This window comes from Alosa alosa, chromosome 7, assembly GCF_017589495.1.
Source record: "Alosa alosa isolate M-15738 ecotype Scorff River chromosome 7, AALO_Geno_1.1, whole genome shotgun sequence".
NCBI lineage: Eukaryota > Metazoa > Chordata > Actinopteri > Clupeiformes > Clupeidae > Alosa > Alosa alosa.
In genome coordinates, this window is record NC_063195.1 from 6,119,001 (window position 1) to 6,263,179 (window position 144,179).

A 144,179-nucleotide genomic window follows, 5' to 3' on the forward strand; every position below is an offset into this window, starting at 1 on the left:
TATTACATTTAAAACACACTGTTATTATTCTGCACACAACTGTACATGGACTTTGAACTAGTGATGCACAGGTCCCTTCTGGCTAGTGATGGGCAAATTAAGCTGTGACGAAATAAACTGCACTGTAATCTAGGTGACCCTTGTGCGCACAGAGAGAGTGTCACGGCCCCCTGGCTGTGGGTTCTCCTTATGCACAGGTCCCTTCTGGCTAGTGATGGGCAAATGAAGCTGTGGTGAAGCACTGAACCACTTGGAACAGTTGATTCGAAAATGGGTTCATTACTCGAAGCTTCAGTAACAGCGACCTCTCCGGGCAAAGTGCCAAGGCTGCATCTAAATTATCCCGGCTAGATAGTGGACAGGAAGTTTTACTAGTGAATAAATCTTGTGCACGCACCCAACCACCCCACCCCCCACACATACGTAGTGAACATGTATAATAAGAATGGGATATCATTCTTTTTACAAATAAAGATTGATCAGGAGCGATCAGAATAAAGTTTTCCCACATGTCTCTCTTCCTATGCTGGCTGTGGTTTCTTTGTTTTTGCCATGTTTCCCATACAGGTGAGATTGAAGGCAAGTCTCCCGATGCACAGGCGATAAATGAAGCTTTGTTTTAGGCGTTAAATTCTGGCGTTAAATGAAGCCTTGTTTTAGGCGTTAAATTCTGGCGTTAAATGAAGCCTTGTTTTAGGCGTTAAATTCTAGCGTTAAATGAAGCCTTGTTTTAGGCGTTAAATGAAGCTTTGTTTTGGGCGTTAAATTCTGGCGTTAAATGAAGCTTTGTTTTGGGCGTTAAATTCTGGCGTTAAATGAAGCTTTGTTTTGGGCGTTAAATGAAGCCTTGTTTTGGGCGTTAAATTCTGGCGTTAAATGAAGCTTTGTTTTGGGCGTTAAATTCTGTCTCTCTTCCTATGCTTCCCTAGTAATAAAATAACAAACACACTTGCTTGTCACAGTAGAGGCTACTACAACCCAAACGCAATGTTGTGCATTAGCCTAAAGTGTTTATGCTTTGAGCGCGCTACCATTCAGACTAGAAACGAGGCCGTGCCAGTTGCAGTGGCAGCACGATCGGTTCACAAGGCGGTGGCGCTGTGAACCACTCAGGTGATTCATTCAGAGAATGAAACAGTTTCTGCTTCGGACGTCATATGTCATATGCGTGATTTTTCCATACCAAAGCAACCTTCGGAGCAGTGGTTCAAATGGAAATTGTAGTTAATGGTTGGAAACATCAATGCTTCAGTGTCAGACTGCCATCACTACTTTGAACCCCATAACAGACTCTCAAAAAATTTGGTGATCTTTGACCTGATTTTTTTTAAGAGATCTGGAACTCATTTCTAACTTTTCTAAATTCAACCAAAACATCTCTATATAATATATATATATATATATAAATACCTTCCTTCTCCCCTTCTCTGTCTTTCCAGTCCTCTTATAATGACGGTCTTTTCTTTTGTCTGTCTTTCACAAGGCGAATTGAAACTGCACAGGAAGTACCCAGGAAGACTAGACCCGGAACTACCCAGGAAGACTAGACCCGGAACTACCCAGGAAGACTAGACTGGAGTATGGGCTACTCATCAACATTGAAATTGAGCCAATTAAACCAAGTTAAAGCAGAAGCTGACAATGATTATTAGTAACAGACTCTTAGGATCATATTTGGACAGAAAGCACAAGTAACACAGACTATCAGTTAAATGCAATAGGGTTTACACAATAGTCATAATCATTACACATACAATCACATACAAATAATGTAGTTAAGTCATAGCTTCCACAACTGGTACATGGAACTAAGTCACAAAATACACACGTTGTTGTGGTGCTCCAGGAGAGGGTTGCACCAACAGGACTTAGGACCAGTCTTAAGTAATTAAAGAATTGAAAGAAGTTATAGTTTCATCAAAACATTAGTCTATAACTGAATATACATACATACATACATCTACATTGTACAGATGCATCTACAATGACAGACCCCAACTTGGCCTATAATAACCTGATTTACATTAACATCATACTAATTATTCGTGCCATGTGTTTGCCAGATGAATAGTGGAATGACCATAATTGGCGCTGAAGGAGGCGGAGCCGTACTCTGGCAGGGTGTGTTGTCGACCTAAGTGGGCAGATCTGCACAATTTAACCTCTGAGTGTGCGTCGTTATATGAAAACTAAGATCTGATATTTTTGAGAAGGCTTCGCCACACTCGATACATTTATAAGGCTTCTCATCAGTGTGTTGTTTTCGCATATGTAATTTAAGAGCAGACAAATGTGCAAAAGCTCTTTCGCAATCGACACATTTATGAGGTTTCTCTCCCGTGTGAGTTAAAAAATGGCTTTTAAGATGTGAAAGTAATGAAAAAGCTCTTCCACACTGGACACAAGTGTGCGGCTTCTCTCCAGTGTGTATTGCCATATGGGATTTAAGATTTGAATGTAATGAAAAAGCTCTTCCACACTGGACACAAGTGTGCGGCTTCTCTCCCGTGTGTGTCAACATATGGGATTTAAGACTTGACATTGTTGAGAAGGCTTTTCCACACTGGGAACATATATGAGGCTTCTCTCCAGTGTGTATTTTCATATGGGTTTTAAGATGTGAACTTCGTGAAAAAGCTTTTCCGCACTGGGTACATGTATGAGGCTTCTCTCCGGTGTGTATTGTCATATGGGTTTTAAGATGTGAACTTAGTAGAAAAGCTTTTCCACACTGGACACATTTATGAGGCCTGTCTCCAGTATGAGTCAAAATATGGTATTTAAGAGATATTCGGTATGGAAAAGCTTTTCCGCAGTGAACACATGTGTGAGGCTTCTCTCCATTGTGTATTACCATATGGGATTTAAGATCTGACCTTTGTGAAAAAGCTTTTCCACACTGGGTACATGTATGAGGCTTCTCTCCAGTGTGTATTGTCATATGGGTTTTAAGATGTGAACTTTGTGAAAAAGCTTTTTCACACTGGACACATTTATGAGGCCTGTCTCCAGTATGAGTCAAAATATGGTATTTAAGAGATGCAACATGTAAGAAATCTTTTCCACAGTGAACACATTTATGAGGCTTCTCTCCAGTGTGTATTACCATATGGGATTTAAGATGTGAATTTTGTGAAAAAGCTTTTCCACAGTGGGTACATTCATGAGGCTTCTCTCCAGTGTGTATCAGCATATGGGATTTAAGATGTGAACTTGATGAAAAAGCTTTTCCACAATGGACGCATTTATGACGCCTTTTCCCAGTGCTCTGGCTTAAATCAACACCAAGAGTGTGTGTTTGCTGGTGTTTCTTGAGTTCAGTAAGGGCCGTGAAACTCTTCCTGCAGACAGTGCAGTTGTGCAGTCTTCCTTTGAGCTGCAGGTTGAGTTCATCATTCTGCTCATGGATCTTCTGTTGTGTTACTGGTGGGTGATCTGGAACACATGGAAGAGTTACCATAGAGACTTAGAATGTTACTGGTGGGTGTTCTGCTACACCTGGAAGAATTACAAGATGGATTTAGAATGGCAGGTGTTCTACATTCAGCAATTTGATTATCTGATAAAGACGTATGCTATACGGGATACGGGCTGGGACACCTGCACCGTACGCCAGCGACCCGGGTTCGATTCCCGCCCCGTTGTCCTTTCTGGATCCCACCCTGACTCTCTCTCCCACTCACTTCCTGTCACTCTACACTGTCCTGTCGCATTAAATGCATAAAAGCCCCAAAAAATATATACTTTCAAAAGACATATGCTCTACAAACAGAGAAAGTCATTTTTTTCAAGATGACATAGAACCGATTAAGGTGAGACACGGCAGGTGAAAAAATTGGTTTTTCATGCACTGGCCAATTTTGAGCTAGTTTGCTACCTTAGCATGTATTCAACAAACAACAAAGTCCGATATTCACATTGAGTTGTTTATTTCATTACATTTTGTCTACTCGCGCCTGTATATTTCTCCTAAATTCACCAAAAGTTAGCTTTCTATAGTTTCATTCACTACCGCGACCGTGATAGGGAACATATCACGTGTAGTACTGTTGGAAAGCTCCGTTTTTCCTGCATGACGTTGACAAAGGACACTTCATTTGTATCCGCAACCAATCGTGAAAGTTCAAAGGAGAGTCTAGGCTGAGAACGGAATCTCATTGGCTGTGTCTCAAGGCCGTTTTCTCAAAATTACTTTTTTGTCATTTTCCAGTATAAACATCTCAGCCTATGTAGCACCAGGGCTAAAAATTCATTTTTCAAAATAGGGGGGAATTACCCCCTTAGGTTATTCACATTCACGTAGGGGGGGATTTACACAATTTGGGGGTTTCGATATGCGATTTCGATACTTCTTCGATACTTTTTTTTAAAAAGTGTTTGATTTTGGGGCCCCCACCACCCTGACGTCATCAGTAATATATACTGTAGTGGGATCATTCACAACAGTGGACATCCTAGATTCTGCTTGACTCTCTCCACACACACACAAACACACACTGAAAATGATGGCTTATGTGATATGTTTCTATTTCATATATTTTTAAATTCATTTAGAGTGTATTTAGTTAATAATGTATTTTACTAGTAATTACTAGTAGTTAAACATATTTAGTAATATGAATGCTTCATTTTGTCGTTTTACCTATAACACTTATATGCATATCTTTAATATGGTGTGTAGGTCTAATTGAGTGCACATTGGTGATGAGTAGGTGTAATTGAGTGCCTGTCACTTTAAGAAAATATGTGAGAGTAATTAGCCTCCCTTCAGCCTGACGGTTTTAGGCTAGTCGCTAGTGAATAAAAGTTGTGCATAGTGCATAAGGATATTTGGATGCAAATCATTATGTTTTCCATGTCATTAGATACAATAAATGTTCAAAAAACGAAGTTCAAGTCGAAGACAATCTTTCTGGGATCAAGTGTTGACGTGACCTGAGCTAGCAGGATAGTTACCAAGGAGCTCTTTCTAGATGCAAAAGTTTGCCATGGTTGCGCAGCCTATTTGCGTAAGTGCAAAGTGGTTCTCTCTCTCTCTCCGTGTGTGTGTGTGTGTGTCTGCGTCTGCATGAAGCTATGTTCAATTCAACTCAGTAATTGATCCGTCCAGTCAATAGCACCGCATTCATGCCACTTCATGATTATATTAACGTCATCAGACAGGCTGTAAAAGTGTATGCGGGAATTTCTCGCATTATGATGGCTAGAGTTGCGGGACTTGAACAAATTATGTGCAATACCCGCAATCCCGCAGTGAAATTTAAGCCCTGAGCACACCATGTTACACATGTTACACCAAACATTCCAGTTATACACTTAGCAGTATTCTGAAGATATTTACAGAGGGATTTGTTAATGAATAGTTTCTGGCCTGATTTATGTGACATTTTAATAAAAAATATGGCAATATTTTTAAGGCTATGGACAGTAGGTAATGAAAGCGGATATCCTGAAATCCCTCTGTAATTTTATTTTCATCTTATGTGTAAACAAATTTGAATTTCAAAATCATGCAGAATTTTGCACCTGGCTTTATGATATGTTCAGATCTATCTACTGAAAATATATGCAAAATCTTGCATATTTAATGAGATAATTCCTAATTTGCATAATTAAACATACATTTAAAAAACTTGTAATACCTTTGTTTCATACTTGTGTAAGTAATCAACTGAGGAAGTTTCATGGTGATTTTATTATTTAAAATTTTTACCCTATTCACCTGTAGTGCCTTGCCTTAACAGACATTTTCTCCTTGTTCTATGACGTAGCATAGAAGGCATGTAATTCTGGTCTAGGGCAACACATTGACATAAACTGCAGAAACTGCTTGTCTAACCAAGTGTTATTAACCCTATGAAACCTAGACTAATTTTAAGGGCATTCTCAGCACCTTTAGTTAGAAGCATCCTGGTCTTTGTAAGTGCCATTCATACATGCTATATATTATATATATATATATATATATATATATATATATATATATATATATATATATATATATATATATATATATATATATTCAAGGCTACCCAGATCTCACAATTACATGTATTAATACTTGCATTGATTTGATTTTGTAAAATAATAAAAATATAAAAGGCATATTATAAAAATTCTTTAAAAATCTAACCACCGCAAGCTGACCAATATGGGATTTTGAAGGCCGATACCAATATCAATATTTGAAAGTTTCAATAAGCTGATATAGTACGGTGTCTTGTGTAATCCCGCTGGATTTTCTAGTGGAAATCAAATCGATCAATTTTTTTTGCATATTTTGCTAGTATAGAGTCTAAGGAACAAGATTTTTTTGTCTTCAAATTTTCACGATCCATTTTCCCACTTAGATGATATCATCATTTATATAATGCATAATTAAGACTGGGACTACTTAGCCTAGAAATCTAGACGCACCCTAGCGGCAGGGCACTCACCGTTCGCAGTGCTCAGTCCGAGGGCGGGATAATCGGTTGTCTTTCAAATTCCCTCTGCACGCAATAGGACAGCGGCAGCGTTATGAGTCCCATGCGTTTTCCCACCAGCGGAGCTAGTTGGCTAGTTCAAACTTTTGCCAACTTAAAACAAGCTTAACTCGTCACACTGTTGGCCAACAGCAACATCCATCTTTTTTGTTTTCAAGTAGCAGGGAATTCAAGCCAAACCGTTGCAACTCTGCCATCAATCATTATGTTAAGCCTGCCTAACGACTCTACACACTTTTGATTGGCCTGATAGAAGTTTAATTTTTCGAGCTCACAAGTCAACGGAGAGTTGCTAGACTAGCCCTGCTAGGGTGCGTCTAGATTTCTAGGCTATGATTATTTATGTTAAGACAATATTTTAATATATGTTTTCTGAAAATATATGGATGTAATTTAACAATCTCATTAATGATGCACTAATTTGCATACATTTAAATTATACATCTGAATATTGCACAGTTAACATTGAAATAGTCAGGTTCAGGTTTGCCTTCAGAACTTTTCTGGATTCAGAGCCTAAAAAAGAACAGCTTGTTTGCCAGTCCTCGGTTATGCCGATTTCAGTCATCCCTTTATCTTAGAGGCGGATGCAAGCCATGCAGGATTCGGGGCACCAAGTAGAGAGGAACATGTCAAATTATAGGGCCATGAAACTCGAACTCCTTGCAGTCAAGTGGGCAATCACAGAAAAAATTGCAAGTATCTCCTGGGTTCACCGTGTACACCGACAACAATCGGACAGCTAATTGCAATGCTGATGCCCTTTCTAGGCTTCCCACAAGCCCCACTAACACTTTGCGATCTGTGGCACACAGCCTGGACGTCCCCCTGCCGATTGCCATAGCCAACATGCAAGCCTCGAGTGCATCTATCCAAGACTCTTGGGTGACAGAATCTTGTATGGTGGACACCATTCCTGGTCAAACCAATAGAGACCTGAAAGTCCTGCAAGGGACTGATCCTTGTATTTCCAGATTTCTGTGGTTTTGGCGACAAGGACGTCCACCTACCCATTACAATGGAGTGAACCAAGGGAAGTCCAGCAGCTGATAAAGCAGTGGTCACAGATACAGGAAGTGGGTGGGACTTTGTACTGAGCGATCCAGGCTCCTCCTTCCAGGGATCCAGTGCTGCAGCTTTTACTGCCCAATGTGTTGCGAGTCGAAGTGCTCAATAGCCTACACAACCATGGCCATCTGGGGGTGGACAGGACCTTGGATTGGGCTAGCACAGGACAAGACAATGTTCTGGTAGTCACAGATGTTTTCGCAGTTTACCCAGGCCTTTCCTACCCCTGATCAGAGAGCTTCCACCCTAGCTAAGATTCTAACTGATAGAACTAACTAACTAACTCTATGTGTATGGCGTGCCAAGGAGAATCCACTCCGATCAGGGGCGCAGCTTTGAGGGGGAGCTGTTGAAGCACCTGTGTGACATCTACACCATAACAAAGAGTAGAACCACCACTTATCATCCAGAGGGGAACGGTCAATGTGAATGTTTCAACAGGACACTTCATGACTTGCTCAGGACCTTACCCCTGAAAAGAAGTGTAAATGGCCCTAGTTGCTCCCTCAGCTCCTGTTCACCTATAATACCACGGTGTACCAGTCCACACAGCACTCCCCAAACGAGCTGATGTTCGGTCAGAAGCTACAGTTACCAGTCGACCACGTATTTGGAAATACTGGAGCTGACGACAGGGACAGTCCACCGACTGATGGAGGAGTTGGGTCAGAGCCTGTCTATCTTCATCTCAATGTAGTTAGCTAGCTAGACCATGTCATTGCCACACACAAATGGGGGCAGAAGTGGAAATGTGTCAGAGTGACAATGCATTGGTTAATTTGGTTGTCGGTAATTATTGTAATGACGCTAGTAATAAATAATGAGCTGTAAAGCCTAACTCTTGCTGTAAAGTGACTAACTTCTTTTAAATTATCGTTATCGTCAAAAGCACAACAAATATTGAGATATTACTTTTATTATCCATACCGCCCACCCCTAACAGACACACATTATAAATATGCAACGTGTGTGTACATCATTGTATTATTAATTTCTACATATTTGCAAACTGACAACATTTTAATGAATGAACTCTTTGTGTATCAGTGTGTAGTTCCTTAGTCCTACCTCCCTGAGGAGAATCATCGTCTTGGTATTCTTCATCCTCATCATCCTCTAATTTAACTTCAAACTTCACTGTTGTCTGTGATGCTTCATTAGAGCCAAGAGACTCAGTTTTACAGAGCGGCTTCTCCTCGTCGTCTTGACATGTGATCATGTGATCATATTGCTCTACTTTAATGTCCTCTACTTTTGGTGTTGGCAGCTGGAATGCTTCATTACCGTCAGAGTTTACCGACAACCCAAGATCCATGGCAACGGCCCGAGAATCCTGTCCGGAGATTCCTCTCTGTATTCAAAGAGGAATGGAAAACACATGGGGAAATAGGATAGCTTTAGGTTAACGTCTTTCAACTTCATGTTACCTCCTCGGTCTGAAAAACAGAGCATAAACATCGCAAGAAGAGGGCACGATATATCATCTGTTAAACATCAACTAGGGTTGGGCCGATGAGCAATGTCACCATCCATTGTGATGGTTGACCAACATCACAATGGGAAGCAACCATTGTGATGCCACACCCCCACAAGCCAGACACTGCATAGGCTAAAACATAAAAAACGTTTCCCTGGAAATGAAATTGAGCCTAGAACTGATACATATGCAGAGTACTTTAAAACTGTCAGCCAGAGAGGACTTAAAAATGAAGGACTTATCTATGTGAAACCGCAGTCTTATTCAAATAATTCCTGATTGTGACATTGTCATTGTCTGTTTCACATGTCTCACACTGTAGGCTACATTGAACTTAAAATATGTAATGTTTCAGCAGAAAAAAATATTTGAGTAGACTAACAAATTATTATTATTATTGTTACAACTAGAGGAAATAATTTTTGATTGTCACATATAGTTCCAATATTTTTCCGAGGCTACAGCACTGAAGCTTAAAATGCAGTCTTCACCGCCGTGTAACTGTGTCCTAACCGGATCCGAGTGAGCAATCTTGTACCATTTGGCGTTATCTGTCTACACTGAATCCATTAAATATGCCCTTCTATTGAGTCATATTTCTCATTTAAATCAGCAGAGCAACTCGAGCCACAGAAAGAAAACAGACACGGGGCGTCCGACAAAAGTTCTCAAAGCGTTGCGTTGCATCGTGCTTGCAGTCAGGACACTCCAATTTAAAACGATGGAATTAAACAGATCGCTAATGTTCGCTCACATCGCGTCCGGTCAGGACACACTGTAAGGCTTGTATTTTGTGCATTTGGCAAAAGCCCCAGACAGCAGCAGAATGGTAATCGGGATTGTCATTTGCAACGTCACCCAACCCTAACATCAACAACACATTGCACAGCTTGTTATCAAGTCACCAAAGGGGCTTTATTCGCCTTATTCACCCAGCGGCCAGAACGAGGCTAAAGGGCCAAACCATATAGAATGGCTAGATGTCTCGTCCGTAATGCTGGCCAATGGAGGTCGACGTCCGCACCTCGCGGCCATCTTGCCACAGTCAGCTTGCTAACTCATAACATTGTGTTTCAATGGTGCACTGTAAGTGACCTGAAGGTGTCATTGTTATAGCCTGGGGGCATTGTTCTGCCTTTAGTAGAAGAAGAGCCATCAGTTACCACAGAGCCCACCAGATAGCTTGTCTGTGACAAGATGGTCGCCGTTGATGCTGTTGGAGACTCCACCATAAGACATCTAGCCATTCTATATATCTCTATGGGCCAAACTGCCAAAAAAAAGCTCACCAAAAAAGAAGAAGAGTTTACTGGCCTGTTGCAAACGGAGTGCATTAGGACCACCATCTGCTGGACTTAGGGAATGGCAAGTGTACCCTTTAGCCTCGTTCTGGGGTGATGGCAATTTGATCCTTTAGCCTCGTTCTGGTGTAATGGCAATTTGATCCTTTAGCCTCGTTCTGGTGTGATGGCAATTTGATCCTTTAGCCTCGTTCTGGTGTAATGGCAATTTGATCCTTTAGCCTCGTTCTGGTGTAATGGCAAGTGTACCCTTTAGCCTCGTTCTGGTGTGATGGCAAGTTGACCCTTTAGCCTGGTTCTGGCCGCTGTGTGAATAAGGCGAATTGGGGAACCTCTCACCACCACCACTTAGCACCTGGCCGATTTAAGGCAACTTTGTGGAAAAATGCTCACTACGCAAACAAGCTTGAAGTGGAGAGTGAGGAAATAATGAATCACTGCGCCATATTACAGTTATATTAGAAAATGGGGATCATTAGGGCAGTGGTTTTCAAAGTGGGGGCCTCAGCAAGTTGGAAGGAAAAATTAAATATTTTTTTTAAATATACCTTTTATTACTATGAGGGTTGTTATACAATGCCATTATAATAATGTCTTGCATATTTGAACATTATATTTTCCATGATAATGATTGAGAATAATAGTAGAGTGATAGCTCTCAAATAGCAGAAAGCCCCAAATGCAGTTTTTTCACACTGTACGCTCTATTGCGAAGTGCTTGTGGCTAAAATAATTATTAGGATTAGCTTAATGTGTTTTTGCCGTAGTGTTGTCGATGGGTTTAATAACACATCAATGGGGTCCTTGGCCAAAACCTAGTGGTATTTGGGGGGCCTTGTCGTGGAAAAGTTTGGGACCCCCTGCACTAGGGAGCAGCACATTGAATGAGCCGATCATTGGAAATGTGTCAGAATTTTCAATAGGGGGAGAACGTTCATTCTCAAAATTCTGCAACGAGAGGACGCGCAGAACAAGTGTAGAATGAATAGGGGGCTATGGAGCTGCACCCCTATAAACCCTACTAAATTCCTTTAGATATTTCTTAGAATTGCATTAATGGATGCGGTGCAGGAGAAATTGACTATGAAATCAGTGGACAAATACATTTTTTTTAGGAATTGTTGTTTATCTGTAAAATAAAATCCCTTAAAAAGTTTGTATGTCACGTGACAAAGAGCAAACCACTTTACCGTGACAAAGAGCAAACCACATTATACGCAACGCTCTTCAGAGAAACGCTGTAGAACTATCCTAGCCACAGAGAAATTATTTGGTTGTTACAACCACCTCTGTTCCCGTTTAGCTTAACATACGATGCGAGGATGCAGCATTCGTGTGGGTTATCATGCCAAGATAAGCTTGAGAGCCTCCTGTTTCCAAAGAGTTACCTTGATGTTGAGCATTCACCTAACAAAATACTACACTGGATCCCAACTTTAAACACTCCACCATACACTCCGGAAGTGACATTTGTCTGTAATATTAACTATAATGTTGTCTAAGAATATGTGCTGTGCATAACATGACCTAATGTTGGCAAGAATGTAATCTGACTAGATTATTCTAACTCTAGCATACTTTATGTAAAGTTAGCAGTCTGTCATTTCAATGATAAGTGCTGCTGTTGTAAGATAAATGAGTAATACTAAAATGTTAAATTATCAAAAGCAAAACATACCTCAAACCGATTCAATAACTCTATTCCTCCATTCAGGGAAATCTCAATAGACGTTTACCACTCAACGACAAAGCAAGCTTCGTTTATGTTGTGAAATCGAGTAGGCTACTGAAGGAAGAATTTTCAGATCTCATTCGCTGCCATTTAAAGTTGTAGGCTACTACTCCCACCACCTGGACTGGAGTGGGACTACATGAACCTTGAATTCGCTTTTAGACTGTAAAAAATGTGGATTGACTGTGAGCTTTTCCAGAGACTTTCTAATGTGGAGACACAGCACTCAAAAAATACTCCATAGAAATGCATGGGGCTAGTTTGTCACGCCAATATGGCCGTTGTCTACATATCCCACCCCTTCCTCGGCAAAACGTCGACATGTGAATACATTGAGCCAATCATGTAGTGTGATGTGAATACATTGAGCCAATCATATGGTGTGTTGTAAAGAGATCGTGCCAATCATGTGTTGTGATCTCGCCGCTGGAGCAAGATTGGTGTGAAGTATTGCGCACGCGCATTTCTGCCGAAATGGATGCCCTACGAGTGCCCAAAAAGCATTGTCATATGGCCGCCGAGTGGAGGGACTTGCCTAAAAGGACTTTGGCTTTTCTCAAAGTCAAGGATAGGTCCTTCAAAGCCGCTCTTTCAAGGACGTTACGTATTTGGGGTGCAAGCCATACTCATAGAAATTAACATTGCGAGACACTTTTCTGTTATGATCCCAGAAAGATGTTCTTTGACTTGAATTGACTTGACTTTTAACTAATGACATGGAAGACATGATGAATTGAATCCACATATCCTTGCACTATGCACAACTATATTCACTGACTAACCTAAAACCGTGAGACTGAAAGCTAATGCATGTTCTTATTAACGTGACAGGCACTCAATTAGACAAGCACCACAAATGTGGTAACATTGAAGACAATGGTAGGCTAATAATTTAAATATAACTATGATGTATTCAAATTACTAAATATGTTTAACTATTAATAATTATGCATATCGTAAAATACTGTAGCGTCGGCGCAGAAAGACAGTGTTAGCGTTCTCCCGCGAAAAGCATGCTGGGATACGAGAGCGAACATTTGGGGGGTTTTTGTTGTTATTCTCTTAAGTTATAAGTGTGAAGTTAGTGTCTTTAGTGTAACATGTTTCCCTTTTAGTTTCCCCTCATGTGTGTTCCTTTTTGTGTGGGGGGCTGGACCTCCCCTGTTGGTGTAGTGTGTGTGTCTTCTTGAGATGCCCTGTGTGCATTGTAATTTGTATCTGTGTCCCTGCCCTCATTCTCCAATATAGCTTGCTCTTTGATTTTGACTTTGACTTTGACTCTGAACAACTCTTGGCATCCTGAAACCTTCAAATGTTACAATACTATAAACTATTAATAAAGTAAGTGTAGGATCACCACTGATCATATATGAATGATCATACAACATTCAATATTACTGATGCCGTCAAGGTGGTGGGGCCCTAAATCAAATTTAAAAAAGTATCGGATTCGAGTTTCTTCACTTGGTATAAGTATGGAAACAATAATTTTGGTCTTAGAAGAGTTGGTTTGACGTGTTAAGCTTCATTAAAGGGTGTAAGTCTAACCAAAAGAATTCAAAAGCACACTATAGTTTTATAGTTAAAAAGCCTTTCATTTATGTCGGCTTATGCGTTGTGACAAAATGTCTTCATCAGAGCATATAGGTTACATGTTCACAGGTACTATTTAATCTGCATCAATCAGAAACACTCAGGTGCAGGTGTATCTTATTCACCCGGCAGCCAGAACGAGGCTACAGGGTACACTTGCCATTACACCTCAGTCCAGCAGATGGTGCCAATGCACTCCGTTTGCAAACAGCCAAAAAAACTCACTGAAGTAGAACAGGCCAGCGAACCCGTCTTCTTTTTCAGTGAGCTTTTTTGGCAGTTTGCAAACAGAGTGCATTACCACCATCTGCTGGACTGAGGTGGTGTGATAACAAGTGTACCCTGTAGCCTCGTTCTGGCCACCGGGTGAATAAGGCCAATTGACACTGCACAACATACAACCATTATACTACCTGGAACTACCCAGGAAGACTAGACAGAGTATGGGCTACTCGTCAAGGCCGTAGCCATGATGTCAACATTGGGGGGACCAAATCTGTGGTGCGGTGTGAATTTCAATAACAGAATTTCAATACATTTCCTGCCATGCAAAAATATTATTAAAATCACAAACAAGTCATTAGTTAAGTCAGTCAATTAGGATATACCAAACTTTTGACGGACATAGGCACGGATGGATTATGAACCCCTGGGCATAGATGCAAAAAAACCTCCCCTGTTAAGATAGGGGGGCCCGGGGGCATACTTCCCCCGAAGACTTAAAAAAAAATGACCCTTTATATTATGACGACTTGTGAGTTTTGTGGAAATAGAAGAGAAGGGCGGAGAAGCAACTTCACACAGTCTTAGGCTTCAGGGCCCCCTGAGCTCTTGGGCCCAGTAGGCCCATTCAATAATCCATCCCTGGATATAGACCTGTGGTATGACTCCATTTGTCTCCAAAATGTATATTTTAAAAGAAAATACAAACTAGAGTATCTTTGATAACCTCTATATTACACTGAATGCTTACTCATAGGTTTGGACCTAGCCCAATCATATTTTGTATTTTGATTTTATTATTCTGGCAGCTAATCACACATTTTTAAGGTTGATTGAAAGGGATGGGATTCAATATAGGCTACTAAGACAGGTCCCTCTTCTGTCTGACTCACCTCAAGTTACCCTATGCATTATAGGCTGGTTTCTGACAGAAATTACGTTTTGTGTTAAAATGTAGAAACACAGCCTTTATTTGGTGAATGGAGGTGGAAATTCCTTTCTTTGGTTAATGTCCGCGATTCACATTAACCGGAGGCTATCACCGCCATTGTAAAAGTTTTTTCAACTTTTGTGCCGTCGCCACATTTGAGTGCTACGTTTTGCCTGCATGGAGTGCGCATCTAAATGTAACATGCAAGATGCAACAGCCATTTCTAAGAGGCTTATAAACCGGTTCATTTCTGACATTACTACTAGCATATGAATGCATTATTTATGTTCTAAGACATGTGAAAGAAATGAATGACACAGGCACGCACAAATTCAAATAAAAGGACACTTCGTTTCACTTTCGCTGTCATTGCGAGAAAATAGGCTACAATATGGAAAATGCTTCAAAGTTACTTTTGAGTCTGATCAGCTTCAAAAATGAATGGGGTTTCCTTAGACAGTGCTACACCTTTCCAACAAGTTTTGTGAGAATTGTACCGGCATCTTTTGCAATATTGTTGATATGTGCAAAACCTCCAGGACAAACCACTCACAGTGTACTCTCTGAAACCATGAATAGGTCACTAATTTGTGTTATTTACGTTTGATTGCATTTCAGATGGCGGGACTTGTTGGTTTCCTGTAGTAGCCTATAGCGTTTTTTTCTTTATTTTTTTGTATGTCCGAATATTGGGGGGAATATAGACATCAACATCGGCCCTTCCTCAGACTCGTCTACATTGACATCGACATTGAAATTGAGCCAATTAAATCAAGACAGACTCTTAGGATCATATTTGGACAGAGAGCACAAGTAACACAGAATATCAGTTAAATGCAATAGGGTTTACACAATGGTCATAATCATTACACATGAAATCACATACAAATAATGTAGTTAATTCATAGCTTCCAGAACTGGTACATGGAACTAAGTCACAAAATACACACGTTGTTGTGGTGCTCCAGGAGAGGGTTGCACCAACAGGACTTAGGACCAGTCTTAAGTAATTATAAAGAAGTTAGTTTCATCAAAACATTAGTCTATAACGGAATACACATACATACATACATAACACATGCATCTACATTGTACAGATGCATCTACAATGACAGACCCCAACTTGGCCTATAATAACATGATTTACATTTACATCATACTAATTATTCGTGCCATGTGTTTGCCAGATGAATAGTGGAATGACCATATTTGGCGCTGAAGGAGGCGGAGCCGTACTCTGGCAGGGTGTGTTGTCGACCTAAGTGGGCAGATCTGCACAATTTAACCTCTGAGTCGCGTCGTTATATGAAAACTAAGATCTGATATTTTTGAAAAGGCTTCGCCACACTCGATACATTTATAAGGCTTCTCATCAGTGTGTTTTTTTCGCATATGTAATTTAAGAGCAGACAAATATGAAAAAGCTCTTCCACAATTGACACATTTATGAGGTTTCTCTCCTGTGTGATTAAACATATGGGCTTTAAGAGCTGAATTTTGAGAAAAAGCTTTCCCACACTGATCACACTTGTGGGATTTCTCTCTAGTGTGAGTTAAATAATGGGTTTTAAGAATTGAAAGTAGTGAAAAAGCTCTTCCACAATGGACACATATGTGAGGCTTCTCTCCAGTGTGTGTCATCATATGGGCTTTAAGATGTGAATGTGCGGAATAAGCTTTTCCACACTGGTCACATATGTAAGGCTTCTCTCCCGTGTGTGATATCATATGGGATTTAAGATTTGACATTGTTGTGAAGGCTTTTCCACACTGGATACATTTATGAGGCTTCTCTCCAGTGTGAATTCGCATATGGAGTTTAAGAGATGATATATGTGAAAAACCTTTTCCACACTGGACACATATGTAAGGCTTCTCTCCCGTGTGTGATATCATATGGGATTTAAGATTTGACATTGTTGTGAAGGCTTTTCCACACTGGATACATTGATGAGGCTTCTCTCCCGTGTGAATTTTCATATGGGATTTAAGATATGAATTTTGTGAAAAAGCTTTTCCACACTGGGCACATTCATGAGGCTTCTCTCCAGTGTGTATTGTCATATGGGATTTAAGATGTGAACTTGATGAAAAAGCTTTTCCACACTGGGCACATTCATGAGGCTTCTCTCCAGTGTGTATTGTCATATGGGATTTAAGATATGAATTTTGTGAAAAAGCTTTTCCACACTGGGCACATGTGTGAGGCTTCTCTCCAGTGTGTATTGTCATATGGGATTTAAGATGTGAACTTGATGAAAAAGCTTTTCCACACTGGGCACATGTGTGAGGCTTCTCTCCAGTGTGTATTGTCATATGGGATTTAAGATGTGAACTTGATGAAAAAGCTTTTCCACACTGGGCACATTCATGAGGTTTCTCTCCAGTGTGTATTGTCATATGGGATTTAAGATGTGAACTTGATGAAAAAGCTTTTCCACAATGGACACATTTATGACGCATTTTTCCAGTGCTCTGGCTTAAATCAACACCAAGAGTGTGTGTTTGCTGGTGTTTCTCGAGTTCAGTAAGGGCCGTAAAACTCTTCCTGCAGACAGTGCAGTGGTGCATCCTTCCTTTGAGCTGCAGGTTCAGTTCATCATTCTGCTCATGGATCTTCTGTTGTGTTACTGGTAGGTGATCTGGAACACATGGAAGATTTACCATAGAGACTTAGAATGTTACTGGTGGATGTTCTGATACACCTGGAAGAATTACAAGATGGATTTAGAATGGCAGCAGTATTTCCCATACATTGACTCATTTGTGGCGGCCCACCACAATATCAACATTGACCACCACACAATGATTTTCCAGGTTGTACTAAATGATGGTTAGCATCATAACCAGCTGTGCTAATTTGTTAAAAACTGTTGCATTCAAGTTAATTCTGCAAACCAACCACCACACATAGAATTCAATTATCTGGGAAACACTGGGCAGGTGTTCTACATTCAGCAATTTGATTATCTGATAAAGACATATGCTTTACAAGATGACAGAATCGATTAACAGACATTTTCACCTTGTTCTCTGACGTAGCATGTAGAAAGTATGCAATTCTGGTCTGGATCAGCACACTGACATACGCTGCAGAAACTGCTTGTCAAACCAAGTGTTATTAACCCTATGAAACCTAGACTAATTTTAAGGGTTCTCAGCACCTTTAGTTAGAAGCATTTATCCTGGTCATTGCCATTCATACATGCTATATATTGAGTCAAGGCTACCCAGATCTGCCACAATTGCATGTATTAATTTGCATTGATTTGATTTTGATTTTTAAATAATAAAAATACAAAAGCATATTATAAAAATTCTTATATTCCCTATTAAATAATTTTAACTGTTCAACTATTCCAACTGCGAGTTGTCATCAACTACAACTCCCGCCAGCTGTTTCCTCTGTCCTTAACTGTTTCAAAATAAAAGTATATTAAATAATTCTATATTAAATAATTTAACCATTTTAACTATCCAACTATTTAACTGTTCAGCCATTCCAACTCTCAGTTGTAATCAACTATGACTCCTGCCAACTGTTTCCTCCGCCCACAACTGTTTCAAAATAAAGGTCCTCACTACAATAATTCCCTATTAAATAACCTAACCATTTTCACTATCCAACTATTTAACTGTTCAGCCATTTTAGCTGCCAGTTGTCATCAACTACAACTCCCGCCAACTGTTTCCTCTGCCCACAACTGTTTCAAAATAAAAGTCCTCAATACAATCATTTGCTATTAAGTAATTTAACCGTTTAAACTACTCAACTATTTAACTGTTCAGCCATTGCAACTGTCAGTTGTCATCAACTATGACTACCCACCAAACCTTTTTCTCTATCTGACCTCCATCTTTTTACTTGGATTATATTTTAAACAATATTTTATTCAGCAGCCATTTTTGCATTTTCATGCACTCGTAATTCCCTGGAATTACATTCTCTAGTTGCTACTTAAGATACACCATAGTTAGTAGTTACTAAATCAAAATATTGTCGCATAGAATGACGTTTTTACCGTTGACAACCAATCAAGATCACTAATGATATCGGAAGCGTCACAGAATCACAGCACTTACGTTGGTAACGTTAACGTTCGCTGTAACGTTGTATGATAAAGCCGCATTTAGGTATGACTTCCTCCGCAATTACTTTGTTGTATGGAATAAAATAAACACTGTATTTTTAAATAACAGACTTAATTTTGTTATATACTGTATATGCTTTGGGAATATTTCAGCCACCACTGTTGGCCTAACATAGGCTACCGCAGTGGATAGCTAGTTAAAGTAACTGTAACGTTAACACCCTTACAAATATGGCTAATGAAATATCTGATAACAGATCAATCCACAGCAATGAAATGTATGCTTTGTGTGATAATGATGGGTAGATGTTTGGTAGCCTATTTGTACTGCTAGGTCCACTTACTGACTATTTTCAGTAAATACAAACATAATTCAAAATATATAAAAATCCCTGCAAATACTGTAAATAAATGTGTGTAATCGCCCGCGTATGTAACTCGATCTTCTCGACTTGTACTTTGTTAAATTTAACATTCCCACCATTTAAATGAGAAAACAATGTTAACAAATTACTTACGATGGACCTTAGACCTAGGGAGAGAAGGGTGTAAGTTGGTGTGTAATTTAAGTCATAACTTAGCGTCACGTTGAAACTATTTTGCATGGTGCAACCCATTAAATTTTAGTAGCACGTAAACTTCAATGTAGTGCCAGTTTACGTTAGAACTAAGGGAAGATGGAACTTACGTTCAACTGGTGCAACCGGCTGCAGGAAATGTAATTAAACGCATCGTCATGTCTTGACTGATTCACTCTAATCGTCTCACTACAACAATGGTCTCAGTTTCATCAACAAGTCACCATGTGATTCCTATCAATCACAAACTAGGTAGCCTATTTATGGGAAGCTCACACAATATTTTAGGTGTCATTCATTAGTCAGAACTCCCACACCCTAGGTATGTAGCCAATAAGGATTGAGACTAAGGGCTGCTTGTCAGAACAAACCAAACCATTTGTTTATCATATTAAAATGTTTTTTCTTTCCCCCGTCATGATTTATGTGCACAATGTATCAGGCTTTTGTGGCTAAGTTAGGCCCTGTTTAGACAACAACGAAAACAATGCAGCCGGTGATGTTATTCTGCGTTTGACCCTGTCATTTAGACGCAACCGGTGATGTTGTTCTGCGTTTGACCCCGTCATTTAGACGCATAAGCGGAGATGTTATTCTCGCGTTTGACCCGTCATTTTAGGCATAAGCGGTGATGTTATTCTGCGTTTGACCCTGTCATTTAGACGCAACCGGTGATGTTATTCTGCGTTTGACCCTGTTATTTAGACGCAAACGGAGGTTTTATCCCCTGCAAAAAAATCCAGGCTGATCGTTTTTTTTTTGGAAAACTGTTTGTTCACAGGTACTAAACAGGTACAAACTGAGATTTATGTGACAAGGCGGAGATTTTTAGTAAGTTCAAAAGAGAAAGAGGAAGTGATTCGTTGCTGTTGTTGATATTTTCGGGATTCTGATTGGCTAACATGGGCTGGAGCTTCTCGTTACACTGCCACATACAGGTTTGGCATGCTCTTGAAGGCATATACACGGGTTAGTGTAAAGGAAAACTTTTCTGAAAATTGACAGGTGTGCACGATGTTATTTTTGAAAAAGGCGAGGGTGAACTGTCCGTTTATGAAAATAGCTGGCCACGTGTAAATGTAGCCTTAGAAGCACACTGTTAGCTTAACTTAAACATTAGCTTACTACAACTTATGACTGCATGTAAATGTTCTCCAGTGGTGCTCAGACCTAATGCAAAACATAAGCATTTTAAATTCCACATAGCAGTCACATACCTTGAAAATGAACTTTATTAGTTTACCAATTGAAAACCAAATTGTCTGTATTCTCCTTATTTCATGTGACTACTTACAGTAACTCATTGAATGCCGCGCTGTTTTCGGAAGCTTTGGCCCAGAGTGCCAGCAATCTTGATCACAGCGTATTCTATGTTATAGCTATGGACACATACTATGGCTTGTTTGAAAGGTGAGACTTTAAGCTCTCAGTGGGTACAAACCGTTTATTTCTACATGCCTCTGTTCCCTAAGAAATCCAAGCTAAACAGTGGCTAGTTTTCATCAAAATCCCTGTTTTATTTCTAGAAATGGAGATGTAGCGTCTTTGATGAAATATGAAGTGTTGCCTGTAAAGTTTCCGGGAAGTGACCTAGCGAGACCTGGCGAGACTGCCACCTAGTGATAAACCCATGAAAATGGCCTGGTTTTGACCTGACGTGCATGTATCACTGATTCAACCCAAAGCAGCAACAATCAAAAGCAGAGTTTTAAGATTAAATGTCCAGATAAAATGTCCAGATTGTGCGTTTTCATGAGTTTTCGATCGTCATATATTTCATTTCCATTCATCAAAGCGTTCCCAAAATCACATATAAGGTGTGTTAGAGTGTCTAGTTTCGTAATTAAAAAAAAAGCTAAAAACGTAATATTACGTTTTTGGCACTCAATGAGTTAAAGTGTTTCAACAATGTTTTGTCTTCTACGCGAATTAGGCTACATGTGAAGCCTCTGCACGGCCCGGCCATCGACTGGTCTGACACTACAGCACTTTTAGCCGCTTTCACCTCTGTGTGTGCACCTGAGTTTTTTCTTTACCAGTATAGTTAAAGGTGTGAAAGCGGCAACAGAAAATTCACCCGGCCGTTTTGTGTAGACGTAGCCTAAGTCAAGTGGCAAGTCTGAGGTCATTGACTATTTTTACTAGGGCCGTTTCTGTGCTGTGATTTGATCTAAACTAGATTGGAATTGGACAAGGATACAGCTTTTACAGGACAAGCTGATTACAATCAACAATATTGATTATGCTAACCGATAGCCTCTCTATAGGATTTCTCAGATACATTAGCCATAAACTAACACATTAGTTTCTATTCTGTAACTTGTAATGCTAGTCTACATGATTGCTCTTAAACAAAACATCGAAGGAAATAATGGAGAGGTAGGATACCCTGTTGGTCTGCTTAGTTTTACAGTGAATCCTAAGTAAAGGGTTGAAAGGAACTTCAGCTTCAAACTTTCTTTTGGGAAGCTGTTAGGCCTGTCTATCTTCATCTCAATGTAGTTGGCTAGACCATGTCATTGCCACACAAATGGGGGCAGAATTGGAAATGTGGCAATGCATTAGTTAATTTGGTTGTTGGTAATTATGTATATTAATGACGCTAGTCATAAATAATGAGCTGTAAAGCCTAACTCTTTCTGTAAAGTAACTTCTTTTAAATTATCGTAATCAAAAGCACAACAAATATTAAGATATTACTTTTATTATCCATATCACCCATCCCTAACAGACACACATTATAAATATGCAATGTGTGTGTACATCATTGTATTATTAATTTCTACATATTTGCAAACTGACAACATTTTATTTAATGAACTCTTTGTGTATCAGTGTGTAGTTCCTAAGTCCTACCTCCCTGAAGAGAATCCTCTTGGTCTTCTTCTTCATCTTCATCATCCTCTAATTTCACTTCAAACTTCACTGTTGTCTGTGATGCTTCATTAGAGCCAAGAGACTCAGTTTTACAGAGCAGCTCTGTGAGCGGCTTCTCCTCCTCGTCGTCTTGACATGTGATCATATGATCATACTGCTCTTCTTTAAGGTCCTCTACTTTAAAGTCATCTTCTTTAAAGTCCTCTTCTTTAATGTCCTCTTCTTTTGGTGTTGGCAGCTGGAATGCTTCATTACCGTCAGAGTTTACCGACAACCCAAGATCCATGGCAACGGCCCGAGAATCCTGTCCGGAGATTCCTCTCTGTATTCAAAGAGGAATGGAAAACACATGGGGAAATAGGATAGCGTTAGGTTAACGTCTTTCAACTTCATGTTACCTCCTCGGTCTGAAAAACAGAGCATAAACATCGCAAGAAGCGGGCACGATATATCATCTGTTAAACATCAACTAGGGTTGGGCCGATGAGCAATGTCACCATCCATTGTGATGGTGGGAAGCAATACCATACCTAGAGATTGGCATGGTGTTTTTTTTTTTTGGTTAAAGGAGAATTCCGGTGTGATATTGACCTAAAGTGTATTGAAACATGATACAGAGTGTGAGCATTATGTCTCATAGCCCATCTCGGCTTGTCCCTGCACTCCAAAATCTGGCTAGCTAGCCGATGCTACCAACAGCTTTTTCAATAGTGGTGCTTGACATCGGACTAACCATGCAAATAAATCACTGTTTTACACCCATTTACGAGGCTCAATGTATCTCCACACTTCATTGGTAGACTTCGAGGGCCCTGACATTTAAAAGCGAGACATTGAGAACTTTGAAAAAGCACTGGTAGTTTACTTACAAGGCGATTTATACAGACAGTATCTTCCGAAGTTTAAGCGTTTGCAGCCATCTTGAATTTAGTCCGCGATAAATTCGAACAGCGAGTAAAAATAAACAGGTATGATAAGGGGATCAGATTACAAAAATAATTCAGTGGAAATGCATGGTTCAGTTTCTTCCAGTAGCGGCAGCTGGAATCCATACATTTTCCACTGAATATTTTGAATCGATCCTTATCCTACCTGTTCATTCACGCTAGGTAAACGGACTTATGCGTGACTAAATTCAGATAACTATAACATAAAGCTTCAACAGTACTGTCTGTATATGAAGTCTTGTAAAGTAAACCACAAAGTTCTTATCAATTTCGAATTATTTCGATAGTTAATTTTCAAATAATGGAATAAAACTGATTTATTGCATGGCTTTAATTCCTGTTAATGAAAAAACTGCTTTAATGGCGGCAGATTTTTGAATGCGAAGATACTATGTTATCATTTCGCACTGATATCATTTCAATACTAAATCAATATCCCAGTCCTTTCAATCTGTTAGCTGGTTTGATGTTCATTTGAGTTCAATACCGTCGAGACCGGCTAATAAACAACTGAAAAATACACCATGCAAATCTCTAGGTATACAATGGAGCAATGCCAGACTAAACTTCCCGACCTCAAATGTTGTGGGCAGGACTAAGTTCGGAATGGCACCCAGGCTAGGGATCATTAGTGAGCAACATTGAATGAGCCGATCATTGGAAATGTATCAGAATTTCCAATAGGGGGAGAACTATGGAATCAATTTTGTGTCAAAAAAATTAAAGAATACTTTAATACTAGCAAGCAAAAAGAATACTAGCAAGCAAATAAATTCAAATCAAAATACCAAATAGAAAAAAATCTAACAAAAAAATTAAACTCAATTAAAAATACAAGATTGCAATGAAATCATTTGGGTAACTGTGTAAAATATTTGTCTTTGCCTCTTTCTCAGTTTTGTTTGATGCCGTTTTCTTTGATTACGATTCCAGCTCTCGTTTGCGCTCCCTGACTTTTTTAGCCTGGCGAGCCAGACCCACATTAAAATGTAGGGTCTGGGCACTCACCGTTCGCAGTGCTCAGTCCGGGGGGGATAATCAGTTGTCTTTCAAATTCCCTCTGCATAATGGGACAGCGGCAGCTATGAGTCCCATGCGTTTCCCACCAGCGGAGCTAGTTGGCTAGTTCAAACGTTTGCCAACTTAATAAAAAGCTAACTTCGTGTCACACTGTTAAGCCAGCAGCAACATCCATCTTATTTGTTTTCAAGTAGCAGGGAATTCAAGCCAAACCGTTGCAACTCTGCCATCAATCATTATGTTAAGCCCACCTAACGACTCTATACACGATTTCATTGGCCTGATTAAGTTTTGATTTCTGGAGCTCACAAGCCAACGGAGAGTTGCTAGACTAGCCCTGGCAGCAAATGTAATTAGGGGCGCGTCTAGATTTCTAGGCTAATTTTTCCTACCAGTCGGAGATCAAACTGGTCACCCTTCAGTCACAAGTCCGATTCCCTAACCAGTAGGCCATGGATGCCCAAAGTAATTGACATTAATGCTATGGCTGCAAAATTAGGAGACAAATGTTATGATTTGTTGGCTGTTCATGCATTGTTTGGTTGTGACAGTGTGTCATATCCATATGGCAAAGGGAAAACCTCAGCAATCAATTTGATGCTCAAGAGGAATCTTGATTTGAAGAATTTTACAGATGTACTGTAGAAGCTGATGAGCATGAAGGCAGGAATGGATTTCCTTTCTTGCCTCTACTATGGAAAGACTGTTGAAAGCCTTAGCAGTAACTTGAGATGCATGCTATTCACCAAGAAAAGAGACCCTCCTAAAATAAAGAGTCTTCCTCTAACAAGAGAATATGCAGCGGAACACATCAAGCATGCATGGCTGCAAGTCTTTCTGTGGAGAGCAGCTGACAAAAACACCTCCTGTGCCTGTTCAACCTCCTGAGGGGTATTCCAGAAAGGAGGTTTAACAAACACTGAGATAAAACTTAACCTCTGGGTTGTCTGAACCTGTGGCGACTAAACCCGAGCTGTCGGTTCCAAAACACCGGTTACCAGTTAGTTCAATCAACCCTGTGTTAGATAACCTAGAGTTGTGCGGCGTTCACGGCAAACTTATAAAGGCATCATCTATTGAGGGTCGAAGCCATGGAGTGAAACCAAAGGAAGAACACCGTATTTTTTCAGAGGCTGAGTAGTCGAGGCTTACGAGGAGGAGAGAACTGTAATAACAAAAAAAAGCAAGCAATACTTAAAAGCCTGCAGCGAGACCTTGCTTGGCAGAGAATAGCCTAACTGACCATGTAAATGCATATGTTTAAGATAGCCTATTTAATGTCAAAAGCACAATTAAATAATTCACTGGACATCCGTATTGTATTGACTGCTTTCAATGATGCTTTCTTAAACTAGCCTACCTTGTCACAGATTGAGTGGGCCATAGAATTCTTTTAGAATCCCAAATGCAATTTTCTATTTTAACGTGGGTTCTGCAGCTGTGGGCCAAGTTAAACTTTTGCGCTCCATCATTGGAAGGGTGAATGTCGGAAGGCATGGGTAGCCTATTGGACACATTTCGGTGCACATTTGGAAAATTTAATAAGTGATGCTGACCTGCCAGTTGGTGAAACTACGCTTTAATGATCATTGTGGGTTTGTGTCCAGGAAAACGAATGAAGTTAGCGCAGGAACTGCTTTAAGCATAAAGGCAAACTACGCACCAACCGACAGCTTGCCGATATGCTCTCGTCTCCAACACTACAAAACTCCCAGTCGGAGGGTGTGTGTAGCCTATTAAAATATTTTATCCCAAATGCCATCAGCGTTCTTAACCAAACTTAGTGACAACATGCATACCTGGCTGAGCTGTACAGCTATTTAAACTTGTTTATTAATTTTCTATAGGCTGCTTCCCCTTATTTGTACTGTACTTGTTTTAATTATATCTTCAATGTGTCAGATGTTGTTTGTCCATCTGTCTGGTGAGCCAAACACAAATGTCCACTATGGTGTAGTAGGCTAGCTAGCCTACATTAAAGATTTATTTTATTCTAATCCACCATGCATAATGTAGGGATGGAGAATGCTTTTCAAGTAGGATATATTTAGGATTCAGCTGAAAAACTCGTTTGGAAAAGAATGGATAGGCTAGTCCTATCATGTGATGTCATGGTCTTATCGCCCTCTCACGGTGAATTGCACGGATGAATATTACATGATTTTGTGCTTCTTTGTCAATCGGACCTTCGTCAAAATGAAACGCCATTGTGTGACAAGTGTAAAAATAGCGGCCTGATTGAACATGCACTGAAATAACCGAACATAATTGAAAGTAACCTGAACAAACCTACCCCCTACCAGGTTGAGTTCAGAGCCTATGTTACCATAGTTTCTTACATAGCCTGATCATTTTTGAGCTTTCTGGAACTGAAATCCCAGGTTTACCGCTAACTCTGGGTTAACATACCCAGTTAAGCCAGTAAACCTGCTTTCTAGAATACCCCCCTGTTCTACAGCTTGTTGCTTGTGGATGCAAGGCAGTGCCAGCATGCTCCAGGGCCTCTTACTGCTGTCAGTCAGATGGACTACCATGCACCACCTACTGCCATGGCAAAGGTGGTGAACAGTGTGCAAATAAAAATTCAAAGATGGCTACACTTTCAGTGGAGGATACTGATGACAGCGAGGGAGAAATGTCTGATTTTTGAATGTTTTTTGGAAGAGACATTTGATGTTGGTGATGTGTACAAGGCCAGCCTGGCAACATGTTCTGTAGTTGCTTTCAGAATCTGTGAGAAAGTTCTACTTTGTTCCTTATAACTTTGTCTATTTGACTAATTGTTGAGGGTTGATACAATTTGTTGCTCAGCCTACCATTTCAGCGGTGTGACCTTACCAGGCTTTACAGTTATTATGTTCTCTGGAGGGACTTGAAATCATTTTTAGCATGTTTTTATTGACATAATTGATTCTGTTTGAGAAGAGCTTTCATTTGATACCATACATGATGGGTTTATACAGTAATGTGCATCTAGTTATTTTTTTTTAATGGTCAAAAAAAGGGGGCGTGGCAAATTATGTCATTAAAAAAAATGCTTAAGGGTCAGATTCTGAGTCTACACCCCCTAAACTATCAATTTATGCAAAAAATGCATTAGTACCTTATGTCACACCTATCCTGGGGTTCTACCTGACTAAACGAGAGGACGCGCAGAACAAGTGTAGAATAGGGGGCTATGGAGCTGCACCCCTATAAACCCCTATTAATTAAATACTAAATTCCTTTAGATATTTCTTAGAATTGCATTAATGCATGCGGTGCAGGAGAAATTGACTATGAAATAAGTGGACAAATACTTTTTTTTTTTTTTAGGAATTTTTGTTTATCTTTAAAATAAAATCCCTTCCAAAGTTTGTGTCACGTGACAAAGAGCAAACCACTTTACCGCAGTCGGCGCGAGTATCGTCACTTTTGTACATTACATGCGTGTTATTTCGTCAAACTATGGATTATACGCAACTCTTTAAAGAAACGCTGTATACTAGCCACAGATAAATTATTTGTTTGTTCCAACCACCTCTGTTCCCGTTTAGCTTAACATACGATGCGAGGGTGCAGCATTCGTGTGGGTTATCACGCCAAGCTAAGCTTGAGAGCCTCCTGTTTCCAAAGAGTTAGATGTTGAGCATTCACCTAGCAAAATATTACCAGAGCCCGTCTTCTCTGATATTACACTTGATCCCAACTTTCTCAACACCCAACCATACAATCCGGAAGTGAACATATGTCTGTAGTATTAACTAAGAATATGTGCTGTGCATAACATGACCTAATACTGGCAAGAATGTAAACTGACTAGATTACTCTAACTCTAGCATACTTTATGTAAAGTTAGCAGTCTGTCTTTTCAATGATAAGTGCTGCTGTTGTAAGATAAATGAGTAATACTAAAATGTTAAATGATTAAAAGCAAAGCATACCTCAAACCAATTCAATAACTCTATTCCTCCATTCAGGTAAATCGCAATAGACGTTTACACTAAACGACAAAGAAAGCTTCGTTTATGTTATGGAATCGAGAGCAGCCTACTGAAGGAAGAATTTTCAGATCTTCTTCGCTGCCAGTTAATGGTGGTTGGTAAACCAAGATTAAGTTGTAGGCTACTACTCCCACCACCTGGACTGTAGTGGGACTACATGAGCCTTGAATTTGGTTTTAGACTGTAAAAAAATGTGGATAGATTGTGTCTATTAAAGACTGTCTCAATTAGTATACTTCCCAGGAGCGTGTCTAGTTCAAAATGAAATAGTGAACTTACTATGTATTTAGCTGGTAATTACGCAGTTCATAAATAATATAAACTTAGGCTATGCATTTCAAAATGTATGAAATACAAACATATGATATGAAACCACGTTTTTACTGAGTGTGTTTGGGGTGTAATGTCTATGATCTCCACTGGTGCGGTGGGGGGCTCCCAAATCAAATCAAGAAAGTATGAACATTCATGACTTATTATCGATATCAAAACAATTGTGACTAAATTGTTATCGTCTATTTTCCTGACTGATGCATGAGATAGAGATAGATAGCCTACAGAACATCGATGACTCTGTAAATAACTATTAGGCCTATTGTATTGGATTTGAGTTGTATTGGTCTACATATGATTTTATATTCCTCTTTTTAGTCAACTTTAGCAGAGGTTCCAATAATTCTAGAGGGTACTGTACTCCTATATTACAAAACCAAAACCAAAATCATGTTGGCCTAAGTAAAGACAATGTTAAGTGTGGTTCCCTCATTGGCATTGACGCCCCCCCCCCCCCCAAAACTGTATTAATTCCCCCTATGTAAAACACTGAGGGGGGAATTCCCCTCATTGTGAAAAAATATAATTTTAAACCCTGCATGCACATGTTTTTACATAGTTGTGCAAGAGAGTTGTAGTTGTAAACAGAAAGTGGTCGCAATGTTGAGAATTCATAAATAAATTTGTAATATCATAAGCCAACTGTAACAAACATTTTTATACTTAATCTTATACAACATTTTTATGATAACATAACAAATCAGGGAGACACAAATGCTTTACTAAATGGTATTTAATAAACAATTAAACAGCTAATGTACATTATGTTATGGCTTGCATTTACTGTTAATGGGCACATTCATTTTGAAAAATTTGAACAGAGAGTTGTAGTTGTCGAAAGTGGTCTGGATAGAATTTAAGCCAACTGATGACGACACAAATGCTTTACTAAATGGTATTTAATAAACAATTAAACAGTTCCTGGCTTGAAAACAGTAACCAACTCAGGCAGACAAATGGAATGCAGTATTGGCCTATGGGGTTTGACCAGAGCCATGGAATGCAGCATTAGTCTACGGGGTTTGACCAGAGCCAAGGAATGCAGCATTAGTCTATGGGGTTTGACCAGAGCCATAAAGAGGAAGTTGTGACACACTTTTGATGTTGCTGCCACACAATCTAAGCTCCAAAAATCCTGTGCTGGATGGCTGTATCGCAGGAGGAGGGATCCTCTAGCAGCCGGAAATACATCCCAAGTGATATTTCCGGATGGTGGAGGATATATGGGCGTAACTCACTGACTGCTGACCAAGTGATTGTCTGTTTTCATTTCCGAAACTCCAATAAAATGGCATGGAAAAGCGCTGCATCTTCCACCGTCTCTTAATGGGAGTGTCACCACCTGTTTTCTCTAACACCCCAGTTTTAAATCGTAACTCTCACCAAATTGCAATCTAGGGTCTTTTTGTCGATGTAGCCAAATCAAACTTCGTTTAAAAACATAATTGCGTTGGAATCGTCACTTTTAAGCTTGTCCGTATTGTTGTTTTCAGGTCAAATGGCCTTTTGAATGGGAGTCGTCAGGGCACTGCTATTTTGATACATGATTGCGTCAAAATGTATCTCAATATGTATCTCCAATTCTAGGGACTCTGTTTTCTCTCTTTTAACATAAAATGACATAATTACGCCACAACTCTGTTTTCTCTAACGCTCCGTTTTAACATAAAAGCTTTTCCACACTGGATACACATGTGCGGCTTCTATCCAGTGTGCGTATGAATTTGAAAACGAAGATTTGATATTTTTGAAAAAGCCTTGCCACTCTCAATACATTTATAAGGCTTCTCTTCAGTGTGTTTTAGCATATGGGTTTTAAGATTACCAACCCGTGTAAAAGCTTTCCCACACTGGTCACACTTGTGGGGTTTCTCTCCCGTGTGAGTTAAATAATGGGTTTTAAGATGTGAAACTACTGAAAAAGCTCTTCCACACTGGTCACATTTGTGAGGTTTCTCTCTAGTGTGTATTACCATATGAGTTTTAAGACTTGACATTCTTGTGAAGGCTTTTCCACACTGGATACATTTATGAGGCTTCTCTCCAGTGTGTATTAGCATATGGGTTTTAAGAGATGATATTTGTGAAAAAGTATTTCCACACTGAATACATTTATGAGGCTTCTCTCCAGTGTGTGTTAACATATGGGTTTTAAGATGTGAAATTTGTAAAAAAGTTTTTCCACACTGGACACATTTATGATGCTTCTCTCCAGTGTGTATTAGCATATGGGTTTTAAGAGATGATATTTGTGAAAAAGTTTTTCCACACTGAATACATTTATGAGGCTTTTCTCCAGTGTGTATTCGCATATGGGGTTTAAGATGAGAAACCTGTGAAAATGCTTTTCCACACTGGATACATTTATGAGGCTTCTTTCCAGTGTGAATTAGCATATGGGTTTTAAGACTTGACATTCTTGTGAAGGCTTTTCCACACTGGATACATTCATGAAAGTGTGTTTTCTGGTGTTTCTTGAGTTTTCTCAGGGTTGTGAAACTCTTCCTGCAGACAGTGCAGTGGTGCAGCCTTCCTTTGAGTTGCAGGTTGAGTTCATCATTCTGTCCATGGATCTTCTGTTGCGTTACAGGTGGTTGTTCCGATACACCTGGAATTACAAGATGGATTTAGAATGGCAAGTGTTTTACATTCAGCAATTTGATTATCTGATAAAGACATATGCTTTACAAGACAGAAAGCCATCCCCCAAAAGTGGCCTCAAAGTCGAGAATTCATACTTATGATCATAAAAATGAACAAACATTAACCTTGACCTTAAGAAACGGTGATCTACAAAAACTGCTTATCTAATAAGTATAATTCATTAGTTAATTTGATATTCAATTGAGAATCCAAAATCAAAAAAAGAAAAAATATGACTTATTGTTTCATTATTTGTTTATGAATGTGATACAAACAAACAAATAACGCTTTGTTTTTCAAACTTTTGATTTCATGGTCAGATCAAAAGGTAGAACCTTTAAAAAACAGCCTTAGGGCCAAAGCTGATTTTGATTAAAAAAAAAAAAAATAATAATTCCCCAATTGCTGTGACCCAGAAATTATTTATTGACTTACATTGCCAACTGCTGCTTGTTTTGCAGTGTTAAATCAGATTACCAGTCCGATTATAACTTTACCACTAACAATTTAACCTAAAGACAATGGCTATATTTAAATGTCCACTCAGACCGACAGAATCTCTCTTTTTTCCACTCAGCCGACAGTCTAAACAAATAGGTTTTTCTAACTTCTATGCTCGACTTAAATTATTTGCTCTGCTTGTGAATGAAGTTGTATCCCACTTTCCTTTGATCAATGTGCTTGTTGAACGATGCTGGCAAGCAAGTCCCTAGTTTCCGTCATGCCTCCTCTTGTCTCTGATGTAACGGTGTAAATTGTATCAATGTGCATTGTATCTTTGTAAACTGTAAATTGTTTACGCATGCTTATTAAGACCACCGCTAGCGTAGCTTAGTATAACCATTTGTTTTCACATACACCATCAATCAAACTAACCAATCACTGGTCACGTCACACTCATAAACCAAGGTCTCGTTTGTCATCAGTCACGTGATTTTTATGGAAACAAAACTAGCCTCGAACTGGGGCTTCATGTGGCACACCCCTTTCTGCTCGAAACAGTATATCAAGTTATAGGTGCGTATATTTTTTTGCAGGACCGAATCCAGTTTAATGCTAGTAAGTTTGCAAAAATATAGCCTAATTTTGCATGTACAGTTAAGAACAAAATTATTCATACCCCTGGCAAATATTGATTTAATGTTGATTTTCTTTTGACCAATATGTTTGTTCTGTCTAAAAATGACACTGTCACATGCCAATAGGTTGTAAGACAATATGGTAAACACATGGAATCAAAAACAAAATACGCCTTATCTTTTTTTTACATTTTTATGAAAAATGGTGTGTCCACAATTATTCATACCCTTTTAAAATAATCACTGGAAACTTTTTTATTTGCAATCAAAGCTCTCAAAATGGTTCTTCTAATACGTACCAAGCCGCTCCATGTCTCCACAATGATTATAGACCGCACCTTTTTAGCTGCAATCCGGGTTTTGAGGCAGGAACGATTTTTTGCCATCACTCTGGCCTTGTCTGGCCTTTTTTGACGGATTGAGGTCTGGACTCTGGCTGGGCCACTCTAAAATGTTGGCATTGTTCTCTGTTAACCATTTCTTGACTTGTTTGACTGTATGTTTTGGATCATTGTATGGTTTAATGGTCCAATGATGCCTATTGGGGAAGGTCTCTTGGCACACTGCCTTATCTTTTCCTCCAGAATCTCAGTGTAGCCTCTTGCTTTAGTGTTACCGTTTACTTTGAGAAGGTCACCAGTTCCCCCTGGTAGAAAAACATCACAAAAGAATACTTGTCTAACCCCCCCCCGCCGCCCACAATTTAAATGGACATGGTGTCATTGGAATTTAATGCTTCTTTTTTTATGCCAATCTCAGGCCATGTCCCTGGGTCTAAAAAAAACTTTAAAAAAAATCAGCGAAGGCTAAATTCTTTGCCCAGGTGTGCCCTTATAAAGGTTTAGCTGAGTTGGGCATGTTTGGAGAAGAGTGATCCATGATCAGCATCCAAGATGACCAAGTGATTCATTATGAGATGGAGTTAACATTTCAACCACCAAAACACCATCCACAATGTAGAGAATAGCTATAGAAATGTATTAGTTTTGGGTGTGACAATGGGACCAGAGGGGTATTTCACAAAGGCAGAATTAAGACATCCAAGATAAGTGATAAAGCAAGGTTTGACATAGCGTTGTCTGGTCATCCTAGCTCAAATCGTTTCACTAATGCCAATCCAGGATGAGTAGGAGCGACTAAGTCAAGCCAGGTGTAAGTAATTCAGGATGTGTGCGCGTTCTCGTTTCTGTTCCAAAATGGAATGGGGAATCATGGCAGAAGTAGGTGTGGTAGACAAACTGAATGCAAATTTACGTATGCACCCACGTGTGAGTGCTTCCTTGTCTCGGCACGCAGCATCATTAAGAAAGCGCTTGCCACTGCAAAGATGCACATAGTATGATATACCTTAATATTATAGTTGAAAATACCTTCGAAAACGTGCCCCCCCCCCCCACTTCCAATCAACTACAGTAGGCTATTCATCAAACGTCTATCACTAAAATAAGCAAACAATGAGTACCTAGGCCTATGTTAATAATTATAAGGCTATCACAATTAAAATAATAACCATATGTTAGTAGGCAGACAATCTGTTTTGTTTTGCGAGCAAATACATTTAGTAAATAGTTTATAAATGGAATAAAGCTCCTTAAAAATTAGCACGGAGGTCTGATGTGAATGACAGCTAGCTGAACCAATAAGACAACATAATTACCATTAGAATTAACTTAGCTTGGCTGTTAGCCTGGTCGGGACTAGGTGCAGAGAATAAATCCCCATGGTAACTTATGTGCCACCTCTTTTGTGAAACCAAGTCAAGGCTAAATTCATCCAGGATAACCTAAAAATCCCAGCTTAATCCCTTATCATGGTTTTGTGAAATACCCCTCTGGTGAACTTCTCAAAGTAAACGGTAACACTAAAACAAGGAGCACATTGAGAATTTTAGAGGAGAAGATCAGGCTGTCTATCGAGAGACCTGCCCCAATAGGCGGCATTGGATCATTAAACTACACAATTATCCAAAACATACAGCTAAACAAGGCAAGAAATGGTATCCGAGAACAATACCAACATTTTAGAGTGGCCCAGCCAGAGTCCAGACCTCAATCCGTCAAAAAAGTGAGTACAAGGCCAGAGGGATAACAAATAATCGTTCTTGACTCAAAACCCAGATTGCTGTTAAAAAGGTGCTGTCTACAATATTTGTGGAGACATGGAGAGGCTTGGCAGATTACAAGAACCATTTTGAGAGCTGTGAATGCAAATAAAGATGTTTCCATTGATTATTTAAAAAGGGTATGAATAATTTTGGACACACGATTTTTTTTATAAATTTCATACATTTTCAGTCAGAACAAACATATTGGTAAAGAGAAAATCAACATTGAATCAATATTTGCCAGGGGTATGAATAATTTGGTTCTTAACTGTATTTTGTCCGAGTGGTTGTAGTGTAGTGATCATGGCATAGATATTACTGACTTTTCATAGAGTGCCTGCATATAGCCCTAGTAGTGTTGCACGGTGTATCGATACTAAAAAGGTATCACGATGCCTTCACGCAAAAAAAAAGATACGATTTCCGACGTTTTTAGAATCGATACTTTATTAAAATTAACGCTGTGTCTGCGTGAACTGCTGCTCTCATTGCTCCTTGCATGCATCTAGGCATCAAGTGAAATCTGCAACTATTTCGGATACATCGCGAATAGTGAAGGCAAGCCATCAGGTACACAGAGGCCCGTTTGTAAAATATGTTTCAAAGTCATTTAAAAGCAGTAGGCTACGCATGGAACTTGGCTAAACACCTCGCAGACATATCCCAACATTTTTGTTCAAAGAACAGCAGGTTAACGAATATGCTATGCTCATAGGGTGCTAACGTGATGAAAGCGCAATGTTCACGCCAGAATAACATTACCATACCATAACTTGTAAACAATCTATTTCATGTTCGGTCAGTACTACTGGTAATATTTGTCATGGCATGTAGACTGCAATTTGTTCAATAAGTACTGCCCAGATGTAGGATAGGCTACCAGAAATGCGCTAATTAAAGCCCACAGCATATAATACCACCAAAGCGTGTTGAGTCCTAATAATAATAGCGGCTTATTGTGACGTTGTAGCAAATCATGTTATCAAAGAAATAGACGTAGGCTAATGTAGGAATGCACACAGACATATTGCAACAGGTAATGGTGTAGGCCTATCTGACGAAGACCTGAGTGGTTGGAACGTCGTACTTGTACACTGGGCGCAAAGACCATCCTCACATTTTTCCCTTTGCAACTGTCAAAGAAATCCCATGAACACGGGAAGGCCTAGGGAAGCCTATACTGTACATCAGATGGCCTAAAGATTAGGCCCCTCTGCATAGCATTCAGTGATTTGGATACAGTAATTTCAACACTGACCTTGATCTAGCCTAGTTTGGCTATTTAAAGCTCCTTTATTGGCAAAACACAACACAATGTAAATGAACTAGAACAAAAAAATAAAGGACTTAATCACACAAAGTAGGCCTACTATTTTACTGACTATAAAAATAATAATTATGTAGGAAGTTTAGAACCCAGAATTGACCTGCACACTACAAAAGTGCACCGAATTCAACACACATGACTCAATACACTTGGAGGAGGTATGAGTCCTTTCTTTTCCAGATATCTTAGGATTTCGCCGTAGTATCGTTTCAGTATCGAGCATCGTGATATTTATGGCAGGTATCGTATCGAAGTCATAATTTTGGTATTGTGACAACACTAAGCCCTAGTCTGAAGATTGTAGGTCATCCAGACCAGGGCTACATGCAGGCACTCTATGAAAAGTCAGTCCTCAGGGAGGCACTGAAAATTGTAGAAGACCCCACACACATCCTGTACGAGGAGTTTGCTCTCCTACCCTCAGGTAGACGCTTTAGAGTACTAAACTGCAGATTAAATAAATACAAAAACTCCTTTATCCCAACTGCTATAAAGATGCTCAATGATAGGTAGCTAGCTACCTATATGTTATCCAGCAGCTCTGACTGAGTTTTTTTTTTATTTTTATTTTTTAACTGTGGTGGTGTGGGGCTGTATGTGTAACTGTTGTTTTTTTAATTGCCTATGTATGAGCTGTGTATGTCTGTGATTCAGTGATCGTGAAGCCCAAGACAAATTTCCCCTTGGGGACAATAAAGTATAAAGTATATTAAATGTGACTTCAAATTCGTCTAAAACAACTTTTTTGTGAATGTTTGACAACTTCTAGATAGATAGATAGATAGATAGATAGATAGATAGATAGATACTTTATTGATCCCCAGGGGAAATTCAAGAAGAATTTCCTGCAGCTGTGGTGAGCAATGGCAGCACGCACAAGGAAACCAGTTGGTTGGAAAAACCAGAAGGCACACAACACCTGCGTCGCATACATTAAACTTGCTTCAGGTCACACAACAAACCTTGTTTCCTGTAGTTGCTATGGTCAACTACCCTGGAAATCCAGAGTTCTCACGAACATGACCCTTTACTTAAACTTTGCTTCAGGTTACACAACATTGTTTCCTGTACTTGCTATGGTTAAAATATCAAAATACTGTTGTTGTTTCATTTAAGTTTTCTTCTGTTTTTCTTCACATGGTTACAAGTGATTCACATCTAAAAGGGGGATCTGAAAGGACTTACTCTGCACCAGATAATCGTGTTCTTGTTCATCATCTTCAATCTTCACTTCGATCTCTGCTTTTATCTGTTTTGTTTCATTGTCAGTAACGCTGGACCCTGCGGCATCGGTTTCAGTTCTACAGTGAAGCTCTGCAAAGGGCTTTTCATCTTCAACTTGAGAAATCATATATCCATATTCCTCCTCTTGTATGTCTTCTTCTTTAACCATTACTATCGGCTGGTCGACCTGCTGGGTTTCGGTAACGCATGCCAACGCACTAAAGATGATCCCATTCAAAGTTTTCTACAGCATAATCAAAGCAAAAAACAAAAGGTTGCCTTTCAAGATTTGTTCTCGTTTTAAATAAAACACTCGAAAACTAAATTACCTGTTACTTCAATAGTTGGCACATGGCTTAGTTCCATCTATCACTTACTTATTCAAGTAGTTAACTTAAAAAATCTGTTATTGTGTGTAACGTAGGCTAGCATAGACATTAAACGAGCCTACCTGAAGCAAGTCCACGTACTCCACACACACTGTTCTGTTCACAGAGATCTGCTGATCTGGTATTTATGAAGAATAAGACGTCAAACCATGCATATCTTCACAATATCAAGCATTATTGAACCAACATCGCGGACGATCGCATTTTTAAAAGAAACCGCGGGGTATGAAATTAACTCGTGAAATGTAGATTGTTGACAAACCAACCAGACAACTATGCATTGCTGCCACCGCCTGGAACGGAGTGTCACTGCAAGGATTTGGATTTGGATCTAGGTTAGATAGCCTAGGGTTTTTATTTTTTATTATGAATATACCTTGGTAGTACTTTACATCAACATACATAGTACAAATTAAAGGAACCGTATGTAAGAAAAACATTTCAATTAATCATAAAATGGCCCTGATATGTCACTAGACATTAAGAAATCATGTTAATTTCAAATACTTATATCACTGACAACAGTAGTCCGGCCAGGATATTGTCATTTAAAAAGTGAAGTTGCAGCCCTCAACTGATGTTGATGTTGTGTTTTGTCATGTCATGTTGTGTTTTGGCCTGATGTGCCACCCTCCACCTATCTACTAATCACAAAGTCAGTAGTGTTTCGCCATCCGGGTTGGCAACCTCGAGTCAGGGGGGAGGGGGAGGGGATACACCGCTCTTCAGTATTTTGAAAGTGATTGCAGTACCAGTTTTGGCCACAATCTTACATATGGTTCCTTTAAATATGACAATAGTACGGAAGCGTATTGCTGCCACACTGGAATAAATAAAAAGGCTCAGTATCACGTAATTACGTGAAAAGTTTCTTGTTATAATAATATCTTTTTCACGTTTTAACAACATTTATCACATTATTACATGAAATGATCATGTTATTTAAAGATAATGTCATGTTATTTCAAGATATGATATTTTCAAGTTTTTACAAGATATTTATCATGTTATTATTACATGAAATTATCACGTTATTTCAAGATAATGAAACTAAACTAAACGAGAGGCAAGAATAGGCTATGGCTCATTCACACGACTCAATCAAATTCTATTTTAAGCTCGGTGGATGATGTTGCTATATCAATATAGATGCGAACACCCACGCATTCTCCAGAATAATTCTGCACCTGTGTGCAGTAGCCTGTAACGGAGTGGGGCCGGGCTGATTACCGTAGTGTGATCTCAAAAAGCGCATGCTATTGCTGTTTGAATATTTTCTTTGCTGTGCTCTCCAGCAGCCTGCACTGTGCGACTGCAGCGCTTCACTACTCACTCCCCATGTCCCTTCCCCACAGCCTTAGAAAGGACAGAGATGACCTGACATGCAGGCTACCGAGCCAGAGCGCTCTATACATTCACCTTGCATCAAGTTAGGGAAAGTCTTATTTATTGTGTTGATAAGTAGATGAAGCAGAACTATCAGGCTGTGTGAGCAGGCTACCCTGCACAGAACCTCTCTATCGGCCTCCTTTTCAGCAGCTCTCTGCCGATACACACACATCCCTTTTCGCTGCTCCTCAGTCAGATGGGAAGAGACCACACACACACGTCCTACACACATACACACATGCACAAAAACAAACTTGTAATAGCAGTCAGGCAGTTCATAGACATGACTAGTTCTCATTTATGCCAGCCATGTAGCCTGGCAGGCCATCCTGTATCATTGAAATGTATAGTCTGGAATCGAACCATTCACCTCACTTAATCCAAGGGGCGGGCAGAGAATTGTCTTTCAAACTGCCTAGGCATGCAATAGGCCAGTGCTATGACCATATCCGTATCCGGTCGGCAAAACGGCAAATACATCTTTCTTCTAAAGGAATGACGTGCATTGTGTTGCTCAATTTTCAAAGAAAAGCACAAGTCCAACTCCTCGAAAGTTGACGCCAACGCCGATTCAAACAACCGCTCTTCGTTTGCCATAGCCACCTTCCTTGTTGTTCACCGTCGCAGGACTGTTGTTATCCTGTTAAGCCCGCCTTAAGACAAAATAGAGCGCTGTGATTGGATGACATCCACGGCGTCAGCCAATAGAAATCCCTATGGTTTGATACTAGACGTACAGGCTGAGCAAATTAATTTGCCGCCGCTAGGGTGCGTCTACCTACAAGGATACAAGGAAGTTTATTGTCACATGCATATAGTTACTGGAAGTAAGAAATGCAGTGAAATTATGTCTGGTGTCAGCCTATTTGTGTGTTTGGGGGGTAAAAAGTGCAGTAGAAGAGGGGTTTAGTAGATTAAGTGGCAAGGGCTGCATAAGAAAGGTGAGGGAGGATTGGGTGGGGGGGCACCAACAAGGAGCACCCAAGAGCAACAGGGGCAAGGAAAACTCCCTTACCAAGGAAGAAACCTTGGGCAGATCCACGGCTCAAGGGGCTAACCCAACTGCCAGGGTCTTGGTGTGTGTGTTGGGGGATGACAGGGGAGATGGGATAGTGTGCTGTGTATGTGGGGAGAGGGCAGTGTGCAATATGTGTGTTGGAGAAGCTCCCCTCATGAGACAATGTGCTGTGTATTGGGGGGGACAGTGTGCTGTAAGTATGTTGGGGATGTGTGTTGGAGAAGCTTCCTGATGAAATAATGTGCTGTGTATGTAGGGGAGAGGGGGGGGGGGCAGTGTACTGCAAGTATGGTGAAGGGACTTACTATAGCAAGCAGAGTACTGTATGTATGATGTATGTGAGTGATGAAGATGTGTGTGTGGGCGGGAGGGGAGTGTAGCAGTGACTGTGTGTGTGTGTGTGTGGGGGTAGGTGGGGGCAGTGTGCTGTAAGTATGTAGAGGATGTGTGTTGGAGAAGATCCTGAAGACAATGTGCTGTCTAGATTTCTAGGCTACCAGCCATGAGCTCTCGTGGCCTCATTTTATTTAGTTATCTTGAAATAACATGATAATTTCATGTAAAAACGTGATAAATATGTAAAAACGTGAAAAAATGATATCTTGAAATAACATGATTTTCACGTTATAACGAAAAAATGAAAATATCATTATCATGTAATAACGTTATACATACCATACCTTCCGTACAATAGTACAATGAAAACATTAAAAAACCGTGGACACTCCAAACTGTACACACTGGGAGCTACATCTCATTGATCGTTTGCGGAGGTCTTGGGAATATAATTTAACACTAAGGATCAGATCTATTCGGTCACAACTCATAATGGGGATAATATGATCAAAGCTGTGTTATTGATGACTGAGATGCAGGGGGATGGATGGCGAAGATACTGAAGAGGGGGAGAGTGACATATTGGTTGGACGGTTTTGAGGTAGAGCTTGACAGTGAGCTGCATGGTTGTCCAATGCTTTCCCAGATAGCAAAATCAGATTGGCAGATAGCGGACCGCTGTTGGTATGCCACCAGTGTATTGCCACTTGATCTAGATAGATAGATAGATAGATAGATACTTTATTGATCCCCAGGGGAAATTCAAGGTCTCAGCAGCAGCATAAATACAACACAAACACATTCTTTAACAGCAGAAAGAGTAATTAAAGTATATAATATAAAAACACAACTAAGCAGTAAGGACAGTAGAAGATAAAGAATATGCTAAATATACTAAAATACAAATTATACTAACACTTAATCTAAATCAATTCTAAAAACAGTATCCACATAGTGGTGATTAATAAATCAGAGGCGCTTGCAATGACTGAGGCAGGGACTGAGCCTGTGATTCTCTGTGCATAGTAAGGTATGGTAAGGTGCTCCAAGGTGCTCTGTGTGAATAAGTGTCATGGTGGTAGTGCAATGGTGATAGTGGTCATGGTGATAGTGCAAATGAGTAAGTCAACAGTGCAACAATGCAGAAATAAAGTAAAGTAAAGTCTATATATCTATATATTTAACTATTTAAGAAAATGTATAAGTGTGGCCACAATTCGGCTGTGGCATGGAGGGGGGGGGGGTTATGCATATGTGCTAATATAGCACGCAAACAGTGAGGCATAAAGACAGTGGTAAAAGTGGCTAGTGGACAGACAGTACCAAACATGGAGGGGGTGAAGAGGCAGACAGACTATGCAGAGAAGTCTATCTCTCCTCTTCCCTTAAGTGAGGCATTGAACAGTTCAATGGCCCTGGGGACAAATGACTTTCTCAGTCTGTCAGTTGTGCAAGGCAGTGAGTTTAAGTCTCCAGCTGATCAGGCTCTTCAGCTTAACAATAGTGCTGTGGAGTGGGTGACACTCATTGTCCAAGATGTTGATCAGTTTGTTCAGGGTCCTTTTGTCAGATAGTGAAGTGATGTACTCCAGTTAAGCTCCAACTACAGAGCCAGCTTTCCTTACCAGCCTGTCAATTCGCCCCACATTCTTCTTCCTTGTGCTTCCTCCCCAGCATAATACTGCATAGAAGAGGACGCTGGCAACAACAGACTGGTAGAACATCCTGAGGAGCTTACTGATCTCTTTTCATTTAAGTTGTCATGAATATTTAGAAAAGACAAGCAATGTTATTAAAATGATGTATGGAGTATAACTGAACAAATGAAAAAGATTTTAGACCAATAGAGGCAAAATATTGGGCAATTTGCCTGCAGCCCACCAGCGGACCGCCAGATCTGCCCTTAGTGGGCCGCCAGCCTCTTGCTATCTGGGTTGAAGTGTAAGATGCACTGCCCACACCTTACAGTTAGCAGTACTGGATGCTTTGAAAGATATACAAGTGTCTAACCCCAGAGCAAAAGCCAGGCACGTCGCTAAAAAACTTAAAACGCAAACTGTTGGTGGAGGGCTAAAGAGAATGGGTCACAAAAGAGCCATCATCGATTGCATAACATGATGACATTTAACCCACAATATGCTAGAGCTACATTGTGAACTCATAACTCAGAGCTTTCTGTGAGAATATGGCCCCAAGCATCCCAGAGCTGCATCTTGGCAGGAGATTCAGTAGATGCATTGAAACCTGTGAAAAATAGCAACAACATGTCTACAATGTGACCAGTTAAAGAAGCACTATGCAGGTCTGGTTATTCCTTCGCTGTTTCTGGGTTTTCGTCGGATTTGGGCTCACATTTTTCACTACACAGCTCCCCCTGCAGCTTCGGTAGCAAGTGACTGTTTCGCTAAACCCCAACTAGCTAGCGAGCTAGCCATCAAGAAACCAAGCTAAACACATACAGGGCTCACAATAAAACGGTCGCACAAACACATTGTTCAAGGGACTATCAAACCACATTACAAAGACAAAGATCACCCAAGGGTATAGGCTACTTACAATTTCAACAGGGTCATTCCACGTCAATTCAACCAGGGCCCACGCACTTAGGTCTCAAAAAAATCTGAAAAAATTACCAGGCGTACCTATGTTACCCAGGAGACACACTGTAAAATTACTCTTATATAAGATCAATACTTTCCAAGCCAGTTACACATATATATTTTGTTCGACCTCTTTTCTGTCAAGGTTCACAAGCCCACAGCGCAAGAACTAAACCATGTAGGAGGCTCAAATTTTGCATTCTGGTACATAAATAGGAATAGTATGTAGCAAAATCGTCACGTTTGGTCTGGATGATCCTGCATGGTCATAGCTGTCCCTCAAAGTTGATCAAAATTCTATTGGAGTTTTTGGCTGGGCTCTGTTTAGGCCTTCAGAAGACATATTTGTACTTAACATAGGCTCTTGATTTATTTTCCTTACTGAGATAAGTAGAAACACTCTCAAAAAAAGCAATGAACAGAAAATAAATTCCTTCAGGGTCTGAACAGCAGACCTTCCAAGTCTGAAAAATCCAACCTAAACACCTTGTGGGAATATGCAAAGATTTTTTTATATATTTTTTCTTTATTCTCCATGATCCCTTCTTTTTAAAAACACCAATTTGACTTGTCTTATGCAAATATTTCTTTTCTATCTTGGATGTCTTAATTCTGCTTTTGTGATATATAGCTCATACTGATGCTGGTGTGCCATTTGTGTATTATAAAATTTGTAACTTACTTATGTTTCTTCATATTCAACGGTACATTTTTAAAGGCCATTATTTCGCAATCTTTCGGGAGGCAGAGTAAGCACTTAATTCTATATGAATTGTCTTTCACTCCGGCAAATGAAAACAGCTTCATCAAACCTGGTGACAGAACCATCTACCGCTCTGGCAGTGATAATGTGCAGGTTTAGAATGATTCGTAATATTTTTATAATTGTAACAAGTAACAATGCAGCACATAAAAAATGTATCGGAGTAAAAGTATTAAACTCACAAATAAATGAAAATATGTACTGAAGTAAAAGTGAAAGTAAGAGAAAATAATAATACTCCAGTAGAGTACAGATACGGCCTTTTAGTACTTCGTTACTATACATCTTTGGTGCTTTATCACCATCACCTTCTCTTTCTTTCTTCAAAGCACATCTCAAGACCTTTCTGTTTAATGATCACTTCTCCTCCACATCCAACACATAGTTCGATACAGATAACTTGTCTTTGTTGTATTGTTTTGTTTGTTTGTTATTGTATTTCCCTGTCTTCCTTCTATGTAAAGCGACCTTGGGTTTGAGAATAAACTTATTACAGTGCATGAAAATGCACTGTACTGTTATTCCAAGGCTTTTTACACTGTACTGTTCTTCCTAGGCTTCTTATTCTTATGTTTCTTCTGATTACAGTGCATGAAAATGCACTGTACTGTTATTCCAAGGCTTTTTACAGTGCATGAAAATGCACTGTACTGTTATTCCAAGGCTTTTGTTCTTCCTAGGCTTCTTCTTATTCTTATTCTTCTAACGCGTTTAATGCAGCTTCAACCGTTTAACGTAGAAACTTCATTCAAACTATGTTACGTAGGTCTTACTTAGGACATGGGTGCTATGTATTTTTCAGCTTTGTAACTTTTATACTTTTTAAACTATTAATTAAAAACTGTTCAAAATTTCCCCATAGACTTAACATGGGCTGATGACATCACAATAGAGCCGTTAAGCAATTAGAATCCTATGGCAGGTGTTCGGGCCACCTGTCCCAACTGCCATTCTCAGGCTTTAAGCATACAAACTGGCCCTATTAAGACTACACACCCTATTCAACTGCTTCCTCTGCCAAAAACTGTTTCAGAATAAAAGTCCTCACTACAATATTTCACTGTTAAACAATTTAACCCTTTAAACTACTGAACTTTTTAACTGTTCAGCCATTGTAACTGTTACTTGTCATCAACTATGACTCCTACCCACTGGAACTAGTTAGCTAAGTTAGCTAAGTCACATGGTTAGCATAGTTAGCATGCTAACATGCTAGTTACCATTTTTAGCAAAACTGCTTAAAATGATTAGCTAAGTTAGCTAAGTCACATGGTTAAGATAGTTAGCATGCTAACATGTTAGCATCTTAGTTAGCATTTTTTAGCAAAACTGCTAAAAAATGATTAGCTAAGTTAACTAAGTCACATGGTTAGCATAGTTAGCATGCTAGTTACCATTTTTAGCAAAACTGCTAAAAATAATTAGCTAAGTTAGCTAAGTCACATGGTTAGCATACTTAGCATTTTAACATTGTTAGCATGCTAATTAGCATAGTAACTTGGTTAACATTATTATCTTTGTTAATATAGTTAGCATAACTACTAGCAAACATTAGAGCCATTCCAAGTGTCAGTTATCGTCAACTATCTACCTAAATAATTTAACCATTTAAACTATCCACTTATTTAACCGTTCAATCATTCCAACTATATTAAACCTTATCTACCAAGTAAATTATTTACCTATATAAACTATCCACCTATTTAACTGTTGAGTCATTCCAACTATATTAAACCTCATCTACCTAGCAACCAATATAGTTTGTTTTTACTCTGTATGATATTTGACATCATATTTTTTGCTTTTTCATGCACTGTATTTCCTTCAGGAAATGCTTTTCTAGTTACAGTGCATGAAAATGCACTGTACTGTTCTTCCTAGGCTTCTTCTTCTTCTTCTAACGCGTTTAATGCAGCTTCAACCGTTTAACGTAGAAACTTCATTCAAACTATGTTACGTAGGTCTTACTTAGGACATGGGTGCTATGTATTTTTCAGCTTTGTAACTTTTATACTTTTTAAACTATTAATTAAAAACTAGTCAAAATTTCCCCATAGACTTAACATGGGCTGATGACATCACAATAGAGCCGTTAAGCAATTAGAATCCTATGGCAGGTGTTCGGGCCACCTGGATCAACTGCCAGTCTCAGGCTTTAAGCATACAAACTGGCCCTATTAAGACTACACATCCTGTTCAACTGCTTCCTCTGCCAAAAACTGTTTCAAAATAAAAGTCCTCACTACAATATTTCACTGTTAAACAATTTAACCCTTTAAACTACTGAACTTTTTAACTGTTCAGCCATTGTAACTGTTACTTGTCATCAACTATGACTCCTACCCACTGTAGCTAGTTAGCATGGTTAGCATAGTTAGCATGCTAGTTAGCATTTTTTAACAAAACTGCTTAAAAGGATTAGCTAAGTCACATGGTTAGCATGTTAGCATTCTTTAGCATTTTTAAGTAAAACTGCTAAAATGATTAGTTTAGTTAGCATTTTTAGTAAAACTGCTAAAAATGATTAGCTAAGTTAGCTAAGTAACGTGGGTTAAGATAGTTAGATGCTAACATGTTAGCATGCTAGTTAGAATAGTTAGCATGACTACTAAAAATGATTAGCTAAGTCACATGGTTAGATAGTTAACATGTTAAGATGTTAGCATGCTTAATTAGCATTTTTAACAAAACTGCTAAAATGATTAGCTAAGTTAGCTAAGTCACATGGTTACATGTTTTTTTTTAGCAAAACCTTAAAAATGATTAGCTAAGTTAGTCACATGGTTATTATAGTTAGCATTTTAACTAAAAAATGATTAGCTAAGTTAGCCTAAAACTGGTTTTTTACCATGTATAAAATAAAACTGTTTCAAAATAAAAGTCCTCACTACAATATTTCACTGTTAAACCATTTAACCCTTTAAACTACTGAACTTTGCAACTGTTCAGCCATTGTAACTGTTTGTCTGCTTGTCATCAACTATGACTCCTACCCATCAGAATTTAGTTAGCTAAGTTAGCTAAGTAACATGGTTTACATAGTTACCATGCTAAGATGTTAGCATAGTTAGCATAACTATTAAAAATGATTAGCTAAGTTAGCTAAGTAACATAGTTAAGATAGTTAGCATGCTAACATGTTAGTTAGCATTTTTAAAGAAAACTGCTAAAAATGATTAGCTAAGTTAGCTAAGTCACATGGTTAAGATAGTTAGCATGCTAACATCTTTAGTTAAGATTTTTAGCAAAACTGCTAAAAAACTATTAGCTATGTTAGCTAAGTAATGTGGTTAAGATAGTTAAGATGTTAACATGTTAGCATGCTAGTTAGCATAGTTAACAAAACTGTTAAAAATGATTGCTAACCATGTTACTTAGCTATAGTTAGCATGCTAGTTAGCATAACTAATTAGCTCAAATAATTAGCTAAGTTAGCTAAGTCCCATGGTTAGCATACTTAAGATTTTAACATTGTTAAAGATCTTAGTTAGCATAGTAACTTGGTTAACATTATTATCTTTGTTAACATAGTTAGCATAACTACTAGCAAACATTAGCCATTCCAAGTGTCAGTTATCGTCAACTATCTACCTAAATAATTTAAGCATTTAAACTATCCACTTATTTAACCGTTCAATCATTCCAACTATATTAAACCTTATCTACCAAGTAAATCATTTACCTATATAAACTATCCACCTATTTAACTGTTCAGTCATGCCAACTATATTAAACCTCATCTACCTAGCAACCAATATAGTTTGTTTTTACTCTGTATGATATTTGACATCATATTTTTTGCATTTTCATGCACTGTATTTCCTTCAGGAAATGCTTTTCTAGTCTAGTTACAGTGCATGAAAATGGACTGTACTGTTCTTCCTAGGCTTCTTCTTCTTCTTCTTCTAACGCGTTTAATGCAGCTTCAACCGTTTAACGTAGAAACTTCATTCAAACTATGTTACGTAGGTCTTACTTAGGACATGGGTGCTATGTATTTTTCAGCTTTGTAACTTTTATACTTTTTAAACTATTAATTAAAAACTAGTCAAAATTTCCCCATAGACTTAACATGGGCTGATGACATCACAATAGAGCCGTTAAGCAATTAGAATCCTATGGCAGGTGTTCAGGCCACCTGGACCAACTGCCAGTCTCAGGCTTTAAGCATACAAACTGGCCCTATTAAGACTACACATCCTGTTCAACTGCTTCCTCTGCCAAAAACTGTTTCAAAATAAAAGTCCTCACTATAATATTTTACTGTTAAACAATTTAACCCTTTAAACTACTGAACTTTTAACTGTTCAGCCATTGTAACTGTTACTTGTAATCAACTATGACTCCTACCCCAGCTGTTAGCTAAGTAGTTAAGATAGTTAGCAAGCTAAGTTAGCTAGTTAGTATTTTAGCATAAGCATATGTTTAAGTAATGTTAAGATTTAGCATAACTGCTAAAAATGAAAACTACTAAAAATGATTAGCTAAGTAACATGGTTAGCATAGTTAGCATGTTAGTTAGCATAAGCTAAAAATAATTAATTTTAGCAGTTATTTTAAGATAGTTATGCTAGTTAGCATAGTTAAAATAAGTCACATGGTTAGCATTTTAACATTGTTAACATGCTAGTTAGCATAGTAACTTGGTTAACATTATTATCTTTGTTAACATAGTTAGCATAATTGCTAGCAAACATTAGAGCCATTCCAAGTGTCAGTTATCGTCAACTATCTACCTAAATAATTTAATCATTTAAACTATCCACTTATTTAACTGTTCAGTCATTCCAACTATATTAAACCTCATCTACCTAGCAACCAATATAGTTTGTTTTTACTCTGTATGATATTTGACATCATATTTTTTGCATTTTCATGCACTGTATTTCCTTCAGGAAATGCTTTTCTAGTTATATGATATTATTATTATTTTCCAGTTCACCTGTTCAAGTGCCCAAAGAAGGACTTTACCTCAGAGGACCCCAAAATAAATAAATATATAAATAAATAATATAATAATAAATAAAATAGAAAAGCGCGTTGTTTTTGTGATGGTAAGAATTATGGCAAAGCTATATGTCAAGTCAACTTTATTCATATAGCGCATTTCATGCACACAGTTCATTCTATGCGCTTTACATGGTGGTTACAGCTGACATTAAACCTGAAATGGTAACATAATGTAGATTTGTATCCCAAAGCTTGCCAATCCATACGCCAGACCCCTTTCAAAATGTCAGAGTGGGCGATGGTGTCCCAAAGACAGAAATGCTGAAAGGTTTGTCTCAAAAGAACCGGACATCAGGGGCGCTGTGACGCAACAGGCTACAGCGCCCGTACCATGTACAGGTCCAAGTGCCCACGGAGACCCAGGTTCAAATCCGACCTGCGGTCATGTCCCGATCCCACCAAATCTCTCTCTCTCCCACTCACTTCCTGTCAATCTTCACTGTACTGTCAGAATAAAGGCAAAAAGCCCAAAAAATATACTTATAAGACTATAAAGAACCGGACATCCACTTCAGGGGCGCTAACCAGTAACCACACTCGATACATTTCTAAGGCTTCTCTCTTCAGTGTTTTTTGCCCATATGATTTTTAAGGGTAGCCAAATGTACAAAAGCTCTTCCGCAATGGACACATTTATTAGGCTTCTCCCCCGTGTGTATTAGCATATGGGTTTCAAGATTACCAACCTGTGAAAAAGCTTTCCTACACTGGTTACACTTATAGGGTTTCTCTCCCGTGTGAGTTAAATAATGGGTTTTAAGATGTGAAAGTGCAGAAAAAGCTCTTCCACAATGGACACATTTGTGAGGTTTCTCTCCAGTGTGTATTACCATATGGGTTTTAAGACTCGACATTGTTGTGAAGGCTTTTCCACACTGGATACATTTATGAGGCTTCTCTCCAGTGTGTATTACCATATGGGTTTTAAGACTCGACATTGTTGTGAAGGCTTTTCCACACTGGATACATTTATGAGGCTTCTCTCCAGTGTGTGTCATCATATGGGTTTTAAGATGTGACATTGTTGTGAAGGCTTTTCCACACTGGATACATTTATGAGGCTTCTCCCCGGTGTGAATTAGCATATGGAGTTTGAGATGCTCAATACGCGTAAAATCTTTTCCACACAGGATACATTTATGAGGCTTCTCTCCAGTGTGCCCCTTCCTATGGGTTTTAAGAGATGACATTGTTGTGAAGGCTTTTCCACACTGGATACATTGATGAGGCTTCTCTCCAGTGTGAATTAGCATATGGGATTTGAGATGCACTACACGTGTAAAACCTTTTCCACACTGAACGCATGTGTGAGGCTTTTCTCCAGTGTGTGTGAACATATGGAAATTAAGATTTGAAATTTGTCTAAAAGTTTTTCCACACTGGACACATGTATAAGGCTTCTCTCCAGTGTGTATTAGCATATGGTTTTTAAGAGATGATAATTGGCTAAAAGTTTTTCCACACTGGATACATTTATGAGGCTTCTCTCCAGTGTGTGTTAACATATGGGATTTAAGATGTGAAATATGTGAAAAAGCTTTTCCACACTGGGCACATGTGTGAGGCTTCTCTCCAGTGTGTATTACCATATGGGATTTAAGATGTGAATTTTGTGAAAAAGCTTTTCCACACTGGGCACATTCATGAGGCTTCTCTCCCGTGTGTGTTAACATATGGGATTTAAGATGTGAAATATGTGAAAAAGCTTTTCCACACTGGGCACATGTGTGAGGCTTCTCTCCAGTGTGTATTACCATATGGGATTTAAGATGTGAATTTTGTGAAAAAGCTTTTCCACAATGGACACATTTATGACGCCTTTTCCCAATGCTCTGGCTTAAATCAACACCAAGAGAGTGTGTTTGCTGGTGTTTCTCGAGTTCAGTAAGGGCCGTAAAACTCTTCCTGCAGACAGTGCAGTTGTGCAGTCTTCCTTTGAGCTGCAGGTTGAGTTCATCATTCTGCTCATGGATCTTCTGTTGTGTTACTGGTGGGTGATCTGGAACACATGGAAGAGTTACCATAGAGACTTAGAATGTTACTGGTGGGTGTTCTGCTACACCTGGAAGAATTACAAGATGGATTTAGAATGGCATCAGTGTTTCCAATTGACTTATTTGTGGCGGCCCACCACAATATCAACACTGACCACCACACACACAATGCTTTTCCAGGTTGTACTAAATTGTGCTTAAATCTGGTTAGCATCATAACCAGCTGTGCTAATTTGTTAAAACCTGTTGCATTCAAGTTAATTCTGCAAACCAACCACCACACATGGAATTCAATTATCTAGGAAACACTGGGCAGGTGTTTTACATTCAGCAATTTGATTATCTGATAAAGACATACATGTATGCTTTACAAGACAGAGAAAGTAATTTTTTTCAAGATGACAGAATTGATTAACAGACATTTTCACCTTGTTCTATGACGTAGCATGGAAGGCATGCAATTCTGGTCTAGGGCAACACATTGACATACACTGCAGAAACTGCTTATCTATCCAAGTGTTACTAATATTATATTACGATCAAAACAACAAGCTGGTATTTCTTGGAAAAATGATTTGACCTAAATGAAAATGGCCTCATTGTCGAGAATTCGTAGCCTAGAAATCTAGATGCACCCTAGCGGCAGAAAAGGAAATTTGCAGCCAGGGCAGTCTAGCAACTCTCAGTTGACTTGCGAGCTGGAAAAATCAAACTTCAATCAGGCCAATCACATCGTGTATGGAGTCGGTGGACGGGCTTAACATTGCGACGATTCCGAATTCCCTGCTACTTGAAAACAAAGAATATGGATGCTGCTGTTGGTGAACAGCGCAAAACAAGCAAATTTGTCTGCAAGTGCGTTAATTAAATTTGTCTTGATAAGACTCCTTAAAATAAGTCAAAATCTTTTTAACCGTCAGAATTCCAGCGGCACAACGCACCCTTCGGAAATGACAACACTTCAACAGATTTAGATTAGATTCAACTTTATTGTCATGTCAGTACAGGTACAGAGCCAGTGAAACTCAGTTGACATCCAACCACAAGTGCAAAGAAGCATTAAACACCAAAGTGCAGGTCGAGTACAGTATTCTGTGCAGTTATGTAGACAACAGATATGAATTATGTACAACAGTGTATAGTTAGATAAATACAGGTTTTCCAGATTCCAGGATTATGTACATGTACAAATAGTATAAATAAAAAAATGTATATTATTTATATATATATATATATATATTCCACCTCAGCACCGCTGATGTGGAGGGGTGCGTGTGTCTTGTTTTTGGTTCTGCTGAAGTCCACAATGATCACCTTGGTCTTCTGGGTTTTGAGGGCCAGGTTATTGTTTTTACACCACATAGCTAGTGCTAAATCTCATCCCTAAATGCTGTTTCATCCTCCTCTCTGATCAGGCCCACCACTGTGGTGTCATCTGCAAACATTATTATGGCATTGCATGACGATTTATCCTTGTTGTCCAGAGGTGCCAGTGGTGTCTATCTATCAAAAGGGGAGGGTTCAGGGATTACGCTAAGATTGGTTTTCCGATCCATGACGTAAAACCAACGTTATCATCATTTTAAAAACATGTATTTTTTACAGTGACTGGAATGTGTCAAATATGTTGTGAAAATATAATAGTGGGGGGCTCATAAAACATCGTTTTATCATTATTTTTGCCCACCAAACCAACCAGGAAGTAAACTGAAATCACCATAGGACGATTGTATGGAAGTCATTTCCTGTCCAGGGATGGGTAGATTAACTAGATCAGCAACAGTACCATCCATCCATAGACCAATAACCGTATAACCGTAATCCACCCATTGACTCGCATTATAGAAAGTAGTGTGAACATGACTTTGAGGAGTGATATCTCGCTGACTATTATAGTTGTAGTAAAAATTTCAGAATTTTTTTCAGAATGGTATTTATTTCAGAATATATGTGTGTATGATTTCAATTACTAAAAAAATCCTTTCTTTAACAATAAATAAATAAATAAACGCATATTTTGATGGTTTGTTTTGCTCATGTTAGTATAGTTGGTGTTATGCAGCACTTGCTCCAGTATCGGGTCATTTACCCCCCTCCCCTACCTCTCCCCAACATTCTAAATCAATTGTATGCATATTGCTATGTAGCATAGTAATGTTACATTACATTACATTACATTACATTACATTTGGCTGACGCATTTTTAACCAAAGCGACTAACAACATGGTAAACAGTTTAAGTTTTAAAGCAATTCTCTCAACGATTTTGGGACAATTTAAAAACGGTAGAGTACAGTAAGAATAAGTGTATCAGTGAGTGCTGTTTTTAAACAGTTGAGTGTCAGTTCAAGACACTGTTATACACCATTTGAAAGCTTTGACTTTTGGGAATCCAAAAATGACAACTTTCTTATGTACAATCTATATAGTGCTTTACATTCTCAGATTAATCTTATTATGTCTCAATTAAATTTGATCCAAAATGCCCCCCTCCCCCCCTCCTCCCCTCCTCTGCTTTTGGTGCTACCCTGACCTCTGGCTGCAGTGTGGCTGCAGCACAATAAGTAGATGCAACATATTGGGTACTAAAATATTCACAAGAATCCATAGAAATTGAATCTTCATGTTGTATTATCCAATATTAGTTGTACAGATGTATAGTCTATCTTATACACACACTCATTGAATCAACAAAGTAAATCCAAAAATAGAGACTTTTTTGTAATTATTCCATATATTGTGTAGTCAGGTGTTCTGATATAGACTGACATACAATCTAAATAATCCACCAGAAACCTCAAAGTGTTACCTTTCATTTGAGACCAGGATTATGCTTCTACACAAAGGGGTTAATGTGCAGTAAGCATTTGATTGTCAGTATGCATTTTGGATAACCAAAAATCCAATGGGGAGTTTCCATAGGGCATTTTACAAAACGCATGAGCATACCTTGGCAAATAATGGTCTAAAGTAAGTAGTTTTCATTCTATATTGATCTACTGTTTCCCACAGCTTCACAAGACCTGACACTAGGGCTCAGTTGTGTTTCTAGGTCATCTCAAGTGACCTAGAGGGCTGTAATGTGGGGAGTTCAGAAATGCTTGTTATCCGGCAGAATGAGAAAATAATATTCTAGCCTCTGTAACTCTGTGTCAGTACATTACACCATTTTTCTGATTGTTGTCCAAGAAACTACAGTGTCTAAGAGGTCAGGCATTTGATTATAGGCCAAAGTATGTAGGAGCAATGATCTCCTAAGTAGATGATGTACAATGTCGGGCAAAATACTCAAAATGGGGCGTATGCATAAGAATTTAAAATTAATTGACACTACTTTAATCATATTGCTTAGGTTGTGCTGAAAAAAGGATATAAAACAGCCAAGTATTGTACTTCCCTGAGACCTCTATAAAGTCATTAAAAACCTGCAAAAAATGGCTTCTATGAGTTTGAAGGTTAAATTAAGTCAAAATGATCTTTCGAGAGAGCGCTAGGTAAATCTCTTGGTTAAAACACTTGGTTAACTTTTATTTTTTTGCAATGCATGTGAAAAATGGCCAGTGTTCTCCTTTAAATGCAGCCGCAGCTGTTTGTTTACCTTAACATAACGTTTCCAAAATCATTTTGATACCACATAACATCATAACATGATGAAAAGTCATTCTTCTGCCATTGTCTGAGCGGTCCTCTAACAGTTATTTGGGCTTTTCGGAAGATGCCTAATGGTGATTCAGACTGATGGCAATGTTACTGATGGATAACAACAGGCCATCACAGTTCAGTGAAATACGTTTAGTTCAGTTAGTTAAGTTATACTTTATTAGTCCTATAGGAAATGTGTTCTCCACATTTTACCCATCCGGGGGTAGTGTACACACACACACTAGGATTTGAGACCTACACTAGGAGCACACATACATACCCGACGCAACGGGTCCCATTAATCTGGCACTTGGGGAGCAGTTGGGGTTGCCTTGCTACTTGATATTGTTTTTAACATAAAGAGAGCCACCTAATGCTTTCTCGTAACATAATTTGACTTAGTTTAATAAGAGTTTGACTTATTTTAAGACGTCTTATCAAGACAAATTTGCTTAACACACTGGCATCCAAAATTGTGTAACTTACTGGCAGCTAAATTTGTTTGTAATCTTGATAATAAGTCCTTAAATAAGTAATAACTCATCAAATCAAGCCAAGAGGAATGGCTACGCCCTAGATATGAAAATAAAATAACATGACTTTTCAACTTTTCAATTAATTTATTGAATTCCCTGATTTCTCCAGGTTCGGAAAATGGGATTGTACAATTTCATGACTCAGGATGGTTATAATATCAAAGTGAAACCAATAACAGCATCCTTATTGGTTGTGGTCAATTTTAAACAAAGACTGCCTTTTACGGATCAGCTGATAGGTAAGGGGATAATGTAGTGATGGGCAAATGAAGCCACTAAACCACAGCAGTGTGAAGCTAGCAACACTAATGAAAAAATCCAATATGGCTTCCACATGTAGATTTTTCAAAATAAAAGTCCTTACCCAAACCAGTATATGTAACCAAAAATATTGGTTTGCTAAGGACTTTTATGTTGAAAAATGTATGTGTGGCGGCCATCTTTTTGCTTTTCAGCTAGTGTCGCTAGGTTCACATTGCTGTGGTTCAGTGGTTCACCAAAGCTTCATTTGCCCATCACTAGGATAATGTATTGTCCACTGGTCAATTATCGGAAAATAAGTCCCAACAGGGTGAACAGGATTCCGACGTACAGTCCATCCAGGAACATCGTAGGTTAGCAAACGTGTCCTGAAAATGTAAATCATACTCAAGCTCTCTCTAGCTGAAACATCCACTTCCATATTCCAATCAGTTGCTGGGTACAGTATTGTAAAGTCTACATGCCAAATTGCCACAAATAAATACAAGTATTCGTAATTTATCATAGTTCTCTGTGGTCTTGCAATAGTGCCAAAAATGGTTGCAGATGTCTCTACATCATTGCAGAAGAATGGAACACCCCTTCAGTTGTCTTTCCTGTAAAAACAACATACAACGTGTATGGGTGCAAAATTCAAGAGATTTATGACATGACACCAAAAGACTTATTTGATTTGAAGACAGTGTGCCAGTACCACAGTCCGTCTTCTAGAAAGATTTTTGAAACCATACCAGACATCAAGAGAAACAAATAATAAAACAAATCACATAATTACACTACGCATACCAAAAATGTGGACACAGGAATCAATGACTTGTCTCACCGTCCAGACCAATAATTGTGGTGGGGAGGGTCTCCTGGTCCCAGCCATGAATGGCGTGGATGTACTCCTCATAGCTGTGGCAGTAACAAAGTGAAATGATTGTTAGAAAATGAAATCCCTGAGCACTTGCAGCTTTAGGTTAGCAGGTGCAGGTGATTTGTGGGGCATAAAGGCAAAATATCTAGTCACTACAAACAAAGTGTAGTTTTACTGATACTTCATTCAGGGTACTTAATACATCCCTATGTCCCCAAGTTAGATAAATGCGCTCATCTAAATCCCTATGTCTCCAAGTTAGATAAATGCTCTCATCTAAACGATCATGCAGAAGAAAAAAAACGTTACCAGAAGAGGACAATAACGTTTCACCACCCGAGGTTATAACTTTTGCTTCCATGTTAGGAAACACCATGGTAACAAGCTAACGTTAGATCAGCGTTTCCAAATAAGCATAAACAATGGCTCCGTCAAAAATGAATTTAGCCAACATTGTCACTAGACTATAAATATTTATGAAAATTCAAATACAGAACAAATTGTGGATGAAATCAATCATTTCGACAAAATGCCATCCTAGTGTGAGTTGGCTTGATCATTTCCACTTTAGAGCTAGCGCTAGCTGCTAGTAACCCATATCTGGTATTCACCCTGGCCAACGTAACTTTGCAAAGGTTAACGGACGGCATAGCTCTAGCTAATTCCAACCTTATGTTAGGACTCAATTAGGACAAATCATAATTATCAAAATAATTATCATGATTATTTTGTTCAATATTGAGATAATTATTAAACATGATTACTCATTGATTTTGGAACGATCATCCATTTACTTCAAATTCAACTTATTTCTTTTATATCTTTCAGACTTTTAAAAAAATAAATATATATAATCCAACAGATAAAAAAATACAGGCAAAAATATAATGCACATGAACGACAACAACCAAACTGTATTTACACACCTGTCCAGTAGAAACAGAGCCAACTGCGCATCAGATTGGAAGCCCTTCTGCTGGCGGAGTTCTCGCCACCTTTGTATGGCTTCACCGATGTAAATACGGGACTTGCCCCGTTCCTTCTCCTGTACCCTCTTCTTGGCCATGTGTTCATCCGAACGTCTTCTTTTTGGACGTATGGCGGACTCGGCCATATCAAAATTCAAAAAAACAAGAAAATATAGTGCTAGTCGTTGTTGTTGTCCTTGCGCACCTAACTAGACTCTTTACACTTCTCTCTCCTCCACCCCCTCCCTTCATATGCAGCATTCTTTTTGTCTGTTTAAGTTCAAAGTTGAAAAAGAAACACCAAGGCCACATCCTCTAAAGTGCTATCGTGACTCATCAGATCGGTCACGCAGGTTGTATATGCTCTTTTTTTTTTTATTAGCAGTTCTGTTGGATTTCTGTCACATTAAATCAGTCGTAGAAACAGGCTATATCTGTTGCTATGACGTTTGTTTAGGGTTATACACTATGTAATGGTTTGTTAAAAACTGGCTAATACTGTAGCAACTGTTAAAATGATCCCATCCCCCATCCTTCTTGGCGATGATTGGCTGGGTACAGTTTATTATGTTTCCGGAGGGTTCACATTAACGCAGCATGCTGTAGCAACTGTTAAAAAATAGGAAGGAATATCTACACACAGGCTTCCCTTTCTTTTTGTTTATTAAAGCAACTTTTTTTATCCAGCACCTACTTTTGGATGTGCGCACTTTACGTTCGTTTGGATTACTAATAGCAAACTGGCTAATAACAAATGTTCCCATTAACCAATTGCTAACAGTAGTGCCTTTGTTGACAAATAGAATGCACATATGAACGTATTTAACACTAACATGACGTCACTGACAAGCTCAAAGTCACTCAAGAGACAAGAAGAATGTGGCATAACCCCCATCCCATCCCCCATCCTTCTTGGCGATGATTGGCTGGGTACATGTTTACAGGTGAGTTTATTATGTTTCAGGGGGGTTCACATTAACGCAGCGTGCCCTTTGCTCAGCACAGCGGCAGATCAGTTCTTACAGGCCTTTGAAAATAATGGGTTTCATAGCGCAGCACTTCCGTTTGCGCATGCAATGTGGAACCCCCATCCGTGGTCCAGGCTGAACCAGGCTGTTTTTATTGCAGTTTTTAGAGCCTAGACTGTCCACAGTGACTGCATTTTTACAACGTATTCAGTGGGCAGGCTGATAGTGATGTTTGGCATATGTGACAACAGCTTAGAAACCTTGTCACAAGACTTAGAGACCTCCAAACGTTAGGAAGGCCCATTCATGTGAATGGAACTTTCTGCAGCACGCTGAAAAGCCTGCTCATCACAATGTCATTATCCTGCTTATCACCTTGTTTGCTTGGTTGCTACTATAGGCAATAGTCATGCCTTTATAAGCACACAAAGGAAACAAGCGGTTCCACTTAAAAATAAGCCAACTTTACTTGTTTTTTGTTGTACAACTTTCTTTGACCCTATAACAGCGATAGCATGGACAGTAGGGCTTTCACTTTACGTTCGAAAATCGATAGGGAAAACTAAAATAGGGAATCGATTTGAACCAAATATGTACACTATTCATTTTAAACAAATAAAAACAAAAATAGATGTACCAAAACTCACAAACAAGCAGAAAAAGAAAATAAAGAATTCCTTATGTGGAGGACAACAGCGATCAACCTGTACGACATGAGAGAGACGAGTGACCGCTAATCACTTGAGGAGTTTGATATGGAAGCACTTTTGGTTTTGGACTGCAGACCAAACTATGGAGAAGGACAAACTGGTATGCAAACTGTGCGATCGTGAGTTCCTGTGTAGGTGAAATTTGTTTGACATTTCTACAGGCATGTTGAAGCCTGTAGTAATGTTTTTCATTGATGTTATGGCCATCCACTTTGCTTAATGTTTTTCGAGAATGTTGCACTCCAAGTCATTGTGCACGAAACTTCACAGCAGTAAATCATCAGAAATATTGCCGACTTGTGCATCTCAAGTTAGCCTGGCTCCACCCTCAGTTCCTTCAGTCCGTCGTCTGGGATTTCTGTATATTCACGGGTTTTCTCAGGCCAAATTTTACCTGTCCAATCAGCGAACAGAGGGGGTGGCTGAGAACGATGACGTTGAGGTTGTGCGCTACATGCTCTAGTTTGAGCATGACATTACGTCACGACCAAACGTAAGCGATTGGTTATGGCAGATCCAATAGTTTTAAACATAGTACTCGCCTTCAAGGAAGTTAACGCTTGGCAATGGAAAGTGGCTAGACTCTCTGTACATTATGAAATGTACGAGAGTCTGGTAGGACCAGGCCTCTTTACGCCCTCTTTACATTCATCCTAATGCCTGTTAGTTGTCGGTAAATTGGCATATATTTAGCGTTGAAAATGGAAACATCTTTAGACGTCAAAAATTGGAACAGGATTTTTTCACAAAAATGACAACCTAATGGACAGTTACCTTGTTTACAGTTGATTAAATTGTTGCGAAGCCTACTTCCAGGCTCAACTGTCGTCCTACTATGGTTGTTTTAGTAACCATTCATAAACATTGATATGGAACGGTGATTAAACTCGTTTTTACCAGATCTACTTCATAGGTGTCCCGTTATTTAGAATTAATAGCCACACCACCAGCCAATCAGAAAAGAATATTTATTCTCTCCGGGTGATAAATTCATGTAATTACAGCTGGAAATACATAATTACCACTGTCAATGGCAAGGGGGTTTCGTGCTATGATTTAGGCTATGCCTTTTATATTACTCCGCAAGTAGTCCGGTCACTTCTTGCAATGGAACTTCAAAAGTGAAAGCAGACGGTTGATCAGCTGTGTTCTAAAGAATATTTGATTCAAGTTCAGCTTGTGTTGCAAACTATTTGTTTCTCAGCTAAAGCTACAACGAAACGGTAGTAAATGTAAAGAGACATATCATGTGGAGCAGAATATGTGGGATTTATGTATGGAACGCCAGTCCATTATCTGTCAAATAAGTCCCTTCAGGACGAAGCAAGACCCCTCCGCTGGCGCATCGGGGTCCTGTTCGTCCTGTCAGGGCTTATTTCTCGATAATGACTGGTGTTCTGTACATTATCCTTTAAACTTTGCTTCAGGTTACACAACAAACATTGTTTCCTGTAGTTGCTAACATGGTTAACATAGCAAAATACTGTTGTTTTTTAAAAGTTTTTCTTAACATGGTTACAAGGGATTCACATCTAAAAGGGTGATATGAAGGACTTACTTTCTAACAGATAATCGTGTTCTTGTTCATCATCTTCAATCTTCACTTCAATCTCCGCGGTTGTCTGTTTTGTTTCATTGTCAGTAACGCTGGACTCTGCGGCATCGGTTTCAGTTCTACAGTGAAGCTCTGCAAAGGGCTTTTCATCTTCAACTTGAGACATCATATATCCATAATCCTCCTCTTGTTTCAGGTCTTCTTCTTTAACCATCACACTCAGCTGGTCAACCTGCTGCGTTTTGGTAACGTTACAGCCAGAACTAAACGGATGTCCGAGATCCATGCCAACGCACTAAAGATGATCCCATCCAAAGTTTTCTACAGTCTAGGCAAGGAAACACAAAATCAAAAGGCTGCCTTTCAAGATCTAGATCTCGTTTAAATCAAACACTCGTAAACATCATCACCTGTTGCTTCGATAATTGCCACATGGCGTATGTTCATCTATCACTATTCAAGTTGTTAACTTAACCAATCGACTGTATTGTGTGTAACGTATAGGCTAGCATACCCATAGACATTAAACGAGCCTACCTGAAGCAAGTCCACTGCTCCACGCACACTGTTCTGCTCACGGAGATCTACTGATCTGGTGTTTATGTCGGGTAAGACATGAACCCGTGTTTGTCTTCACAATATCAAGCATTCTTGAACCAACATACTGGATGACCGTAGTTAAAAAATTCTGTTCCGAATGGAATGGAATAACTCGTCGATTGTAGTTGCCAATCGAACCAAGACAACTATGCATCACTGCCACCGCCTGGAACGGAGTGTCACTGGAAGAATGTGGAGTTGGATCTTCGATCATCTTTGACTCGGTTAGGCCTAAATACTTTATGTATATTTTAGGATACTTTAGATTATGCGCAATTGTGTTTCTCTAGCAACAATCTTCTGCTTGAACTCCTCATTTTAATTATTATAACATGTTCCTCTTGCGTGAAATAACTGAACACGAACTGTTCAGCCTCCTGCCCTCTGGAAAGCGGTACAGGAGCCTCCGCTCCCGCACCACCAGACTGGCAAGTAGCTTCATCCACCAAGCAATCAGGATGCTGAACACTCTACCCAGTCTCCCATCACTGACAGCCCCCCCACCCACCCACCCACCCAGGAATCTAGGAAACTAGGATCCTGTCTACTTCCTGTTAGGCGGCATCGTCGCCATGTGTAATTGGCTGTCACGGGCAAACAAACTTGAAAATAAAAAATCTGACAAGTATGGTTTGTGCGGCTCGGTCTGAAGATCATCTCCGCCAAGTTCTGTGAAAATCGGATGAAATTTGTAACCGCTGAAACTTTTCGTAGAGTTTGGACTAAATCCAATATGGCGGAGGTCCAATATGGCGGAAAGTGACGGGATAGGGGTCGATGAACTCGAGATTGTTCAAGGATTCAGACGCTACCTCAATTGTGAAAATCAGACAAAAGAGTCAAGGATCACGCGCATGAACGCATGTCCAGCTTTGAACTGGTGGTGGCGCTAGAGTGTTCAATGTATATGCATGAAAATTGCTGTGAGTGATTGGGACAGTGTCCTGACTAATGGTATCAAGTCTTGTTGTGTTAACTCAAAGCATCACCTAGATGTTTGTCCACTTCCTGTTTGGCGGCTTCATCGCCATATTTGATTGGCTGTCACGGGCAAACAAAAATGAATTTGAAAAATCTGACAAGTATCGTTTGTGCGGCTCGGGGAGAAGATCACCAAGTTCCATGAAAATCGGATGAAATTTCTGACTGCTGAAACTTTTCGTAGAGTTTGGACTAAATCCAATATGGCGGAGGTCCAATATGGCAGAAAGTGACGTAATAGGGGTCATTGAACTTGTGAAAATTGGACGCACCATTCAATGGTCACATGTGTGAATGCAATCCAGGTTCGACCCATTGGTGGCGCTACAGTGTTGGGCATAGAGTTCTGTAAATTGGTGAGAGTGATCATGGGATGGTCCTGAATCAGTGCACCGAATTTCATAACTTTAGACCCAGCGGTTCAATTTTCGGCCAGATTTTGACCTGTTGGTGGCGCTAGATGGCTGGGTTTAGAGGTCCGTAAATAAGTGTGAATGGTCAGTGGAGTGTCCCGAAACTTTCTGCCAAAAAATCTGCACTTTTTAGCCAGGCGTTCTATGGGCTGCCATAGACTCCAATGGCAGAAGTGTAATAATAATAGGAAAAGCTAGTAAGTCAATGGGTGCCTTCGCAGCTTCGCTGCTTGGCCCCCAACTAAGTTAGATTACAAGTTACTTTATTAGTTACTTTCAGCAGCTGCCGACAACACCCCCACCGCCTCAACATAAAAATGATAACCGGTGTTGCCAATACTCACTATACTGGAAGTGCATTTTAACAGTAATGTCAGCCATGTATAGCAGACATCCCAACCTAACCTACTTAGATACTGAAATGCAGATGTTTGTACAATAATACCAACACCAACATAAGGAAGGCCTATTGATAGAAATTGTTTTAGTAAAATATGTAGATTTTTTTGTTGATTTTTTTTTTCATGTAGCCTTGGCAACTAGCCATCTGGTATAGGCCTGAGTAATATGCAAATGAAATTACACTTGTTAAACTCACCTCAACAAGTCTTTTGCAATCATTTAACCCGCTGTGAGAAATGCTAAAGTCGCTGTTACAAACAGTGCAGTGTGCAAGACTATCATTATGTTTTAATCTTATGAGACAATTGAGTACACTTTTGTGTAGTCTGATGTGAAATGGGTCTTAAAGGAGAATTCCGGTGTGATATTGACCTAAAGTGTATTGAAACATGATACCGAGTGTGAACGTATGTCTCATAGCCCATCTCGGCTTGTCCCCTGCACTCCAAAATCTGTAGCTTAGTTAGCCGATGCTACCAACAGCTTTTTTTCAATAGTGGTGCTTCGCATCGGGCTAGCCATGCAAATAAATCACTGTTTTACACCCATTTACGAGGCTCAATGTATCTCCACACTTCATTGGTAGACTTCCGAGGGCCCTGACATTTAAAACGAGACATTGAGAACTTTGAAAAAGCACTGGTTGTTTACTTACAAGACGATTTATACAGACAGTATCTTCACGAAGTTTAGCGTTTGCAGCCATCTTGAATTTAGTCACGATAAGTCGAGCAACGAGTAAGAATGAACAGCTATGATAAGGGATCAGATTCCAAAAATAATTCAGTGGAAATGCATGGATTCCAGTTGCTGCTACTGTGCTATTGTGTCACCATGTGGTTTTACGCGTGAATTGTCCTCATGCTGAAAACATGAGCATAGCCTACATGACATTAATCCCCAAGACAAGAAGAAAGCAAAGAATATATCTTTTTACTAAGGAAAATGACAAAAATAGTAACGCACAGTAACTTAGATGAGTAACTTTAATCTGATTACTGGTTTGTAAATAGTAGCGCGTTAGATTACTCGTTACCGAAAAAAGTGGTCAAAATAGACTAACGCGTTACTGGCATCACTGGTTGCAGGCAGCTCACTGCGCTGGGATTAGTGTGTGCTTCACCTCGCTGAGTGTGTTTCACTAATTCACGGATTGGGATAAATGCAGAGACCAAATTTCCCTCACGGGATCAAAAGAGTATATATACTATACTTATATATATACTTAAGAAATTCTTATTACCAACTGTTACATACTTGTGTAATTCTTATGACAATAACATGATATCGAATCAGGGAGACACAGATACTAAATGGTATTTAATAAACAATTCAACACCTAATGTACAACGTCAGACCTAAGTCCAAGGGACATTTAAACATAACAAATATGTTCCATCCATAACAATTTACAAAGTCAGACCTAAGTCCAGGGGACGTTTAAACATAACAAATATGTTCCATCCACAACAATGTCTATTATATGGGGTGTTGGATCAGCTACAAGCCTACAATCTGACTGCTGACAGAGGAAGGTTTTCTTGACACAAAATGTACTTGAAATCCGATTCGGCCAATCATACAGTACCCTCCAGTATGATTGCCACCTCTGCTAAAGTTGACTAAAAACCGGTATAAAAAAATAATCTGTTGGTGATTTATTGTAATCGCACAATGAAAGAAAAAAAAGGAAAAATCTTTTTATTTGATGTGACTATTTATTGGATGTTTTGTACTCTGAGACCTGGATACATGATTGTTTCTGGCCTGTATATTTACAGGTCAGGTTTTTTATAGTGGATAAAAGATCTGAATTGATGGCGAGCCTCCCAGAATCCCTTGAAGGGAAGCAAAGGAAGGAAGCAAGGAAAATATTTTTAACAAAAACACATTTGCACGAAGTTTAGCGTTTGCAGCCATCTTGAATTTAGTCACGATAAGTCGAGCAACGAGTAAGAATGAACAGGTATGATAAGGGATCAGATTCCAAAAATAATTCAGTGGAAATGCATGGATTCCAGTTTCTTCCAGTAGCAGCAACTGGAATCCATGCATTTCCACTGAATTATTTACATACATCCAGACTGACGTGTTACAGTTGTGGCTTCTCTCCAGTGTGTATTAGCATGTGGGTTTTAAGATGTGGAATTCGAGCAAAAGCTTTTCCGCACTGGATACATTTATGAGGCTTATTATTGCCAGTGTGTATTAGCATATGGGTTTTAAGATATTGAATTAGTGCAAAAGCTTTTCCGCACTGGATACATACATGAGGCTTCTCGCCAGTGTGTATTAGCATGTGGGTTTTAAGATGTGAAATGCGTAGAAAAACTTTTTCGCACTGGCTACATTTATGAAGCTTCTCACCAGTGTGTAACAACATATGGGTTTTAAGATTTGCTATATGTGAAAAAGTTCTTTCACAGAGGATACATTTATGAGGCTTTTCTCCAGTATGTATAAGCATGTGCTGCTTAAGATATGTGGCTCTTGTGAAAGCTTTTCCACACTGGGCACATTTATGAGGCTTCTCTCCAGTGTGTATTCGCATGTGGGTGTTAAGTGACGATATGCATGAATAAGATTTTTCACACTGGGCACATTTGTGTGGGTTCTCTCCAGTGTGTATTAGCATGTGGGTTTTAAGATGTGTCATTTGTGAAAAAGCTTTTCCACACTGGGTACATACATTAGGCTTCTCTCCAGTGTGTGTAAGTATGTGGCGGTTACGCGACGTGCATGTAGAAAATGTTTTTTCACAATGCGCACATTTATGAGGCTTCTCACCAGTATGTATGAACATATGGGATTTAAGATGTGAAATCATATAAAAATCTTTTCCACACTGGGTACATATATGAGGCCTCTCTCCAGTGTGCGTTCTCATGTGGGTGGCAAGTGACGATATGCGTGGATAAGCTTTTCCACACTGCTTACATTTATGAGGCTTCTCTCCTGTGTGTGTTAACATGTGTTTTTTGAAATTTGAAATGCGTAGAAAAGCTCTTCCACATAATACACATTTATGAGGCTTCTCTCCAGTATGTGTAAGTATGTGGCGGTTACGTGACATGCATTTAGAAAATGTTTTCTCACAATGTGCACATTTATGAGGCTTTTCACCTGTGTGTACTCGCAAATGGGTTTTAAGTTGTTGAATTTGTGAAAAGTCTTTTCTACACTGGGTACATTTATGAGGCTTCTCTCCAGTGTGTATTAGCATATGGGTTTTTAGATGTGGAACTTGTGAAAAAGCTTTTCCACATTGTACGCATTTATGAGGCTTCTTTCCCGTGTGAGATACAATATGACTACTAAGATGAGAAGCTTGTGAGAATGCTTTTCCACACTGGGAACATTTATGCTGCCTTTTGCTGCTAGTGCTCTGCTTTTCATTCACCCTAACAGAGTGTGTTTGCTGGTGTTTCTTGAGTTCTCTCAGGGTTGTGAAACTCCTCCTGCAGACTGTGCAGTAGTGCAGCCTTCTTTTCAGTTGCAGGTTGAGTTCATCGTTCTGTCCATGGATCTTCTGTTGTGTTGTATCTGGATCGTATTCTGATACACCTGGAAGAGTTACAGAATGGATTTAGAATGACAGACAGATGGTCCATTATGACAGACACAAGTGTTAAAGTGTGTCCTAACAGGAACCGAATGAGCAATTTTCTTGTAGCATTCAATGCGATCTGTGTACACTGCATCTGATAAATATGCCTTTTTATTACACGGCTCTTCAAATGCTAGAAATGCTCCACTCACTTGAACTGGACTGATTTGAAAACTGAATGTATGAATGTCTCTTTTTCTCTGGTCATTTTTTTCCCCGTCAACATAACAGTGGGCATAGAAAGTAAAAGTAGACTATTAAACTCCGACAACTATACTGCCTCAAGTGCTGCAGCTGACTACGTTACCCACAATGCCACGCAGCTGACACCCTCAGGCCACGCACCTGGAGTGAAACGGGCCTCACGGCTCATACACACAGTTGTGTTCCGTCAACGCATGCCAGTGGGTGTTCCCCGACGGTAGCTATGCAAATGACTTGAAGTATAACAGTGATTTGATTGGCTGGTGTCGTCCCTCGATTGGCCGGTGCCGTTCGTCGGTACAGCAACAGCTGAACTTCTCAACGCGAGCAACCCACAACGCGAGCAACCCACGTAACGGCTCCTACACACAGCTGCGTGCGTTGCGTTGCTGGAGACGCATCCCATTCACTTTACATGGGCTCACGTCATCCGTTGCCGAACTGAATTGTGGGTCCGTTGCGTCGCGTTTCTCCCGTAGCTCGCGTTGAGAAGTTCAGCTGGTGCTGCACCGACAGACGGCACCGGCCAATCAAGCCAATCGACGGACGGCACCAACCAATCACATTAAGGTTTTACTTCAAGTCATTTGCATAGCTACCGTCGGGAACACCCACTGGAATGCGTTGACGGAACGCAACTGTGTGTAGGAGCCGTTAGTCTTCTGCGCTGAGCCCACTGGCAGCCACAACAAAAATCCTACGGACATTACCTCAACCAAGAGCAATCTAGTGGCGAGCGAACCGCATGCCGCGTGCAATGTCAAGTACCCTTTATCAAGACAAATTTGCTCACTTAACGTCAGAAGTCTTAAAATAAGTCTAACTCTTCTTAAATTAAGTCGAATAATTTTACGAGAAACCACTAGGTAAGTCTCTACTGAAAACAATACCATCTAGATTTTTTTGAGCTTTATATAAAATGAACAACACATGGTTAGATTTTCTGAGATAAGCAGTTTTTGCAGGGTATGGTTAACATTACAATGCGTTTTTTAGCATGGTTAAGAGATTCACATCTAAAAGGGGATCTGAAAGGACTTAGGACCTACTTTGCAGCAGATAATCGTGTTCTTGTTCATCATCTTCAATCTTCACTTCGATCTCCGCGGTTGTCTGTTTTGTTTCATTGTAAACATTGGACTCTGTGACGTCTGTTTCAGTTTTACAGTGAAGCTCTACAAAGGGCTTTTCATCTTCATCTGGACATGAAATCATATGACCATACTCCTCCTCTTTTATATCTTCTTCTTTCACCATAACGCTCGGCGGGTCAACCTGTCGCGTTTCAGTGACGTTACAGCCAGAACTCAACGAAAGTCCGAGATCCATGTTCCCAACGCACCGTATGATCTCATCCAAAGTTTTCTACAGCCTGGTCAAAGCAACACAAAAACAAAAGGTGGCCTTTCAAGAACTTTTCTCGTTTTAAATAAAATATTAGAAAACAACATTATCTGTTACTTCAATACTTGGCACATGGTTTATTTCCATCGATCACTTTCCCATATTCGAGCAAGTTAACTTAAGAAATCGACCTGTTTGTTTGTAACGTAGCATAGACATTAAACGAGCCTACTATACCTCAAGCAAGTCCACTACTCCACACACACTGTTGCTCACGGAGATCTGCTGATCTGGTATTTATGTAGGATAAGACGTGAAACCGCGTTTATCTTCTCAAATTCGAGCATTCTTGACCAACATCGCGGATGATAACAGTATTTTATACAACTCCAGTGGTAAATAGAATTAACTCGTGGACAGTGATTGGCAAACCAAGCAGACAACTATACATTACTGCCACCGACGGGAATGGAGTGTCACTGCAGGGCTTTTTTTGGCTTTTGTATATATTGTATGCATATGCATTGTATGCATATTGTATGCATTTAAATATTGTATGCATTCTGTGGTTTAGATAGATAGATAGAGGTAGATAGATAGATAGATAGATAGCAATTTGCTTAACACACTGGCAGCCGAATTTTCTTGTTTTCAGACAAAATAAGTAAGTCTTCTTAAATAAAGTCAAATGATTTCACAAAGCGCTAGGTAAGTGTCTTTATACTGAAAACAATACAAACTAGTTTTTTATCTTGATATAATAATCTTGGTTAGAGTTTATTGGATAAGCAGTTTTTGCAGTGTGACAGTTCCTCCAATTATCACACAGATGCTTGGCATCTGGTCAATCCCACAGCCCCATTCACTCCCTGAGATGCCGGGCTTCCCTGGAAATTACTTGTTAGGGGTGTTTGTCCAACAAACGTCTAGCTTTTCACTGAAATCAGCCCATTATGAAGTGCCGTGCTTCTATGGGTTTTTGAATGGATCATGGCGGCAGAGTAATTATGTAGCCTGATAAAAAAATGATGTTAGACGACTAGTGAAAACTTACTGCTGAACTAACTAGCCATGAAGTTCTAGGATACTCTAGTAGGAATAGTCAAGTCAAGTTTACTTATATAGCACATTTCAAACACAGAGGTCATGCATTGTGCTTTACATAAACAAAAGAAAACAGGAATAGCTAATGAAAGCATATAAGTCCAACGGTCAAATAATACTTTAAAAAGTAAAGAATAAAAAAGACACAAACACAAAACACACAAGGTAATGTTACATGAAAGCATAAAAGGGCAATAGTTTAAAAAGTAATAATTAAAAGACATAAAAAACAACATAGAATGATTACATTGATAATGATACTAAGCACCCAGTGAACGGCAGCACTCTGGAGATTCTTAAAATAGTCCCAATCTGTGCGTGCACACATATTTTCTTAGACAGTCTTCAATTAAGATAACATTACTTAATCCACTGGCAGATAAATTTACTTGTTTTTATGTCTTAATTTAAGAAGATTTTGACTTATTTTAAGTCAAATAATCTTATTAGAAAGCTCAAAGTAAGTATCTTCATAAAAACAATATTAACTAGATTTTCTAAAAATCTTAATATAAGATTATAACACTTAAGAGTAAGATATCATTTTTTGCAGTGAATAGTCCCAATCTGTGCGTGTACACATATTTCGGACCACAGGCCTTGAGGTCTCCCTCGTGGAATATTATCACCCAAATAGTTAACACTCAAATAGAGAAACCCGGAACAGCTGTAACTCTTGAGCCGTAACACTCTGATTACACCCGATATGTCTATTCTGTTAGAATGACAGGGCAACTACTGCACAGAATCCCCCTTTGTCCAACTAAGGACAGCAATACTATAAGGAACAAGTACTCATTTCAAGTGCTCTGTGAGCTGGGTAATGAGGATCTTACCAGATAGATAAATTGATAGATAGATAGATAGATTGATAGATACCTATAGATAGATTGATAGATACCTATAGATAGATTGATAGATACCTATCTATCTATGTGGTAAGATCCTCATTACCCAGCTCACAGATCACTCGGAATGAGTACCATAAACCGCACGAGATGCTACCAAAATTGCCTTAAACAGCCATAAAGCAGTACAAAATCACATCCAGGACGACGTGACACACATAAACATCACCCATGGGCCAGAAATTATTAAATTTTAGCTGAAAGACTTTCCCCAGATACAAAAATGTGTAACTCAGTGCTAATGATCACCCAGTGAACAGCAGATTGAATAGTAATGTAAATCCAGTAGACTAGTATTTGATAAAATGTTCTGTGATATTTTATAGGAGTCTTAGAGCTTATTTTGAGGTTGCGCATCACGTTAGTTTAGAATAGGCCATTTAGGCATTTGAACCCATAAGCAGTGCATGATAATATAGCTCATCATAGTTTTACAAATGCTAAAGGCTGCGTTATGTCCAGGATTCCCAACCATCGTAATTATGGGTGTTGGTCATTGCTATGCAAGCTGATCAATTTTAAAGGTTTAGGTATTTTTGGCCACTGTAGATCTCCCTCTAGAGTTGATGTATTTATATTGTAAACAGCAAACTTCTCGTGACATAACCCCCCTGTACACAATGTAAATGCTTTTGTTATGGAGGTGAAGAATTAACAACAGGCAAAAACCCAAAATTGCAAAAAGCCAGTCCAATATGCGTTAGCAAAGGGTGGTTGTGTGCGTGCGTGCGATGGATGGGTGCACTTATGGGCTCAGCCAATTGTGTTCCGTGGTTCGACTCGACTGCACTGGCCTATATCATAATAGCACAAGTATAGACAAACGATGGGAAGAATGGCCATAAGCTTTCATTTCCCCTTCAACTCAAGCCAAAATGCACCCCATGAATGAACAAAGACTAATCTGCTTTAAATATCGATGATTTTATGAGCTCTCCCTGTTCTATGTTCTGCGCTTAAACTGTTAACGTGTAAACGAAAGGCCCAAACGCATACAAAAATATGCGATTATAAAAATATCTAGTGCTTAGAGCAATCGCATAATATAACAATTGTGTTAAATACCAATTTGTGCAATTTTATGCTCTGCACAGGATACATTTATGAGGCTACTCTCCAGTGTGAATTCGCATATGGGTTTTTAAAGTTGAAATGTATGAAAAAGCTTTTCCACACTGTTTACATTTATGACGCTTCTCTCCAGTGTGTACAAGCATATGTGCTTTAAGATTCCAAATTCTTGCAAAAGCTTTTCCACACTGGAAACATGTGTGAGGCTTCTCCCCACTGTGAATTAGCATGTGGGTTTTTAAAACTGAAGTGTATGGAAAAGCTTTTCCACACTGGTTACATTTATGAGGCTTCTCTCCAGTGTGTACAAGCATGTGGGCTGTCAGAGACGAACCACGTGAATAAGCTTTGCCACACTGGATACATTTATGAGGCTTCTCTCCGGTGTGAGTTAAAATATGTCTTTTAAGATGTGACTTCATGGAAAAAGCTCTTCCACAATGGACACATTGGTTTGGCTTCTCTCCAGTGTGTGTTAGCATATGAGTTGTAAGATTTCCGATTTGCGAAAAACCTTTTCCACACTGGTCACATATGTGAGGCTTCTCTCCAGTGTGAGTGAGACTATGGATATTAAGAGCTGAAATATCTGGAAAAGCTTTTCCACATTGGATACATTCATGAAGCCTTTCTTCAGTGTGTTTTCGCATATGGGTTTTAAGATTCCGAATTTGTGTAAATGCTTTTCCACACTGGTTGCATTTATGAGGCTTCTCTCCAGTGTGTACTAGCATATGGGTTTTCAGAGACGAACCACGTGAATAAGCTTTGCCGCAATAGATACATTTATGAGGCTTCTCTCCGGTGTGAGTTAAAATATGTCTTTTAAGATGTGACTTCATGGAAAAAGCTCGTCCACATTGGATACATTGGTTTGGCTTCTCTCCAGTGTGTGTTAGCATATGAGTTGTAAGATTTCCAATTTGCGAAAAACCTTTTCCACACTGGGAACATACGTGAGGCTTCTCTCCAGTGTGACTCAGATTATGGCTATTAAGAGCTGAAATGTCTGGAAATCCTTTTCCACACTGTTTACATTCATAAGGCATCTCTCCAGTGTGTACAAGCATATGAGCTTTAAGATTCCAAATTTTAGCAAAAGCTTTTCCACACTGGATACATATGTGAGGCTTCTCCTCACTGTGAATTAACATGTGGGTTTTTAAAACGGAAGTGTATGGAAAAGCTTTTCCACACTGGTTGCATTTATGAGGCTTCTCTCCAGTGTGTACTAGCATATGGGTTTTCAGAGACGAACCATATGAATAAGCTTTGCCGCAATGAATACATTTATGAGGCTTCTCTCCGGTGTGAGTTAAAATATGTCTTTTAAGATGTGACTTCATTGAAAAAGCTCTTCCACATTGGACACATTGGTTTGGCTTCTCTCCGGTGTGTGTTAGCATATGATTTGTAAGATTTCCGATTTGCGAAAAACCTTTTCCACACTGGGAACATACGTGAGGCTTCTCTCCCCTGTGTATAATCATATGGAATTTAAGATTTGATATTTTTGTAAATGCTTTTCCACACTGGTCACATATGTGAGGCTTCTCTCTAGTGTGAGTGAGACTATGGCTATTAAGAGCTGAAATGTCTGGAAATCCTTTTCCACACTGGATACATTTATAAAGCTTCTCTCCAGTGTGTATTCGCATATGGGTTTTAAGATTATGAGATCGTGAAAAAGCTTTTCCACACTGAAAACATATGTGAGGCTTCTCTCCAGTGTGTATTACCATATGACCTTGAAGAGATGCAATTTGTGAAAATGCTTTTCCACACTGGTCACATTTATGAGGCTTTTCTCCAGTGTGTATTCGCATGTGGGTTTTAAGATGCGGAATTTGTGAGAAAGCTTTTCCACACTGGATGCATTTATGAGGCTTTTCTCCGGTGTGTATTAACATATGGGTTTTAAGATGTGAAATCATATAAAAACCTCTCCCACACTGGTCACATTTATGAGGTTTCTCTCCTGTGTGAGTAGACATATGGTTTTTCAGAGTTAAAATGTGTGAAAAAGCTTTTCCGCAGTGAACACATTTATGAGGCTTCTCTCCAGTGTGTATTAAATTATGGATTTTAAGATGTGAACTTTGTGAAAAAGTTTTTCCGCAGTGAACACATGTATAAGGCTTCTCCCCAGTATGCACTAGTATATGGCTTTTAAGATGTGGAACTTGTGAAAAAAGTTTCCCACAATGAAAACATTTATGTTGTTTTTTGCGAGTACTCTGCCTTGGATTAACACCAAGAGAGTGTGTTTGCTGGTGTTTCTTGAGTTCTCTCAGGGCTGTGAAACTCTTCCTGCAGACGGTGCAGTGGTGCAGCCTTCCTTTGAGTTGCAGTTCATCATTCTGTCCATGGATCTTCTGTTGTGGGTGTTCCGATTCACCTGGAAGAGTTACAAGGTGGATTTAAAATGACAGATAGACGTTCTATTATGACAGACAGATCCATTATGACAGACACTAGTGGGTGTTATGATACACCTGGATGAGTTACAGGGTAAAAAGGATACAAGTGACTGACTGTCTTGTAGCTTTCAATGCTATCTGTCTACACAGAATCCATTAAATATGCCCTTGTATAGAGTAAGGGTGGGCGATATAAATCGTCCTCAAAATCACACATTAAAACCCCACACATTCACTAAATTCAGAAGGAGTTTGCGAGAGAAGCCCCTGGCTGCAGCAGAGCAAGTTAGTCACATGATTGGAGGTGGGTCCACGTTGTCACACGCACGCCTAATGTTTATTTTGTGCGGCTACTTCATTAAAAAAATAAAATGGTGAGCAGCCTATGATAACCTTATGCGCGGCAGGCCGGATTTAAGTGTGTGGCGGGCCGGATCTAACCTGACCCTCGCCAGATGAATTTCGCTACGCCTAGCTCCACTCATCCATCTGGAACCGATCCATTGAAGTGTTGCTTCAGAAGGCTGGGCCTAATCAAAAAATGCTTGCATATGATTGAATATGCCACTTGTCCGGACGTGCTACTTCAACCACTCACATCGAAGCCAACCCGTGACGCTGATAACAGTCTCACGGTCGCTTCTCCACTATGTCACATCTATGAAACTCCCGCCCTGCGTCCTGATTGGCTGAACCATAAAGTTGGTTGCAGAAATTACTCTCAATGGAAGAGGTCCCAGATGGATGTGAGTGAAGCTAGGCGGAGCTAAGCGGAACGAAATTCATCTGGCTAGGGTCAGGTTAGGCCGGATCTATGATAACCTAATAAATACATGGCAGGCCGGATTAAAGTGTGTGGAGAGCCGGACCTATGATAACCTAATAAATACATGGCGGGCCGGATTAAAGTGTGTGGCGAGCCGGACCTATGATAACCTAATAAATACATGGCGGGCCGGATTAAAGTGTGTGGAGAGCCGGACCTATGATAACCTAATAAATACATGGCGGGCCGGATTAAAGTGTGTGGCGAGCCGGACCTATGATAACCTAATAAATACATGGCGGGCCGGATTAAAGTGTGTGGCGAGCCGGACCTATGATAACCTAATAAATACAGAACAAGTCACTAGTTTGCTTGCGCATTGTTCAGACGCACGTAGCAGGTTGTGATATCTGTCTCTCTCCCACAGAGGTTTATGCACGCTCGATTATCTCTAGGACCCTCCCCCTCCGCACATTAGCCGCTTACAGTGGCCATTCCCTATCCTTCTCACACTCATTGGCCTGCCACAGATTCCAGATTCATTGATGCGTCCCTTCAACGTTTAACATGTTAAAAAAAGGGTCAAATTTACTCAATATAAAAATCAGTTGCACACTTTCAAATTTTGGTGGCAAAATGCAACCATTTGGTCGCAGTCTGGAGCCCTGTGTGGGGTCACCTGAAATTCAAATCTTTGCCTGACATACAATTGACCAGTACCTTAGATTAAATAAAAATATAAAATAAAAAATATTAAACTCTCCTCCCTCTTGACCGTTCCTCCTCATCATCCGACATTTCATATATTAACTCAAAAGTTATTTTAGGGAAAGTTATTTTTTTCTCCAATTGCAATTGGAGGAACAGACCAAGTTGGTTACCAAGGCTACTCACTTTTTTAAATTACAAGACATTTAACTTCCTATGGGATGTGCATTTTTAGGCTTTCCCCCGAAATTGTACTCTGCCTACTTCAGAGGCCACTGTTCCCACCTAGTTTGTAATGGGGGCGGGGGTCGTTTCTGTTCAGTATCACGATATTTTGTGCACGCAAAGTATCGCAATATTTAATTATTATCTATTTTACTTTTATTTACTCAGGGCCTAAATTTCAGCGCGGGATTGCTGGTATAGCGCATAAATTATTCAAGTTCTGCAACTCTAGCCATCTCGCATAATGCGAGAAATTCCGGGACACATTTTACATCGCTGTCTGATAAAGTTAATCGAATAATGGAGCGCCGTGAATGACGGACCTGACAGACCAACTTCTGACGTGAATCGAACGTAACCGCATGCAGACACACACATGCGCACAGAGACACTTTGCAGGTGCACTCTCTTGCTCTCCCTCTCTCCCTCTCTCTCCTGCAGCGATCAAGAACTGTCAAGAATTTTGCAACCACAGAAGGATTACATTGAGTGGCCATGAGACGCGAGGGAACATGGATGTGTTCTCCATTTGAGGAACGTAGTCGATTGCGGACGTGCACAGACAGCTACAGCCGAGCGCATCGTTGGCCTAGGTTAGGCTACTTTCACTAGAGTGTGCTGTCCCTACATTTGCAAAATTGCTTAAAACCTGTTACTACCAGTATTTTTGTCCTGTGTCGAATCTTGATTGAGTGCGCATCTAATGTAACAGCTGTGTCTTCGCGGAGACATCCACACTCCATGTTTCATTTTGGCTGTTGTTGCGAGCGAGCGAATGCAGAAGTGCCGTTCACCCTATTACAAGTTGATGAACAACTGAAAAGATTTGGGAAACATTATTTTGAGGTACAAAAAACTCTTTGGTGTTGCTTTAACTCAAGGGGAGCTGGAAAATGACTAATTCCCCAAATGGTGGAATATAACTTTAATGAGCTGATACTGAGAAATTAAACTTCAGATGCTGCAACAACCACTTTCTTGTGGTTGCTATGGATAACATTAAAACACGTGTATAAAGGGATTCACATCTAAAATAGGTATCTGAAAGGACTTACTTCCCAGCAGATAATCGTGTTCTTGTTCATCATCTTCAATCTTCACTTCAATCTCCGCGGTTGTCTGTTTTGTTTCATTGTAAGTTACGTTGGACTCTGTGACGTCCGTTTTAGTTTTACAGTGAAGCTCTGCAAAGGGCTTTTCGTCTTCATCTGGACATGAAATCATATGACCATATTCCTCCTCTTTTATATCTTCTTCTTTCACCATCACGCTCAGCAGGTCAACCTGCTGACTAAACGGATGTCCGAGATCCATGTTCTGAGCGGACCAAAAGATTAACGTTATCCCATCCAGTTTTCTACAGTCTATAACCAGAAAGACACATAGAATCAAAAGGTTGCCTTTTCTCGTTTTAAATAAAATACTCGCAAACAATATCAATAATTGTCACATGACTTATTTCTGATTTATCTGCCACTTTCTCATGTTCGAGTAAGTTAGCTTAAAGAAATCGACCTCCTGTGTAGCAGCAGACATTAAACGAGCCTACCTGAAGTAAGTCCACTACTCCACACACACTCTTCTGCTCACGGAGATCTGCTGATCTGGTGTTTATGTAGAATAAGACATGAAACCGTGTTTAACTTAACAAAATCAAGGATTATTGGACATTACTGCCTTACAAAATTTTCGTGGCAAATAGAAATAACTCGTGGACTCACTGTTACTGGTAAACAAAGCCGACAACTATGCCATACTGCCACCGCCGGGAATGGAGTGTCACTGCAGGAATTTGGATTTGGAACGTTTTTGGCTTGTTTAGATCGAGGCTATTTCATACAGTCTATGGTTTAGGTATACACAGATAGACAGACACTGTCCCAATAGGTTAGATATTATCTAAAATGTCTCATTCGACGTGACGTGACATTGTTTCAACACAGACATCATATCAAATGTTGAAAATGACAAATTTGATTCCATGGAAAATATAGGCCTATTAATTTTGAATTTGATACCAACATGTTTCAAGAAAAGTTGGGACGGGGTTAACAAAATGCTGGAAAAGTTGTAACGATAAAGAAAACAGAAGGGGGAATGTTTCAGAATTCTGGTAGCTGGGCAACATAAAAGATGTGAAACAGAGCATCATCAGAGAGGCAGATTTGAGTAAATATAGGATGCAAGAAGTAAAGATGTAAGATATCACTCAAACTGCATGTGTGGACAAATGATGAAACAATGTCATGTTAATGCTTCTTAACATTAAACTGTGAAGCATTTAGGGAGTTCATCAGTACATAATATCATTAAAATCCAAATATAACAAGGGATAGAGCTAAAAAAACAACATTGGCCGTGGTCTTTTGGATCTCAGATGGCACTGCATTAAAACCAGACCTGTTTATGTAAAGAAAAGCATTGTATGGTGCAGGAAAACCTCTGATAACAATTGTCTATGAGCACGGTTGGATACTCAATTCAGAAATGCTAGTGTAACTGGACCTGAGCTTGTTAAAAATGGACTGAGGTAACGTGGGAAAAGGCCCTGTGGTTAGACCAATCAAAATTTGCAATTTGTTTTGAAAATCATGGACTTATAAAGAGTAAGGATCCAAGTATCCATATCCAACTAGTTTTAGTGTTCAGTTCTAAACCCAACATCTCCGATGGTGTGGAGGTGCATTAGTTGTATATTATCACATTCTGTTTTTATTGGCATTTTACACAATGGCCCAACTTATTCTGATTTGGGGTTGTAGATTTGTTGATCTTGATGTAAGATTAATAACACTTGGTTAGATTTTATTAGGTAAGCAGTTTTTGTCATCTTTAGTTGCCACAATGTTATTTCTGAGAGGTGAGGTGTAATTTGATTCAATGTTGAACTGAAATATAATAGCCTTTCTCCAAATCACAGACTTCAATTCTCATAACATTAGCTGAAGGTAATTAGGAGACAATCACAAGTCTGTGAACTCTGAATGTAGACTATGTGTTGTCAGGTTTTAAATATGGGCCTACAGTACAGACTAAACTGCTTTGCTATATCATTCCAAAGCATTATCAACCATATTGCTCCTCTACTCAAGATGAATATTAAAGTATAAGTATACTTTATAAAGTATATAAACTTATACTTATAAAGTATATAAACTTTATAAAGTTCATAAAGTATATACTCTTTTGATCCTGTGAGGGAAATTTGGTCTCTGCATTTATCCCAATCCGTGAATTAGTGAAACACACTCAGCACACAGTGAACACACAGTGAGGTGAAGCACACACTAATCCTGGCTACATCGGCGCTCGGCCTTGCTCAAGGGCACTTCAGACGTGCCTACTGGTCGGGGTTCAAACCAGCAACCCTCCGGTTACAAGTCCGAAGCGCTAACCAGTAGGCCCCGGCTGCCCCTAACTATGCCTACTGTTTGGATTTCCTTCATGAATCGCAGGAGCATGTAATGTGAATGCAGTGGTGGTAGTCCATGACTGCTGGGTATTGTGAAGATGTATCTAACATTTAAAGGAAAAACAGCATGTCCAAAATCACTTGTAAATAGTCGATGGAAACATCTGTATTTGCACACCACTCAACATGGTTCCGATAGCTACCAAGCCTCTCCAAGTCTCCACAATGATTCTGGAATGCACCTTTCTAGCAGCAATCCAGGTTTTGAGGCAGGAATGGTTCCTTGTCATTACTCAAATTAATATTATTAAGGTGCTATATTGTTATTAATTAAAAAATAAAGAAATACCCGCACACTGTCGTATATGTTCCCAGAGTGGTTTATTTAAGCTACAATGTTTTGACCAGAGGTCTCCGTCAGGTATTAAGGAGATGAGTGAGTGGGTGGGGATATAGATAGACAGAATAGTGAGCAATACCCCATGTCCACCAATCAGTCAGTCCTTCCTATCAATGAATCAGACAAAAGTGAGCAAATAGCCTATATATGTGAGCAAATGGCCTATATGGCCTACATTAGCTTACCAAGTGTTACATTTGCATCAATTCAATCTTTTGAATAGGTTGTTATACATCAGACCCAATCCCTCACATCCATACAAGTGCCACGTATATCAGGAAGAAAAAAGAGAACAAGCAAATTTGCATTGAATTGACAATTATAAAAAGGGTTTTCTCATCACATTGATCAGATTCCTAACGTTACGTCATACTTTGCCTAAAATTTACAAACTAACAATAAACAGCACAACAGTCAGGAAACAATGCATGTGGGTCTATCTTGGCTGTAAATATATTTCTGCATTTTTCCAGATGTTTACACTGCAAAAAGTGACATTTTACTAATTGTTATAATCTTAGGTTAAAATAAAAATTTAGCTAGATTTTTCTTATCTTAATATAAGATTATAACACTTAGTAAAATGTCACTTTTTGCAGTGTACAGGTGTTGCTGCTACTATTTATCACAATAAGTTTCAGGTTTCATCTTCGGTTTTGTCTCTCGTCGCTGATTGGCCTGATATTTTTCTTGTCTGAGGGAAACGTTAGTGAATTATCATGTCCCAGACTAGAATCTCTCTGAAAGGATACAGTATCTAGGATGGGCAGGGCCAGATATATTAAGTGGGTGTGGTCAGGATATTATTTTATGGCTCATGGATGAAAACTGTTCAGAAGTGTCACGCAGGTTCTCTCTAGTGTGTACAAGCATGTGGGTTTTAAGGTTCTTAAGTCGTGAATAAGCTTTTCCACACTGGACACATATGTGAGGCTTCTTTCCAGTGTGTGTCATCATATGGATATTAAGATTTGACATTTTTTTAAAAGCTTTTCCACAATGGACACATACGTGAGGCTTCTCTCCGGTGTGCGTCATCATATGGTAATTAAGACTTGACATTTTTGTAAAAGCTTTTCCACACTGGATACATGTATGAGGCTTCTCTTCACTGTGTGTTAGCATATGGGATTTAAGATAAGGAATTAGTGCAAAACCTTTTCCACACTGGGCACATATGTGAGGTTTCTCTTCAGTGTGAATTAGCATATGGGTTTTAAGAGCTGAAATATGTGGAAAAGCTTTTCCACACTGGTCACATTCATGGGGCTTCTCTCCGGTGTGTATTCGCATGTGGGTGTTAAGAGAGGAAGTACGTAAATAAGCTTTTCCACACTGGATACATTTATGAGGCTTCTCTCCGGTGTGAGTTAAAATATGTCTTTTAAGGAGTGAATTTTCTGAAAAGGCTCTTCCACACTGGACGCATATGTGAGGCTTCTCACTAGCGTGAGTTAGCATGTGGGCTTTCAGATGTGCAATTTGCAAAAACGATTTTCCACACTGGACACACAGGTGGGGCTTCTCTCCAGTGTGCGTCATTATATGAGATTTAAGATTTGATGTGTTTCTGAAAGCTTTTCCACACTGGACACATACATGCGGCTTCTCTCCAGTGTGAATTCGCATGTGGGTTTTAAGATTCTGAATTCGTGAAAACATCTTTCCACACTGGATACATTTATGAGGTTTCTCTCCTGTGTGAGTCAAACTATGGATTTTAAGTGCTGAAATGTGTGGGAAAACCTTTCCACACTGGTCACATTTATGAGACTTTTCTCCAGTGTGTATTCGCATATGGGTTTTAAGATTTCGAATTCGTGAAAATGCTTTTCCACAATGGGCACATATGTGTTTCTCCCCAGTATGTACTAGCATATGGGTTTTCAGATGTGAAACTTGTGAAAAAACTTTTCCACAATGAACACATTTATGTCTTTTGCCAGTACTCTGGCTTTGATTAACACCAAGAGAGTGTGTTTGCTGGTGTTTCTTGAGTTCTCTCAGGGCTGTGAAACTCTTCCTACAGACGGTGCAGTGGTGCAGCCTTCCTTTGAGTTGCACTTCATCATTCTGCCCATGGATCTTCTGCTGTGGGTGTTCTGATTCATCTGAAAGAGTTACAAGGTGGATTTAGAATGACAGATAGACGCTCTATTATGACAGACAGATGTTCTATTATGACAGACACTAGAGGGTGTTCTGATACACCTGGAAGAGTAACAGCGTATCCTTGCATTCAATGCTATCCGTCTACTAGGGCTGTAACGATACAAACCAAAACAAAGCGTCCTTTTCTTCACGATTGTTAATGTTTTATTTGGATTAAATGTGCATGCAGAGGGGCGTGTGTCCATTGAGCACGGCGAGAGAGAGAGAGAGGTGGACGGGGGTTTACTTCTATACTGTTTGGTTAAGTTGCAATCATGATTCAAAATGAAAGCTACGAGAGCTATGAAACTCTGATTTATTTATTTATTGATTTATTTTTGGACAACGTACCGGTAAGTAAGGCGGGAGATATGTGTTGCTTATGCTGCCGCGTAAGCTGCAAATGCTGCGGGAAACACTAGAAGGGGTGTGTCACGATTCTGCCTTCAACCACAGCAACAGTGTCGTGGATATGAGTGTTGCGATTTCAGTTTAGATACGCATATCATTACAGCCCTAGTCAGCACTGAACCTGTTAAATATGCCCTGTATAGAGTCATATTTTTCCTTCAAAATAGCAGAGCATTTCAGACAGACATGAAATTCACTGCTCTGAGAAAAAAACTAAAAAAAAAAAAAGAAAAAAAAACCGGCAAATGCAGAGTACTGGCAAAAGGCAACATAAATGGATCCAGTGTGGAGAAGCATTCTCACATGTTTTACGTCTTAAAGGGGTGGTTCAGAATTTTGGACATAGGACCTCATTTCCAAGTTAGCAAGTCTGATATTTATCAGTGGAGACCGTTTTCAACATTTTTTATCCAGTCCTTCTAGTTGCAGAGTTCGCAGGTGCTAAGCTCGCGCAAGTCATCAGTATTGTTAGCCTGCCACTAAACCTCACTCCACAGTACACCTGAGGCAAATAAATTATAACGCCAGACTATCGATGACACTTGGTTTGATTTTATTCTTTGCAGCGAACAGCACCCTAAATGATTGTGGTCACTCAAGATAATGAATGCCTTTTACTGATGAGCCGATGAAAAATTAAACTTCAGACACAGCAACAAACACTTCCCTATGGTTGTTATAATGGTTAACATTGAAATACGTTTTTTTTTTTTTTTTATCTCTCAATATGGTTAACAGGGGAGTCATATCTGAAAGGACTTACTTCCCAGCAGATAATCGTGTTCTTGTTCATCATCTTCAATCTTCACTTCAATCTCCGCGGTTGTCTGTTGTGTTTCATAAGTAACGTTGGACTCTGTGACGTCTGTTTCAGTTTTAGGCCTACAGTGAAGCTCTGCAAAGGTCTTTTCATCTTCATCTGGACATGAAATCATATGATCATATTCCTCCTCTTTTAAATCTTCTTTCACCATCACGCTCAGCTGGTCAACGTGCTGACTAAATGGACGTCCAAGATCGATGATCCCATCCAAAGTTTTCTAGTTTTTTGTCAGAACGACACAAAAACAAAAGATTACCTAAAATACAGTACACAAAAACAACATCAATAACACATACTTATTTCCATTTACCACTTTCCCATGTTCGAGGAAGTTAATTTAAGAAATTGATCTCTGATATTGTATGTAACGTAGCAACCGCTGCTCAAATTATATAATAATAATAATCATAATAATAATAATAATAATTAATATAGCTTTATCGTCCATAAAAAGTGGAAATTTGTCTTTGACTTCACAGGTGGGTTTCTAAAACACAGACACAATAAATATAACAAACAAATAAAACAATCACCATTAAAAACAACAATATGTTGCTGTATATCAGTTGTACCAAAATGTAGTTTATTATTATTAAAGGGAAATGGTTCTTGGCATAAATCCGCGGCGTTAGTTTAACCGCATAATAGACGTTTTGTTTTCATGTGTTGAATGGAAGTCAATGGGCGCCGTAAATCGGTAAATAGCGGTGACCAAAGAATATCTCCAGATAGCGAGATGGTAGCATATCCATAAGAAATCGAGCTGTTTGTGTGTAACGTAGCATAGACATTAAACGAGTCTACCTCAAGTCCACTGCTCCACACACGCTGTACTGCTCACGGAGATCTGCTGATTTGGTGTTTATGTAGGATAAGACGAGAAACAGTGTTTATCTTCACAAGTCAAATAAAGCATTCTTGAACCGACACTACTTCCTTACATAATTTCAGTGGGGAATAGAAAAAACTCGTGGACTCACTGTTACTGGCAAACCAAGTAGACAACTATGCCATACTGCCACCGCCGGGAATGGAGTGACACTGCAGAAATTTGGATTTGGAACGTTTTTGGCTTGTTTAGATCTATTTCATACTGTCTATGGTTTAGCCCAATTTAAATCATATAGACAGCGACAGACAGACAGACACTGTTATTTGCCCCAATAGAAATAATCTAAAATGTCTCATTCGTGGATAGCATAGGTGCCAACTCTCACGCTTTCGCCTTGTGACACACGGTTTTGCCTGTTTTCACACGCACTCACGCCACACATCCAATTTCTCACGCAAAATAAAAATCCGATCTTGGTCCGAGACTCGTGTGTTCCTTTTCAAACTCCACGACGGTAAATGGCGCTGATGAGCGCCACTCAACCTATGCGCTGCGCTGCACGCACCTGCCTGCACCCATAGACAGTAAAAGAAATGGACGAACAGACTCCGTCGTTTTCAATGTGAGGGCACTGAGTCAAATAGAACGATTTTTCAGTTGGTCCCCCCAGTACTGCGCAGACTCACACTTAACCCGTGGCGTTAGCCATCAAACTGAATCTTGTAACTCATATGATAGATACACAGAAATTCTTCTCACACTTCCTTCGCCTTCAAAGTCATCAAAGTTAAACATTTATTTATGTATTATTATTAATATCATCCTCACCAAGTCGTGTTAATGTTGAAGCTACCATACATGATCATCTTCAAAAACAGTCATGCTAAAACAAAACAAAAAAGTTATAGCCTTGAAGCTAATCTTCTTTCCACTTTTCCGACCTACGGTCAATCCATCGAAAACCTCTGAAATGATTAGTGCCGTTTTTTTTTTTAATTGGGTTTACTTTTTTATTATTATTAGGTTGCCTCTGTGTAATGCTTTACCTTAACATACGGTCGTGTATGCTAGGTTTTGCTTATGAGTTACCGTCAGACAGTAAGGTGGACTGAGCTTCTTATCCAAACAATACGGTTATCTCACTACGGCGCGAAAGAGAGATTACGTCAAAGCTAGCTTCCCTCCAACCGAACAAGCTAACCATTCTTCTTACGGGTAACCAACGTTACGGACGAGGTAGTGGAGTCTGTTTTGCCTTTGTAGTGTTTATGTGGATTACACAGAAGCTACAATATCGGCACAGGATATATGTTATATGAAGTTATGGTATTTCAAAAAAATCCTAGAATGAATGGGCTTCTATGGGAGTTAGCAGAGAGGTGGTCCCTCCAGCCTACGTCGATTCTTCTACTTCTGGGAATTCGCCTGCCCCCTTGCCTGCACCCCGAAGTAGACAGAAGAAGATATAGAGAGAGAACAGAGCCCGTCTACGGAGAGCCTTGCCACTCTGTATTAAGTCCCATTGTACCAAATTTTGGATGCAGTTCCACCAGATTTCCACTGGGGGCGATCGCCATGAGTGCAGAATGAATGGGAGTCAATGGAGCTAGACGGCTAAATTGGTCTCTTTCACCTGATTGTCGTTGACAAATCTCAGATTTGATTGTAGTTTGTATAACTTCAACATGGGTTATAGGTCAAAAGTTGAATGAACATGTACTTATGTCCTTTTGATTTCTTACAGGTTGGGTCGTTGTTGCACATAACACGCTAGCATTGTGCTAATGAATGACGTCATTGACACATTTGAAAGGCTTTTTAGAAATATTAAGTGACTTTAAAAAATATAATACTCAACCAAGTGTATTTTCTTTGCCTCCCCTTTCGAATGCAATACTCAAATTACTTGAAAAAAAAATTATATCCCAAGAAAAGTGGATTTTAAGGGGTACAGCTCCATAGACCTCCATGCATTCTGCACTCGTGGACGAGCGCCCTCATGTGGAACCACAGAAGGAACTGCAACCAGTTCAGAAACCGGAAGTTTTCAAAGAGTGGCAGTTCTCCCCTTATTATGACCGCCGCTAGTGAAGCTAGCGAATCGGTCATATAATGATTGTCAATTTTTTTTTTTTCCCCCCCGTCATCTACTTCCTGAATTTTTGGTCAACGATACCCAGGACACCGAAAAACCGGTGCACATGAAATTTGGTGGGTATGTAGCCCCACTAGACTTTTACGGAAAAATTTTGTTTCATCCCCGGGGGCCACTCCCCCCCCCAGTGCTGGCCCCCCCGAACCGCAAAAAAAGCAGTTTTTCCTAAATAACTACCTGAACCGTGCAGTGAGACGTAATTTTGTTGGAAGTTAAAAGTGGGTTGGAAAAACAATGGACGCTTCCTATAAGGACTGTAGTTTACCGCAGAGAACGTCTAATAAGGATAGGACGATGTTCACATGAAATGTAATTCCCATTTCTTCTTGAAGCCGAAATAAATCTGAGAATGTTTACCGAACATGCTTGGTTTTTACTGCAGGTACGTTAATCTTATAATAATAATAAGGACCTAAATAATGTTACCGTTAGCGTTGGTTGAGTGATGGAGGCCAATTTGATTGCATTTGTAGAAAACTATAAATGCGGTTATACCAAGCAAATTGATAGCAGCACTGTAATTGTATCTTTCGACTGTCATTTGTTGCACGTGCTACAAAAATCATTCTGTGCAATGGAAGATTTACCAACGTTACACCGGTCTGATACAGTTTGGCTATACATGCGTGAGACTGAGACGCCTGTTTATTTGTTTGAAGAAGTGCATGCAGGGTGTCAGAGGGGAATCGATGTGCTTTGATTCCAGCTTGGTAATTGTAGTCTGTGAGATTAAAAAGCACGTGTGTGAGAAGTATCCAAACAATGACACCTTCATTTCATTATGGCTGCTTTAGCAACACACCTTAAGCTACTGTGTAGTGGGTCCCATTTAGAAGTGGCTACTTCATTCGCGCTTTCCTTGACTCATGGAGCTGTGTGAATTTTATTACAACTTTTCGCACGATATGGCAGTTTAAGTCCGCTTGATACTGTAAGGCGTAAGCCATTGGTTTCCAAAGGAGATTTTATTTGTGTCGCCAGCATAGCCTATTGACAATTTATGTTGTAAATAGGCCTACCTTATAGGCCTACCTGTAGCATAGGGAAGCTAACAGCTTTCTATTAGGATCTAGTTTGTTAGTTACAGTTTTGTCATAACTCCCTGATGCATTTTTGCATTTAGAATAACCAGAGCGTGGATATCTCAATCGGAAAATTAAACAATATCGGTGCCTATGGACTAGGCTGGGTGAACCCAGCCTGATCTGCCCAGCTATTTATTTTTTTGATTTCTTAAAGATTGAGCTTGGTCTGGTGAAAGCCAGACAAGCCATGGACCTCAGTTACACAAGGCAAGGGAACATGAATCAGCCTATATTTGCACGAACAACAACGGACAACAGCTCTTCAACTTTGGCCCGTTAAAATGTGTATGAACAGTCTAGCGACGCATTTCATCAAGGCCCATTTGGACATGTCAGTTATTTGCACCACTGGTTAGATAAAACAGCATTTCGTTTCAGACTACTGTTAGGCTACTTAATTTGTGCATTGACAATAAAGTATCACATAAACTAAAGATGACTAAAATCTTATGCAGAAGAAGAAACATTCATAAAAAATCCATCTATCCAAAAATTACCTTTGTTTTTGATAGCTGTTGAAAACGGCATGGAACTGACAGATGTTTTTGTTTATTAATAAATAAATAAATAAATAAACATTATGCTGATACCTTTTGCTTTTCCCAAATACAATGTAGCCTACAGGTGTAAGTGACCTTTCATCAATCCAGTTGCAATGGATGAACTGTGATGAACTGCCCTACTTGTGATTGTTTAGAGATTTTAAAGGTTTTATAACAATGCTACAACTTCTTTGGCTATTCTACAATCTATTCACCTTTTCAGCCAGTAGGCTACTTTCTGTGCAGCCGCACACACACACACAGGCATGCCAAACAAGCATACACAAAAAAGTTTCAAGAGTGGGGATGGAGTAAAAGATGGAGACAAATTGATTAGTGTGATTTATTTTCGCGGAAAGGATGTACAGGACTTAGCGGCGGTCATATTTTGTACCGCTATGCGGTACATCTAGTTAGACATTCTCTGGAGAGAACGAGAGAGAAGAACGCCAAGAAAGACAGCGGGAGAAACAAGAAACTTCGAGAAGTCTGATAAAGAAGAGAATCTGAGCTGAGACTAGGTATGTAACAATGAAATGTCATCCAATTGAGTAGCCTACTCACTCTCTTAAACTTTAAATCTTGAAAGAAATTATTTTTTTGTGTTTGTCCGTGTGAATAATGATTTAGTGTGGAAAGCACTTTGAGCTGCATTCTGTGTGGTGCTATACAAATAAAGCTTATTATTATTATACCCTACCAACACTTATTTGGTGGCATAGATAGCATAGGCTAGGCTACAGTTATATTTGAAGAATTGTTAAATATATATAAAGAAAAAGTTAATAAATGATGCGTTTAATTGTTATTTCACATAATTTGGATAGAACAGACACCGGCGCCCATAAACCTTTACCATGTACAGTTGGAGGCAAAAAGGGTGGTGAGAGACATGATGCCAAACATCTTGGCCAACTTCATGTTGACCGCCTGGCCTGTGTGTGGTGAATGTAAACTCAGCTGTTGTAAGCAGCTGGAGAGCACCTTGTTAACCTCGTGGTATAGGCTACTGCATTCTCACAACATCAGCTCATAGCATTGTTTACTTACTAATGGCATTCATCTTTTTATTAACAGGCCAAAGAAAAGGACTCACTGTGCATGAAGATTTTTTCTGTTGGACCAAACAGCACTTCGAACAGGTAAGATGCATTCCAAAGAATTTAACATAAATACAGGACATTTGTGCAATAGAAGTAGGCATGTTTTTGTAACTGAGAGTAGGGATATTAAACCAACATGACCATTTGAATTCTTTAAGGTTTCAAAGATGTCCCATAAAAGACCTTTGCCAGGACAAAAGCAAAACCTTTTATTTTATTTAAAGAACCAGCCAAGTGAGAAAAGACAGAAAAACACACTGACAGAACAGCCAGAACGACTGATAGAAATGACAGAAAGAGGAGCAACACACAGGACATAGAGAGCAGGAGACAGGACAGAGAGAGCAACAGACAGGACAGATAGACGCCCATGCAGAGGAGCAACAGACAGGACAAATAGAACGACCAACAGGGCAGATGGAAGAAGACATAGAGGGACAGACAGAAGAGACCCCCCCAATCCAACAGCAGGGCGAGAAGAGTCGTGCTCTGGCTGGAGCAGCAACATATAGATGCATGTTCAAAAATGAGTGGACCTCTTCATGGCCATTTATTACCAGAGGGAGCCTCAACACGCACTACTGGTGTGCAGTCTGCCGTATTGAAAACTCATGTTGCCACCAGGGTGTGGCAGATGTAGTGTGGCACATAAAAAGCAAAGGCCACCAAGAAAAGCCACGGGCTCTCCAGTTCACAGCCACAATATCCCAATATGCAATGCCTGTTCCCTCTGTTGGGGGGATGTCTGCACAAGAGGTTAAGGTATGATGTGTGTAATGGTCCTGTCAAGGTTCAGTCAAGAGTTTTGTGTTCTATTTGATCACAGTAAAGTCATGGTGGATAGTTTTGACTACTTTGTGGTTTGTATTTCAGTGTAGTACAGTCCAGTTTTCTTAATTTGAGATCTTAGTTGCTGAATGTGTTTTTTACCTGTGCCTTATTATCGCAGGTGTCTATTTGAAATAAACTATGGTCTTTTGGGAGATTTAATATTTTTTTATTTCTTACAGACCAAAAGGTCAAAATGACAGCTGGGTTGGTAGTTCACAACCAGAGGTCAAAATGACAGCTGGGTTGGTAGTTCCCAACCTCCCCCTAGCCTTTGCAGACCACCTGGGGCCTCTCATAAAAGAATGTTTCGGAGATTCGAAGACAGCGCAGGAGTACAAATGTGCCAGGACTAAGTCATCCTGCCATGTCAATAAAGCAATCGCACCATATTTCACACAGGAGCTTGTGGAGGAGATGAGAAAAGCCCCGCCAAAGCTGCAGGAGTGGGATTTTTTTAAGTCACTTAAGGCCTGATTTATCTTTACATGGAACGTTTTATTTGTATCCTAATTACGTGCATTGTCTGAATGTGTTATGATTTGATTAATGCATTGCAGGTGTCCGGGTTTGATTTGGAGGATACGGTAGTGGACATCGGTTACTGGTTCAGGGGTAGCACAAATCGGAATGGATACCTGACAGGTATGCATGTTTGATACTAATAACTGTAATATTGAAATGTTGAGCTGTAGAAAATGATATGGAATTAAATGTCTGAAACAGAGTTTTGTGAGCTTCATGAAGCAGAGTACATGGAGGTCCTCCTTCACATCTCAGTTCGTTGGCTAAGCCTTGAACGCTGTGTGACCAGGATCCTGAGGCTGTACGAACCTCTGGCCAGTTACTACAAATCTGCTAGTATGGTCATCAATTTTCAATTTCATTATGCAGCAACTACATTGATTGTTTTGTCAGATACAAGAGGCTTGTGCAAACATTCAGTGACCCAATGACAGAAGCAGGGCTGTAGTACTCGAGTCCGGACTCGAGACCGTTTTTCTATGGTCTCGGACTTGTCTCGGACTCGCTGGACTTGGTCTTGTCTCGGTCTCGGCCACTGGTCTTGCCAAATATGGCTTTTGGTCTCGACCGAGTCCAGGTGTCTTTAGGGCCATCAAAATGAACGTGTTAATCGCCGCGATTCATTTTGAAATACATAATGCGTTACAAAATATTAACTCAATAGTGTTTACCTTTTGTGGGGGCTGATGTCACGTAACGGAAGCCGCAAAACCTAAAACCGCAAGCCTGAGAGTTTATTTTACTGTCTGTGGAGTTAGCTGAAGATAAAGAGGAACCAACATTTAGCCAAATAGTAGCTTTACTGCAAACTGCTTTTCACTCTTGTTAGATAACGTTTACAATGTCAAAATGCACCAACTGCAACAGTTACATAAAGATGATACTTTTCGGCTCTTCTCCATTAAGATCCAACTTGAACGTATGCTACTCCATTTAATTAAGAGCGCGTCTGAACGCACACGAGAAGGAGAGAAAACGATTGGCAGGCTCCAGCTGGCTTGTCGTTGTTGATGATAATTGATATCTCCTTTTTAATATAAGAAACTTATAAAAGGAAGGCAACAAAGACGAGGTTAGAGGAGATTGCGGATTTATCCGATTTCCACTACTGACCAGTTATAAACATGTATGTAGGCTGCACTCACTGTGATTTGAAAAATGGACAAAAATATGAAGAGTTGTCTTTGCCTTTGTGTAATGGAACTGGTGAGTCTTGAAGTCTTCAATAATTTGTTTACATGAAGCACATATTATGCCGATTGAAACACATTCCATTCAGATAGCTAGGTGACTGGCTCAGGCTCATCATTCACTTTTAATTGCAAACAGAAAATGTCTAGCTAGCATCATGTCATTACATGCTTCTATTTCCAAAGGAATGAAAACTGTTTATACCAACTTAATATCATGCTTATCATTGTTAATATTGTACAATACATGTGGTACAAACAATATAAAAAAAAGATAATTATGAGAACGTGGCCACAATGGGCTTAAAGTAACAGTGCACCATTTACAAATGAGTTAAACAGCATCATATGTGTAGTATTTCTTAAGAAATGAATACTTTAAAACACAATTACTGTGTCAGTATTATCATTTAAATAATATAAAAGTGTTTTACTTTTACCTTTGTGGTTACTCATTAATTTTGTGATTTATGTTGAAGCTTTAGTCTTTAGGAACTTTTTAATTGCGGTTAATCGAGATTAATTAATTTCAAAATATATATTTTGAATCGTTTGACAGCCCTATAATAATATTGGAGAAGGGGAATGGCTACACTTACAAATCCTGGGTGTGTTCACACTGTTTTTGCTTTTAGATAATAATAATAATTACCCAAAATGATTGTCTTGATACTGTCATGCACAAGACTTTTTTTCCTATCCTGGACTCGGTCTTGACTCGGACTCGAACCTTTTTGGACTCGGTCTTGACTTGGTCTCGACTAGTCCTGGTCTTGGACTTGTCTTGGACTCGACAAAGGTGGTCTTGACTACAGCCCTGGACAGAAGTGTACCTGATGTTTTTCCAAGCTACCATACTGTACCAACTTTCACGTCTTTCAATTTGCTGCTTCAACGAGAGCAGTCATCAATTTTTTTGTTACATGATGAGGTGAGATTGGATTTAGCTGTTTTTCCATTCTGTGTTTCTTGCTAATATTTGCAGGGATCTTCTAAAATAGGTTTCACCTACTATTTTTGTAAATGTCTGTTATAGATGGTGAAATTCGTACAGAAGCTTTGTTCAAAGTTTATGGTTCCAGCAGCTCTGCAGGGCCAGGAGGAGCCTTGTGGAATTGCCTTTAAAGAGAAGGCAAACCATTTACCAGGTTAGTATTTGACTATTATCATGATCAAACACTGATATGTGATATTTAGCCTTGTACCTAGCCTTTTGCCACTTCATGAGTAGAAACCTAGCATAGTTTGTGGTAGTCCTTCCATTAACCGTGAGCTTCTGGTTAGATTTCTTGCCCTGTGTCTAGCTGATATTGCCACATCAGCATGTTAACCTGATGTACTGTATCTGTGACCTGATTTACTGTATCTGTGACAGGAAGAAAGTTGAACATTGGGTTCACAACCAGGGCTAAACTTAACAGATTACTCGACGAGGGTGACATCACACCACAGCAGGTGGATTCATTCCATGAAGCTGTGTTGTGTTTCCTGACAAGGGCTGTGGAATATGCACTTAAGAAGCTGCCACTGATCAAACATGCAAAATTCGTAGATGTACGGCAGAGGGCTGAAAGTGACATTGAAGATGTCCTGTACTTTGTTGAAAGGTAGTTTTTTTTCTCTCTAATTATTGTAATTATTATATCATCTTAGCTGAAATACTCTGTGTTTTATGATGTATGTTCACTCCTAAACTGCACATGAGCTATTCCCCTCAAAGATGCAGATGAGCTGCTGCTAGTTGATGACAATATACCTAAAACTTAACAATTGTAATTCTACTTTCATACATAGGTTTCCCCATCTTCTCCCATACCATGGGCCAGAGGAGCATGACCTTCTGGGTGAAGAGTTTCTAAATTATCAGACCATGCCAATGATATCCCTGCAGGACGAAACTGAAATGGAAAGCTTCTGGGCTGAAATGGCAACTCGGAAACATAAGGTAAACATTTGTGGCTTAGCTACATCTGTTGCTTAGAAATTGTTGCATGCATCTATTGTGTCATACATGTTGGAAATGATGCATGCTTTTTTATCTGAACTTTATTAATGGATCAACCTACAGTATTCTTACAGTATTAAGCCAAAGAATTCGAGAGGCTTGCTGCCGTTGCCAAACTGGTCCTGGTGTTGCCCCATGCAAACGCAGATGCTGAAAGGGTGTTTTCAGTTGAACAAAAGCACTGAACAAAACCAAGACAAGAAACAGCCTAGAATTGGATGGCACCTTGTCATCGATAATGACCATCAAGATGGCCAATCTGGAGCCCTGCTTCAAATGGGAGCCCCCCTCAGATATCAACAAGGCCTCCAAGAAGGCCACAGGCCAGTATAACCATGCGCACAGATCATAGACAAGGACATTACCCAGCTTTTGATCTGCATCTGATACTGATTATGCCTCATTTTTAGTTATTTTTGTAATGCATTCATCTGTTTTATTGCTTGAAAAAGTTGTACTGTTTAAGCACTTTATTGGTTGCACTTTATTTGTTGCACTTTATTTGTCTCTGATGGACCATGTGGTGGGAGACTTTTAATGAAGAATAATGTCCCTCCTTAACTAATCTTGTGTCGTTTTTTTGGCTGAACAGAAATTATTAAGTGCTCTTAAGAATACAATTATTCACAACATAGGTTAGGTTATAGTTAAGAATTAGTTTAATACCATTTTAATCAAAATATCAATCAGGTCAAATCTTAAACACTGATCTATGAATAAAGCGTCATTTAGGCACACCAATAATTTTCTGGTTGAATGTTCAGCTCAAGTCTACAGACTAAAACCTAAAGTCATGATGCCTTACATGAATCAGAATAAGGTCAGGTATTGCACATCTTCAGCAGACGACCCAAAAACCCACTAGAATGCAGGAAACCACATCTACTTAATCCAAAATCTCCTGAAGGTGGACCTTCAGCTATGTCTGTTTCACAAAATGTAACCAATATTGTCCATCTCCAGTAGGCTGCTCCTATCAATAGCTTTGGACCTTCCCACAAACCACCAGAATGCAGGGTACAACATGGGTACAACATCAAATTAATTCCAGTTATCTGAGCCACCAATTTGTGTGGCTGCGTGCGCGGCATAATTTTGGTCACCCACGACAAAATCTCACTCCAAGGTTTTTTGAAAAGTTGGCAGGTATGCTATGGTTGAAACAGATTACACTTAAATATAGTTTTCTTTTTTGAACTATAAATAACTATAAATATATGCCCATTAAAATGGTTTAATTAGTCTATTGTGAAAAAATACATTGTAAACCTGAAACTACTATCCCGGTATAAATATCCAACTGATTATTCATGTAATTATTGTAGTGGAGGATGTTGTGAGCAAATCAGCTAATAAAACGAGGTAAGCATATCCACAACTTTCCTGAACTCTGACCTTTACCATGAATCACAGTGGCAAAGTAGAAGAATCTGGTACCGGTAATCGACTTCCTGTTCACACGTTAGACTGTATCTGGTAACGATCAGCTAAATGTTGGGTTATAATGGATGGATTGTTTGTATTATCAGGATTGATCGTGAGACTCTAGGAAATTATAAGAGCGCAGAGATTTACAACTATCTGCACAGCAACAAACTCAAAAAAAAAAAAACTGTGTACAAAATACGACAAGTTTATTTTCCTTAAGGCCGAGGTCGAGCCTAGTCAGAGCATCAACAAGCCCAAAACACCTTGCTTGGGTAATGACGAGACCCACTGGCATCATTGAAACGGTTGGCTGCATGCATTGCAGGGCTAGGGAAATCTTGTAGCCATGCAGTAGCTATCATTTGGAAGATTGGCATATGTTTGAGCGATTTTCTTGCAACACATATACATCTGTATATTGAAAACAATAAGCATACCATATTGTTGAAATAAACGTAGAGGAAACACCGCATATACATCTGTATATTGAAAACGATAAGCATACCATATGGTAATAACTGTCTGAATGTAGCCTATTTGTCCAAGCAGCTACACTAGACACCCCTGCTCTTAATCTTACTCGTCAAACTTGTTACTTAATCAAACTCGATATGAAGAACCATCCGCTCAGATCACCAATCATAACTTCATTAATGTTAGAAGTACTTGGTCTCTTACAGACATTTTAAAGCAGCACCAGCAAACTGTTCAAGCACTGAATAAAGAGTATTAAATGTTTGAAGTGGAATACCAGTGTACAGTAATGAATCTGAATCACTTTAGAAGAATATTATGTACCACACTGCATAGTGTTGTCTGATGACTGATTTTCTTAGTGTTGGTGGGTAGCTTTGCATAACGATGATCCAGTAAGGCAGTGTCTCTCCATTGAGTCTGTATCGCACACTTGGTCGCTATCTTGATGGTTGTTTCAGAAGAGGCGTTCCCATTGCAATCTAAGTTGATAATGAAAATCAAATCAGGTTTCAGGTCTAATGTTACTAGCCTACTTCTCTACTAACTTCTCTCTACTACAATTTCTCCATTGACAACTGGTGTATAAGCCAAAAAATCGTAACCGTCCATGGTAGACATAAAACCAGCAGTAGTGGAACTAAGTACTTTAAGTAAAAGTAGGCTACAAATAACCAGAGAAATGTTTACTGTAGTAAAAGTAAAAGTACCACAAAGACAACCCTACTTAAGTAAAAGTAAAAAATATCTGCTGGGTCATTCCACGTCAATTCAACCAGGGCCCACGCACTTATGTCTCAAAAAATTCTGAAAAAATTACCAGGTGTACCTATGTTACCCAGGAGACACACTGTAAAATTACTCTTATGTAAGATCAATACTTTCCAAGATACAGCCAGTTTTACAGGGGGAGGGGGTGTCGATTTTGTTCGGGCTCTTTTTTTTGTCAAAGTTCACAAGCCCACAGCGCAAGAACTAAACCATGTAGGAGGCTCAAATTTGCATGCTGGTACATAAATAGGAATAGTATGTAGCAAAATCGTCACGTTTGGTCTGGATAATCCTGCATGGTCATAGCTGTCCCTCAAAGTTGATACAAATTTTATTGGAGTTTTTGGCTGGGCTCTGTTTAAGCCTAAAGAAGACATATTTGTACTCAACATAGGCTCTTGATTTATTTTCCTTACTGAGATAAGTAGAAACACTCTCACAAAAAACAATGAACAGAAAATAAATTCCTTCAGGGTCTGAACAGCAGACCTTACAAGTCTAAAAAATAATTTTGGTTCTCATTTTCAGAGCTCCTAAACACCTTGTGGGAATATACAAAGATTTTTTAAATATTTTTTTCTTTATTCTCCATGATCTTTTCTTTTTAAAAACACCAATTTTACTTGTCTTATGCAAATCTTTCTTTTTCACTTTCCACCCTGAACATGGGCAAAATGCACCATTGACATCAATATGTTTTGTATAGAGCTACCACAGGTTACTCTATACAACCACAGGTGGCAGTGTGGTGACTCTATATATTGATGTCAATGGGGCATTTTGCCCATGTTCAGGGTGGAAAATAAAAAAGAAAGATTTGTCAAATTGGTGTATTCACGCAAGATGAATAATGTCGTTATGGATTTGTTATTTTGGCTTATTTTCAGTGTCGACATACTGTACAAGATATGTAGTTCAAGCTAACGCTAACATAGTCTTCTATCTCCATACGAAGAGTCAGAGATCATCAGATGATTCAACATTAGGGATTTCCCGGCAGCTGCGAGCACAAGTTTGACGTTCGGTAACTGACCGACAAACGCGACAGGCAGAGCTAGTATTTCAGGTAGCCTATGTCCCTCCTTGGCTAATGTATTCCAAAGATGGAGGCGAAACAGTGCTGCCGCCATACAAGCGACTCGCTCGTATGTATTCTTAATGGCAGATTCTACGCTTACAAGAATACTTTACTTTTATGGTGGAAGTAATTACACGTGTAATGAGCACATCTTTTTGAAAAAAAAAAAAATTGGTTTTGCTAAGAATCGACTCAAAATATTACACAATGTAGCTTTAAAAAGTAACTTAGTTACTTTACTGATTACTGATTTTAAAAGTAACTAAGTTAGATTACAAGTTACTCCCCCGCTGCCTCAACATAAAAATGACAGCTGGTTTTGCCAATAGGCTACTCACTTTATTAGAAGTGCATTTTAACAGTAACGTCAGAAATCCCATCCAGCAAAAAAAAATATTTCAGGGAGGTACCCCAAAAAAAAAAAAATAAAATAAAAAAATAATAATATATATATACTTTAGCCTACTTAGATGCTGAAATATAGATGAATATGTTTGTATGTTTTTCTTAGATACTGAATATGTAGATTTTGGTAGTTTGGACTTTTCATGTAGCCTTGGCAACTAGCCATCTAGTATAGGCCTGAATAATATGCAAATTAAATGACAGTTGTTAAACTCCCCTCAACAACAGATTGCGACTATCACGGTACAGTTCCACAAGCACTTCACTACATTTTGTCGTGTCGTATTCCACTCTAGTCCTATGGGTGACGTCAAGCGACTTTAACGCGCCTGCTAAGCATTCCGGGAAGGCAGCGCTGCATTTGAAAATATGTCGCGTGTCAAAAAGCTGTGCGATGCCCATCTGTGCGGTGCCTGTGAAACTTTGGTTTCGCTTACAAGACAAATGTTTTAACGATCTCTTCCACAACCACCCAGTAGTCCATAAAACAAACGAAACTAGGATTTGGATGAATATATTGACTGTTGGTGTTTCTGGTGAGGATTTGAGATTGCATTGAGTAGTTTAAATTAAACAAGATTTCGAAATGGCTTGCATAGTTTGTTTAGGCTATTAATATGTTATACTAATGCCTAAAATTGTGGTCCATTTGTGGAAAAACACTTAAGATACGTTAAAACGAACTGAATATAAGCTGGTAACTGACATTTTAAACAAAACGGCCACACAAGACTGAACAAGGGGAGGCAGCGCGACCCCATGCATATGTCGTGTCGTGCAAGTGGATCGGTACCGTCAGACAGTATCAGCGCTTCCACGCTTACTCTTCTGAACTCCACTCCAGACGGTGGCAGCATTTGCATAGTTAACCAGGGAGAAGAAGAAACTCACAACAAGCAGGAAAATGTCTAGAGTCCGGTGTACTGTTGACGTTACCTCAAGACTGTGATATTTTAGGCGGATAAATAGTCTTTCAAGTCATATCAGACATAAGTACCACATTTACGGATCTCAGTTGGCGAGTCAGTGAACTTGGGGAGGTATGTCGTGCGTGTTTGGCTAACATTGTAATTTGGGCCAAACTGTAGACTATCATGATTGAAGTGTTGAGAAAGCTCAACCCTTTCCTAAGAGCTCAAAGCTCAGATCACAATCATTACATGGATTTGATGTGAAGTAACTCATTTATAAAAAAATAGTTACTGTTAAATTAGCCTGTTCCTGGGTCTTTGTGAATTATTGTGGGTAGCCAGGAAGTAACTGCGCTAGGATGAAGCTTGTGTCGCCTGTGACAATGCCAGTTGCTGTAACGTTATGGCAGTGCCAGCATTGGCAATTCAACATTCACATATCGAGCTTCTTTTTTATATGCAATTCGTTCTTCATTTGCAACGTAGAAAACCGGCGATTTCACATAGATGTCACCGATAGGCCTACTGTCGGCACGGAAAAACGAAAACAATAGCTTTTACCTACATTACATTTGGCTTACATGTTAACCCCAAAGCGACTCTCTATAGGGAAACAATCAAGTCAGAGTGAGATAAGGACACATTAGCAGTGAGTGCTACTACCATACAGTCAAGTGTCATTTCTAGTAAGATATGCTAGAATTAGCAAGTAGTTGTAGGTGTAGGTGTAGGAGACACTGAAGAGTTGGGTCTTCGGGAGTTTTTTTAATGTAGAGAAGGATGCTCAGACTGCTCTTGCAGGAACTGGCAGTGCGTTCAACCATAGGGGAACAATAGACCCAGAAATGCTTTCTTCAGTCAATGACTTTCTCTCCACACCATGTTCCGACTCATGTAGTTTGCTTTGCTTTCTATGATTGTCTTAAAAAAAGGAAATAGTTCTCCAGATCTGTTTTCATTTATTTATATATTCACACACAAATATAGACTTATATTATGAATTTACATATTTAACTGTGTTACTCTGATTACAGGCAATAGAAAACTTTAGGTGGGATTATCTTGGTATGATCTGTTGGGAACATGGATCTACCGTTGACCTTCAGTAGTACTGACACCACCTCAGTTGGTCCGAGAGTGAAGGAAGAAGATATAAAAGAGGAGGAATATGGTCATATGATTTCATGTCCAGATGAAGATGAAAAGCCCTTTGCAGAGCTTCACTGTAAAACTGAAACAGACGTCACAGAGTCCAACGTTACTAACACTGAAACACAACAGACAGCAGAGGAGGTTAAAGTGAAGGAAGAAGAGTTTGGCCCGACCTTGCACCAGGTTGATCTGGGACTGCTGGTGGATAAAAGAAGGAATATGGATACGTCAAGAAAGAAAAAGCCCTTTGCAGAGGAATATGGTCACATGGTTGCATGATCAGAGGAATAAAATGTCAAATGAAGAAAAAAGCCCTTTGCAGAGGAATATGGTCACATGGTTGCATGTCAAGATGAAGAAAAGCCCTTTGCAGAGGAATATGGTCACATGGTTGCATGTCAAGATGAAGAAAAGCCCTTTGCAGAGGAATATGGTCATATGATTGCATGTCAAGATGAAGAAAAGCCCTTTGCAGAGTTTCACTGTAAAACTGAAACCGACATCACAGAGTTCAGCGTCACATGCAAAGAAACGCAGACAACAGTGAAGACTGAAGAGAAGAAAGAAGAGGATGTGAAAGAGCTCGATTATCTCCTGGGAAGTAAGTCACTTCAGATACCCCTATCTCACAAATCTTAAAGGTGATATATTCAGAGATTTTGGTGGGTTATTTTCTGTGTGTGTTGTGAGGTTTATTATGTGTGTGTGTATTTTGTTTAGTTCTATTAAGGTGTCAAGATACACAATTGTGTTTTCTATCGTTTATTTAGATTTCATCTTCCACCCCAAAAACATAGTTCTAATCTTTGCCTTGTTGTTACATTGCTTGGCAACGGGAAACACCACATGAGACGTACGTTCAAGGGGGTAGGCAAGCGTTTGGAAAGCCTATAACATAACATATAACCTAATATTGAAATTATTTGACTAAGTGTTCCCTGGTAAAGATGGGTGAACGTACGTTCAAGGGGGTAGGCAAGCGATTGGAAAGCGTATAACATAATATATAACCTAATATTGAAATTATTTGACTAAGGGTTCCCTGGTAAAGATGGGTGAACGTACGTTCAAGGGGGTAGGCAAGCGATTGGAAAGCGTATAACATAATATATAACCTAATATTGAAATTATTTGACTAAGGGTTCCCTGGTAAAGATGGGGGAAAGTACAATATTTCAAGTCTCCATGCAAAAGGCAACTACAAAAGTTGACATTAGACATAAAATTGACAAACATAAAGTTGACATTGACATAAAACATTGAGAGACATGAATGTGGAATGGGCTCATGGAGCTCTACTGTAGGCTACAGTGTAGTAGGCCACTTTGGGTTCTTCTAGCAGAGCCTCCTCTTTGACAAGTGCATGTATTTACTTGAATATGGTGTATATATATATAAGTAAGTGTATATACTCTTTTGATCCTGTGAGGGAAATTTGGTCTCTGCATTTATCCCAATCCGTGAATTAGTGAAATTAGTGTCTTTCTGCCAGCCACCTACTTTGCGTTTTTCTGACCTCTCCACACGTGATGACTCATGGAATGCATCTGGTCCAATCAGAAATTAATAAATAGTTTGATCGGATCCAACTGTTGTATAATGTTATGACCTAGGGCAGGGGTATTCAATTAACCTTCAGCGAGGTCCAGTTACGGAAAATTTCCTCAAGCAAGGGTCCGGAACACCATAATGTTTAATGTGTGTGTATAGGTATGAATATATATATATATATATATATATATATATATATATATATATATATATATATATAATAATTGTAGGCCTAGGCCTAATGTTTAATGTGAAATGGGCAGCCGTGGCCCACTGGTTAGCACTCTGGACTTGTAACCGGAGGGTTGCCGGTTCGAGCCCCGACCAGTGGGCCGCGGCTGAAGTGCCCTTGAGCAAGGCACCTAACCCCTCACTGCTCCCCGAGCGCCGCTTCACCTCACTGTGTGTTCACTGTGTGCTGTTTGTGTTTCACTAATTCACCAAATGGGTTAAATGCAGAGACCAAATTTCCCTCACGGGATCAAAAAAGTATATACTTATACTTATACTGAAAAAAAATAAGTAGCCTTAAAGGCAACATTCGAAATGAGGAGAAACCAGGAACATCACATTGTTGGGCAGTGAATGGATGTACTTTAGGCCTAACTAGATTGTGGTGGATCAATCATATTGCCCTCTTAAATCGTGAAAATATTCTGTGGTCTCAGTTCACTGTTGAATGGGTAGCCTATGCTTTGTCTAGTAGAGGTGCTTTAAATTGGCGCTTTTAAAAATCACCTGTCTCAGAATATGTAGCAATGGCAATTTCGCACAAAACTGTCACATCCATAACGGCAATACAATGACATGGTAGCCTATTTAGTTGGCGTTATGGACGTGACAGTTTTGCGTGGTATTGGCCCCCGTATCGTTATATAAAGCTCTGTTCTCGCTGTCTAGCTTTCTCCTCTTTGAGCAATCCGTGATTTGAAAATAACTTACTTATCGTTAACTTAGATATCCATCTGATTGTTTCTCGTCCCGTCTCCTCTCCTCGCTCATTTCAGGCTATCAGTGACTCGACTGACTCAGCTGGGAAGCAGCCAGCGAAATGATGATTCATGAAGCTACTGAAGTAAATGCTGTTATCCTAACCTACGAAACATTTAGTGCAACTTTAAAATCTTACGTGAAAATCTAAAGTAGGCTATTATGGTCCGGGTCCGGATAGGATCACGTCAGGGTCCGCCATTTGACGACCCCTGACCTAGGGGTAAGGCCACAACAAAAGAGGGAGTCAAGAGGTTGGATATCCATTTGGTTAATATGGAGTTATTAACCAAATTAATCAAATGAACCAAATAACAAACAAATAAACAAAGAGTATAAGATGGGTCCAAGCCGGTCGTGAGTGATGCAGAATTTACACTGCCTCACCTTTCCTTGAATAAATAGCTAAATCTTCTTGTCAGTGATGCATGGATGTTGTGTGTTTGCAATGTGTCTGCGTGCAGTGTTGTATGTCCAAAACCCAGTCGTCAGTGATGCATGGATGTTGTGTGTTTGCAATGTGTTTGAGTGCTGTGTTGCATGTCCAAAATCCAAAGTAAGAATGGCCCTCCCAAGGGCCCTTTTAACTGGACTCCTGCGCACAGATGCAGCTCATTAGCTTGTTAGTCACTGACTCACACACACACTCACTCACTCACGTTACAATTGAACACGGTCTGTGCTCCAACATTTGCACTGGAGTCCTCAGCTCCTAACCCGACCTGTCCCCTACAGACCCCGTGTCTCTGGCCCAGATGAACAGGGTATCAGTGGTGCTGGTGGACTGCTGTAGACCACAAGGACGACGAGGGGAGGAGGAGGAGATGCAGACCAATGGAGATGCACATCAGATCGAGACCAGTAAGATACACACACACACACACACACACACACACACACACACACACACACACACACACGCGCGCACACACATATTAATCTGTGACTGTGTTAAAAGGGCTGAACCCAGACAAAATAATTCAAATCTAATTCTTACAATTTTCCCATTTAACAGGGCAAACTGTAGTAGGGTTGTCCACATTGGATTTTTTTCATCACCGATAGTCGACGCTCCTCAATCGCCTATTCACCGTTGAGCGATAAGAAAATGTAGGCCCATTTAGAACGGATAAGTGACAGTCACAAATAAAAGAAGCTTGAGAAATTAGAAGTGATTTACTTTTTTCAAGTGCAAACCAACTTGTGTCATTTTCATAGCCTACCTAAAAATAACAAAACTAACCTATAAAAGGCTTTAGCCTATTCCAACCATGCGTTTAGCAGACAACCTCAATGATTTTTATTACGAAATAGCATAGTAACTCTGGAGTATAAGTTGTATCAGTCAAACATTTGTTGTGAAGAGGAAAAAATATAAGTCGCACTGGACTATAAGTCTTTAGAAATGTGTTTCATACAATCCAAGACCAAGAACAGACATTTAATCTGGAAAGGCAAGTTAGGCTAAATTGGCTGAATAGTTGTCTGGTGTGTTAACGTAACACATTAACAGTTATTCAGCTATACAATTTAGCCAATTTGATGTTGGTTAGCTTGGTCACAAAGACATTAAAATGGCAGTTTGCTGTGATGAGTCTCCTTTCTGCCAGATGTGGACGTTTGTTTGCTTACCCTTGTTTGAACTCAATACCTTTGTCCTTTGCTGTGTAATTTGTGAGCTAGATGCTAGCGGTTAGCAAAATCTAGCAGTTGGCTTTTTTGGTGTTGAACCTGGGAGGCTGAATTATCATAACAAGCCATTATAGTCACAAGCCTAGAGCGCCCTCCCGTTGCTGCAGACAGTAATGTTTACTCCTTGGTTTATGCAGAGATGTCAGTCTGCAGGAATTAACATTCAACAACGTGTTCAATTTTGATATAGAAGTCGCACCTGACTATAAGTCACAGGACCAGCCAAACTTATATAATTATATAGAAAATATGGTACGTGTCTCTGTTGGATTATATTGAAAATTCAATTTAGAAATGGAAAAAGTTTAGAAACTGGATGAGTTCCAAAATCACTGAGTAATCGTATTTAATACAAATCGGATCTCAATATTGAACAAAATAATCATGATGATTTGTGCCATAATTGAGCAGCCCTACGTTTATCACTGCAAAGTTTTTTAGCTGTTTTAAATGATAGTATTAATAGTTTAAAACTCTTTTTATCAGCTATCAGGTCAAACGGTGAATTATGTACACTCCTACTTTGTAGGATGTATGACGGACAGTATGACTTGAGCATTTAAATATGGTAACTCTTCCAGGTATATCTGAACACCCACACATCACGCAGCAGAAGATCGATGGACAGAATGCTAAACTCAACCTGCAACTTGAAGGAAGGCTGCACCACTGCACAGTCTGCAGGAAGAGTTTCTCAACCCTGAGAGAACTGCAGAAACACCAGCAAACACACTCTACTGGTGTGAATGAAAAGTGGAAGGCTCGCAAAAACTCTCATCAGTGTACCCAGTGTGAAAAAGCGTTTAAAGCTGCCGCATATCTTCGACAGCACATGCTTACACACACTGGAGAGAAGCCTTATAAATGTGATCAGTGTGGAAAAGCTTTTTCACAAATATCAAATCTTCGAACTCATATGCTAATTCACACTCACGGAAAGTTTCATCAGTGTGCAGAGTGTGAAAAATCGTTTACAGCCGTCTCAAATCTTCGGCTGCACATGCTAACTCACACGGGAGAGAAGAGTCATAAATGTGACCAGTGTGGAAAAGCTTTTTCACAAAAATCTCACGTCCGACGCCACATGCATGCCCACACTGGAGAGAAGCAGAACAGATGCGGTGAGTGTGGAAAAGAATTTTCGCGAGTTTCAACTCTCAAATCCCACATGCTAATTCACACCGGAGAGATGCCTCATAAGTGTGCCTGTTGTGGAAAATATTTTCGACAACTTTCAAATCTTAAAACTCACATGCTAATTCACACTGGAGAGAGGCCTCACGTGTGTTCCGAGTGTGGAAAAGCGTTTAGAACGTCCGCTCACCTCCTGGGCCACATGGTGGTTCACTCTGGAGAGAGGCCTCACGTGTGTTCCGAGTGTGGAAAGGCCTTTGGTTACATTTCAGGTCTTAAAGCACACATGCTTACAATGCACACAGCTAAAGGACAGCGTCACCGTAATACTGAGACGGACTTGCCAGGTCCTAGTCGGTCCGGGGAGAACATGGATCTACCTTTGAGCTCCTGCTGTGTTGAAACTGAACCAGTTGACCCAAGACCGCTAGTGAAAGAAGATACAAATGAGGAGGAACGTGGTCATGTGACTGGTTATGGTCGTGTGATTGCTCAAGATGATGAAGAAAAGCCCTTTGCAGAGCTTCACTGTAAAACTGAAACGGACGTCACAGACAACATTAGTTACAATGAAACACAACACACAACCGCGGAGATTGAAGTGAAGATTGATGAAGATGATGAACAACAGCACGGTGATCTGCTGGGAAGTAAGTCCTTTCAGATACACCTGGCAGTCAGACACCCCCTGAAAAAAAAAAAAAAAAAATATTGAATTTGACATCACAGTCTTTTGGACGGCTTTTTTTTTTCGATCTTAACTAAATTAGTCCTTGTAGTAAGACTTTCATGTCAGTTATTTAAGTCTCTATGGTTTTTGAAAATTAGATGTATTCACACATCAGTTCTTGTAGTAAGACTTTCATGTCAGTTATATAATTCTCTATTGAAAATGTTTATTGAACAATGGTTATTGAAAATGAGACTTATTCATACAAAACAGTAGCCTGACGAGCCAGACCCACATCAAGATGTAGGGTCCGGGAACTCACCATTGTTTTTTTCAGCTCTCAAGCCAACGGAAAGTTGCTAGTTGCTCCCATGCAACAAAAATTCTCCAGAACCTGCATCTTGTCGGAGATTGGCTGGAACAGTTTTGTTATGTTTTGCAGTCCAGGTAGCCCGGCTAACGGCAAACCTCTCAAACACTCATTGTCTCGCATTTTAAACGTGGTTGACGAATGCCCAGACGTTTATTGGGCGCTACGAATGTCTATCAAATGCGTCTGTACGTAGCTCATAACCACTTCGGTGTGTCGTCATCGTCTTGCTGTCCCCCCTCCGTTCTGTGATTGGTTCCTTCGTTGAGGTGAAAACGAAGTCCATCGAATAAAATCGCGCGCGTATGGCCACATGTGGGGCAGCCGTGGCCCACTGGTTAGCACTCTGGACTTGTAAGCGGAGGGTTGCCGGTTTGAGCCCCGACCAGTGGGCCGCGGCTGAAGTGCCCTTGAGCAAGGCACCTAACCCCTCACTGCTCCCCGAGCGACGCCGTTGTAGCAGGCAGCTCACTGCGCCGGGATTAGTGTGTGCTTCACCTCACTGTGTGTTCACTGTGTGCTGTTTGTGTTTCACTAATTCACCGATTGGGATAAATGCAGAGACCAAATTTCCCTCACGGGATCAAAAGAGTATATATATACTTATACAGTCAAGGCTGGACCAGGCTGTTTTTGTTACCATTTGTTGGAACCTGAACTGTCCACAGAGGCCGCCTTTTTTACAGTGCTATACGTGTAAAAAATGTTTTAGCTTAGAAACTGTGTAACATCGCTTAGAGCACCTTTTAATTTAATAAGAGTATGTACTTATTTGGAGACATCTTATCAAAAAAAAAACAAGCTTGGCTGCCAGTATGTTAAGCACAATTGTCTTTAAAAAAAAAGCACATTTTGCCTCAAGTGCGTTGAGCAAATTTGTCTTGATAATATTGTGTTTCACCAAATGTAATGACTCTAGAGGGCTGTTTAATTGAGGACTATGGCAGCACTGTGCTGTGCTGTATTAAATTGCTTACGTAGAAGATGCATATGTACGCAAATAACATGAACTCATTAAACAAGTAAACAAATGGATGAATGCAAAGAAATACACGTTTTTGCTCAGCAGATAATATTGATTTTCAGAATCCTGGAAGATTGTTGCTGCACAGTCTAAAATATTATTCAAATAATATTAAGGTTCCTAAACTGAACCATTTAAAATATTTGTATTCAATTTAGGGATGTCAATCAGACTGTATATACAGTCTATGATGTCAATCAATTAAAAAAAATCGAATTAATTACATACTCTGTGATTAATTAATCTAAATTAATCACATGCATCCATTTTTGCTATGAACATATCTTGGCAGATGAGCGAATCAATGAACAGCCAAACCAACATTATTTAAAGTTCAATGTGTCTCTCTTTTATTATAATTTTCCCTTTGAGTCAAGCATGAGCATAGTACCTGGTGTCAGATTTTTAGCATGATAAATGCAAATGACTGAAGTTACCACTCACTGTCAATGACATGTGCAGAGTAGGCTACCCTAACACCAAGGTAATGAATACCACCTATGATTTATCCTTTTTTTGGCCATTCAAACATGCACATTTCTTTATTCACATAATTATGTGTCTTTTCTATCCAGTAGGCGGCAGTCCAGGATGAGAAATAGCAGTTCAAGAAAATAAACTAAATAGTAGGAACAAAGAAATTGAAGCAGCATAGCCTACAAGTGCAAACGGAAATGTAATGTGTGAAGTTTTTGGAATATTAATAAAATGTAACCACCTTCTACATACTTTTGAAGACATTTTGTTTCAAGTGTGCAACAAATGTAGTCAATTTATTAAGGGAGTTTGTCGGTTAGTTAGTTGGTTCATAAGGTAGGCTCAGCAAAATGAGTAAATTTAAAGTTAACTTATAAATATAGACAAGAATGCACACCCTCCGAGGTGCTGGTAAGGGAAAATAAACTAAGAAAAAACTTTGTCGCCGCACACTCTATCTCTTAATTCTTTTATTCCAACGTTTCAGCCTGTCAGCCTTTGTCAAGAACCTTTATTTAATTACTTTTTCTGCTGTTAGTGAATGTGTGTGTGTTGTCTGTATGCTACTGAGACCTTGAATTTCCCCTGGGGATCAATAAAGTATCTATCTATCTATCTATCTATCTATCTATCTATCTATCTATCCTCATCTGCCTCCTTCATACACGATAGCCAGACTGCACTGGGTCAAATGTCACTATGAAATGCGATTAATCAGCGATAGATTTTTTAACACGTTATTATTTCTGTAATTAATTAATTTAAATTAACGTGTTATTTTGACAGCCCTAATTCAATTCCAATGTTTTCATCTTTCTCTTTGCCCTTGATTCTTTACAGAACACCCACACATAACGCAACAGAATGAGAATGATGAACTCAGCCTGCAGTTCAGAGGAAGGTGGCACCACTGCACCGTCTGCAGGAAGAGTTTCACGGCCCTGACGGAACTCGAGCAACACCAGCAAACGCACTCTGTTAGCGTGGATGAAAAGCGAAAGAAGACGCTTAAAAACTCTCATCAGTGTACCCAGTGTGGAAAAGCGTTTAAAGCTGCCTCAAATCTCCGACTGCACATGCTTACACACACCGGAGAGAAGCCTCATAAATGTGTCCTGTGTGGAAAAGGTTTTTCACAAATGTCAAATCTTCGACTCCACATGTTAATACACACTGGAGAGAAGCCTCATAAATGTGACCAGTGTGAAAGCGCTTTTGCACAAATATCAAATCTTCGACGCCACATGTTTAAACATACTAGAAGGAAGCCCCATAAATGCGATGAGTGTGGACAGTTATTTTTACTTATTTCAAATCTTCAATTCCACGCGCTGACTCACACAGAAGAGGAGCCTCATGGATGTGTCCAGTGCGGAGAAGCTTTTATAACGTCCACACAGCTCCAGGACCACATGGCGGTCCACACTCACGTTCACGCTGAGACGGACTTGGCAGGTCCTCGTCGGTCCGGCTCTGCGGAAACTGACCGGAGATCGCTGGTGAAGGAAGAGGAGAAAAGTGACGAGGGACATGATCATGTGACTGGTCCTAGCTATGTGATTGGTCAAGATGAAGATGAGTCGGTTGCAGAGCTTCACTGTAAAAGTGACGAGGGACATGATCATGTGACTGGTCCTAGCTATGTGATTGGTCAAGATGAAGATGAGTCGGTTGCAGAGCTTCACTGTAAAAGTGACGAGGGACATGATCATGTGACTGGTCCTAGCTATGTGATTGGTCAAGATGAAGATGAGTCGGTTGCAGAGCTTCACTGTAAAACTGAGAGGGACATGAGTCAGGAACAGACACAGGAGTCTAACGTTACCGTAGAAACACCGACAACCGAGATTGAAGCAAAGAAAGAAGAGGGTGAGCAAGAGCTCGATTACTTGCTAGGAAGTAAGTCAGAAGTGAAGCCCTAAAAATATTGGTGTTCATTTCATATTTCTCTTTGCCTGTGATTCTTTACAAGTATTACACTCTCAAAAATGCTTTAATCTGGCAGCCATGTGAGAGGATTAATATTTTCAACAGTAATATTCTTATTTTTCTCATAGGTATGCAAACTTTGTTGGGTGGATGTTGACGGTGTGAATTAAATGTGTTTACTCTTCCAGGTGTATCTGAACACCCATACATAACGAAACAGAAAGTCGACGGACAGAATGACAAACTCATCCTGCAACTCAGCGGAAGGCTGCACCACTGCAGGAAGAGTTTCAAGGCCCTGACGGAACTCGAGCAACACCAGCAAACACACACTCTTGGTGTGAACGAACAGCAGAACACTGGCGGCAAAAAGACTCATTTCTGTGGTCACTGTGGGAGAGTATTTAAAAGGCCTTCGATTCTGAAACAGCACCTTTTGACACACACTGGAGAGAAACCCCATCAATGTGTCCAATGTGGAAAAGCTTTTTCACAAGCTTCTACTCTTAAAACCCATATGCAAATACACACTGGAGAGAAGACTCATGAATGTGTACAGCGTGGAAAAGAATGTAAAGGTCCCACACATCTTAAGAACCAGGTGGATGAAAACAAGAGTACTGGCAAAAAACATTACCAGTGTGGAAAAGCCTTTACTGCTGCCGCATATCTTCAAAAGCTTACGCACACTGGAGTGAGGCCTCATAAATGTGACCAGTGTGGAAAAGCCTTTTCACAATTATCACACCTTAAATCCCATATTCTATCTCACACTGGAGAGAGGCCTCATAAATGTGATCAGTGTGGAAAAGCATTTTCTCAATTATCACATCTTAAAACCCATATAGTAACACACACTGGAGTGAGGCCTCATAAATGTGACCAGTGTGGAAAAGCATTTTCTCAATTATCACATCTTAAAACCCATATAGTAACACACACTGGAGAGAGGCCTCATAAATGTGACCAGTGTGGGAGAGCATTTTCTCAATTATCACATCTTAAATCCCATATTCTAAGTCACACAGGAGAGAGGCCTCATAAATGTGACCAGTGTGGGAGAGCATTTTCACGAATTTCAATTCTTAATTACCATATGCTAACTCACACTCGCAAAAAGTCTCACAGTGGAGAGAAACCTCATGAATGTGCCGAGTGTGGAAAAGCGTTTAGAACGTCCGCTCACCTCCTGGGCCACATGGTGGTTCACTCTGGAGAGAGGCCTCACGTGTGTTCCGAGTGTGGAATGGCCTTTAGTTACATTTCAGGTCTTAAAGCACACATGCTAACAATGCACACAGCTAAAGGACAGCGTCACCGTAATACTGAGACGGACTTGCCAGGTCCTGGTCGGTCCGGGGAGAACATGGATCTACCTTTGAGCTCCTGCTGTGTTGAAACTGAACCAGTTGACCCAAGACCGCTAGTGAAAGAAGATACAAATGAGGAGGAACGTGGTCATGTGACTGGTTATGGTCGTGTGATTGCTCAAGATGATGAAGAAAAGCCCTTTGCAGAGCTTCACTGTAGAACTGAAACGGACGTCACAGACTCTAACTATGAATCACTACAGACAACAGTGAAGATGGAAGTGAAGATAGAAGAGGATGAGCACGATTATCTGCTGGAAAGTAAGTCCTCTCAGATCCCCCTTTTAGATGTGAATCCTTTGTTTTAAAGAAAAACAGTATGTTATCCATATCAACCACAGGAAACAGTGTTTGTTGCACCTGAAGCAAAAAAGTTTCATTTCCCAATATCAGCTCCTCACAATGCAAAACTTCTAATATAATCAAGTGTTATTCTTATATTGATAATCTTATATATAAAATGTAGTTGGTATTGTAAACCCAGTCCTAGTAAGTCCTCTCGGATCCCCTTTCAAAACTTACAAATCCATAATCAAAATTACAAATTTTTACGAGACTTAACAATAAAGAATAAGGTGTCCTCTCGGATCCCCCTTTTAGATGTGAATCCTTTGTTTTAAAGAAAAACAGTATGTTATCCATATCAACCACAGGAAACAGTGTTTGTTGCACCTGAAGCAAAGTTTCATTTCCCAATATCAGCTCCTCACAATGCAAAAACTTCTAATATAATCAAGTGTTATTCTTATATTGATAATCTTATATATAAAATGTAGTTGGTATTGTAAACCCAGAACTTTCTCATAAAATCATTTGATTTATTGATGTTCTCTTTGAGCAAGCGTTTCTTTCACAATTTTCGAGTCCACCATCTTTCTCAGTAGATGACTTGATGGATCATTTTAACCTGTTGAGTGAATTATTTACCTACTTCCTTCTAGAATTCCACGCAAATTATTTATTTGATTATTAAGTTATGATGCAATAATTGGGTAATAAATCTTTTTCTGGGTCCAACGGCTTTCAAAGCCGCTTGGTTTTCTCCATAGACAGTAAAATAAACTTTTTTTTTTTTTCCGCTAGTCATTGTAGCCTTTAAGAAAATTGTCATCCTACTACTCACTTGTTGCCTCAACCTAATAAAATCCTATTTTTCGCAAAGCCTGCACGTAACCCTTGATTGCATCATCTGGCTGCATAGCTAAAGTTAACCGGTTTTGTTTTACTCTCAATAAAACGGAGGTGATGGTGACAAGGTTTATAAGTTGCAAAAACTGTCTTTCTACTTCCTCTGCATTAAGATAACATATGGAATGATAAAACGGAAGCCTTGTGGGGCCAACTATGATGCTGATAATGGAACTCTCTTAAAAGGGTCTATACAGCCTATGGCGAAAATCTCTGAGGGTAGCCTAATTGTCGCATCATAATGTGGAACTCTCAGTTCGATTGATGGATCATTTTAATTCAGAAATGATAGACATTATGGATGATAAGCACAAATATAACTCAAGAAAGTCACTAGAAAACAGAGTCATGGAAAATAGTAAATAAATAAATAAATGAATGTTTTTCCTTAAAATACAGGGGTCATAAGTTATTTCATGGATCCAGTTGCTCTTGGGTGCTCCTTGTTGGTGCCCCCCCCCCCCCAATCCCAATCCTCCCCCACCTTTCTTATGCAGCCCTTGCCACTTAATCTACTAAACCCCTCTTCTACTAGGCTGACACCAGACATAATTTTATTCTATTCTATTGCATTTTTCCAGTCCCCAGTAACTAAATGACAAAATCAAATCAGCTAATAGGCTAATTGCTCAATGCAAAATAATAGGCTAATTTTTTTTACTTAAGGCATGAAGATCAATTTCCAAAAGATGATTTTTATATTCCTCTTTTTAGTCAACTTTAGCAGAGGTGCCAATAATTCTGAAGGATACTGTAGATGGTGATCTAAATGTTAGCAGTCACATAAAAGCAGTCACAAAATCAGCTTTCTATCATCTTAAAAACATTACCAAACATTGTCCAAAGAGGATCTTAAAAAACTCGTCCCGCCTTCATCTCTAATAGAATTGATTATTGCACTGTGCTTTTTACAGGACTTCCCAAAAAGACCATCAAAGAACTTCAACTGATACAGAATGCTCCAGCCAGAGTTGTTACTAAAACAAAAAGAACGGTCACCCCAATCCTGAAGTCCTGGCTCCCATTTATTTATTTATTTATTTAGAATTTATTTAAAGCTGCTAGTTTTCAGTCACTGAAAGGAGTGGGGCCAAATTATTTATATGACATGTTCTAAAAATATTCACAACTAAGGTACGTCAGATCAGGGGTTCCCAATCTTTGGATATTTGGATGTCACAAAACGTTGGCGACCCCAATCATTCTCAACATGTTGAGAGAGAGTGCATCTCATCTCTGCTATAGCATCCAGTTGAAGAGCGGTATTTTCCCCAAATGTCCTAGCAAGCTAATTTAACTTGTCTGGTTGTTTTGCTACTTTGTTTGGAACGTTGATCAAGCATTATGACACATGATCTCATAGATGTCTAAGTTTATTTTACATAGCTACTTATGTAATAGCTATTTTAATGTATATCGTTTTATGTAATCAATGTAAGATACCCAGTATCTCAGACGACCTCATTTGAATTTAAAGCGACCCCACATGGGGTCCCGACCTCAAGGTTGGGAAACGATGCCTTAGATCACAGCATCTATTACTGAAACCTACTGTCAGAACAAAACAGGGTGAAGCAGCCGTTTGCCACTATGCCGCTCATCTCTCCACAAATTTTACGGATGTAACGATCAATTATTGTACAAAAGTCGAATAAGTGAAATCAAAAGCAGATTGCACCCTATTCTGTTTAAAAATTGCATTGCGATTCACTTTTTGTATCTCAACCGGTTGTAATACTCACACATTTGTTCAGATTTTTAGCCAATTCATAGTGCATTGTTACATCCCTAATAGACTTTCAGTTATTTCTGTTTGTCGAGGTCAACGAGCACTGTCGGTATGGAAAAAAGTGCCTTACAAAAGTGCCGGCAATTGAACCCACAACTTGTTCAGGCTATATGCTTTTTCAGGCTGTATATGCCAGCTTCTGTTGTTCAGGCTGTATGCTTTTTCAGGCTGTATATGCCAACCCTTATGCTACCACCACCCATTTTCATGCCTGTTCTACATCATCTAGGCTACAAGGACAGTGGCACACCACAAGGACAGCGAGGGAAGAAGGAGGAAATGGAGACGCAAACCAACAGAGATGCACATCAGCCGGAGACCAGTAAGAGACCACACACACGCGCACACACACACACATGCGCACGCACGCACACACACACACACACACACACACACACACACACACCAACCAATCCCTAACTGTTTTAATAGGGCTGAACCTATGAACTGCATTACTCATGTTGTGTGTCATAGCAGAGTTGCACATCAGCCGGAGACCAGTAAGAGACCACGCACGCACACACGCACACACGCACGCACACACACACACACACACACACACACACACACACAACACACACACCAATCCCTAACTGTTTTAATAGGGCTGAACCTATGAACTGCATTACTCATGTTGTGTGTCATAGCAGAGTCCTCTACCACACCAGCATTTCAAACTAAATAGTGCAGAAAAGCTTAGATGTCACGCTATGAATGCAAATCAAAGTGTTTCCACTGATTATTTAAAAAGGGCATGCATATGGGCATGCATAAGGGCATGCCATTTTCATAAAAATGTTAAAACACTTCTTTCTTTGATTCAGTGTTCCTACTACATTGTCTTACAACCTTTAGACACTCAGTTTACACATCATTTGAACATATTCTTTTTTGTGCAGGTGCAGGCGATCGGTGTTCCTCTTTGCTTCGAAAAGGCACAGAAACGGAAACGGGTGTCACAGAAACACTCCAGACTGCAGCGAAAACCGAAGAGAAGAAAGAAGAGGATGAGCACGAGCACGGTCACCTGCTGGGAAGTAAGTCACTTCACACAGAGCTGAACAGACCAGTATGTTGCACAGTGTTCTGTCTCTAGAGGGCGCTAAAAACAAACCAAGCAACCAGCTGCCATTCAGTTTCTTATTTTGTTTTTTTTTGTATTTTTTATGGCCTTTTATACACAGCAGCCACAACTGCTTATCTAAACAAGTTGAACCAAGTCTTATTAATCTTAAATTGAAGGGAAAAAATATACTTTTAGCATAAAAAGACGTGTTTATTTTTGTTGCGTTGCAACTGCCGGTCTGTCATTCTAAATTTCTATGGTAACTCTTCCAGGTGTATCAGAACACCCTGATACGATGCAACAGAAGATCCATGGAGACAACGATGAGCTCAACCTGCAGCTCAAAGGAAGGATGCACCACTGCAGGAAGAGTTTTATGACCCAGATAGAACTTGAGCAACACCAACAACAAAAACACTCTGTTGGTGTGAACGAGGAAGAGAACTCTCGCATAAAGCCACATGAGTGTATCTTATGTGGAAAAGCTTTTGCTTACAGTACGGCTCTTGAAGCCCATATGCTTACTCACACTAGAGAGAGGCCTCACAAATGTACTCAGTGTGGAAAAGGTTTTTCACAACTTTCGCGTCTTAATAGCCATAGTATACGTCACTTGGGAAAGAGGCCGTACACATGCGTACAGTGTGGAAAATCTTTTGCACAACTTACACATCTTCAAACCCATATGCTGGTACATACTGGAGAGAGGCCTCATAAATGTACCCATTGTGGAAAAGCATTTCAACAACGCTCATATCTTAATACCCACATGAAAACTCACACCGGAGAGAGGCATCATAAATGTGCCCAGTGTGGAAAGGCTTTCTTACAATCATCACACCTCAAAACCCACATGCTTACACACACTGGAGAGAAGCATCACAAATGTGAGCAGTGTGGAAAAGCTTTTTTACAAAAGACTCATCTTAAAACCCATATTTTTCTAACTCACACTGACAAGAAGCCTCACAAATCACATGAACGTCACATGCCAGTTCACTCTGAAGAGAAGTGTCACGTGTGCGCTAAGTGCGGAAAGGCTTTTAGCTCCGTTTCAAGTCTTGAAGTGCATCAACTATCAATACACATGCCCGAAGAGAAGTGCCATACATGTTTAGAGTGTGGGAAAGCATTCACACAGTCCAAAAACCTGAGACAGCACATACTTACACATTCTGGAGAGAAGCCTCATAAATGTTCCGAGTGCGGACAAGGTTTTGCACTCATTTCCGACGTTAAACTCCATATGCTTACGCACTGAAGAGAAGCCTCATTTCCGACGTTAAACTCCATAAGCTTACGCACTGAAGAGAAGCCTCATTTCCGACGTTAAACTCCATAAGCTTACGCACTGAAGAGAAGCCTCATTTCCGACGTTAAACTCCATACGCTTACACACTGAAGAGAAGCCTCATAAATGTTGCCAGTTGGGATGTACCTAAATACCGTATACATACTCATATTTTGGGAAACATGGTTAATTACTCTGGTCCAGACTCTGAACAGTTTAATAACAACCAAAAACACATTTACATTTAAAGGAACCGTATGTAAGAAATGTATTTCAATTAATCATAAAATGGCCCTGATATGTCGCTAGACATTAAAGGTGCCATGTGTAATGTCAAAAAATAAAAATAATTCATACTCCACAGGGTTAGGTGCCTTGAAGTTGACGGTCACCACGCTGCCTTAAAGTCGATGGTGGGCTTGAAACACCATCCAGTGTGGTACTCATCCAGGCTTAGAAAACAGTGGCATGCAATTTTCCACCCATATCAGCCTCTCTCTCAATTTTCCTTATTATTTTCAATGCTATGGACCCTGCCTGTGAGCCTGCAATAAATATTTAGTTGAATTGATTGTGAAGTGTCATTATTTTCATTGTTGATGTTTGATATTGTTGTTATTACCATTATGCTTGTTTTCTTTTTCATCTTTATATGTAGTGTTCATATTTTGAAACAATAGCACGCACCCTTTGCACTATTCTATTCACTACTGTTTAACAGGCTGACTAACCAGGGTTACAAGATGCAAGGGTTAAGCAAGCATACAGAGCAAAGGGACCGTGAACAGGAGTGTAGGCTAGTTCAGTGGTTCCCAACCTGGGGTAATCTGAATAATCCAAATTAAAACATTTATGTTCCACATTTAAATGAATGTAGCTTGTTATTACCTCTGACTTCTGAACTTATAAGTTTGTAATTAATCACTTAATTCTTTTTTGTGTGTGTGTATGCGGGTAGGAGTTCGGGTAGGGGCCACAGGACAACAATCAGGCAAGGGGGCCTTCAAGGAAAAAAAGGAAACACTGGGCTAGTTCATGAGGGAGGTGGAGAGGAGGAAAGGGGGAGGAGGTGGAGGAGAGAAGAGAGGGAGGTAGAGAAAGGAAGAGAGGAGGTAGAGAAGAGAGGGAGGTGGAGAGGAGGAGGTAGAGGAGGGAAGAGAGGAGGAGAGAAGAGAGGAGTAGGTAGAGAAGAGAGGGAGGTGGAGAGGAGGTAGAGAAAGGAAAAAGAGAGGAGGTAGAGAAGAGAGGGAGGTAGAGAGGAGGAGGTAGAGAAGAGAAGAGAGGAGGAGAGAAAAGAGGAGTAGGTAGAGAAGAGAGGGAGGTGGAGAGTGTGGTTTTTAAGCGTGATGCCAGTGGGTGAGATGCTAATGGTCTAATCTGACCGTCCATGATCTATGCTGGGCTGGAGCTAAAAGTGGTATCGTCAGACTCAGAGAACGGCTGAGCTGGAGAAAGGTAAAACTCGAGAAAAAACAGTTTGACTTGAGGGGAGGTGGAACATTTAGCGTATTTCTCCAAATGGTGGCTTAACCCTTTAAGTTGAGATCGTATGGAACACAGATGGTACCATTCACCATATGGCATCTATCGGAACTCCCCCTATTACCGTCGGTCCCGTATTTCCACCGTCTTGCGTGTATGTGTCACTTAATATCCATTTCTATACAAACCAAGACAGCGGACAACTAAAGAAACGCAAGCACCCACACCATAGGTGTATCTACATTAGCTATGTCCCAAAAATGACTTTACCGTGACTCGAAGAGCTGTAAACAGTGTTGTAAGGCTGCGTGTACACAACCGCTTGGAGCTCCAGTGGAATGACGAGAATTATCGGTCTAACCGTTCATGTGCCGTTGAAACGGTGTAAATAGGCGACCCATCAGGCCAGCACTATAACTCAGAGCGTGGTAAACAAAATCGGATATTTCAAGCAGTAAATGCTCCCGTTAAGAACCAAACCAGATTTAGTTCAAATCTACACATCTATGGCTACTGAAAGATGTAAGGTTCATGTAGTAAATGTTATTTTGAAGTGTTAAAAAACATCGTTGTTTTAGAATTTCTGAACAAAAGTGGTGATAATTGGGGGTGTTACGATACAGTACTTGATTTGTTTGTTCTGACCATTGTTTTTAAATAGCAGTCTCTCTTGTCTTCATGTACCCAAACACATTTATTTAATATGGAAATATTTTCAGCATTGGAATTTCCTGCAGAAGAACAAGGAACACCATCACATAATTTAATGTGTGTGTTCATTTCAAAAGAAAACTACAGAATTAAATTAATTTAAAACTAGGCCCAATATAGTAAACCACACCCTGATTAAGGGACCTTGGGGTTGCTAGGTTGTAGAGCAGCAGAGTGCAAGTGAAGTCCCACCCACTGATCTGTAATAGGTCTGTAGCAAGAGTGGGTTCCACCCCCTGGAAAAATACTGCTTAGAATGAAAAATGATCATTTTTACATTATTCTAAGCAGGAACTGCTACACCTCTACCTCTACTGGTCACGCCTACAGCGAATGTATAATGCACCTATGCTGGTGTGAAATCTCTGATAGTTTGATGGGAACATGACTCAGAGCAGCCTAGAGACGATTATATTCTCTTCACTCAGAGAACCGAGGTTACAAAGTAACGTTTCACGAACATTCTAATCACATATGTATGACTGTACTCCTTAACAGCACCATGTCCATGTGTTTTATTCAAGTTAAATTAATGACAAGTTAAATTTAAAGAGATGGTGGTAATGGCGGACCACAAGTGGCACGCCACCGGCAGCATACCACCAGTGGTCCGCTATCTGCCAAACTGATCGATCGATCATTGATCATAATCTCCAAGGTGCATAATCAGGAGCACCATAGTGCCCCAAGCAAACTATTTACAAATATTTACTCGATGGTTCGAGTACTAGTGTACTATAGTATATGTACCTTACTATGCACAGAGAATCACAGGCTCAGTCCCTGCCTCAGTCATTGCAAGTGCCTCATGATTAATCACCCGCTATGTGGATACCGTTTTTAGAATTGATTTAGATTGTTATTCAGTATAATTTGTATTTTAGTATATTCTTTATTTTCTACTGTACTTATTGCATAGTTGTGTTTTTTTTATATTATATACTTTTAATGACTTTTTCTGCTGTTAGTGAATGTGTGTGATGTCTGTATGCTACTGAGACCTTGAATTTCCCCTTGGGGATCAATAAAGTATCTATCTATCTGTCTGTTGTTGGCTACCGTATGCATTTATATCACAAATGTACACACTGTATAATCCATATGAAGCATTTTAATTTGCAAACTAGAAATAATTCATCATGAATAAATCCTTAATACCATAAAACAACTAAACAACTGTAACATACAGTTAATCCCAAAGTCATAGGCCTAGATTGATTTAATGATTTTCTCATAACAAATGTTTTCCCTTGCCCAATATGTTTTTGACTGCCATACGCCAAAAGGTTGTAAGAAAATGTGGTAAAAATATGGACTCAAAAAGAAGTATTTTTAATCTTTTACATTTTTATGAAAAATATCATGTCCAAAATTATTTGTACCCTTTTTTAAACAATGGAAACATTTATTTATTTATTTACTAGCACAGGGCTCTACATGGGTCTTATAGCTCTCCCATGCCTCTGGAAAGCACTTTTCTAGCAGCAATCCAGGTATTGAGGCAGGAATGTTTTTTGGCCATCACTCAGGTCTTGTAGTCCATTTTTTCAAGGATTCAGGTCTGGACTTCGACTGGGCCACTCCTAAGTGTTGATATTGTACTCTGTTAACCATTGCACCATTTGCCTTGTTTGTTTGAATCCAGAGGGATATTTTAAACATAACAATGGTGTTCAAACCATAATTCCTGCAAGCTTTTCCACACTGTTTACATGCATTAGGCTACTCTCCAGTGTGTATTAGCATGTATTAGGCTACTCTCCAGTGTGTATTAGCATGTGGGCTGTAAGATACGAAATACGTGTAAATCCTTTCCCACACTCGCTGCAATTATGAGGCTTTTTTCCCGTGTGTGTTCGCATATGGGTTTTAAGATTCGGAATTTGTGAAAAAGCTTTTCCACACTGGCCACATATGTGAGGTTTCTCTCCACTGTGCGTCATCATGTGGGATTTAAGATGTGACACGATTATAAAAGCTTTCCCACACTGGATACATTTATGAGGCCTCTCTCCAGTGTGAATCAGACTATGCACTTTAAGAGCTGAAAGATATGGAAAAGCTTTTCCACACTGGACACATTTATGAGGCATTTCTCCAGTGTGTTTTCGCATATGGGTTTTAAGATTCGGAAGTTGGGAAAATGCTTTTCCACAGTGCATACATTTATGAGATTTCTCTCCAGTGTGTATTAATATATGGGTTTTAAGGTGACCCATTAGTGAAAATGCTTTTCCACAATGAACACATTTATGAGGCTTCTCTCCAGTATGTACTAGCATATGGGTTTTTAGATGTGAAACTTTTGAAAAAACTTTTCCACAATGAACACATTCATGTTGTTTTTTGCGAGTACTCTGCCTTGGATTAACACCAAGAGAGTGTGTTTGCTGGTGTTTCTTGAGTTCTCTCAGGGTCGTGAAGCTCTTCTTGCAGACTGTGCAGTAGCGCAGCCTTCCTTTGAGTTGCAGTTTATCATTCTGTCCATGGATCTTCTGTTGTGGGTGTTCTGATTCACCTGGAAGAGTTACAAGGTGGATTTAGAATGACAGATAGATGTTCTATTATGACAGACAGATGTTCTATTATGACAGACACAAGTGGGTGTTCTAATACACCTGGAAGAGTTAAAGCATGTTCTGACAGGATCCAAGCAAGCAACTGTCTCGTAGCATTCAATGTTATCACTGTCTAGACTAGGGTTGTGCCGATGGACGATATCATCGCAAAATACTTACTTCCCAGCAGATAATCGTGTTCTTGTTCATCATCATCTTCAATCTTCACTTCAATCTCCGCGGTTGTCTGTTGTGTTTCATTGCAGGTAACGCTGGACTCTGCAAAGTCCCAGTGAAGCTCTGCAAAGGGCTTTTCGTCTTCATCTGGACATGAAATCATGTGACCATATTCCTCCTCTTTCATGTCTTCTTCTTTCACCATCATACTGAGCTGGTCAATTTGCTGCGTTTCAGTAATGTTACACTCCATCATTGGTCTCTTGTCAGCAGGCTTGCAATCCTCCAGAGGTGTGGGTGTTGCTCCAGGCTCTGAAGGCTCGTTCTGACCCACGTGTAGAGAGGCGGTCTGCCGGTCTGAGAGCGTGTTGGCCATTTTGTACGCTGGTTTACCTGGCAGCTAGAGCATTTGACATAGAATACAAAACAACAGAATTATGTTCTACAACTAGAATAATAGAACATGTTTAATTAGAATATTATCCTGGCTAAAGCACAAATGTTGCATAATGCATTGTGATGAGATCACATTTACAACTTCTGGTTGCCAGACCGCTGCACTATCTGCTGCAAAATATTATTTGGTCACCACTAGTATCTGAAATTTCTTTATCTATCTATCGATCTATCTATCTATCAAAACAATACCTAGAAAACGCTTTGATAGTAAACTGCATTTTGGTACAAGATATATACAGCAAGAACAGACAACATTGTCTTCAGCAATGTGGAGAAATCTTATGAAAAGTGTCAGCCCCTAAGACTGTGCCCATTGCTCAAGCGTATAGTAATCTAATGTTAAATTATCAGTGTAATGAGATTCAAAAACAAGATACAACACAATGTATAAAGGAACAAAGTTTGCTTACACAATTAATCGGATGGATTAGACCAATAATTAGTAAGGAACAACAATATTTAACCGTAATTTCCTGTTAAATTAAAAAAGAGATATACAGCTATATACAAAACTCACCAGTTTCTTAGTGTAGTGTCTGGTGTTTTTCTGGTCCACGGTTGTGCGTCCTCTGACCGAAAGGTTATGGCGCTTCAGGAATCGGTCCAGCCAGCCAGCACTCGCAGTAAAACTCTCCCCATCCATGCAGCCACTCCCTGTTGCATACAATTCTTTTGCCTTGGTCCTGATCATTTTATGTGAGAGTCTGAGATGCTTTGCGTGCATGCTGTGGATCCACTCGGACACGGCCAGCTCCAGTTCTTCACTGGCCTTCTTCCTCCCTCCGCCTCGCAGTCTGGCCCTTTTGCAGTCCTCCTCAGACAGACGTTCCAGTTCAGTTTTAACTTTGCGCCATTCTCGCACCCTCTTTGGATCAACCGAGAAATGTCTTGCCGCTGCTTCTCCCGAATTTTGTTCGGCAAATTTGACAACGGTCAGCTTAAATGCCAAATCATACTTCTTTCTCTTTGTCGTCATGGTGGTAGGCCTGTTGAGAGAAAAGCATTTTTAAAAATGAAGACTAAACAAAGAACGTTATTTGTTTGTGAACCTCTTTGTTGTGTTGCCAGCATAATAAAAGCAAGTAGCCTCTTATCCTTGACATTACATCAGGGCTCTACACTAACATGGAGCAAAGACAAAAATGTGGGCGCAGAGTCAGTTCCGTACTTAATTTACACATAATCTAACATTACACAGCAGCTAACAGATAAACATGCCAGTGCACCAATTGCCAAGATTAAAAATGACTGACGACATTTACAGGAAACAAGATTTTAAAAAATATTAGTGCCTACTTTATTTTCAGTCCGTTCTATTTTTCTACATTTTGTTCATATAAAATAGTATAAAGCATAGCCATATTTGCATTTAGCCTGTATATCAAGTATCCTGCCAAATGTAGGCTAATTTATTTATTTGTGAATCCATCTGTAGCTAATCCAGATATGCCCATGTTGACCTATCTGACTGCATATATGCCTAATACCAGTACTAAAACAGTCAATTTTCTCTTTCACAAAACCCAACATAGTCTAATTAAGGATATTTATTTTTATTTGAAATATTTGCGTAGATGGGGACAGTAGGCAAATGTTAGGCCTAGTTAGAGTGCATGAAAATGCACTCTACTGCTATCCGAATTCTTCTTATTTTTCTGTGATTAATGTGGATTCAACCATTTAACGTAGAACCTTTATTCAAACTACATAGGTCTTACTTAGGACAGGTGTGCAATGTATTTGTCATCTTTGTAACTTTTATACTTTGTAAACTATTAATTAAAAACTACTGAAAATTTCCCCATAGACTTAACATTGGCCTTTATGACATCATAATAGGGCCATTAAGCAATTAGACTCATATGCCAGGTGTTTAGGCCAACTGCAGCAACTGTCTGTCTCAAGCTTTCAGCATAAAATCTGTCTCTCTTAACCCATTTACTCCTAATATGCCTGCTAAAAACGCCTATAGAATCCTATGGCATTCTAGACTAAATAACCTCATTTCCTGAGGGTTTTCTGAAAAAATACTAAGAATTGTCAACGTCTACCAAAACCTTAATATCTAAGTCTCTGTACACCTAGAAACATGAAATAAAAAGCATGCGGCGCTACGCAGCAACCAGCAGGAGAGTCAACGCTGCGCTATGCAGCAACAGGCGGGAGATAGAATGTTGCGTCGTGCAGCATCCAGCACGAATGGGATAAAGGTGCGCTAGGCCAGTGTTTCCCAACCTTTTTTCCTTGAAGGCCCCCTTGCCTGTGTCTAAGACAAGCCAGGGCCCCCTACCCGAACTCCTTCCCGCATACACACACAAAAAGAATAAAGTGATTAATTACAAACTTATAAGTTCAGAGATAAAAATAGCTACATGAATTTAAATGTGGAACAAAAATATGTTTTAATTTGGATTATACAGAATTTTGGGTGTGTTATTGGGATTTTATACATTTAATGTGCGCAAATATAATTTTGTTAACCTTACAATAGGGCTGTCAATCTTCTTCCATAACCCAATTTGAATTTACTATGCATCTCTATACACTGTACTCTATAAACTGGCTTATGCATTGCCAATGCCACTATAAACGTGTGTTTGACTCTTGAACAAAAGCTCAGTCTACCAACAATATTTGTGCAACTTGAGTGGTTTCAATTTCTTTTGTGCAGACTCGCACACACACTGAATGAAAGCCCATACCACTACCACTTTATTGAATGCCTCTATGTTTGATGACTCCAAATTAGCAAGTATTTCCTGATTGAGGAAAAGGTTGCTTTCTTTTATTCTATCGGCCTACGATACCATGAACCATCATGCCTATCAAAAAAGTGACAAAAGCATCGGCCATAGCCGAGAGGAGGGAGGCAAAAACCTAATTCTTGCCTGCTTTAGCTGTGCGGTTCCTCGTCCTCGGACTGTTTACCTACCTAGCTTGTGCAGATGTGCACTCCGGCTGCTTGCTGCTACATATTCTGCAGATTACGACATCATTAGGCTAATTGTTATTTTTCCGTTTTCTGATGGAAATCCAAAAACGTTCCATCGTTACATCGCTGAAATGGTCAGGAGTGGTGATCTCTGTGGGTGCATCGCTTCTGCCATATTTAGATTGTGCATTAGACGTGACAAAAGCATTTTGTTTTCACATATTCGCTAAAGTTAGCCAACACAAAAAAAAAAACCCTCCCAAAACACCACATTCTTCGAATGGTAATTTCCAAAATTTGAATAGTAGGCCTATCGTTTTTTTTAAATATTTGATTTATATTCGAGTTTAGAAATTCGTTCCAACAGCCCTACAACAACCCAGGCAACATTGTGCGGACCCCCTGCTATCTCTGGTGACTCCTAGTGGGGTCCGCGGACCCCAGGTTGGGAACCACTGCTCTAAGCAATGCCACAGGTTTTTTAGGCTAAAACATTTTCTGTCACTTACTGCAAACATCGCCTAACCAACCGCTAGCTGTCTGTGTCCTGAGTACACTGTAAAAAAAAAAAAAACACGGTCTCTGGACAGCCCAGGCTCCAACAAAGGCAACAAAAACAACCTGGGCAAACCATAACCATAACATAACAAACTGTTCCAACAAATCACAGACGAGATGCGCGTTGAGGAGAGTTTCAATTGCAAGGGAGCAGCACAGGAGAGAGGGGGGAGGAAATAGCGAGCTAGCTCTCCGTTTTTTTTGAAAGTCAACATTAGTGATTGTTACCCAGCATCGCTTAGAGCACCTTTAAGACTACAGATCCTGTTCAACTGCTTCCTCTGCCCACAGCTGTTTCAAAATAAAAGTCCAATTAAATCCTATAAGTTGTCAACTGTCAGTCAACTATGAATGCCCATCAACTGTATCCTCTGCCTACAACTGTTTCAAAATAAGTCCTCACTAGCTAGTTAGCATTGTTAACATTTTTCACAAAACTGCTAGAAAACATTGGCTAAGTAACTTGGTTAACATTGTGCTAAAACACATTAGCTAAGTTAGCTAAGTAACATGGTTAACTTAGTTAACATAATTAACATAACTACTAGAAAACATTAGTTAAGTAACACGGTTAACCATTCCAATGACTTCGAAGCTGTTAAGTGAAGGTAAATTAAGCTAAAAAACCTGCATAGTTCGCCTTTAACATAATTAACATTGTTAATATAGTTAGCATAACTGCTAGGAAACGCTAAATTTGCGGGAAGAGGGGCGATCTTTTGGCGATTTTTGTGTCTGAAAGCGAGGTGAAAATTTGCCGGCCTGCTGATCTGTTCACATGATGCGGCATTTTGGGGAGCCATGAGGCAGGATCAGCTATAGTAAATTAAATTGTGACGTGCAACAGGGGGCGTGTAGAGTGATAGTCGTAGGCCTTATGTGCGTGGGCCTTTAGATACAGCAGGTGTGTTATTTCAAAAACCATGGCGGGAGAACCGACTGCACTTTGGTTAGCTTGCATTTGCTTTGCTGTTGCTGTTAGAATGTTAAATTCTTGCGATAGATGTCTTCAGACAATAAAACGTAATTTGGAAGGGAAATTGAAGAGAAGAGTTGCCCCTTGCCTTGGCGTACAATGTACTGTCGTTACAATTTATTCATGAAATCGTTCAATATAACAACAATAAAAATAGCTTGTGTACTGTCTTAATTGAAACATGCTTGGCAAGACAAAATGATAGCCTAGGGCAAAGAGAATGGACTTCTCAACATAAGGATACATTAGATGATGATGATTAGTGTAAACTTTGTCACACAAGCGTGATAAGCAGTTCTTTAAAAGCATAGCGTTCCATTTAGTCATAAATCATTCAAGCGTAGGCCTAGTGCTCATCATGAAAAGAAAACAGCAGCTTAGGTGTTTAGTAGGCCTAGGCGCACTGTTAGTTATGCCGAAGGCAGTGAGATTACTAGCCATTGCATCCTGTCACTCAACATCGCAGTTCGGGTTGATAAGATTCAGTTAATGCAAGTATGGATCGTCTCAAAGTTTGGGACAACCAAACAGCAGTGTAGGCAAAGCAAATCCTAATTGTTAGGTTACCATAGCTGTCTTTTCTCTAGGCCTGGGCCTATTGGAAATGGCGACATAAGCACATTGGTTTCTTTTTTCTTTTCTTTCTTGTTCGCGTGTTGGGTAGTGAAGTGAAAATGCATTTAAAGCAGTACATGTGAGCCAGAGCCGATATGGCCAGAACTGCTGCTCTGTAAAGGTATTTCTGTCCCACCCAAATTTGCTGAACTACTTGCGAAGTAGCCTATTCATCACAGACATCATATGTATCACACGAAAGAGCTTTTTCTCAGCCTTTAAACAATGTTAGTGGTTAGTTGTTGTGGTAAACGGTTCGCGAGAAAAGTAACTTTAATTTAATCATATTTTTTTGCGCCCGTCTCCCTACCCATTCATCTTGGTGGAATACTTCGCGAACTTTCCCTCAACACATGACAAACCATACATCAGAATAAACAGCAGACCTTATCGAACATAAAGGTGTAAAGCATTCCCCTGCACAGTTAGCCATTCCAGAGTAATCCGGTTTTAAATTTGCAACAATGTCTTTATGCATGTCTCCAACTTTGCGGTTCCTAATGCGTTTCATTTGTTCAATAAGTCTACATGATTTTATAACAGGCCAAATACAAAATAAATGTTAAAAATATCGCCTAGATAAGCATTACAATCAGAGGATATACATATAGGGCAGACAGACGCTCATGAATTCATGCTTTGTTTTATCGCTGTATTTTAAGATAGCGGAACGAAAAAACTCGGCAAAATGTCTAGGGGCCTTGGTAGTAAATTTGGCGAGACACTTTGTCCCGCAGTTCCGCCTCGGTGTAAAAGGAACAGTCGTTCTGCGATTCTGGTACACGAAATCGCGGCGATTTTGCCAGTGTGAAAGGGCCTATTCATTAAACTATCTGGCAATCAACAACCATTAAACTATGTCTATCAACACGCATTAAACTTTTAGTCTATCAACTTAAACTATCTACATTCAATTTTTAAACTTTCAACATTCATTAAACTATGTGTATAAACATCCATTAAACTAACTGTCTATCAACAACGTTTAAACTATCTACATTCAACTTTTAAACTGTCTACTTTTAAACTATCAACTTTTATTAAGCTATGCAACCACCAAGTCTTGGCTGGCTAGTCTAACTTTCCGCTTTTTCTGCACACTCTTGAATTTGATTGAAGCAACTACTAGCGAGTCACAACGCGAAACTACTAATGTTGATGGGGGGTGTAATTTTTATGCTGCATTCGCGATGTGATTGTATGGTTCGCACCAGTAATGTTTCTCGATGTTGCGGTGTGTTTTGTAGACAAACATTGACATGGTTAGAAGTCATTCGCACCAGAGCCCCTAAATATTTTTTTGCACTCGCACGCAATCATTTTTACACACATGTGCGAGTGAAATGGGCACACTGTAGAGCCCTGTATATGTATATATATATTTTGTCTAATGCAAATTTGAAACAAAACGGGATTAATTAAACATTGCAGGACATAGCATAGGCCTAGTCAATATATAAAAAAGTTTAAACAATTTGGAACTGGCTTTCACCTCCGCAGTCATCTAATCAGAACTTTAGCGTGCTCAATCTGCATCATAGAACTGGCTTAAAGGAGAATTCCGGTGTGATATTGACCTAAAGTGTGTTGAAACATGATACAGAGTGTGAATTATGTCTCATAGCTCATCTCGGCTTGTCCCCTGCACTCCAAAAATCTGGCTAGTTAGAAATATGCTACCAACAGCTTTTTCAATGGTGGTGCTTCGGCATCGGGCTAGCAATGTGTAGCGGGAGCTAGGGGTTACTCCGCTACTAAAGTGTGTGCGTGTGTGTGTGTGTGTATTAATGTTCAGTCTACTGCCCGGGTGAGGCACTTACCTTAACAAATCACCAGCACTATGAACTAGGTGAGTATATATTATAATATAGCAATAGTAGCTATAATAAATAATAACAAGCAATTTGAATATAGATAAATGAGTATTTAATATATTAGAATGTCTATATTTAATCTAATAAGCTAATAGAATTAATTAGATGAATCATAAAACACCAAAACAGTGGCCCAATGCCCAATCACTCTCTCATTCACACATCCTACTAGGCTGGGCAACTTAAAAACAGACTTAAACATTTACAACAAAACACTTTAAACATTGCAGCAGAATCGTCTATTGGGGCTACACTCTTCCGGTGTGTAAAGTTCGTATTGTAATCCAACCTGTTTGATGTGTGAGTTCAAGTCCAGAGCTAGGTGGCAGTAACTGCGATCCGTCCGTATGTGAAGCTGCAAACAAACTGACAGACAGCGCGTGCGTGATGATAGTGGAACTCAGTACCACCGTAAAAAACAGAGGGAGATGGGTCACTTTCGCGGACGTCAGGGATGGATGGGGGAGAGAAGCCACGACTCCTGTGGCCAGGGGATGCGGTGGGACTCTTCTGATTCCTTAGGTGGGCAAAGTTAGCCAGGACTCGACGTGAACGATAAACTGTAGCTTACTCTCCAGAAAATTAAATTGATCCGTGAGCCTACCGAGGTTAGTCCTTGTCACGTAGCTCTTTATATAGGCCTAAATAGCCTATGCAGCAATACAACTTTCGCCCGATGTCACTGTAAAGCGTTGGCGCTTCGGCTATACGGGACCCAGCTGGATCAATGTAGCTACAACGGTAACTTTTTATTACAGATTTACTGAACACTAATCACGATTCGGGAAAATAAACAAACGAGTCTGTAGCCTACTATTCCGCTCTACCAGCTAGAACTAAGCTTACTACCAATATTGTTTACACTAATTTTCCTCCCTGTCCTTCGTTTAGCTTCGTCTTGTCCGTCTGTCTTTTTTTTACCGTTATCTTCTTCTTGAACCCAACTCAGTTACCCTAAAGATTCCGTCATGAGCGCGGCTTATAAAAGCTTGTAATGGCCCCCATTACAAATGCAAATAAATCACTGTTTTACACCATTTACGAGGCTCCAGTGTATCTCCCACACTTAATTGGTAGACTTCGGAGGGGCCCTGACAAAAATAATTCTGTGGAAAATGCATGATTCCAGTTTCTTCCAGTAGAGCAACTGGAATCCATTCATTTCCACGGAATTATTTTGGAATCTGATCCCTTATCATACCTGTTCATTCTTACTCGCCATTTCGACTTATCGTGACTAAATTCAAGATGGCTGCAAACGCTTAAACTTATGGAAGATACTGTCTGTATAAATCATCTTGTAAGTAAACTACCAGTGCTTTTCAAAGTTCTCAATGTCTCGCTTTAATGTCCAGGCCCTGGAAGTCTACCAATGAAGTGTGGAGATACATTTGAGCCTCGGCATGGTAAAACAGTGATTTATTTGCATGGTTATCCGATGCCGGAGAAGCACCACCATTGAAAAGCTGTTACAGGCATCGGCTAACTAACTTGGGATTTTGGAGTGCAGGGGACAAGCCGAGATGGGCTATGAGACATACTTTCACACTCGGTATCATGTTTCAACACACTTTAGGTCAATATCACACCGGAATTCTCCTTTAAATAGACGGTCTGACACAGTCATCTAATCATAATTTTAGCGTGCTTAATCTGCACCATAGAACTGGCTTAAACAGACGGTCTGACGGTCCTGCCAGTTATGTATTCACCTGCTGCCTGATGTGCTCTCTGTCTGCTGTCTAGTTGTCCATTCAGGCTCTGAAGGCTCGTTCTGACCCACGTGTAGAGAGGCGGTCTGCCGGTCTGAGAGCGAGTCGGCCATTTTGTCCGCTGGTTTACCTGGGAGCTCCACTATCGGACCCTGGAGCATTTGAAATAGAATACAAAACAACGTTCAAACAATGTTCTACAACCCAAATAATAGAACATGTTTAAATAGAATATCATCCCATGACAAGATATTTACAGCAAGAACAGAAAACATTGGCTTAAGCAATGTGGAGAAATCTTATGCCCCTAATGAGTCTTGCATACTCGACGTTCCTGACCAGTAGCGCGACAATGTGACGTCAAAATGACTTAGATCTCTCCTCTGCCGCACCAGGATTTTGGCCTGGTAAGCACATTATTTTTTTTTTTTTTCAGCTGAGCGTGCCAAACCGGAAACCGGAATATGGACTAGTTCGAAGGCAAGCGAGAGTTGCAGTTCAGAGGACTGTTTTGTTACAGTCGTGAATTAATAGTTTGGTGGATAAGTTAACAAAGTTACCAGCGAGAGTCGCAACACATGGAATTAAGGAAAAGATTTATTTTCAACCAAAGGATATCTACTAAGACCTGAACAAAATCTCTTTCCACTTTAGGAAATTATAAACTCAGCCAGCTGCTAGCTAGCTAACTTAAATGTTTAACTAAAATGTTTAAATTATTCTAAAATCCATTTCCCTCTATCTAGGATGACTATCTATCTATCTATCTATCTATCTGCACCTTGGAAACTAGATGGTAATGATGATGGATGGTAGTTGTGAATAGCAGCAAACAAAGTCTGAAGTACCATCACAGAGGCTAGCAAGTGTTTTTTACTGCAGCTTCTTCTACTGTGTAACATGGGGAGTGATAGCCTTTTCACAACAGCGACGCCTCTGTTCAGGAGAATATTGCAACTAGTGTCGTGACCACCACACGCGAGTATATATGGTTACAGCGCTCCCGTGACGCACATTGTTGCGCTACAGGTCGGGAATGGCGAGTATCTAGAAGCCTTAAGACTATAATCTAATGTTGAATATCAGTGTAATGAGATTCAAAAACGTACCTCAAAGACAACACAATGTATAAAGGAACAAAGTTTAAAAGTACACAATTATTTGGGATGGATTAGACAAATAATTAGTAAGGAACAACAATATTTTCTACCGCAATTTCCTGTTAAATTAAATACATAGAGATATATATGACTGTATGTGACAAAATTCACCAGTTTCTTAGTGGAGTGCCTGGAGTCTTTCTGGTCCACGGTTGTGAGTCCTCTGACCGAAGGGGCATGGCGCTTCAAGAATCTGTGCAGCCAGCCAGCACTCGCAGCAAAACTCTCCCCATCCATGCAGTCACTCACTGTTGCATACAATTCTTTTGCCTTGGTCCTGATCATTTTATGTGTGACTCTGAGATGCTTTGCGTGCATGCTGTGGATCCACTCGGACACGGCCAGCTCCAGTTCTTCACTGGCCTTCTTCCTCCCTCCGCCTCGCAGTCTGGCCCTTTTGCAGTCCTCCTCAGACAGACGTTCCAGTTCAGTTTTAATTTTACGCCATTTATTCACCTTCGTTGGATGAACCGAGAAATGTCTTCCCGCTGCTTCTCCCGAATTCTGTTCGGCAAATTTGACAACGGTCAGCTTAAATGCCAAATCATACTTCTTTCTTTTTGTCGTCATGGTGGTAGGCCTGTTCAGAGAAAAGCATTTAAAAAAAATGAAGACTAAACAAAGAACGTTCGTGAACCTCTTTGTTGTGTTGCCAGCATAATAAAAGCAAGTAGCCTCTTATCCTTGACATTACATGATAAAATACTTTGTCTAATGAGCAAATTTGAAACAAAATGGGATTAATTAAACATTTCAGGACATAGCATAGGCCTAGTCAATATATAAAAAAGGCTTTCACCTCCGCAGTCATCTAATCAGAACTTTAGCGTGCGTAATCTGCACCATAAAACTGGCTTAAACAGACGGTCTGACGTTCCTGCCAGTTATGTATTCACCTGCTGCCTGATGTGCTCTCTGTCTGCTGTCTAGTTGTCCATTCAGGTTCTGAAGGCTCGTTGCCACCCACGTGTAGAGAGGTGGTCCGCCGGTCTGAGAGTGAGTCGGCCATTTTGTCCGCTGGTTTACCTGGGAGCTCCACTATTGGACCCTGGAGCATTTGAAATAGAATACAAAACAACAGAATCATGTTCTACAACTCAAGTAATAGAACATGTTTAAATAGAATATCATCCTGTGACAAGATATATACAGCAAGAACAGACAACATTGGCTTAAGCAATGTGGAGAAATATTATGCCCTTAATGCGTCTTGCATACTCGACGTTCCCGACCAGTAGGGCGACAATGTGACGTCAAAATTACATAGATCTCTCTGCCGCACCAGGATTTTGGCCGGTTAGCGCATGGTAGCACACCACTCTATTTTTTTTTTCAGCTGAGCGCGCCAAACCGGAAGATGTACTAATTCGAAGGCAAGCGAGAGTTGCAGTTCGGAGGACTGTTTTGTTACAGTCGTTTATTTTTAATTGTTTGGTGGATAAGTTAACAAAGTTACCAGCGAGAGTTGCAACACATGGAATTAAGACCATGCGCAAGTATAAATGGTTACAGCGCTCCCGTGACGTCACATTGTTGCTCTACAAGTCGGGGATGGCGATTATGTAGAAGCCTTAAGACTATAATCTAATGTTGAATATCAGTGTAATGATATTCAAAAGAGTACCTCAATGACAACACAATGTATAAAGGAACGAAGTTTAAAAGTACACAATTAATCGGATGGATTAGACCAATAATTAGTAAGGAACAACAATATTTTCTACTGCAATTTCCTGTTTAATTAAATACATAGAGATATATAATGCTGTATGTGACAAAATTCACCAGTTTCTTAGTGGAGTGCCTGGCGTCTTTCTGGGCCATGGTTGTAAGATCCTCTGACCCGAAGGTCGGTGGCTTCAAGAATCTGTCAGCCAGCCAGCACTCGCAGCAAAACTCTCCCCATCCATGCAGTCACTCACTGTTGCATACAATTCTTTTGCCTTGGTCCTGATCATTTTATGTGTGACTGAGATGCTTTGCGTTAGGGCTGGGACAACGCGTCGACGTAATCGATGACGTCGACGCAAAAAATACGTTGACGCAAAATATGCGCATCGATTCGTCAAGCATAACGCGTGCCGTTAAATATTTTTAATTTTACACCTTCAGTGTTTCCCATGCAACTTTCCCATGCATTGTGTTCGGTAAGGTTTGTTTGTTTATTCTGATATATGGTTCGTCATGTGTTAAACGAAGGGTTCGTGAAGTATTCCACCGAGATGAATGGGTAGGGAGATGGACGCAAAACCTTCAGTAGAATTATAATTAAATTGAATTATATTATTTACTTTTCTCGCAAACCGTTCACCACCCCAATTAGCCGCTAACATTGTTTAAAAGTTGAGAAAAAGCTCTTTCAAGTGATACTTGTGATGTCTGTGTGATGAGTAGGCTGCTTCGCAAAGAGTTCAACTAAATAGAATGGGTGAATTTGGACGCACTTAATTTCTTGCGCTGTCATTTTCTCCACTGCGTAAAAGACTAAATGAATTTGCGCTGTGAATGTTAAGATTATTTTGACAGGCCATAATCTAAATAAAAATCACTATTAGTAGGACCCCAAGCAGAATATTGAAAGAAGGGGGCACCAAGGCCATCGTGGCCTGTAAACCTCTGATTTTCAAAAGGGGCATCACGGCCAACGCAAGGGGCAACGACGGCCATGGCCGTTGTGGCCGCTGTGAAATTCCTACCCTTATCCCAGCCCTACTTTGCGTGCATGCTGTGGATCCAATCGGACAAGATCACCTCCAGTTCTTCACTGACCTTCTTCCTGCCTCCGCCTCGCAGTCTGGCCCTTTTGCGGTCCTCCTCGGACACACGTTCCAGTTCAGTTTTAATTTTACGCCATTTTTTCACCCTCGCTGGATGAACCGAGAAATGTCTTGCCGCTGCTTCTCCCGAATTTTGTTCAGCAAATTTGACAACGGTCAGCTTAAATGCCAAATCATACTTCTTTCTTTTTGTCGTCATGGTGGTAGGCCTGTTGAGAGAAAAGCATTTAAAAAAACTGAAGACACGTTCGTGAACCTCTTTGTTGTGTTGCCAGCATAATACAAGCAAGTAACCCATCTTATCCTTGACATTACATGATAATACTTTGTCTAATGAGCAAATTTGAAACAAAATGGGATTAATTAAACATTTCAGGACATAGCATAGGCCTAGTCAATATATATAAAAAAGTTTAAACAATTTGGAACTGGCTTTCACCTCCGCAGTCATCTAATCAGAACTTTAGCGTGCTCAATCTGCACCATAACTGGCTTAAACAGACAGTCTGACGGTCCGCCTGCCAGTTATGTATTCACCTGCTGCCTGATGTGCTCTCTGTCTGCTGTCTAGTTGTCCATTTAGGCTCTGAAGGCTCGTTGCGACCCACGTGTAGAGAGGCGGTCTGCCGTTCTGAGAGCGTGTTGGCCATTTTGTACGCTGGTTTACCTGGGAGCTCCACTATCGGACCCTGGAGCATTTGAAATAGAATACAAAACAACAGAATTATGTTCTACAACCCAAATAATAGAACATGTTTAAATAGAATATCATCCCATGACAAGATATATACAGCAAGAACAGAAAACATTGGCTTAAGCAATGTGGAGAAATCTTATGCCCCTAATGCGTCTTGCATACTCGACGTTCCCGACCAGTAGTGTGACAATGTGACGTCAAAATGACGTAGATCTCTCTGGCGCGCCAGGCTTTTGGCCGGGTAGTGCATGGTAGCGCACCACTATTTTTTTTAGATGAGCGCGCCAAACCGGAAACCATGGACCATTTCGAAGGCAAGCGAGAGTTGCAGCTCGGAGGACTGTTTTGTTACAGTCGTTTATTTTTAATAGTTTGGTGGATAAGTTAACAAAGTTACCAGCGAGAGTTGCAACACATGGAATTAAGAGGAAAGAATGGAAAAGGTTCATTTTCAACCAAAGGATATCCACTAAGACCTTAACAAAATCTCTTTCCACTTTATGAAATTATAAACTCAGCCAGCTGCTAGCTAGCTAACTAAAATGTTTAAATTATTCAAATTTCCCTCAGGATGACTAAAGTATCTATCTATCTGCACCTTGGAAACTAGATGGTAATGATGATGGATGGTAGTTGTGAATAGCAGCAAACAAAGTCTGAAGTACCATCACAGAGGCTAGCAAGTGTTTTTTACTGCAGCTTCTTCTACTGTGTAACATGGGCAGCGATAGCCTTTTCACAACAGCGACGCCTCTGTTCAGGAGAATATTGCAACTAGTGTCGCGCCACCATGCGCAAGTATAAATGGTTACAGCGCTCCCGTGACGTCACATTGTCGCGCTACAGGTCGGGATTGGCGAGTATGTAGAAGCCTTAAGCGTCCTAACGGTGGCCGATCAAAATGCCTCGGACGCAATAGGAGAGGCCAAAAACCAATCAGAGCAACGAAAGAGACAGTGACGGAAACACACAATTTGCATCACTGTCTGGTTGTAGGGAGAAGCAGGAAGAAGCAGGAAGAATTAACCACTTTTTAATTAAACATAGGCTAATTTACAAAGACATCGTGCCACACTGAAAGCTAATATTTTGTCACTAGCAATTTATATCTGCCCTCTGTCAAAAACAATTGCATTTTCAGCTCTGAACAAAACCATTCACGTTCAAACGAGCATTTACAAGGATACAAGGATACAAGGAAGTTTATTGTCACATGCATATAGTTACTGGAAGTAAGAAATGCAGTGAAATTATGTCTGGTGTCAGCCTATTTGTGCATTAATGGGGGGGGGGGTAAAAAGTGCAGTAGAAGAGGGGTTTAGTAGATTAAGTGGCAAGGGCTGCATAAAGAAGGTGGGGGAGGATTTGGATTGGGTGGGGGGCACCAACAAGGAGCACCCAAGAGCAACAGGGGCAAGGAAAAACTCCCTTACCAAGGAAGAAACCTTGGGCAGATCCACCCAAGGTCCATTTTGTTTGATTCGTCTTTTCTGGCTGGCATATAAATATCAAAATATAATAAAAATCCGGGACATATAAAGCAGGAATGGGCAACGAGAAACTGAAACGTTCAAAGCAATTATGCCGGAATTGTTTCAAGGCAAACACTGATGTGTAGCATACGAGTTATGCTCGCATAGCACACCAATTCAAAAGTAGCCTATGAGTTTTCTGTCGGCAACGTGTCCAGCTACTGTAGGCTTATAAATGAACAGAATATCAAACCGTTTTCAGTAGCCTACCACTGTTGCAGATATCACATAGGTAGCCTACCACTTACATGTTTGTAGAATGTTGCATATTCCAACAGAAACTTCTAACTCCCTGTCTTAAACCAACATTAGGCAGCTTCAAACAAGCGGCAGCAGCCGTCGTTGATGTTTAAAAAAAAAACAAAAAAAAACCCCCGGCTTCTTCAACAGGGTGCGCTATCGTCATCATGTAAAGCCCGCCTCAAGGGTTCTGATTGGTACCTAGATCTAGGAAAATTGGGAATGGGCTAGAATGGGTTCTTGGCCAGACGGACTTTCAGAGACAATCTCAAATTTGCCGGAATTACGTCTGGGTTTTTCCCAAGGGGGCAGGCGAATTCCCAGAAGTAGAAGCATCCATGGAGCAGTGGTTATCAACTCTCTGCTAACCCCATAGTATGCCCATTCATTTAGGATTTTTTTTAACTCCCATAACTTCATATAACATATATCCTGTGCCGACATTGTAGCTTCTGTATTATCTACATAAACAATAGAAGGCAAAACAGGCTCAACTACCTCGTATGTAACGTTGAGGTTCCCGTAAGAAGTATAGTTAGCGAGTCCGGTTGTAGGGAAGCTAACGTTGACGTAATATGACGCTATTATGCCTGAGTCTTTCTGTTGTACATCAGGGAGATAATCGTATTGTTTGGATAAGAAGCTAAGTCCTGCCAGCACGGAAACTCATGAACAAAGCTATGTAGCCTACAATACCATTGTATGTTAAGGTAAAGCATTACATAGAGGCAAGTAAACCTAATAAAAAAACGGCACTAACGTTAATCATTTCAGAGGTTTTCGATGGATTGACTGTAGGTCGGAAAAGTGGAAAGACGAAGGCTATAACCTTTTTGTTTTGTTTTACCAAGATTGTGTTTGAAGATGATTACTTTGAAGGTGAAGGAAGTGTGAGAAGAATTTCTATGTGAACTATCTATCATACGAGTTACAAGATTCAGTTTGATGGCTAACGTCACAAAGTTAAGTGCGAGTCTGCGCAGTACGATGGCAAGCCAACTGAAAAAACTTTCAATTTGCGTCAGTGCCCTCCCATTGAAAACGACAGAGTCTGTTCGTCCATTTCTTTTACCGTTTATGGGTTTTCCCAGGCTACGACCAAGAAGGCAGGCGAACGTTCGGGGAGCGTAGACACTATGGCTGATCTGAGGCTAAATAGTAGACCAGTTCACCTAGCCATCCCATTGAAGCCCGTTCAATTTTGGCGCCACTTTGACATCAAATAACGTTACAGCTGAAGCGTTTTAAGCCTTTATATGAGTATCGGAGCACATTTCTGCGAAGTTTTGATGGATTGACAGTAGCCTAGGCTATGAATGTGGCGAGTGCTGTTTATATGAAATCACATTTATCTACGAACAACTACAACATTTAGAACAGTAATGTAGACATGGTGGTAACGAAGTAAGTGGCTACATACCCAATCTCTCGGTGCAGCTATCACAAGAGTTACACGAGTCAGACTACGTGCCTATGTTACATTTACGTCCCCTGAGCTTGCACAGAAAGCCTCGTCGACCAACAGGAAACGGTTGAAATTTGCTTCACCCGCCTCGATTGACGTCTACGTGATGACTCTTGTCCATATCTTTTACTGTCTATGGCTACGACCTGCCTGCGCGAGGCTGAAATTTCTCGTGCGACAGAGGAAATGATGCAATTTTGACGTCACATTGTCGCGCTACCGGTCGGGTGTGGCGAGTATGTAGTACGCTTTAAGACTATGGTAATCTATGGTTGAATATCAGTGTAATGAGATTCAAAAACGTACCTCAAAGACAATAGAATGTATAAAGGAACGAAATTTAAAAGTACACAATTAATCGGATGGATTAGACCAATAATTAGTAAGGAACAAAAATATTTTCTATAATTTCCTGTTAAATTAAATACATAGAGATATATATGGCTGTATGTGACATAATTCACCAGTTTCTTAGTGGAGTGCCTGGCATCTTTCTGGTCCACGGTTGTGAGTCCTCTGACCGAAAGGTCGTGGCGCTTCAAGAATCTGTCCAGCCAGCCAGCACTCGCAGCAAAACTCTCCCCATCCATGCAGTCACTCACTGTTGCATACATTTCTTTTGCCTTGGTCCTGATCATTTTATGTGAGAGTCTGAGATGCTTTGCGTGCATGCTGTGGATCCACTCGGACACGGCCAGCTCCAGTTCTTCACTGGCCTTCTTCCTCCCTCCGCCTCGCAGTCTGGCCCTTTTGCAGTCCTCCTCAGACAGACGTTCCAGTTCAGTTTTAATTTTACGCCATTTTAGCACACTCCTTGGATGAACCGAGAAATGTCTTGCCGCTGCTTCTCCCGAATTTTGTTCGGCAAATTTGACAACGGTCAGCTTAAATGCCAAATTAAACTTCTTTTTTTTTGTCGTCATGGTGGTAGGCCTGTTGAGAGAAAAGCAAAAAAAAAAATGAAGACTAAACAAAGAACGTTATTTGTTTGTGAACCTCTTTGTTGTGTTGCCAGCATAATACAAGCGAGTAGCCTCTCATCCTTGACATTACATTATAAAATACTTTGTCTAATGAGCAAATTTAATTTGAAACAAAATGGGATTAATTAAACATTGCAGGACATAGCATATGCCTAGTAGAGGGAGAGCAGCTTCACAGAAGAGAACTTCTGACGGCAAATTTGAGGAAAAGTTGGTAAACCACCCTTCTTACCTAATTTGAGGGTGCTGATTCTGAATATTACCAAGCTCAATTCTGAATTCTAAGCCGCATAATCAGCATTTTAACATAAAATAGCGATTTTTGCTTATTTTTCCTAAATTGGGTTTATTTTAAAAGTAATCACTAAACCCAAATAAAAGTGTTCTCTAAATACATGTTTGAGCATTAAAGAAACCATACTATATTTTATTAACGTATTTAATGGGAACATGATTACAGTTAACATGTAATACACTCGGAAATTCTAATCAAAACACAACCATATTTTTATTGCTAACATAGTGAGTCACTCATGTGGTGTTTAATGCATTTCATCACAATAACAAGTTGCATCATAACCTTCAACTCAGAATATAGCCTACAGTACATATGAACTTAGATAGTGGGAATAAGCCTAATGCAGAATTGCATCTACCGTCAGCAACAACCGACAAGTAAAAAACATTTTACTTTGGGTGTGATTAAGTCCTTTATTGTTTGTTATGGCTCATTTATATTGTGTGGTGTATTGTCAATAAATTACCTTTAAATATCCAAAGTAGGCTAGATCAAGGTGAGTGTTCAAATTACTGCATGCAAATCACTTAATGCTATACAGAAGAGCCTAATCTTTAGGCCATTTGATGTAGGCTACCCTAGGCCTTCCCGTGCTTATGGGATTTCTTTGACAGTTGCAAAGGGAAAAGAGTGAAGATAGTCTTCTTTGCTCCCAGTTTAATTTAATAAGTACATTTCAATCACTCAGGTCTTAATCAGATAGGCCTATACCATATCTGTTGCAATATCTGTGTGCATTCCTACATTAGGTCTATTTCTTTGATAGTTAACATCATTTTGCTACCACATAACAAATAACAATACAAAAGTTTCTTACAAACTTTCCTGCATACTTCTTAAATGTGCTGCAGTCAGATGGGTGTCCTAAAGACATAGCTAGATCTTGAGCATCTATTACCAGTGTTGAATGAGCAGTTTTTGCAGTGATCACTACTGGACATTCCACATTGCTAGACAGCACTTGAGTGAGGATGACTTATTTCCACTTCACAAATAACCATCGCTATCTGCAATAGCTACAGTACAGGGACAATAATCAGTTCATAGCTGAGGATTTGTCCTAGGTCCACTTCCCTTTCAGCATCAGTAATGATGCACTAGAGAATGTTTATTTTTGTTGCACTATAAAGGATATCTTGTCTAAATGTTTTGCAAATAATCTCCATAGCACTCTTCAAACATGCACACTCTTCCATTTTTCTGCATGGCTGGAATTTGAAAATAGGGCAAGAGCACCAGTGAGATGTTTTAACTACAGTAAAAAGACTGACAACTGTTCATAATAGTTAGTGACAAAATACTTTCTACAGAAAAATGAGTAGACACCTACTATTCTATCAATTTATTATCAAGGAATCTGTTTTGTTTCTTAACGTCATACTGAATTTTAGCTATTATTTCAATTTAGCTTATTTTCATTTGCTACTTCAGGGTCATTGGGGTAATTCTTGTCCTGTCCTACAACATATCTGATACATAAAGAGTATATTAATGCCTTATTTTTTTTAAATTCCTATGATATCTGATGGCAAAACCAAAAATGTGTGTGTCTGTGAATTATGCTAATTAGCAAGCTTAAAACTCAAAATTGAGCTTGGTAAATAACATATTTGAATTCAGCACCCTCAAATTGTGTAAAATAGCCCCTTTACCAACTTTTCCTCAAATTTGCCAACAGGACTTTTTCTGAACGTTTGTTAGCTATCTGCTCTACACAAAACTATAAACAATTTGGAACTGGCTTCCACCTCCGCAGAAATTTAGCGTGCGCAATCTGCACCATTACAACTAGCTTAAACAGACGGTGTGATGAGTTTTAGAAGATTAAATACAACACCAAACTAAAAAAACAGACCAGGCCTCTATTTGAGACAGGTCTTATCCAAACCTGTAGACACAACAGGCGCAGGGATTATTATCTGACGTTTTACGGTAACGTTATGTGTTACATCGATCACATAACTAAACTTACCTCAAATAAGTCCACTGATCGCCACTGATATTTTATAATCCGATGTTTAAATCTGAAAGACAGCATTAATCTCCGCAAAACTGGGCATTGCTGAAACTCACGTGGAGAACTCCGTAAAACAAAAATCCAAGAGAAAAATGCTTTGAATGGAGTTATCTGTATGCCGCGGATATCCGGTATCCCCGCATTTTGATGCATTTGACGTCACTTCCTGGACTCGTCTGAGGCTGGCCTCTAAATGTGTTAACCATGTTTTGTGTTTTCCTTTTTAGTTTTGTGTGAGTATGCAGAATTTTTTATTCAGCTCTCTTAACATTGTGTCCTTAAATGTAAGGGGTCTAAGTGCTATCACTAAAAGAACAGCTATTTTTCTATTTTGTAAACGTAAACATAAGCAGATTTCATCTCCCTTCAGGAGATTTACTCTTGTGACGCTGACTGTACATTTTGGAAGTCACAATGGGGAAGCTCTGTATATTTCAACCATGGCTCAAATCACTCTGCTGGTGTTATGATCTTGCCTCACAAGTTTAGAGGAGATGTTATTGATTCAATTACCAAAGATGGGAGATGATATTTGATATTGTGAATCTCGATAATACTTGTTTTATTTTGGGTAATGTCTATAATTCTAATAGCAGTAAAAAGGTTTTATCTTCTGTAGCAGGAGAATTTAATGAGACCCCTGACAATTTTATAGACCGAATACCCCCACGTTTAACCAGTACCTCTATAACAAATGACATAATCTCATCTGTATGTATTTTGATGTATGTATTTATGTATATCATTTATGTATGTATCATTTATGTATGATGCCACGACAACACCCAAGACATTACATGGTTCAATGGATCCGGAACTCTTAGTTCTAGAACAGACCTGTTTCTTACATCTTTCCCTCTCTTCCAACATGTAAAAGACATTTGTCATCTTCATGCACCCTTACCTGATCATAAATTAATATCTCTTAAGTTACTGACTTCTAATATGCTGTCGTGGTTACTGAAACTGAATACATCACTTCTAGGTGATACCGTCTTCTGACTTCTCTGTAAAAGAGTGTCTGAGAGAGTGCTTTGATTCGGATGTAACCTCATCATGTGGAAGTAAATGGGAACTTTTCAAATTCAAAGTTAGAGGTCTTGCTATCAAACGTAGTAAAGAGTTGAAGAAACACAAACAATTAAAGGAATCTGAACTTATGCAAAAGCTCGAAACACTTTTAAAAAAGGATAACCACACTGATGAAGAAGTCATACTGTAGCATTAAAATCCACACAGTTAGAACTACAACCCCAAAACAGAAAAAGTTGGGACGTTGTGTAAAATGTAAATAAAAACAGAATAAAATTCATATTTAGTTGCAAAAAGGACACAGACAACATATCAAATGCTGAAAATGGCAAATTTGACTATTTCATGGAAAATATATGTTCATTTTGAATTTGATACCAGAAACATGTTTCAAAAGAAGTTGGGACGGGGGTAACAAAATGCTGGAAAAGTTGTGTAATGATAAAGAAAACAAAAGGAAGAATGTTTCACAACTAATTAGGGTAACTATGGCAACAGGATTGGGTATGAAAAAGAGCATCCCAGAGAGACAGGGTCTTTAGATGTAGGGGTATTTATCACTCTGTGTACACAAATGATGAAACAATGTCATTTTATTTTTGGGGGGCTTTTTTGCCTTTATTTGGACAGGACAGTGAAGTGACAGGAAGTAAGTGGGAGAGAGAGAGATGGGGTGGGAATCGGGAAATGGCCGCAGGTATTCAGATTCGAACCTGGGTCCCCGTGGGCACTCAGACCCGCACATGATATGGGCGTTGCAGCCTGCTGCGCCACAGCGTCCCCGAAACAATGTGATTTTAATGCTTCGTAACACGAAATTGTGACGTATTTAGGGAGTTCATCATCTACAGGACATAATATTATTAAAACATTCAGAGAATCCAGAGAAATCTTTGCAAACAAGGGAAATAGCTGAAAAACAAATTGAATGGCTGTGGTCTTTTGGACCTCAGATGGTACTGCATCAACACCAGACCTGCTTCCAGACCTGTCATTGTATGGGCTCAGCAGACCCGGCGCTAGGGGGGGACAAAAGGGGGCGGTGCCCCCTCAAATTAGATCTGTGCCCCTCAAATTAAGTCCGTGCCCCCTCAAATTAAGTCTGTGCCCCCTCAAATTAAGTCTGTGCCCCCTCAAATTAAGTCTGTGCCCCTCAAATTCAAAAATCTGTGCCCCCTAAACAAATTAAGTCTGACCCCCAAATAAACAAATTAAGTCTGTGCCCCTCAAATTAGATCTGTGCCCCTCAAATTAAGTCTGTGCCCCTCAAATTAAATCCGTGCCCCTCAAATTAAGTCTGTGCCCCTCAAATTAAATCCGTGCCCCTCAAATTAAGTCGGTGCCCCTCAAATTAGATCTGTGCCCCTCAAATTAAGTCTGTGCCCCTCCATTGTGACCACCATACTGTACTACGCTTCTATTTTGTAGTTATTTCACGTAGATATAGTCTTCTTTCGTTAGTTAGGCTACATGCAGCGGCATAAAACTACACAGCCAACTCTCCTTGCCCCAGTCTCACACACACACAATGGAGACTCCCCTCCGTGGCCTAGGCTAGCCTCATTAGTGGAGGGAGTGGGGGGTGCGGTCGCTCCGGTACCACGGCTGCCACGACCGCAAAGGGGTCCCACCTTTGGCCAAATATATCTTGCTGAATTGTTATAAACATGCTTATTTGTACTGATTGCTGGGGGGGGTGCTAATAAAGGTGCCGCTGGTCTAGTGCGCTCACAAAGGGAGCTCGTCATACCTATGCTGTAAATTAGCCCGCAACAGGCACTTTCCCTATCACGCTACACCAGTGGTCATTCTCTATGGTGAGTCTTAACAGTACACATGTAATACTATTTTTGTCCACTGGTGGTTGTTTTGGCGCTGTTTCGCGTTTGCCATCGAAAACTGAATAAAATGTAGGCCTACCTGCAAACAATGTAAGAGGCCTATGCTGACTGCATCATTGCTCAAAGTATTCTACAAGTTTATCAATTAATTGTTAATAACTTCTATTCAAGTCATATTTCTGGGACTTTCTGGGATAATTATTTCTATTTTTTGTTCACTCGTTCAAATGTTCAACAAAGTTCTCATCAGGTGAGTGAAAGTGATCATTTCAGATGTTTTTGTCAGCACTTCATAAAACTCTCATAGTTTGAGAACTTCAAATTATTTGTAGGATATTGCTTGTTCACAACTTGAACTGTGTATGCAAAGACACAGAGTTCAGAGTTCACACATTTTGAATAAAATACACTTTTGGGACACCCTGCTAATACTTTTGGAAATGCTATTTTTTATTAGTATTATTTCATTTCAGCTACATTTTACACTGATATGGCATGATTGCAATATAAACACAGCTAACAATGGTATTAAATTGCAGTAGCCTATGATTAAATGAAATGGAATATTCAACTAAGGTAGACTGCTGTTGTTCACAGCACTAAGCTATTTATGGTTACTAATATACTCCGAGTCTCTGGCCCTCTCTTAGAGCCAGGCATAGTGAGCTGGCCCTCGGAAGAAAAAGTTTGAGGACCACTGCGCTACACTGTTGCGTTTTAAAAGCGAAACTGATGCCACTGTCTGGGTTTGCTGAAGTAACCTAGGTCCTAGGCTACAGGCTGCATTTATTACATAAAATCAGGCAACATAGCAAGTAGGCCTAGTCTAGCCTACACTATTTAGAGACAGGAGCTTAAGTTTACAGCGACAACAACTGTCACTAATTCACATCTTCGTAGGCTGCGCCGTTGCACAGACTAAACGGTAAAAAAAGTTATGATAGCCTACTGGAAGGTTCTACCAGAGAATGTCTAATAAGGGGAGAACCTTCACTCTCGGAACGCTTCCGGTGTGGTACTGCATCTAGGGGCGCTCGCGGGCGAGTCCAGAATGAATGGAGGTCTATGGAGCTGTACCCCTCAAAATCCACTTTT

At 39.8% G+C, this 144,179-nt stretch overlaps 7 protein-coding genes, 1 long non-coding RNA gene and 1 pseudogene across 18 annotated transcripts in view; 2 read left to right on the forward strand and 7 right to left on the reverse strand.

Moving 5' to 3' along the window:
* Nucleotides 1-1,488: 1,488 nt before the first annotated feature.
* On the reverse strand, nucleotides 1,489-28,373 carry LOC125297312 (gastrula zinc finger protein XlCGF57.1-like). Of its 4 annotated transcripts, none has more exons than XM_048247604.1 (3): nucleotides 28,246-28,373; nucleotides 22,335-22,677; nucleotides 1,489-3,435 (listed from the first exon to the last, which is right to left on the reverse strand). In XM_048247604.1, exons 2-3 carry the CDS (start codon nucleotides 22,639-22,641, stop codon nucleotides 2,135-2,137), a joined length of 1,608 nt encoding a protein of 535 aa, XP_048103561.1. In that variant the 5' UTR covers nucleotides 22,642-22,677; nucleotides 28,246-28,373; the 3' UTR covers nucleotides 1,489-2,134. The 4 variants fall into 4 exon arrangements, with proteins under 4 accessions (XP_048103561.1, XP_048103563.1, XP_048103562.1 ...); XM_048247606.1 differs by lacking the exons at nucleotides 22,335-22,677; nucleotides 28,246-28,373 and adding exons at nucleotides 8,838-8,904; nucleotides 12,010-12,104; XM_048247605.1 differs by lacking the exons at nucleotides 22,335-22,677; nucleotides 28,246-28,373 and adding exons at nucleotides 8,622-8,904; nucleotides 12,010-12,104.
* Nucleotides 28,374-29,560: 1,187 nt separating this feature from the next.
* Nucleotides 29,561-37,628, reverse strand: LOC125297370 (zinc finger protein 239-like). The gene is made up of 3 exons (XM_048247716.1): nucleotides 37,467-37,628; nucleotides 36,977-37,259; nucleotides 29,561-31,246 (listed from the first exon to the last, which is right to left on the reverse strand). Exons 2-3 carry the CDS (start codon nucleotides 37,182-37,184, stop codon nucleotides 30,342-30,344), a joined length of 1,113 nt encoding a protein of 370 aa, XP_048103673.1. The 5' UTR covers nucleotides 37,185-37,259; nucleotides 37,467-37,628; the 3' UTR covers nucleotides 29,561-30,341.
* Nucleotides 37,629-49,079: 11,451 nt separating this feature from the next.
* LOC125297293 lies at nucleotides 49,080-60,749 on the reverse strand (annotated as a pseudogene).
* A 3,619-nt stretch (nucleotides 60,750-64,368) lies between these two features.
* On the reverse strand, nucleotides 64,369-68,103 carry LOC125297305 (gastrula zinc finger protein XlCGF57.1-like). Its single transcript, XM_048247594.1, has 3 exons — nucleotides 67,802-68,103; nucleotides 67,270-67,592; nucleotides 64,369-65,973 (listed from the first exon to the last, which is right to left on the reverse strand). The coding sequence occupies exons 2-3, from the start codon at nucleotides 67,547-67,549 to the stop codon at nucleotides 64,502-64,504; spliced, it is 1,752 nt and encodes a 583-aa protein (XP_048103551.1). The 5' UTR covers nucleotides 67,550-67,592; nucleotides 67,802-68,103; the 3' UTR covers nucleotides 64,369-64,501.
* Nucleotides 68,104-68,169: 66 nt separating this feature from the next.
* On the reverse strand, nucleotides 68,170-76,482 carry LOC125297263 (zinc finger protein 493-like). Its single transcript, XM_048247520.1, has 3 exons — nucleotides 76,316-76,482; nucleotides 75,822-76,130; nucleotides 68,170-73,045 (listed from the first exon to the last, which is right to left on the reverse strand). The coding sequence occupies exons 2-3, from the start codon at nucleotides 76,078-76,080 to the stop codon at nucleotides 70,686-70,688; spliced, it is 2,619 nt and encodes an 872-aa protein (XP_048103477.1). The 5' UTR covers nucleotides 76,081-76,130; nucleotides 76,316-76,482; the 3' UTR covers nucleotides 68,170-70,685.
* Nucleotides 76,483-78,554: 2,072 nt separating this feature from the next.
* Nucleotides 78,555-82,933, reverse strand: LOC125297328 (gastrula zinc finger protein XlCGF57.1-like). 2 transcript variants are annotated; one of them, XM_048247639.1, is made up of 3 exons: nucleotides 82,768-82,933; nucleotides 81,904-82,180; nucleotides 78,555-80,689 (listed from the first exon to the last, which is right to left on the reverse strand). In XM_048247639.1, exons 2-3 carry the CDS (start codon nucleotides 82,112-82,114, stop codon nucleotides 79,374-79,376), a joined length of 1,527 nt encoding a protein of 508 aa, XP_048103596.1. In that variant the 5' UTR covers nucleotides 82,115-82,180; nucleotides 82,768-82,933; the 3' UTR covers nucleotides 78,555-79,373. The 2 variants fall into 2 exon arrangements, with proteins under 2 accessions (XP_048103596.1, XP_048103597.1); XM_048247640.1 differs by having other exon boundaries at nucleotides 81,904-82,219.
* Nucleotides 82,934-87,050: 4,117 nt separating this feature from the next.
* Nucleotides 87,051-87,952, forward strand: LOC125297469. The gene is made up of 3 exons (XR_007194060.1): nucleotides 87,051-87,098; nucleotides 87,655-87,719; nucleotides 87,839-87,952. It is a non-coding gene; the product is annotated as an uncharacterized LOC125297469 (long non-coding RNA).
* Nucleotides 87,953-97,270: 9,318 nt separating this feature from the next.
* LOC125297241 (zinc finger protein 729-like) overlaps nucleotides 97,271-144,179 on the forward strand; it is a 540,495-nt gene continuing 493,586 nt past the window's right edge. The window contains exons 1-10 of one of the 4 annotated variants that reach the window (XM_048247461.1): nucleotides 97,271-97,424; nucleotides 98,330-98,466; nucleotides 98,779-99,048; nucleotides 101,724-101,849; nucleotides 103,262-104,464; nucleotides 107,196-108,254; nucleotides 108,473-109,915; nucleotides 112,861-112,953; nucleotides 113,531-113,668; nucleotides 113,970-115,555. In XM_048247461.1, the coding sequence (XP_048103418.1) occupies nucleotides 98,379-98,466; nucleotides 98,779-99,048; nucleotides 101,724-101,849; nucleotides 103,262-104,464; nucleotides 107,196-108,254; nucleotides 108,473-109,915; nucleotides 112,861-112,953; nucleotides 113,531-113,668; nucleotides 113,970-114,958 (5,409 nt within the window). In that variant the 5' untranslated portion in view covers nucleotides 97,271-97,424; nucleotides 98,330-98,378 and the 3' untranslated portion in view covers nucleotides 114,959-115,555. Of the gene's footprint in view, nucleotides 97,425-98,329; nucleotides 98,467-98,778; nucleotides 99,049-101,723; nucleotides 101,850-103,261; nucleotides 104,465-107,195; nucleotides 108,255-108,472; nucleotides 109,916-111,756; nucleotides 112,836-112,860; nucleotides 112,954-113,530; nucleotides 113,669-113,969; nucleotides 115,556-144,179 lie in introns of those variants that run through there. The other 3 variants (XM_048247462.1, XM_048247463.1, XM_048247460.1) reach the window with 3 other exon arrangements.
* On the reverse strand, nucleotides 118,273-140,797 carry LOC125297250. Of its 4 annotated transcripts, XM_048247486.1 has the most exons (11): nucleotides 140,167-140,797; nucleotides 137,378-137,846; nucleotides 133,517-133,668; nucleotides 132,972-133,188; nucleotides 131,099-131,250; nucleotides 130,314-130,782; nucleotides 129,043-129,194; nucleotides 120,893-121,361; nucleotides 119,920-120,316; nucleotides 118,960-119,699; nucleotides 118,273-118,927 (listed from the first exon to the last, which is right to left on the reverse strand). In XM_048247486.1, the coding sequence occupies exons 2-11, from the start codon at nucleotides 137,834-137,836 to the stop codon at nucleotides 118,904-118,906; spliced, it is 3,231 nt and encodes a 1,076-aa protein (XP_048103443.1). In that variant the 5' UTR covers nucleotides 137,837-137,846; nucleotides 140,167-140,797; the 3' UTR covers nucleotides 118,273-118,903. The 4 variants fall into 4 exon arrangements, with proteins under 4 accessions (XP_048103443.1, XP_048103441.1, XP_048103442.1 ...); XM_048247484.1 differs by having other exon boundaries at nucleotides 118,273-119,699; XM_048247485.1 differs by lacking the exon at nucleotides 140,167-140,797 and having other exon boundaries at nucleotides 118,273-119,699; nucleotides 137,378-138,092.

Excerpts from the sequence above, each read along its gene's own strand:
- LOC125297312 (XM_048247603.1), bottom strand. The coding sequence starts at position 22,641 with ATGGATCTTGGGTTGTCGGTAAACTCTGACGGTAATGAAGCATTCCAG. Across the intron at positions 17,452-22,334 it reads AGAGGATTCTCTTCAGGGAG|ATCACCTACCAGTAACACAA; the intron begins GTAGGACTTAGG and ends CATGTGTTCCAG.
- LOC125297370 (XM_048247716.1), bottom strand. The coding sequence starts at position 37,184 with ATGGTTAAAGAAGAAGACATACAAGAGGAGGAATATGGATATATGATT. Across the intron at positions 31,247-36,976 it reads ACACGATTATCTGGTGCAGA|GTGTATCGGAACAACCACCT; the intron begins GTAAGTCCTTTC and ends TTGTAATTCCAG.
- LOC125297305 (XM_048247594.1), bottom strand. The coding sequence starts at position 67,549 with ATGGATCTCGGACTTTCGTTGAGTTCTGGCTGTAACGTCACTGAAACG. Across the intron at positions 65,974-67,269 it reads ACACGATTATCTGCTGCAAA|GTGTATCAGAATACGATCCA; the intron begins GTAGGTCCTAAG and ends TAACTCTTCCAG.
- LOC125297263 (XM_048247520.1), bottom strand. The coding sequence starts at position 76,080 with ATGGATCTCGGACATCCGTTTAGTCAGCAGGTTGACCTGCTGAGCGTG. Across the intron at positions 73,046-75,821 it reads ACACGATTATCTGCTGGGAA|GTGAATCGGAACACCCACAA; the intron begins GTAAGTCCTTTC and ends TAACTCTTCCAG.
- LOC125297328 (XM_048247639.1), bottom strand. The coding sequence starts at position 82,114 with ATGGTGAAAGAAGATTTAAAAGAGGAGGAATATGATCATATGATTTCA. Across the intron at positions 80,690-81,903 it reads ACACGATTATCTGCTGGGAA|ATGAATCAGAACACCCACAG; the intron begins GTAAGTCCTTTC and ends TAACTCTTTCAG.
- LOC125297250 (XM_048247486.1), bottom strand. The coding sequence starts at position 137,836 with ATGACGACAAAAAAAAAGAAGTTTAATTTGGCATTTAAGCTGACCGTT. Across the intron at positions 130,783-131,098 it reads GAGAGCACATCAGGCAGCAG|GCCTACCACCATGACGACAA; the intron begins GTGAATACATAA and ends TTCTCTGAACAG. Across the intron at positions 120,317-120,892 it reads GACACTACACTAAGAAACTG|CTGCCAGGTAAACCAGCGTA; the intron begins GTGAGTTTTGTA and ends CAAATGCTCTAG.